Source organism: Mandrillus leucophaeus, unplaced genomic scaffold (assembly GCF_000951045.1).
Source record: "Mandrillus leucophaeus isolate KB7577 unplaced genomic scaffold, Mleu.le_1.0 Scaffold1337, whole genome shotgun sequence".
Lineage (NCBI taxonomy): Eukaryota > Metazoa > Chordata > Mammalia > Primates > Cercopithecidae > Mandrillus > Mandrillus leucophaeus.
In genome coordinates this window covers 671044-805743 of record NW_012101296.1, presented here as the reverse complement: position 1 = coordinate 805743, position 134700 = coordinate 671044, and the positions used below count along the sequence as shown (strand labels likewise).

The 134700-nt window shown below is 37.9% G+C and overlaps 1 protein-coding gene and 1 long non-coding RNA gene across 4 annotated transcripts; one reads left to right on the top strand and one right to left on the bottom strand.

Annotated features, from left to right (window-relative positions):
- The first annotated feature begins 31628 nt into the window (after window positions 1–31628).
- Window positions 31629–95738, top strand: LOC105534350. The gene is made up of 3 exons (XR_001005256.1): window positions 31629–31792; window positions 73651–73805; window positions 95573–95738. It is a non-coding gene; the product is annotated as an uncharacterized LOC105534350 (long non-coding RNA).
- Window positions 45439–113104, bottom strand: NFXL1 (nuclear transcription factor, X-box binding-like 1). 3 transcript variants are annotated; one of them, XM_011973060.1, is made up of 23 exons: window positions 113051–113104; window positions 112405–112641; window positions 109845–110015; window positions 104601–104710; window positions 102537–102667; window positions 98439–98617; window positions 98022–98183; window positions 97844–97944; window positions 97009–97123; window positions 95554–95678; window positions 93177–93299; window positions 89646–89736; window positions 84832–84952; window positions 84446–84605; window positions 83329–83420; window positions 77652–77673; window positions 77082–77222; window positions 73601–73767; window positions 61353–61422; window positions 53212–53316; window positions 50070–50156; window positions 49325–49378; window positions 45439–46536 (listed from the first exon to the last, which is right to left on the bottom strand). In XM_011973060.1, exons 2-23 carry the CDS (start codon window positions 112637–112639, stop codon window positions 46363–46365), a joined length of 2736 nt encoding a protein of 911 aa, XP_011828450.1. In that variant the 5' UTR covers window positions 112640–112641; window positions 113051–113104; the 3' UTR covers window positions 45439–46362. The 3 variants fall into 3 exon arrangements, with proteins under 3 accessions (XP_011828450.1, XP_011828448.1, XP_011828449.1); XM_011973058.1 differs by having other exon boundaries at window positions 112988–113081; XM_011973059.1 differs by lacking the exon at window positions 113051–113104 and adding an exon at window positions 112803–112987.
- Window positions 113105–134700: the final 21596 nt, after the last annotated feature.

Genomic DNA, 134700 nt, shown 5'->3' with positions numbered 1-134700 from the left:
TGATGAATATTGATGCAAAAATCCTCAACAAAATACTGGCAAGCCGAATCCAGCAGCACATCCAAAAGCTTATCCACCATGATCAAGTGGGCTTCATCCCTGGGATGCAAGGCTGGTTCAACATATGCAAATCAGTAAACATAATCCAGCATATAAACTGAACCAAAGAGAAAAACCACATGATTATCTCAATAGATGCAGAAAAGACCTTTGACAAAATTCAACAGCCCTTCATGCTAAAAACGCTCAATAAATTCGGTATTGATGGAACATATCTCAAAATAATAAGATCTATTTATGACAAACCCACAGCCAATATCATACTGAATGGGCAAAAACTGAAAGCATTCCCTTTGAAAACTGGCGCAAGCCAGGGATGCCCTCTCTCACCACTCCTATTCAACATAGTGTTGGAAGTTCTGGCTAGGGCAATCAGGCAAGAGAAAGAAATCAAGGGTATTCAGTTAGGAAAAGAAGAAGTAAAATTGTCCCTGTTTGCAGATGACATGATTGTCTATTTAGAAAACCCCATCATCTCAGCCCAAAATCTCCTTAAGCCGATAAGCAACATGGCACATGTATACATATGTAACAAACCTGCACGTTTTGCACATGTACCCTAGAACTTAAAGTATAATTAAAAAAATAAAAAACGAAATGAAAGAAAAATCAGAGTATAAATACGTCATTTCAGTTCAATGAGGAAAACAGAATGATTTGCTTGAGGTGTTATAAGTGGAAAAAGGAGGAACATTTACCCAGCTGGATAAGAAAAGAGGATCATGAAAAAAGGCTTAAAATAATAAAATCCATTTTCTAGGATCATAGACCAATAAATCTAGCATTTTACTTTTATAAGCAATCCACAATAACTTTTTAAATATGTTGTATCTGCTTGCCATTGTTAAATAAAAACACTGCAATTCTATTGGAGGTGATTCTAGTTTTCAGTTTTCTAAGTACTTATTAATTGTGAACTATTTCTATCAAAGAATCTACTCACAAAGTTTTTGTTCTTTGTTTTATTTTTGCCAAAACTGCACCATATAAACCCGACATGTGCTCTAAATACAATCTTGCTCTTTTCTGTATGGTGATCTTAAAAATACTCATCACAAGATAGGAAACACAGCTGCCATCATTTTAGGAAAGAAATAATCATGAGTAATGCTTTAACACACATTTCAAAGCATCAGGGGTTCTAAAAAGCTCAAGAGGGTTGTGACTTTTATTGTCCCTATATGTTCTAAGCATAATGCAATTTTCATTGTTAAAATGCTTACATTAAAATGACTCCCAATAATCCACAGATTACATAGTACTATATAAATCTATTTAAATTGCCACTAGAAAACCCTGTCACTACCAGAAATAATTCAAGTTAGGGTAACATTCAATAATGTTGGTGGTATCTGTTTGGGTGAGGGAAAAGGGACAAGATGGAGGAAGATGAACAAGATGGCACAGTCCCTGTTGCTTCCAGGTTCTTCATCACCAACTTGCCTGTGCCCAGGAAAGTGTGGATCAACTGAGCATGCGCCACATGACATCAATCTGAAGAAACCGAAACTTACCGGACCACACCTATGAAGATGCCCCTATCCCGCCCACTGCCCTCCCCTTTCCGGTGCCAATGCATAAAAGTTCGCCACCAGCAGGAGCTGGCGTGACTTCCCTGGCCCCATACTTGTGGACTGGAGAACCTTGCCCGAGAGTTGCTGCATATTTGCAATTAAAACCTGCCACTTTCTTACTTAATTTGGTCTCATGTTAAACTTATTTAACTCCCCTAAATTAATTAAAACAGTTGGTGCCGAAACCCGGGAGGAGACTCCCCACCTTGGGACCCCTCAGGGGGACCCTAGGAACCTCCTCCCTCACGAACCTGCTACTCCAGCTTCAGAAACCTTCCTGAGTACATCAAGCATTCCGGTTTCTTTTGTGCCACCGCTCTGAAGTCACCCTCTTCGGTGAGTGTTCCCCTTCCCTACCTATTCACCAGAAGTCCCCTCAGCCAGAAGTCGTGTGCACGCCCGAGGCCCCTTTTAGGCCACCAGGTGGCCATTTAGAGGACTCCAACCCGGAGATGTCCATCTTATAGTTCCTCTTTTCTCTGAGTGGCTCCAGGAGGCCCTGGTCTTTAACAGTGGCAAGGGACACTTTGTCGCTGTGCAAGGCTGGTTTCTGTTTTTCTGTTGGCTGGGAAATGGGAATCTCACAATAAAAAATCCCTAGGGACACTCCTCTGGGTTGTCTCCTCCAAAATTTAGAAACCTTACATTTGGCTCAGGATCTAAAACGAAAAAGACTAATCTTCCTTTCCACGGTGGCATGGCCACAATATAAATTAGACAACCAATCTCAATGGCCACCCAAAGGTAGGCTTGACTATAATATTCTACTAGACCTCTCTAATTTTTGTCAAAGACTAGGAAAGTGGTCAGAAATCATTTATGTCCAAGGCTTTTGGGACTTGTGCTCTTGCCCAGACCTGTGCACCCAATATTCAATGGCCCAGGTCTTATTAGCTAAAACCCAGCCCTTGGCCCCCACCTCAACAACAGAGGAGGACTGTGCCTCCATTTCAGATGGGGCCGAAGGCAGGGCACCTCCCCCCTGACCTTCCGGCTCCATTTCAGATGGGGCCGAAGGCGGGGCACCTCCCCCCTACCTTCCGCCTCCATTTCAGACAGGGCCGAAGGCGGAGCACCTCACCCCGACCTTCCGCCTCCATTTCAGATGGGGCCGAAGGTGGGGCACCTCCCTCCCAATCTTCCAACCGCCCTCCCTATGCCCCTCCCACCACCCCTCCCGCTCCTTCTTCAGCCACTCCTCCCACCTCTCCCATTGTGGCTCATACCCACTTGAAAACCACTATACCAAACCTTACTAATCAACCTTCCACTAATCAACCTAATCAACCTGACCTTACCCCTCCCAGTGGTTTGCTGGCCCCCCTCCGAGAGGTTGCCAGAGCCGAAGGGCTAGTTAGAGTCCATGTCCCTTTTTCCCTGGCAGATCTTTCCAAAATTGGAATGGCTCGGTGACTTTTCAGCTAACCCCACCCTATATTCCAAGGAGTTTCAATACCTATGTCAGGCATATGACCTTACCTAGCATGATTTACATGTCATTCTTACTTCCACTCTAAACTCAGGGGAAAGAGAGTGCATTCTTGCAGCCGCCAGGCAGCATGCAGACCAATTACACTTAACTGACCCTGCCATCCCGGTGGGTGAGCAAGCTGTCCCATCTGCAGACCCTGAGTGGGACTACCAACCCCAACAACCCGGGTGTCGCAGAAGAGACATTATGATACAGTTCCTCTTAGCCGGCATGCAGGCAGCCTCTAACAAAATAGTAAATTTTGATAAATTACAAGAAATTATTCAACATTCACATGAGAATCCTGCCTCCTTTTTAAAAGAGGCACTTGTCTAATTCACCCGACTGGATCCCACCTCTCCGGCAGGAGCTACTGTCCTTGCCGCTTATTTTATCTCCCAGTCAGCCCCTGACATCCAGAAAAAATTAATAAAGGTAGAGAATGGACCTCAAACCCCCATTCAGGACTTAGTCAAGTTGGCTCTCAAGGTTTTTAACTCTAGGGAAGAAGCAGCGGAAGCTCTTCAACAAACCAGAGTAAAACAGAAGGCCGCCCTCCAAGCACAAGCTTTAGTGGCTGCCCTCCAACCTGCGTTACCCACTTTGCCGGCAGGGAAAGCCAAAAATAAGTCTCCTAAGGGCTCCTGCTTTAAATGCGGAGACCCAGGACACTGGGCAAACCAGTGTCCCCAAATCAAAGTGGCCACTCCGCCCAACCAATGCTTCAAGTGTGGTGCAACTGGGCATTGGGCAAATAAGTGCCCAAATCCTCACCCGCCTACCACACCATGCCCAGCTTGCCAGCAGGAGGGACATTGGAAGTCTGATTGCCACACCAGCAGGGCAGGCATTGCGCCTCAACGTGGTGCCTCTCCTCAAGGGTCAGAAGGCTCCTTCCAGCTCCTACACGTGGACGACGACTGACGGTGCCAACACTCGGAGACCCTGGTCACCCTCACCGAGCCTAGGGTAACTCTACAGGTAGCGGGTAAGCCAATTTCTTTTCTCATCGATATGGGGGCTACCTATTCTGTTTTGCTAACCTATGGAGGTCCTAGTCAGCCATCCACTATCTCAGTAGTTGGGGTAGATGGTAAACCGTCTAACCCTCACCAGACCCCAATGTTAAATTGCTGCCTGGACTATGCATGCTTTGCTCACTCTTTCCTCATCATGCCCTCTTGTCCCACCCCCCTTTTGGGATGAGACATCTTAACCAAGCTCAAGGCATCTATTTCCCTTCCCTTTCATCCTCACCCTGGCTCTAACATCACCCTCATAGCGCCTTTGTGCCCTCATAACCAAGGTCCTAATCCTCCGCCCCCAACGTTTCCAGTGTTGGTCAACTCGCAGGTATGGGACACCTCTACCCCGGTAGTCGCCCAACACCATAAGCCAATTCTCATTCACTTAAAAGACCCTACCCACTTTCCGTCTCACCCCCAATTCTCGCTCTCTTTGTGCCACCGACTAGGAATTAAACCCATCATAGATCATCTACTCCAACAACAGATTTTAATTCCTACCCATTCTCCTTGTAACACCCCCATCCTCCCTGTCAAAAAACCCTCAGGGGCATACAGATTAGTTCAGGACTTACGTATCATTAATGAGGCAGTAATCCCAACACACCCGGTGGTCCCAAACCCATATACCCTTTTATCCCGTATACCTTCCAAAACCTCTCACTTCACAGTCCTTGATTTAAAAGATGCATTCTTTTCCATTCCCTTACACCCCAACCACTATTTTCTGTTTGTCTTTACTTGGGAAGACCCCGAAACTTATACGTCTACTCAGCTAACCTAGACAGTCCTCCCTCAGGGCTTCCGGGACAGTCCCCATTTTTTTGGACAGGCATTGGCCAAAGATCTGGCCCAGTGACCAATCAGTTCTAGCACAATTATCCAGTTTGTTAATGATTTACTCCTGTGTAGCCCTTCACATGATGTCTCCCTACAGGACACCACCTTCCTCCTTAATTATTTAGGAGGGCTAGGTTACAGGGTCACCAAACAAAAGGCCCAACTTTGTCTCCCTGCAGTTATATACTTAGGTATAGAACTTACTCTTGTGTCCAAGTCCCTTACTATAGACAGATTAAGTCTTATTCAGGACCTCACCCCCTCAACCAACGGAGAAGAAATCTTATCTTTTTTAGGACTGGTAGGATTCTTTCGACATTGGATCTCAAATTTTGGGGTCCTGGCCAAGCCCCTTTACCAGACTGCAAAGGAGTCCCCAACAGGACCCCTGTCCAATCCAAAACTAATCACTACTCATTTTATGTGCCTTAAGTCGTGTCTGCTGTCAGCCCCTACTCTCTCATTGCCTAATCCCCAATACCCGTTTTATCTCTTCACTGATGAATGCCAAAAAGTAGCCACAGGTCTCTTGGCCCAACCAATAGGAGCAACCTTAAAGCCAGTTGCTTATCTCTCCAAGCAACTGGACACCACAGTGCAAGGGTGGCAGCCCTGCCTATGAGCTCTAGCCGCGGCCGCAGAACTGACCAAAGAAGCCTTAAAACTTACCTTAGGAGGCCCCCTCACAGTCCATTCCACACATCGCCTCCAAGATCTAATTTCCCACAAGTGTATCAGTCATCTCACTCCTTCCCACATACAATTATTCCATGTCCTATTTTTAGAAAACCCTGACATTAAAATAACCGCCTGTTCCCCTCTTAACCTGGCCACTCTCCTGCCTACCCCAAATACCTCCCATGCCCCAGAACATTCCTGTTCTGAGGTCATTCAGTCAGCCCTCCCAACTCATCTCCACTCACAAGACCAACCCCTCCCAAATCCACAACTAACATTCTTTGTAGACAGAAGCTCCTTTACTGATCCCCAAGGAAACAAACACGCAGGATATGCGGTGGTTACTAACACCCAAGTAATAGAAGCCAAACCTCTACCATTAGGCACAACCTCACAAAAGGCAGAACTCACTGCCTTAACCAGGGCACTCCATCTATCTGAGAGAAAAACAGTTAATATATATACTGACTCTAAGTATGCATACATGATAGCACATACACATTCTATACTCTGGCAAGAGCGGGGATTCTTAACTGCCAAAGGAACTCCCATTATAAATGGCAGGCAAATCCAACTGTTACTACAAGCTCTAACCTCCCCTAAGGAGGTGGCTATCATTCATTGCAAAGGACATCAAAGGCCTATCAATCCAATTGCCCAAGTGAACCACTTTGCCGATGCCACAGCAAAATCGGTAGCACTCTCCACAAGTCCCCAATCTCTGTTTCTTAACCTCCCAATACTCCCCTTCCTATTCCTCAGAAGAAAGAAAAAAGTAGACTTTTACAAAACCCACAGGCAACCATAATGCCTGACCAATGGATCTTTATCCAAAACTGTGTCGTCCTCCCTGAAGCTCAAACGCAAAAAATCCTAAGAGACATCCACAACTCTCTGCATATTGGGCACCAGGCTCTATATAATTTTTTGTCTCCCATCATTGAGTGTCCATCCCTTCTCTCTCATCTAAAAAAAATCGGCCAACAGTGTCTGATCTGCCTAAAGGCAAACACTCAGGGGGCAATACGCAACATACACCCTAGTCATCAGCTTAGAGGGCATCAACCCAGAGAAGATTGGCAAATTGACTTCACCCATATGCCAAGACACAAAAGACTCCACTACCTACTCACCTTAGTAGATACCTTCTCAGGATGGATAGAGGCCTTCCCCACTACGGGGGAAAGTGCATCCATTGTGGCTACCATAATTATAGAAAAAATCATACCACGCTTTGGGCTTCCCCAATCAATCCAATCTGATAACGGGCCGGCCTTCATTTCCAGAGTAATCCAACTGGTGGCAGATTCACTCGGCATCACCTTGAAGCTACATATTCCATACCATCCCCAGTCGTCTGGAAAAGTTGAGCGGGCCAATGGACTCATCAAGCAACAATTAACCAAACTCTCCATAGAGACACATCAGTTGTGGGTAACCCTACTTCCCTTTGCCCTTACCAGACTACGGGTGGCACCTAGAAACCCTACAGGCCTTAGCCCATTTGAACTGGTTTACGGGAGCCCTCTTGCATTACAAGAACTCCCTACCTTTCCCACACCGCTGGCACCCTACTCACCCTATCTCTCTCTCCTAAGACAATTACTTAGAGAAGACGCTGAAAGGTCACTTGCCCCACCTACACAAGGAAATCCAGACACCCCCTCGGCCCTTTCTCCAGGTGACCAGGTTCTACTCAAGGATCTAGATGCAAAGGACCTTACTCCTAGGTGGAAAGGCCCATACACAGTAATTCTCACCACTTCTACAGCAGCCAAGCTTTTAGGTCACGGTTCCTGGGTCCATTTTACTCAGTTAAAGAGAGCCCAGCCCCTCAGTCCACCCAACTGTCGCCCACCCGTCTAAAAATCACCAGAATAGAAACAAGTTAGATGTGCTACACCCTCCTCAAATTTTCCCATTTCCTCGCTATTCTTCATCTTAATTTAACTGACTTTCCCCTCATAAACCCCATAGATACCCTCCTTCCTGATCCATCTCCCAACCAGTGGGTTTCCCGACTTTTTACTCTCATAGAAGACCTAGCTTGGCAGGGTGCCCTCTGTGATTTCAGCAATGTTGAACTTACTCTCTACACTTTTGCCACCATTATTACGGTTCACTCTAATTCCCCTAGTTACTCCTACTAATCCTAACTTTATATGGAGACTCTCTATGACTGAAACCTGGTCTACAGACAACCAGGTACACTCAGTCATGCAGGGCACTGCAGAATGTCCCCCCGAGGGCTGTCAATCTGCCCTCTCCCTAAACTTTTCCCTAAGTTCCATCACTGGAGGCCTCCCGGCCATATGTTTCTTATATGACCAAACAGAATATAATTGTAAAAACTACTGGCAAGAAACCAACCTAGGGTGTCCATACAATTACTGTAAAATACATCACGTAATTTTAGATAACTCCAGATCCCAATGCCATCATTTTTTTACTGAAGATGGTACAACAGGAAAATATAGTCTCAATATTAATGATCCCTGGGACTCTCAGTGAGCCCAGGGGGTAAAAGGTGGGCTATATGCATCATCTTTTTCCTCATATCTCACTGCAACCATCCAGGTGAAGAGAGTATACATTCAGCAAGTACAATTCCCTAAAGGTGTACAGGCCCTACAAAATTTAACCTCAGCCATAAAATCTCATGAACAAAAACTACAAAAGCAGTTAAGCCCCCCTAAAAATGAGGATCCATTCTCATGGTTAACACTTGTTCGCCAAGGACTTAACTTGACACAGCCAGACTCCCTTAGTGGCAGTCCCTCTACCTGTTGCTTTCAATATCACCACCAACTCTACCAGCTTCTCTCAAGCAACATCCTTGCCTCAAGTCCCATTATATCACAATCCACAAAGTCAAACCCTTCCTTTCTGCTACTATACTCCAACTCTTCATGGTGTAATCACACCCAAGCTCCCAACGGGACCCAGACGGCCCCCGTTGGCGGCTACTTCTGGTGTAACCAAACTTTATCTAAAATTCTTAACCACACCTCCAACACCCAATCCCTTTGCGTTCCGGTGTCTTTAGTACCTAGCTTAACCCTATATGACGAAGGAGAAATGTCCGAGTTAGCTTCCCAGCTTACCACTTCCAGTAATAAAATCCAAAAATGGGCCACTTTTCTTCCCTTAGTTATCGGGGTTTCCCTAGCATCATCCCTAGTAGCCTCAGGACTTGGAACAGGGGCCCTCACCCATTCGATTCAATCCACACAGACCCTCTCCACTCAGGTCCAGGCAGCCATAGAGGCTTCAGCTGAAAGCTTAGCCTCTTTACAACATCAGATCACCTCAGTGGCCCAGGTAGCAGCACAAAATAGACGGGCATTAGATCTTCTCACTGCTGAAAAAGGAGGAACATGCCTCTTCGTAGGAGAGGAGTGTTGCTACTACGTAAATGAATCAGGCCTAGTTGACACCAACGTCCAAACATTAAACAAAATCAAAAAGGAGCTTCAACAATTTAACCTCCCCTTAACCCCCAGACCACCGGTATGGCTGCTGCCTATAGTACAGCAAATGCTTCCATTCCTAACTCCCATACTAATCCTCTGCCTTGCCTTATGTTTTGCTCCCGGTCTTATAAAATTTCTCCAAGCCAGGGTCCAAGAAATCACCCGAGTCACCTTCAATCAAATGTTCCTACATCCCTACATCCAACTGCCAACCTCAGACCCTAATGACGTCCCTTAACAGCAGGAAACAGCCAGACAGACAACGATGTCCTAAATTCTTATAATCAATAAGAGGTGGGACTGTTTGGGTGAGGGTAAAGGGACAAGATGGAGGAAGGTGAACAAGATGGCGCAGTCCCTGTTGCTTCTGGGTTCTTCACCAACTTGCCTGCACCCGGGAAAGTGCGGGTCAACTGAGCACGCACCACGTGACATCAATCTGAAGAAACCAAAACTTACCCCACCAGGCCTATGAAGATGCCCCTATCCCGCCCACTGCCCTCCCCTTTCCAGTGCCAATGCATAAAAGTTCGCCGATGGCAGGAGCCGGCGTGACTTCCCTGGCCCCATACTTGTGGACCAGAGAACCTCACCTGAGAGTTGCTGCATATTTGCAATTAAAACCTGCCACTTTCTTACTTAATTTGGTCTCGTGTTAAACTTATTTAACTCCCCTAAATTAATTAAAACAGTATCTGGAGTCAAGATACAGCTTAGAATTTGTCTAAAAGTCTGATCTAAGGTTTCTGCACTGTTAATATTCTTGTCATAAAAGTGTGACTCACTGACTTGGACCACTGAGGCTTCTAAATATATGGAAATAAAATCTATATGTGAAAACAGAGTAGAATTAAGATGTTACCTAGATACAGTCTTCTGAGGTTACCACTGGAGAGGTGATGACCAAGATCAAATAAATTGAGTAACATATGGAAAATTGTATGGTGGAGAAAGAATCAGACTGCAATCAGGTATCCTAATGCTAGTTCTGACTTTGTCATCACCTGGGAAAATAGCACCACCTCTCTGGCCCTCAGCTTCATCATGGGTAAAGTAAGGCATTTGACTAGATGACCACTAATGTTGAATTCTATGAACTCTAAGATGCTCTAATGTTATCTTAGCATTTTTTAGCTATAAAAACTATAATCTAAAATTTCAGATGCTTCCTGAATGTCACTCAACTATTTTCTAAACCAGAAATGGGCTGTATTGTATCCAGAGCAAGGTAGTTGATGATCATGATGCCTAGTATCTCTAACTAGTCTAATGCATTGGGGAAACACCAGAGGTTCCTTGAATTGCTTCTTTAGGGAGGGATGAGTCCAAGTAATTGTTATTTCATTAAGTGTCATTTTACGAAACACACCTATGTATCCAAGTCTTTTATGAGCACTGGAAAATCGAACATTAATATTAATTGTTTCTCCTCCAGAGGCTCATAGTCACATGAGTCAGAAAAATAACTTCTCATTAGATAAAATTTTAAGTGCTATGATATGTTTTTAAATAGGGAGGGGGTATGAAGCTCAAAAGAGAGATCTTGATTCATTCATTCTACAAATAATTATCAATAACTCAATATATGCCAGGCACCATTCTAAGAAACAGTATGAACACAGCAGTGAAAAACAAAAGTAAAAAAAAAGATCCTGCCCGAGATAGGCAACAGAAAGATAAAGAATAAAATAAATATGTCCAGGCACGGCAGCTCATACCTGTAATACCAGCACTTTGGAAGGCCGAGGCAGGCAGATCACGAGGTCAGGAGTTCAAGACCAGCTTGGCCAACATGGTGAAACCTCGTCTCTACTAAACATACAAAAATTAGTCGGGCATGGTGGCGGGCGCCTGTAATCCCCGCTACTCAGGAGGCTGAGGCAGAGAATTGCTTGAATCCAGGAGGCGAAGGTTGCAGTGAGCCAAGATTGCACCATTGTACTGCAGCCTGGGTGACAGAGCAAGACTTCATCTCAAAAAAAATAAAAAATAAATATAAATATACACTATACTTTTATGTGGTGAGGAAGGCTATCAAGAAAGATGAAATAGAACAAGGGACTATAGACTGGTAGAGAATTATATTTAGATACAGTAGTCAGAGATGGCCTCTGCTTTACATGACATTTGGGCAGAGACATGGATAAAGTGAAGGAAGATTTAGGATATCCAAGGCAGAGAGAATACCTAGAGAAAAGACCCTGAGGCAGGAGCTGCTTTGATGGGTGTGCAAAGTGCCAGGGAAGGTTATGTCTTGAGATAAGGTGGGAAAGGTAGCCAGGGGCTAGATTATATAGGGTTTTGTTGGACATGGTAAGGAGGCAAGGTTTGCTTCTGAAGGATGCAAAGTAAGGGAAGAGTTTTGAGCAAAAGAATGATATGATCAAATTTTTATTTCTAAAAGACCATTCTAGATGTCATATGGAAAATGAAGAGGCAGAGAGTAACAGTTAAGCAGGGTGGAAATTAGGAGATAATTTCTATATTTATGATAATATGCACCAATATTTTCAGTTATAGCATTACAGTATGGGATATGTTATATGATAACTTGTTTCTATATTTATATTTATAATTATGTAAATCACATATATAGCATGTTATTACATAATCATATGCCATGTTGCTATATTCCAAAAATATTATATTAATATTATATGTATATGTTATAATGCATTTTATAATTATATAATAATGCTATATCTATTATATCTATTGTTGTTTACTTTTATATTCTTAGAAAAAGATGGTGATGGTTTGGAGTAGGAAAGTAGCTATAGAAGGAGAAATACTCATTTGAGGTAAATATTTTGAAGTTAGACTCAACAGGATTTGCCAATGGATTTTCTGTGGGATGGAAGAGCAAAAGAGGGCTCGTGGAGGAATTCTAAGTGTTAGCTTGAGCAACTATGTGAATAATGATGCCATTTCCTGGGGTGGAGAAGAATGTGAAGCATGTGTTGGTAGTGAGGCTAAGAATTGATTTTGGATGTATTAAATTTAAGATGAGTATTTGACTGTGTAGATGAAATGGTAAGTGAGCAATTGGATATACAGATCTAGATTTCAGAGAAGTCAAGGTAGGAAATACAAATTTAAGTGTGTTTGGCCACAGGATAGGATGAGCTGAACAGGGAAGAGAGTGAGAAAAAAAGAATTATGATGCCTGAGCTCTAGAGTTCTCCAACATTTGGAAATAAAGAGAAGGAGAAACCAGTAAAGGAGCTATCAGCAAAAGAAGAGGAAAGCTGGAGAGTGGCCCTATGGTAGCAGAGTGATCTACTGTGACAAGACCTGCTAGGAAGCACAAGTAATATGAGAATTGAGAACTGACCACTGGATTCAGCATGTTCTTCCTTCTTCCAAGAATGCTGTTTCAGGTGTCCACATAGATGGCAACCTCTCTTTCTTCAGGTCCTTACTCAAAATTACCTACTTGGTAATACTGGCAATGGCCAATCTATCAAAAAGCCAATCCGCTCTTCCAGTTACCTGTATCCCCTTTCCCTGCTGTATTCATTCTCCTTAGCTCTTTATCATTATGTAATAAATTAGGCGTTTTGCTTGTTTATCTTACTTATTATCTATTTCCCTCATTAGAATATAAAATCCATAAAGAAAAAAAAATAATCTTCAAAGTAGAAAAAAAAATTATCAAGACTATATATGTGGCTGGGCACAATGGCTCATACTTATAACACCAGCACTTTGGGAGGCTGAGGCAGTAGGATCGTTTGAACCCAGGAGTTGAAGACCAAACTGGACAATATAGTGAGACCTCATCACTACAAAAAGAAAAAAAATTAATGTTAGCCAAGCATGGTGGTGGTTGCCTGTAGTCCCAGCTACTTAGGAGGCTGAGGTGGGAAGACTGCTTGAACCTATGAGACTGAGGTTGCAGTGAGTCAAGATCGTACCACTGCACTGCAGCCTGGGAGAGAGAACGAGACTCTGTATCAAATAAATAAATAAATAAATAAATAAATAAATAAATAAATACTATATGTGCTACATTAGGAGAAAGGAAAGCACTAGTTTCAGAAACATTCAAGCTGAAATAGTACCACAACCTGCATCACAGACTATAGGAACCAACAAATACTCATAAGATTTTAGAGTTAGAAAGTACAAATTTATTCCTGCTTCTTTAAAAACACAGTCATAGCATAAGTCATACCAATTCAGTATATTTCTTGCTATATACGCAAATACTGCCCTTTTCTCATCAGTGACTGCTCTGTATCTAGAACAGCACCTGAACACAGTCAGGAGTGGGTGGATAAACACTTACTAAATAAATGAATGAATTAAATTTCCTAAATAAAAATTACTTTGTACATAATTATGCAAATAACTACTTCTTACAGAGTCTATTCCTAAATCATCCAAAAATCCTTCAAGTAGAAAATGTATTTGGCAAGAAGTAAAAACATAAATAATAACCACAATTGCATACTAATATGATGTGTGTACCTGTTGACTACCACACAACTCCTTACACCTTGGAATCAGATCAGACACTGCCACCCCTCATTGCCTGCTCCACATGGATTCTTTCATAGCACAACTTTTGCATAGCAACCGCCAAGAACACAGCTTTGTGGAGACAGGACAACATCAAAAGGAATATAGCACAATCTAATGTTGAAACTGTGAGCTACCTCAAGCTAGTACTTCATTCGATGACCAACAGATGTCAAGTATCACTGCATTTACCTCAAAAATTAAAAATATCCAGCAAAGTCCCTTGAGTCACTTTAGCAACCTGGAGTACAAGAGCACACAGTTTGGAAACCATAGTCCAAGTGCTTGCTTAATTATTTCTCCCAATGCCTAATTTAAAAACAAACAAAACAAAACAAAACCTATCCCTTGACCATTCCAAGGTTTTGCCAAACATATGCTGTCTTTAGCTCTGAAAGCAATAATATGCACTCAGAGAAATTGTCTACAAAGAGATTAACATCAGCTTGCTATTTCTTAAGGTACATCATCAGATAGAGATATGTTGATATTTTTATTTTAAACAAGATTTGTTTAAATTGCCATCAAAGATCAGGTAAACCTGAGGCAGCATTTAAACTGTCTCTGATAAGCAGAATGTTTTGAAATGTGAAGATTAATTCTATCTGCCTAATGTGACATTATATCATGGATTTTATTAAATACCAAAATTATTCTTACCAAAATTAAATACCAAAATGTTCTTAAATAAAATTATGTAGACTTAGTTAATACAAGATGGTTAGTCATTACAGTCTGTTAACTTTATTTAGATGCACAAACAATACTTGCTAGAGGTTATCCTAATTCATATGCTAATCTGGTGGATTTAGCTAAAATTCTATTTATTGTTTGAAGTTTATGATATTACCAAGCCAAAATGTCAAACTGTTCTCAAACCAAAATGTGAGTGTTCATTTTAATAGATGGGACTGTAAGCAAAATTATGGCAGAATTCAATGACCTCTTGTCTTATCACAAAATATTTGCTTACAATGTTAAAAAAAACAACTAAAAAGAAAAAATCATCCAAAATCAACACTATTTATTGGTTTGAGACAAATTTAGTACCTTAATTCTTCAGGTAGGAAGATGATAAACTGCAACTGTACTCTTCCATTTCAGAAAAGCAAGGACCAGCCTCAAGGATAATAAAGTCACTCCTACTGGGTTATCCTAAACTGGACACAGAAGCTCCCTCTAAACAATGTGGGGGCATTACACTGTCACATATTAATATACTCACGAATCTAAAGAAATGCAGATACTGAGACTCCACTTGCTGCTAGATACTCAACTTGGAACTTTGTCCTGCACAATCATTATGCCAAAATGTGATTGGTGTTCTTTTTTCAGTCTTAGAGATGGAGTTTTGCCAACCCATCTCCACTCTGTCTATAGAGCAAAAACAAGTCACTTGTTACCCCCTCATTTAAGATTAAAAATCGACAGTGCTAGATGCTTCCTACTCTGTTCTTAAAAAATTATGAAAGTGACCCTCACATGAATTAAAAGTAGATTTGTTGAGTAACAGATAAATAATATGGATAGTTCTCAAGCCAGGCATCTGTCAATTCTCTACAATAATAGCTCTCCCTCAACCAACAAGCAAAATGCCTCCAAAATCATCCATCAGTGAATTATTCCAAACCCAAATATCTTTTGTTGTGATGTTTGTTTTTAATATCCCAGGAGACATAAAGAACAAGCATCTGGTTTTCAGTAAGTCTTTTAATCCCATTTTCTGGCATGTAATTGAAGCATACAAAGTTCAAATAACTCATGCCATCTCTCAAAATGAAATTACTCAGTTCACACCCGAACACATGGTACTGCAAGCCAACCCTGCCCACATTTTCCATTTGAAAATTAACAAAATAACAGCACCATATAGTCCTCTCCCAAATTTCAGAATCACATATCCCAGAATGTAGATTCAATATGGAGACTAAATACCAGCAAAATATGTATCCTATCAAAGAGACTAGATAATAATAACCCAGTACCCAGGCACCATATCACATTAGCGTTTCTGTTTTGAGGATACATTGTTTAGCTGAAGTCTGAACTGTGAGAGAGGAGACTGGAATGTTTCAAAGGCAACTTGTACAATATTGTCTCAGCCACTGAAAATCTACGTGACCTTATAAAGTCATCTTCCATTCTTAACCGTATCTACATATCTGCAAATAAGGCATAAAAAGGTGTTTCTCCAACCACAAATATCCGAAAAGTAAAGTGAAATTAGTAAAGCAAAAGAAAAATGAAAAAAAAAATGTTTCTTTCAAGTTCAGAAAACTCAAGAGTCCTGATTTTTTTTTTTTTTTTAACACATAGTTCAGAGTTTGCTCAGTCTAGTTTCCCTGGAGGAAAGTTATTATCCTTATTTAAATAAGGAGATATCTTCAGAGGCAATAAGGGAATAGCTTAGCCTTCTAAGTAAATCCTGTTTTCTTCAGTGCACTGTAGAAGGGTCATATTTGTGTAATAGTTACAGACGATGATTTTGGGAAGAAACAGTAGGCTCCTCATTTTCCAGACAAGATAGATAAATAGGATCCTGTGTCCTTTTTGGAAATGACTTTGCCCTCAATCTCAAACTTGCCAATACTATTTTATGAAAGACACAAACTTTAAAGTAATAAAGTTTCCTTTTAAGGTAGATATCAGAACCCTTTTTGCATATATTGGAGAATCTTAAAGGTCAGTTTTTCAATCTATATTTTTTAAAACAATAGAGACTACAACGGGGAAAGAGGGTTGGGTTATCCATTTCTTGGGAAATTAAGTATTTGATATTTATTGATAAAAATGTTTTAAATTTCACATCTTGATTATCTGATACTATGTTTCTAAGAAAGCTATGGTAAAATCCAAAGGAGTCTAACATTTAGCATAAAGCCAAACCCACATTTCATTTAGCGCTAAGGAGGCTCCTGAATTTGTGCAAGTCTTAGAAACTTAATTGACTCACTGATCCTATAACAAGGGAAACGTTGTGACTTTTAAAACTTGAAACAGATTGTCAAAGTGAGTAGAGAAGTAAAATATGGACTTTCTACAGCTGAAAATAATCAGGGAAAGCATACAAGACAAAATGGATTTTATGCTCTACCACAATTCATTTCAGGCATTTCAATGCAAAGTAAAACATAAACAGACGTTGAAAACAATTAACCTACTGAACCTACCTGCTGAAAAGGAATCCTGCAGTGAAAAAATACAAGTAATGATGTCATGCATTAGATGAAGCAGCAATTTCTTTCTGAACACCTAAAGCAAAAGATGAATTCCAAGCTTAACATTCATTATATGTTTTTGCTATATTTCCACAAATATTCTAGTTGAAAAATGAGAAATTCTGTGTTGAGGTTTCCATTACAAAACACGTCTACATGACATGTTAAAATCCCACTAATTTGGTTTATTCCGCAAATGCTTATGTAACATCTATTCTGTGTTATAGGACTATAAAGATGAAGAAAACATAGTCCCTGTCCTCAGGGAGTTAACAGCTCACCTCCAAGAAGATATACAGCTTCACAGGTGACTTCAATACCCTGTGACTAGCGTAATGCAGACATGTAAAAAGTACAACAACAAATCAACCATAGGTGCAGAGTGAACTTTTGCACCGAAACAACAGTATTTCTTGAGCGTTCATTCCAATGAGCCTCAAAGCACATATCTGTTGGTTGAAGGAGGAGGGGGGCCAAAGAAAAGCAATATAATTGATACTCTGAGAAGGACAATTTTTCACTGATGGACTCTCTCGCATATTGCAGGACATTTGGCATCCCTGGCCACCACCTAATAAATGCCAGCCATAACACATACACACACAAATACACACATTGTGACCAACAAATAGCTCCTACTTTATTTCCAAACGTTCTTTAGAGTACCACCTTCACTAGTTGAGAAGCTTTTGGGCCATTCAGCAATCATCTATTGAGCCAATATGGTGTGGTCAGCTTGACTCTCTGGATACAAGACACAGCCCTCAGTAAGCAAACTGTTCCCCTTCCTATAGGCAATTAATAAACACTAGGTCTTTAAGTAAGCACTAAGGCTTATGTCTTTTTTCCACAGAGGTATGGTACATTAAAAAAAAATAACCATTATGTCTCTTAATTGTGTGTGACCATCACCCTACCTGGAACACAAAGAACACAGAATTTGAATGTCAACATCAATTGAATGTCAATCAAAAATAAGTGACAGAATGTATTAAGTCCTTTAAAACCTAACATATACTACTCTTGAACCAAGAGTCTTAAGACAGTATGGAGTGGTACTGGGGGGAAAAACACACATGGAGCGATTATTTCTTGGGCTGGCAGAGCATGAGGCTTTAAGCCTTGGTGGACCCATACCAAACATGGTCCTTGTAGGACTTTAGACTGTGGACAGTCTCTGCAGCCTATGCCGGTTCCCTCAAAAACAGACCCAATGTTTCAGCTGTGGCTGAGATAGGATCAAGTTTTTAGCTTCTGGAGGTGAACAGGACAAAAGGTGCTGCCTGGAAACTACAAAACAGCTGAGATCCTTTGGTTCTCAAGAAGTAGATGTGAGCTTCTAGTTTTGACTATTTGTGCCAGTCTTAATATAAGTATTAAACTGAAGAAAGGCTGCCCCAAATTCTATTCCTCCTTATGTTGTTTTAAGCTACATTCAGGGCCATGGAAAGAAACAGACAGGATTTAAGGGAGACCTCAATCCTTAAGATGCACAGAGTTTGTTCACAGGTTCTAGCCACCCTCCATCACATGATCCTAAGTTCACCCTGGATTTGTTAAACAAATAATCTCTGACCCAGTCTCTAGATTTCTTAGACCTAATTCATGGATTCAGCTGTAGATTTACCCTTCTATACGTGGTAGATTTCATTTGAAAACAAAAAAAATACAAGACTTTATCATCATGTATTCCTTCTTCTTGGGGTGAAGTAGGAACACAACTCAATAAAACTTTTGCAAATGCAAAGGCTGAAAAGGCAATTCAAAGGTCTGTGCATTAAACATCCTGTCTCTACAGAATGTTTATCTCAGGAGGTCAAAAAATATCTGAAATGGTTTGAAAAACATAGTTCAGTCTTATTTTCTGAAAAAGAGTTGACTAAACTACTAAATTAGAGGAAGAGATAGTTTTCCTTAAGAGAAAGTTTGAGTTTTGAGCAGATAGGCTGAGCAGATGAAAAGGAAAAAGTGAGACTCTGAAGGTCTGTGCGGATAGATACAAACGAGCAAAGAGTTGCGCCCAAATCTAATATGCTTAAATAGTTTATTGGAAAGAGAGAGATGCTTCTGAGAGCTACTAGACAATAAAGTATGGCTGGAACTCAAATAAATCAAACAGAGGAATAAAGACAAGATCTCAGAAAACAAATGAATTGACTGTCTCCAAAAGGTCAAGGATATGATAAATTACTAAAAGGTAGGTTTTTAAAAGCTGCAGATAGGCATTTGATTGTAAGAACAACTAAGGAACCATGCCTAAAAGATTGGACAACTGGCCAGGCACGGTGGCTCACACCTGTAATCCCAGCACTTTGGGAGGCCAAGAAGTGTGGATCATTTGAGCTCAGGAGTTCAAGACCAGCCTGGGCAACATGGCAAAAACCGATCTCTAACAAAAACGCAAAAATTAGCCAGGCATGGTGGTGCACTCCTGTGGTCCCAGCTACTTGGGAGGCTGAGGTGGGAGGATCACTGGAGCCCAGGAAGTCAAGGTTGCAGTGAGCTGTAATCACAGCACTCCACTGTGACAGAGCAAGACGCTGTCAAAAAAAAAAAAAAAAAAAAAAAAAAGACTGGACAACTATGCCAAGCAGGTATTGGAAATCTGGATGTATTGGACAGGGTAAGATCTGGAAAATCAACATCAAATTATCTGATAATTCTTAAGCGTCAAGTTTCAGCCTGACACAGTTATCATAGGTGAGTACATAAGTACTGTATGTGTAATATAATAGAAAATTTATGGAATTAGGAAAAAGAGAAGACATAGCAAAAATGAAAAATATTTAAAAGGGAGCTGGGCAACCCATAATAGATTGAGTCCAAGCCTAGGTTAGATGCGGATTTGAGAGGAGAACACCTTCTGGGTGAGAATTGGCCAACTCAGGAGGATAATGGTAGACAGGATTTACTTGAACATGAAAGCTTTCGGCAGACCCAGAATCTACTGATCTGATATTTCTCAATATGGGAGACTTCACAAAGGAAGTCTAGAAGAGCAAGTTGGAAAAAGATCATGGCCAGAAAGCAAAGAGAAACTAAAAGCAAACCCAGCAAAGAGTACTGAACCTACAGAAAATGTAGATGGGAAATGACTAAATTAAGAAGGAAGTTAAACCCTTGCAAACTCAACTGGGCCTTCCTAGAGGAAGAGGGGACAAACAGAGACAAAAATGGCCAGGGAAAGACAATCTCTCTACAATGAGTAATAATTTCCTATGTAAAAAAGCAGGAGACAGAAGCAGTGAGAGACATGAAGGGAATCAGTCTCCCAAAAACGGGAAAGGGAGAGGAGAAATGATCCCAATAGCCTTAACTGGATAAGGGTTTCACAAGATCCGGATTCAGAAACAAAGATCAGAGACATCCTGCATCTCATCTGTGTACCTTGATGCCCATAATTAAGCTTATTCTCTTCCATTAATTCCCACCAGCCTTCTACCTCCAAATTCTAGTCCCTCCTGGTACCTGCCTGCTTTCCTGCCCTTAGGATCTGTGAGACACCAAATAAGCCTAAGATAAAATCACCTTCTTTGGTTTAGCCAGTTCTAAGAGGTTTTCATAACTTATAATCATTAGAATGCTACCAAATACAGAATGCTTCCCAATACTTTTATAGACCATCCAGGGGGATCCTAATTGAAACTTCTCTTACAATCCTGAAGCCAAATAAACAGCACCATCTCCCAGGGTTTCGGGAATGTCCAGAGTATAAAAGTGCCTGACTCTGGAAAGTGTCACTTTCCTCCCCTCCCGACACATTTCTTCTTTCAAATGGAATCATCCATGGTTTCAACTATTGTTCATGCTGGTTTAAATACATAGCTGCAGTCAAAAGAAAGAGAGAGGAATTTCTAGGAGCAAGAAAAGAAGGGGAAACTGAAAGCCAGAACAGGAAGTGTAAAAGTTGGGGCTAAGACATTCTGGAAATTAGGGTTAGAGGGAAATAATTAGGGTGAGGGAGAGAAATTTTCTTGGGTGTCAAACTAGGAGCTTGGGTCTAGGGTTTGAATGCCAAGAAAGAGACCTGAGAAAAGGCCTAGGTTAGGAGCTGGAAATGAGAACCTTAAATAAATCCGGGACTTTCACAGTGCTACACTGTCAGTGAAAGGGAAGTTAGAAAGCTCCACTTAGCCCAAGGAAAGGACTAAAATAATGTATCCCCATAAAAGTGAAAACAATAAAAAGCTCTTATAAGAAATGAAAAATTCCAAGCCTGTCTCATGAGCAGACTTGGGTACAAATTTACAGTGTGCAGCAGGTGTAGAATTCCCAAGCTGTGAAATTAATATAAAAGTACATGTACCCTAGAACTTAAAGTATAATAATAATAATTAAAAAAAAAAAAAAGTAGATCTCAGACTGGTAATTCCACTAGGGTGCCTGTCAGAAGCAAACCAAAACCACTCTGCACTTCTGTAACTGCCCCTGCCCAAAAAATGAGCTCACAATAAAAAATGTAAAACACATGAGAAAGTGATCTGATAAACTGTGCTAAGAGGTAGAAATAAAATATGGACAAGTCAATAGTCCCTGTCCTTATGGAATACACAAACTATCAAGGGGAAAATAGAGTCAATTGTTACACAAATATTCATTTAATTACAATTGTGATTAATGCTATAGATTGAGTCATACTTTTTATGAATTAAAAAATGCTATAGATAGTACAGCATAAGTAATTTATGGCAATGTGAAAAATGAACTTATGGCCGGGCATGGTGGCTCATGCCTGTCATTCCAGTGCTTTGGGAGGACGAGGTGGGCAGATCATGAGGTTAGGACTTCAGGTCCAGCCTGGCCAATATGGTGAAATCCCATCTCTGCTAAAAATACAAAAATTAGCCAGATGTGGTGACGCCCACCTGTAGACCCAGCTGCTTGGGAGGCTGAGGCAGAAGAATCGCTTGAACCTGGGAGGCAGAGGTTGCAGCGAGCCAAGATCATGCCACTGCACTCCAGCCTGGGTGACATAGCGAGACCCCATCTCAAAAAAAAAATAATAAAATGAACTTACAAACTGACTTCAACCTTTTTATTAAAACATGTTCAATTTAACTACAACAGAGAGCAGTCTCATGTTGAAAATATTTCAATGATGAGGAATATTAATTAATGTTTACTATAAGTACTTATATATAAATTATTAGAATTATTATTTCAGTCATAATCAAATAATTTACCTTCCCCGCTTCTTTCCACTGATGGTTTTAAATATTTTAAATAATATGTTAATACATACTTATAATAAAAACTGTACTGAATGTTTAATATTTATGATCAGAGTTCAAGGTATTAAGAATTATGTAACATTTTCTAAAATTATAAGAAGTTGATAAAAAGAAAAGAAGGCTTTTGAGAGTATAGATCCCACGGTTCCATCCATCACATTTTAAAATTTTGTTTTGATATCTTTCCACAGTTGGTATTCCCAAGCAAGAAAATATTTTTTAAACGATTGTCTCATTTCTCCCCAGTGCTAAAGTTATCTGTACTTTGAGACAAAACCAAACATAGAAATGATAAATGTTTTAAACTATGTATATTATAGATGCACCTAATTTGCTTATGAAAAGACATACCTCCAGATCCAAATTAAAGCAGACTAAACTAATTTAAAAGAGTTCTATAAATGTTTAATACTTGCCTAGCTTTCATGTATCAACTTTTATCCTTTTCAAAGGAAACACAATTAAGAATTGTGGATGTGAATTAAAGGATTATAAATAATAACATTTTCAACTGAAGAAGTTAGGGGGAAAATATTTCATTTAAGATTAAGTTGTATATTAACAGTATACTAAATTGTTCACTACTTTCAAAAAGAAAAAATGTCCATGACTACAAATAGTTTGTCTTAGAGTAGATTTTAAAAAACCGCAAAAGTAAAATATGTTCTGAAATTATTAAACAAAATTTATTTGCTTTTTTCCTTTTTAAAAAATTTAAAACACACACGTTTACAGAAGAGTTGAAGGTTCAGTACAAAGAACTTTTCTTCTGACCCATTTGATACTCAGTTGCTAACCAGATGCCTCACTGCTCCAGAATATATTAATGGATATTTCCTACAAATAAGGACATTCTCCTACCTAAACACAACACAGCCATTAAAATGAAGAGATTACATTGATACATTGCAACCACCTAATTCTCAGACCCCATTGGTTTTTCCATTAGTCTCAATAATACCCTTTCTACCAAAAGGATCTAATTTAGAATCACAATTACATTTGGTTTTCATGTCTCTTTAGTCTTCTTCAGTCTTCCCTTATCTTTTATGACCTTCACACTTCTGTAAATTACAGGGCGGTTGTTTTGTAGAGTGTTCCTCAGTTGTGGTTTAGGATTAAATTCAGACATCTTTGGGAGAAATAACACAAAAATGGCGTTGCCTTGTTCTCATTGAATCCTATCAATTTGTCCTTATATTGATGACGGTCATATCTATCACATGATACTGTTGGGGTGGGTCAAGCCTCCCCATTGTAACATTATTTTGTGGAGAGGTACTTTGAAACCATGTTAATATCCCATCTCTTCAAACTTTCCATTTCCTTTTTTTTTTTTTTTTTTTTTTTTTTGAGACAGAGTCTCACTCTGTCGCCAGGCTGGAGTGCAGTGGTGCGTTATCGGCTCACTGCAACCTACACCTCCCAGGTTCAAGCGATTCTCCTGCCTCAGCCTCCCCAGTAGCTGGGACTACAGGTATGTGCCACCACACCCAGCTAATTTTTGCATTTTTAGTAGAGACGGGTTTCACCATATTGGCCAGGATGGTCTCAATCTCTTGACCTCGTGATCTGTCCGCCTCGGCCTCCCAAAGTGCTGGGATTATGGGCGTGAGCCACCATGCCTAGCCCCATTTCTTTTTTTATTTGCTTACATAAGAATGGACTCTTGTTTTCCTATTTCATTCAATGGTTTATAATTTGTTACTATCATAATTTACTTAGATCCTCAATTTGCCCTTCATTTGGTCAATGGGAGTTCATTAAAGCTGGCTGCTGTGTCCTTGTGACATGCCCCATCATTCTTTGAGCATTTCCTTGCTTTTTGGAACGAGATATTTTGGATTCATCTGGTACTAGCCTTGCATCACCCTTGGAATCAGCCATTTCTCCAAGGATCCTGGTTACTTTTTGTAGAAAATGACATTAAAAAACAAGATCTGAGGGCCCCTTGGTATGCATAGGATGTGCTAATTGTTCCTGGGGTGTTGCTGTTCCCAATTTCTCTCAGTAGAAAGAACTATATGGAAAAAATGTATTTATATTGTGTGTGCATTCACATATGTACACATACACATAGGCCTCTGTATTTATTTCTATATCTATCTTTACACATTGTAAACCAGACATTTATACCCATATCTCCAATTTCAGTCCCATATCACAGAGGTCCAGATCTACTATACCTTCTATACTTTTAACTCCTTTTCCAACAGGGAGAAAGCTGGCTTATTGTTAATACATTTAATTGCTTGATCAATCCCCCAGTCTGTAACTAATTTCCCATGTCCCAGCCCCAGCTGCCATGTGGGTGTCATGCTCACCCTGTCCCAGATGCCATGCTCATTCTGCCCTGGCCCTCCTATGCATGGACACCTTCCTCCTCCTACTCAGACCCCGACCCCCATCTTAGGTTGACCTCCACAGACACCATCCTTACCCTGCTTGGGCACCAACATACTCTGCTGGCCAGCTGTCCTTGTTGATGTGGCTGACATGCTGCTGTCCCTCCCCACACTTTAGAACCTACCTTACTCTGTCCACTGAACAAATTCAGGACTGAGTTGTTCACCAAGGAGCAAGGAATAGGAAAATCCAAAGTTTTGAAATCTCTGGAAAGCAATCAATGCTATTCTTTTTTTTTCCTTTTTACTCCTTTTTTCTCCTAAAGCATATATAAAAGAGGAATAACAATACAAGATCACTTTTAGGAGTGACTGACATGAAATGATTTGAGAATATTGTTAGTTAGGAATATATATTTCTTATTCAAAGAGCATTTTTGTTCCCCTTATTTATATTCAGTTAACAGAGGTAATGTTAAACAACAACAGAAAAAAAAATACATACACAGTGCTACCAGGAGACCAGTCAAACAGGTAAGCTGAGTTTGTCATAAAACAACTCAGACCACTGACCAAGGCACACACAGGTGAGATCTTGCAGGTCCTTTGTTGGGACCACTTCACGTTCTTACTAGGATGCCTTAGGAAAGGCCTTTCTTTCTTTCTTTCTTTGCTTTGTAGAGACAGAGTCTCAGTATGTTGCCCAGGCTGGTCTTAAACTCCTGGCCTCAAGCAATCCTCTTCCTTCAACCTCCCAAAGTGCTGGGATTACAGCCATAAGCCACCATGCCCCAGGTTCACCTTCTTTATTTTAATTTCAAACAGGATGGAAACTCAGTCCTATTGTTATGATTCTATTGTTATGCAGAAGAAGGCAGAATAAAAATCACCACAAGCCAGATTAGAGCTGTATATCCAAGTCTAGATTTTGAATTCTAAAAACCACAAAGGCCAAGGGGAATGAGAACGCTAAACTTTCAAGTTTGTCCTAACCTCTTTAGGGAATGAAACTGGACACGGCCAGACAGTCCTTCAGTCATTCTTGGCTTGAAAGATTCCTCCCCATTCTGCCTTGCTTACCCAACGTGGGCAGCTGGGTATGCCAGCTTTGAGGGGCCTCCCCAGGCCTATTTTTAATCTGGTGTTTTCTGCTTATAGACTTTGCACCAGGGCAGCCCCAGGTCCAGGGAGTCACTCCAGCTGGGAAATGTGAGCACACCACTGGCCTGTGGCAAATGAGGTATTTTAAACTGAGACTTGAGAAGCTCAGAATTGTCATCTGCTTCAGGCCTCAGGGTGTGAGACACAAAACAGCCAAGCAAGAGAGGCTGTGTGTGACTCTCCAGTTCCTTAGCAACCAATTGCTGTGCTTGTTGCTGGAGGAGGGCTCTGTAAGTGTCCTGTTCAGTGATGGAAAGCCAGCCTCAGAGTCTTTCCTGGCAATTATGTGACCCCCTCCCCATAGAAGTGAGGCCTGGGAGTCCCCCTTGCAGGCGAGGTATTCTGCTGGGCTCTCCCACACCACACCTATCTGCGGCTGATTAGCATCACCTGGGACTTGTTAGACACATGAATTCTTGGGTCTCAACCCAGACCCGTTAAATTAGAAACTGACAATGGGACCCAGCGATCTGTGTTGGATCAGACCCTCCAGGTAATTCTCATGCACACTAAAGTTCCAGAATCACTGGCCTAATCACACATTCGCCAACATTCATAGATGAAGATGTAAGAGTTACACTTGAATCCCAAGCCCACATTGCAGTAATTCTTTTAAATGAATAGACTTTTTAGAACATTTTTACACTTACCAGAAAAAAAAAAAAGTGAGCAGATAGTGAAGAGCACCAGTGACTTTTTCAAACAATTGCTTTTTTTTTTTTTCCAGATGGAGTCTCACTCTGTCACCCAGGCTGGAGTACAATGGCGCCATCTCGGCTCACTGCAACCTCTGCCTCCCGGGTTCAAATGATTCTCCTGACTCAGCCTCCCGACTAGCTTACTAGATTACAGGTGCCCGCCACCACGTCTGGTCAATTTTTGTATTTTAGTAGAGACAGGGATTCACCATGTTGTCCAGGCTGGTCTCAAACTCCTGACCTCAGGCAGTCTGCCAGCCTCATCCTCCCAAAGTGCTAGGATTACAGGCGTGAGCCGCTGAATCCAGCCAACCATTGCTTCTTTCTGCTGCACACTATACCCTAATAAGAAAACCTCCTACCTCTTTTCGTCCTTAAGGGCAGTAATAAGACACCAACTGAGTTTTTGCATCAAAGGTGGCAATTGGGTCAGAGAAAGAAATAGACTCCAGCGCTAAGGGAAGATAGCAGTAATGCACAAAAACCCTAGGAATGACTGCAAATGCATATTCCAGCACAAGCTGAGATGAAGCCAACTGTGATTGTCTAAGACTCTGCAGCCAGGGCAACAAACAGGCTTGGAAATGATGTGAATATTTGTGTATCAGTTATATAGTCATTTCCTCTTGCTGCTGTAACAAATTACCACACACTTAGTAGTTTAAAGGAACACGAATTTGTTATCTTACAGTTCTGGAGGTCAGAAGTCTGAAATCAGTTTCACTGGACTAAAGTCAAGGTGTTATCAAGGCTGCTTCCTTCTGAAGGCTCTGAAGGGAAAATCTGTGCCTTTTTCAGCTTATAGTGGCTGCCTCTATTCCCTGGCTTGAGGCCCCTTCCTGCATCTTCAAAGCACATTCCTCCCCCCATCTCTATATCCACCATCACTAATTGTCATATGTGATTCTGACCTTTCTGCCTCTCTAAGGGCATTGTGATCACATCAGGACCTCCCAGATAATTCAAGATAATCTCCCCATCTCAAAATCCTTAATGTAATTACATTTGCAAAGTCCCTTTTGACATATAAAATGATATTCACAGGTCTCAGGGATTAGTATGTGGGTTTATCTAGGGAATCATTATTCAGAACATCTCGCTCCATATAGCCCTGTACTCTCTAATACCATAGACACTAGCTACGTGTTGACATTGAGTACCTGCAATGCAGCTCATTTGAACTGAGGAATGCTGTAAGGGTAGTGAAATTTAAAGACTTGGTATGAAGAAAAAGGAAAGATTTTATTAATAATTTTTATGTTGATTACATATTAAAATTATAAAATCTTGGATCTATTGAGTTAAATAAGCTACCTTATTAAGATTAAATTCATCTGTTTCTTTTTGTTTTTTCAAGTGCAGCTACTAGAAAATTTTAAATTACATCTGTGGCTAACATTATATTTATATTGGAGCAGTCCTACGACAGACCATAAAGGAGGCAGGGTGACATTAACTTTCAGTTGTTTTATTTTTGCCTTACTTATAAGAGAGCCCAGACTTTGGAAACAACATTTCTTTTTTCTCTAGAGAGAGCTGCTAAATTCCTGCAATTAAGATTTCAAGTCAAGAGGGATATTTTATTAGGGATATGCACAATTAGGTAAGTGTAACAATAAAAAAAATACATTTATCCAGCAACACGCATTCTAATAAAGCATTTTCATTAATACATTCTTTCATTAAGTCCTCATTACAGCCTTGTAAGAGATGTATTATTCCAACTTTTTAGAGAAGAAAATGGAGCCTAAAGGAAATTAACTTGCAGGAGGAGCACCCAGTCAGTAAGTGATAAGCTAGAACTTGAGCCCACATCTATGTACTTCTGCACCCAAGGCTGCCTGGCTGATTTCCTGGCTTGGGTTTAATGGTTTAATCAGGCTCACTCTACTTCCTGAGTGGTTTTACTTTCAACCCTCCTAAATTTCAGTCTCAGGATTTTCCCTTTCTTCCTTAAAGTTCTGCTCCTTTGCTATTCTGAGCACATTTTTATTACAGTTTTCTAAAAAATTATTTCTTAACTTTGAATGCATATTCAAAGTTAAGGGTGTATTTCCTACATAGTTATTTAAAGAAGAAGATTTTCTCCTATATCACACTTCCTCAGCACCCAGAGGCACACCTGGTGCCTAGCTTGATGCTGGGCCATCTGGTGGAAGAGCCCTGATACCAATGACTGTCTCTCCTCGTTCTGTTCACCACCCAGAGCTGCATACATAGGTAAGATGTTCAGATCTGACCTCTAGCCAGAGTAGATACCCTCAGAGAAACCAGGGCTATAGTGGTTTAAATTGCCTCCCAGCTTTCCTCTGATTGGTCTTTTGGGGTTGAACAGGCAATTTTTCACTTTGGCAGAGGGTCACTGTAAGAAGAATTAGCAAATGCCCACTAAGAGGGAAGCGGACACTAAGATCATGTAGGATGCCCCTTACCCAGGCAGCACTCCTATGGCATAATCAGAAATATATATTTGCTTTTTTCCCCAGTTCCTGACACAGGACTCCTTTAAATCCCTTGGAATATCCTGAGTGATAGAAGTGATAAGAGCACCTTTTGTTCAAACGAGGCGATTCTTGGATTCTTGAAAACCCCTAGCTAGCTTCAGGATAGGGGCTGGTCTCCAGAAAGACCAAACTTTGATTAGAAGCTTAGAGCTTTCAGCCCTACTCCCCAACCTCCTAGGAGGAGAGAGGGCTAGACATTGAATTAATAACCACATACTCATGCCTGTGTGATGAACAAAATCTCCATAAAAACCCCTAAGTGTCAGGGCTTAGAATTTCTGAATTGGTGAACACATCTACATTCTGGGAGGTGGCGCACTCCAACTCCATGGAGACAGAAACTCGTGGACTCTCTGAGGGCATTGTGATCACATCAGGACCTCCCAGATAATCCAAGATAATCTTGCCATCTCAAAATCCTTAATTTAATTACATTTGCAAAGTCCCTTTTGACAATTTTGACACATAAAATAATATTCACAGGTCTCAGGGATTAGGACGCGGGTTTATTCTAGGAGGTCATTATTCGGACCATCTCACTCTCTCATACTGTAGACATTAGCTACATGTCGTTATTGAGCAGGTGCAATGTAGCTCATTTGAATGGAGAAATGCTGTAAGGGTAGTGAAATTTAAAGTCTTGTGAAAAAAAGGTAAAAGATTTCATTAATAATTTTTTATGTTGATTAAATATTAAAATTATAAAATCTTGGATCTATTGAGTTAAATAAGCTATCTTATTAAGTTTAAATTCATCTGTTTATTTTTGCTTTTTCAAGTGTAGCTACTAGACAATATTAAATTACATCTGTGGCTAACATTATATTTCTATTGGGGCAGGACACTTCTGGACCTTCTGGACCTTAGCCTAGGTACCTCTTTATCTGGCTGTTCATTCCTATCCTTTATCATAAACCAGTGAATGTGAGTTAAGTGTCATCCTAAGTTCTGTAAACCATTAGGGCAAATTATCAAACCTGAAGAGGGAGGGAGTTACGGGAACCCCGAATTCTTGGCCAGTCAGAAGTGCAGGTGGCCCAGAACTTGCAACTGTCATCTAAAGTGGGGGCAGTCTTGTGGGATCTGACACTAACTCCAGGTAGATGTGTCAGAATGGAGTTGAATTATTGGACACCCAGTTGGTGTCAGAGAGTTGCAGCAGTGGTTATTACAAAAGATACCATGCATCTGGTGTCAGGAAGGAAAAAACACACCAGCTTATCGGCTATCAGAAAGGAAAGAGAGAAAGAATAAAGTAAAATGGGGCAGTGTCCTGCTCATTTTCTGCTGCCACATAAAAATTATAGCCTTTAGATGGAAAAAGACACTGAAAGAGTAAATAGTCCAACTACCTCATTTTACACAAGTAAACCAGGGTCTAAAAGGTTAACTGACTTCTGTAAAATTTCAGCAACCTAGTATCAACTTCTTATTGAACTCCCCTTTCTGATGGTTCTTGACTTGGACAACACTGTTTTAAAGGATGACAGAGAAATAGTAAATAAAACAATGTAGCTTTGATTTCCAAACCACACTATAGAGGAGTAGCATCTTGCTCCCAGAATGAGGCTCTAAAATAGGCACATGAAGATGAAAATTATGTACTGTCAAACTAATCCCTGAAAAGCCTTAAGAGAGTGTCACATTGGAGACCAATGTAACTTCCATCAATAAATCCCACATGGTGTTTTGTTTTGTTTTGTTTTGTTTTCCAGAGCTGGAACAGGCCGGCTCATCAGTTGAGTACCAGATTAATTAATTGGCTTGAGGTTAGAGAATAAAATGGCACAATCTTTAAACCCAGGATCACACATGGAACTGCAAAAAAGGATACATGTAAAAGGCACCAGGTTCTGAAACTAATGGCAGATTCCTTTCTCTCATCTTTTGCTCTTACTCCAGGACACTGAGTAGAATGACTCATATTAATTAAATATTCATCTCTCCTCCCTGCACTCGTGGTTTAGGGTTTATTGCTTAGCTAGAAACTAAGCTTCACAAGTGCATGAATCCTTGTTTTGTTCATGGCTATCTCCTAAGTGCCTAATAATATACCCGTCACATAAATGTTTGTTGAATAAGGGAATGAATGTATTCTTTTTGTCCAGACTCTGTAGTTGAATTCTCATACATTAAAGCTATTGAGGTCTAGCTTATGGCTTTCACTTCTTGGGAAGTTGTGGTGCTATATATAGCCAGAAAAATTCAAACAGAACTATGCATAAAAGTATTTTTCACCATTCAGGAGGTTCTTGGAGTCCCAGATTAAGATTTCCTGGTACTGTCAATCTTAATCTATGACACTTCAGCAGAATGACACTTTTGTGGCTTCAGAGACACTGACACTTACTTTCATAGCTGCATAGGACTTTAAAACTTCCCACAAGTGCTACAAACAAAAGGTACTCTTCAAGTGCTGTCAACCTAAAGGTTAACGGCTTGAAGAGACCCTGGGCTAAGGAAGCACAAGCTGGAGACACCAAAATGATCTTCGCAACTCGCCTCTGTATTTTCTGCCCTGCTCCTAAGCCACCCTGTTGGCTGACTGGCCCTTCTCCACAGATGTCGTCTTGAGCCTCTTACAGAGTTTCAGCACTGATATTAAATGACAAGATGGATCACCTACAGGACCACCTTGGATCCCCAACCAGCCCGATCAAGCATTGACACTGCATTTGTCACCACCAGCTCTGATGGTTTGGACATGTAGAAATGTATTGCAGGAAAATATGCAAACAGCTGCTATAAGGTGAGCTGATCGAGACAACCGCCAGCAGGCAGAGGGGAAGGCATAATTAATGGGCACCCTTCAGCAGAGCTCAGAGCAGACCAAATGCTATTGCAGAAGGCTCAAGAATGAGGCGAACAGACTAGCCAGTGCTCCAGGATGTCTGTGGCTCTTTATGAGTGAAGAGAAAGGGTAGAGACTGAAGACAGAGCCGGGGACAGTGACAGGCTTGGGGAAGAACAGCTGATTCAGCAGTCCCAAGGTGAGTCATCCCATGCATTCCACACCCAGGTAGAAAGTGCTCATTAGCAGAACATAATCTCCCAACCTGCATGGTGATCGTCTGTTTGTGAGAATAATAACCATTACAGATTGTGCTTGCACTAAAGCAGATTTAGCAAAGCCTCAGGAACAGAATATACTTCATAGGGTAAGAAATCCAGCTTGGGAAAAAAACTGACCTATCTATGCATCTGTAATGGGTTGAATAGTGTCTCCAAAATATATGTCCACCGAGAACCTCAAAATGTGTCCTTCCTTTGGATATAGGGTCTTTGCAGTTGTAGTTAGTTAGGACAAGGTCATACTGGATTAGGGTGAAGCCTAAATCCAATATGACTGATGTTCTTATAATAAGAGAACACACAGAAACACATACCAGGAAGGCCATGGAAGAAAAATGTATAGTTTGTCAAATGAGGATGAGTTCAAGAAGGGGTCCTACATAGTGAAGTGGAGTATTAGTTTTTAAGCCTGATTAAACACTTGGTGGATCTTTCCCCCAAACATTGAACTTAGTATTATAGTGCTTTCATTCTTGTACAAAATGGTACAACATGTAGGAGTACACATGGAGGGAGAAGAGCCTTCTTCTGTTGTATCAGTTTCTGCTCTAAAGTCAGGAAAATCATCAGCCATAAAGCTCATAGGGAGGGAAAAGAACAATACATAAGCAAAATCATCAAGGCTGAAGGGGAGAACTCAGAGGATTATGTGACTAATACTCACTTGTCAGTGATTTGTACATGGGTCTGGCCATTTACTATTCAACAAATGCCTAAGCCGTGTAAGAGACCTCAAGAAAACAGAAGTGATTCTGCTATAGGAAACCACTTTTTAAAAGAAAAAGAAGCAAACAGAGGTGCTTTACAGGAAAACTTTTTCTTTTCTTTTCTTTTTTTTTTTTTTTTTCTTGAGATGGAGTCTCGCTCTATTACCCAGGCTGGAGTGCACTGGCACGATCTCAGCTCACTGCAGCCTCTGCCTCCCAGGTTTAAGCGATTCTCTTGCCTCAGCCTCCCAAGTAACTGGGACTACAGGCAGGTGCCACCACGCCCTGGTAATGTTTTTGTATTTTCAGTAGAGAAGGGGTTTTGCCATGTTGGCCAAGCTGGTCTCGAACTCCTGACCTCAGGTGATCCGTCTGGCTCAGCCCCCAATAATTCCAGTGAGCCACTGCGCCTTGGCCTAGGAAAACTTTTATCATCCTAAAATCTTCTTATATCATCACTCAAGCAAAAGAAAGCTCTAGAACTGCCTGAGAGAACATACTGCAATGAAGCAGATCATGTATCTGTGCTGCCCAATACAGTTGCCACCAGCTTTATAAAATAACTGAGCACTTAAGATGTGCCCAAGGAGACTGAAGAAATAAATTTTTAATTTGATTTAATGTTGATTCAATTTAAACAACCACAATTGGCTAAGAGACTCCAATGCATCACATGCCTCTAGAGTCACAGAAAACTGCCTGTGGAAAAAGTCTTGAGACATTTCTCACCAACTCTAGGATGAGACTGGTTCCTCAAGTAAAAACAGATTAGGAAGCAAATCACCAAAGCAATTATGAGCAAGAAAAAAAAAAAAAGCTAGAGGTATCCTACCTCCTGATTTCAAAATATATTACAAAGCTACACTAATCAAAACAGTATGGTACTCATATGAAAACAGCCATATGACCAAACAGAAGGGAGAGCCCAGAAATAAAACCATATATTCATGGTTGACAGGGTTGCCAAGAATATACAATGGAGGAAAGATATGTCTTCAACAAATGGTGCTGGGAAAACTGGCTATATATATGCAAAAGAATAACATTGGACCTTTATCTCATGCCATGCACAAAAATCAAGTTAAAATGGATTAAAGACTTAACCATAAGACTTGAAACCGTTAAATTTCTGAAAGAAAACGTAAGGGAAAATCTTGACATTGCCCTTGGCAATAATTTCTTGGATATGACACCAAAAGCATAGGCAAAAAAAGCAATAATAACCAAATAAGATTATGTTAAACTAAAAAGCTTCTGCATAGCAAACAATATAATCAACAAAATGAAAAGGCAACCTATAAAGTGGGAGAAAATATTTGTGAATCATATATCTGATAAAGGATTAATATCCAACATATATAAGGAACTCCTTCAATTCAGTAGCCAAAAAGCTAATAGCCTGATTTTAAAATGGGCAAAAGACCTAAATAGACATTTCTCCAAAGAAGACATACAAATGGCCAGTAAGTATATGAAAAGATGCTCAACATCACTAATCATCAGAGAACTACAAATCAAAACCACAAAGAGATTTCAGCCCTTTGCCACTGTTAAGATGTTAGGATGGCTATTATCAAAAAACAAAAGATAACAAGTGTTAGATGCCAAGAAAATGGATCGCTTGTATATGGTTCATAGGAATGTAAATTGGTGCAACCATTATGGGAAAGATTATGGAAGTTCCTCAAAAAAATTAAAAATAGAACTATCATATGATCCAGCATATGGTACAAGCATACAGTATAGAACTACCATATGATCCCATTTCTAGATATGTAACCAAAGAATTTAAAATTGGGATCTTGAAAAGACATCTGCATTCCCATGTGCATTGCAGCATTATTCACAATAGCAAAAAACATAGGAGCAGCCTAATGTCCACTGATAGATGAATGGATAAAGAAAAATGGGGTATATATAAACTGTATGTATATATACATACAGTAGCATATTACTCAGCCTTAACAAAGAAACAAATCCTACCATTTTTTACAACAGAGATGAACCTAGAGGACACTATGCTAAGTGAAATAAGCCAGACACAGAAGGACAAATACTACATGATCCCACTTAAATGAGGAATCTTAAAATAGTCAAACTCATAGAAGCAGAGAGTAGAATGGTGGTGTGGGAGGTATTGGACCAAGAGTATAAAGTTTCAGTAATGCAAGATGAATAAGTCCTAGAGATCTACTACACAGCATGGCTTCTGCAGTTAACAATACTATATTCTATACTTAAAAATTTGCTAGGCAGGTAGATCTTATGTGTCCTTATAACAAAATAATAATAACAATAATAAAGATGGCAGAAGGGAACTTTTGAAGATGATGGATAGGTTTGTGACATTAATTGTGGTGATGGTTTTATCGATGTATACTTATTTCTAAACTTATCACATTGTTTACATTAAATATATATGGATTTTTGCTCACCAATACTTCAATAAAGTAGTTTCTTTTTTAAAAAAGGTTAGGGAAACTTCATTGGAATATACCACTATTACATAAAGTACTTCTAGTACATATTCCATACTCTGCAGTGTCCCTACCAGTGGTCAGTAGTACCATCTCCATTTTCTGACCAAGGAAACTGAGGCCCAGCAAGAAGATTATTTGACTTGCCCAGAACCTTGCGGTTTTCAAGGGGCAGAGTCAGAGGTCTGACACCAAAGCTCCTACTCTTCCCACCAAGGCAGGCCATCTATAGCACCTTCCACTCTTAAGGGGTCTGCCATTTCCACTCTCTCTGAACAGACATAAAACAAACAAGTGTATTGTGTCTGTATGTGTCGTTATGTGAGTGTGTAGACTCTGAGGAACAGGTAAGTCTTGGAATCCCTTGAGTGTTTAGTGTGAACCTAGTATGTTTAACTAGCTAGTATCAGGTCAGTACCCTTTAGCCAGCCAGCCTTGTTTTCCATTTGGTCCAGCAAAATGGAATGCCAAGAATAGTGATGGGGCTAACAGGATGTATGAATGCATACTTGTTGAATAACTTATTAGGTAGAAGTAGCAGGTCAAATAAACCTTTCCCCCTCAGATACACTCAGCAACAATTCAGTGTTGTGGCTCTCCTGCTCCTTGGAGAGCTCTTATTACCCCCGGCAGTGGAGACACTCAGAAACCCTAAGACCACAAGTCTTTGTGTTGAAAGAGGCTAGAAGTGCGAAAAAGAGGAAAAATAAGCAAGGGAGTACCTCATTAACAGTATGGAGATTTGAAAGTACAGACTTTGGATAATGACTCTCTGGAGCTCCTGGGCCACTCAGCTTCTCCTCTAACTTCCTGTCTGCCCCCAACAGAGGGGGAGGTCAACTGAGGGGCTGGCTGGGCAATGGAGCTAGCAAATGCTGAAATCCACATGAAGCTATGGTGGAGAATGCCACCGTTCCAAAAGGAAACCACAGCTGGTTGTGGAATGCAAGATGCGGAAGGACTGATGCCTGCCTTCTATGCTGTTGCTATTGCGATTTCTGCAGCATTATGAGGAAGGTTTCTGAAGAAGTGAGTTTTGCATCTTTTAAGAAAGTGTTTCTATATCTGGATATGTACTTGATGAAGTTAATAGAGTAATTCTTGGTGTGTCTCTTTAACCCACAGGAAGGTTAACAGAGGCTTTCATCGTTGGTCCTGTAAGCCTACCCTGAAAGGAACTTTCTGGAAAGAGTCCCCTCTTCCTTAAAGGCCTTATAGAATCTTGAGGTTTTGAGGTTGATATGTTTCCACACCCAAATAACCCCAAAATAGTTCATCCTATTGAAATTCTTGGTGTCCTGGAAAGCATTCTATGGAAAACCTGCCTGGTCAGTCAAGCCCACACATGAGTCTATGCAGACATCTCCTCCAACCTGTCAAGCCCCAGGAACCTCCTCTAACGTCTCAAGCCCCAGGATCTAAGGACCGATTTTTAGCACAATCTCACACAACAAAACTATTGGGCACCTAATAATAGAAACAAGCGAATGAATGTTTTGACTGTGACAAAAAAAATGGTTTAGTAACTTTTTATAAACGCATTGTTTCTCTCATTGTCTCAGGGTACTGTCTCAGGGTTATGCCAAAATTAATTTTAAAACTATCTGCTTAAATGTGTCCTTGGACAATAATCATCAGTAAGTCCTAACTTCACCCCCTTTCTGGTAGCGGTCTGACGTTCCTTTGCAGAGTTTTGCTTCCATCGATAAGTTACTTTAAATAAAAACTTAAAAACTAGAAGCCACAATTCTGCGTCGTCGTCAGTCGTCGAAGTCTTGTACAGGAGTCAATCTTTGCAGCGCATGGTTCTCAGAAGTTTCCCGCGAGAGGAAAGCTCCACTTCATGAATTACTGGAACAGTTTCCCTGGGAGTGCCCAGCCCCGCGGCTTCCCTGCTGAGTTCATAGTCACAGCTCCCAGAGCTCGGCCCCAGGAACGGGAAGCCGTGCAAAAAGCGCTTACACCGCCTTCCACTGGCCCCGACCAGGTAGTACCAGGAGTGGGGTGCCCGCCACGGAAGCTGGGGAACTGGGTCCCAGTAAGATCCGACAAGACACCACCTCCCTTCCGCCCGCACAGCCTGCCCTCTCTGCCTGCAGCTATCGTCACTGGTCGGTCCCGGATTCGGAGCAGCTGGTACCTGCGGTAGCAAGCGGATTCCAGGGCCCTAATGACACCGAAGAAGAGGGGCAGCCGCAAATTAGACCCTCTTCCTGGGGACTCAGTCCAGTAGGGACTGTCCGTCGTGCTCTTCCCTTTCTTTCTCCTCCTGAACGAGAGCCAACGCTGCCCCTTCCCAGGACTGGATCGGAGCCAGCCAAATCCTACAGCGCAGAGCCTGCGCCCCCAGCGGCCAGCGCTCCTGTGCCTAGGCAGGTTCACGCCGGAGAAAGTTTGCACGCAGGGACCTACGAGTTCCCAGCACTCTGCAAGAGGGCCAGTTCTGGGATGCCAGCGCTTAGGAAGGTTGAGTGATCCCCAGGCACCAACTGGGGGCCGGGGAACCCAGCGCGAACCCGGGCTGTGGAGGGACCCAGACCCAGGCGCGCGCAGCTGGGGAAGGGGACTTACGTCTGGGGCAGGCAAGGCTGCTGCGCAGTCCTTCCAACCACAGGGCGCCCGCGACGCCGGTGCAGAGAGGAAGCTGTAGATCCCCGAGGGGCTGGCTCCGACAGCTCCATCTGCAGTCTCCAGTGCGGCCAGTGCGCAGCCAAGTCCACTAGACGCGTGGAGGGCGCCGTGCGAAGGAAGGACTCCGCAGGAAAGGTGGCATCGCCCCCGGCATTGGGACCGGGGTCTCTGGATCGAGCCTACTCGAACACTGAAGGAAACCCTGCCCATGACCCTGGGAGGGTCTCGGATGCCGGGCGACCCGGGTGGAGGTCGGGACGAGGGCCGTGCGCCTGGGAACTGGGTGCAGGACGCTGAACGCGGGACTGTCAGAGCGGGAGCTCACCTACGGCCGGGGAAGGAGGTGGCATCTGGCAGAGGAGAGGACGGGGGAGGGAGGGGCTGACCCTGAATTCACCGGGACTAAGAGGCCATAAGACCTGGCTGCGGTAGGACAGCGAATCATCGATCTTACCGGCTTTGAGGACCCGGCTCTGCGGTAGCGCTCTTCCGGAGCGAGGGAAGTAGACTGTTTCATGGAGAACAAGTCTCGCTTATTCGTCTGTCCAGTTTTATCTTGGTCGCTTTTCTCTCTTCTACGTGTCCCCCAGGGAGGCACTACGGATGCCTTTCTCCAAGCTCAAGAGAGACAAACTGAACTTTAAGGGCCAGGGGCCCCATATTTTGTCTGCTCTACAGATCCCACCCGCGGACCACACCCTCCCTTCACTCCCGTCTCTGGGTCCCACCCATAATAACCCGTAATGACAGATCTTCCGTGTCCCCACCTCTTTGCATTCAAAGAAGTTATTATTCAGGGGCATATGGAAAGCCAGTTTCTGCTGGTCTCCCCCAAAAACTTACACTAAACGAGGGCAGCAGAAAAGGACAGGACGATTAAGTTTAAGTTGTGTGAGAGTGGTTGGGAGCAAAAGAATTACTTTTCTCCAAATTTTCCATATCGCATCGAGAGCATTTTCTTTTAACCAGAGTGAAGCCAATCAAAATTAACTGCAGGCACTGGCAATTAAAGAACAAGTTTATCTCAAAAAAAAAAGTTTAACGTTTGGAGGGCATTATTTGCATCAGGCATATGAAAACTTGCCTTCTGTTAGGTATGCTGAAGAAACTGCTTTTGCCAGACTGCCTGAGTCTTTGCTGAGGCTGCAGGGACAAGGGAGAACCCTACCCTGACTGCTTCCAAAAACCTAGTTCCTGATTTCCTGCGGAGGGCACCTACAGGTTGAACCTAAAAGGCGAAAAAGTTCCTGCCTTTCTGTCATTCAAAAGCAGCTACCTTTTCTAAGACAGCGTCAAGGAGGGCACCGGAGGTACTCATCACAATAATTGCCTTGGACTTTACCAAGTCCAAGGCAATTGTCAAATGTGGCAAAGAAAGACACTTCACTGGGTTTTTCTTAGAAATGATTGTTCATCCAATTTCAATCAAGATCTCAATGGAAATTTTGAAAATTACTCATGAGGTTATTGAATAAATCCATCCCCATTATCTAAAGTCATGTAGAGACAACAAAATATGGGCCAAGCACTTGTTCTTGAAAATTATTGCTGGGAAATACACATTTGTAAAAGGGGGGAATCAGTATTTTGTTTCTGCAGTGAGATCAAATGTAGAAAATATTGCATATGTATAGTAAAATGACTGAAACACTGATTCCATGTTATTCTAACATCAGATTTGTAAACCAGTATCTGACAAATTTAACATAATTCACAATAATTCAGCTCATACTATGTGGCAGGTGTCATACTAAGCACTTTACATGTATTCTTTTAGTTCCACCAACTACTCTGAGGAAGAAGCTATTATTTTATTTTAGAGAAAAGAAAGCAGAATCAGGGAGTTGAAGTAACCAGCCTACACAAGCTAGAAAGTAGCTGAGGCAGTGACTTCTGGATTGTGTTCTTACTAAGATACTACCTCATCACATACAATCATCGCAGTGCCAGTCTGGGAATCAAGAACCTAAGAGATGTATCTGACAGATCCACCGTGAGCAAATCACGTAGTCTTTCTGGGTCACAGTTAACTCAACCTATAACGTGAGGGTTGGATTCAATTGCTACAGGTATTCTGAGGCCAAGTACAAGTTTCTATTTCATCTTCTTTCTCTTCCACTTTCTGCCCTCTGGTGGAGGTACTACAGGGACTATGAAATTAAAGTAGCTAACTCAGTGGATTTGAGATAGACAGGGTCCCTCAATCTCCCTCACTTTTTCACTTTTCCACTTTTAGTTCCTCTGAGAACTAAAGCTAATTGCATTAATGGTGTAAAATAAACATTTGTTAAACTTCCTTTTAGCAAGAAAATCCAACCAGTTCTAGTTACCAACAGCACCAGAATTAATATATGAGGTATTCTTTGCATGAAGGTAATGATATAATGAGGGTAAAGATGTTTTATATTCTTTGTAATAAACTTTTAAAATGTCAAGAATCATAAACTATTAGAAGTCTCAAAACATAGTCAAACTGATTAGAATATGCAGTGTGCTCACAGTAATCTTTAATGACCTATTTGAATTATTCTTTAAAAAAAACTAGCTACATTTGCATTTCAGCTTTAAGTGACAACCATCATCTAGTTTCTTAAAACAATTTTACAAAAAGAAACACTTCTAGCCTATTGAAACTTTTATTGTCTAGCACTTCAAGAATACATCCAACTAGTTAGATCATTTAAAAGAAAACACACACAAACCTTGAAGAGATTTATGGAAAAATTAAAGGTATTGAATATACCTCAGGAAACGGTGATTTTACAGAGCAAACTTCAGCACATACCACATTATAGATCAAATTAGTACTTAGTACTACAACTGAAGACAATTTAAGAACAAGAACGAGATCTTGGAGAAGCAAGCAGCATCCGAGGATAACAGCCAAGCAGTAGCTAAAACAGATATGCTACCCCATGGCTCATCTATTTAGCTATTCATTCAACTAATATTTATTTTGGGTTTGCTGGCTGCCAGATGAACAACCTAGACAGAGTTCCTACCCTCACCAAGACTTTTAGTCTTGTGGAATATATTAAACAAATACACAAACATGTAAACTATGAAAAAAAATACTTGCAAATAATGTCAGAATAGCTTTGGGGAGTTAGAATGTAATATTTTCAGCTGAGATATAAAGCTGCAAAGCCTGCAAAATAAAAAAATAAATAAAAACAGCAAGAAACAGGTAAACTGGAAATTTACCTGTTGCAGAGAGGGAAGAGTTTATTTAGTCGAAAGGGGGAATACAACATATCCATATGTACTATAATACACTCTAACCCACTGATATTTTCAGTATCTGATAAAAGCAATTTGTGTAAATGTTCTGTTTGCTGTACACAGTATTTCTGGGACATCAATCCCCTACTCTAATATACCATAGTAGTCTTGGGAAGGAGGTAATATCTGACCCCGTAAGAAATTTCAAAGGAATTTCATTTGTAGTCCTCTCACATACCTAGTGCTACAGAGGGGTCTCACACTGCAATTTCACTGCCTAAATATGCCCCTACCTTTGGTCAGCATCCCACCCAGTCCTCCCAGGGACAGAACACCCTCAATGACAGTAATCATATGCGAAAAAACTGAGATGCCTCACTTCACAACAGACTTTTTTTCTGATTTGTGAATCAATTTGAGATGTCTTAAACTTACGAGGTAAAGTCACATATCTATATTATTGCGGCTAAGCTGTTCTATGTGCCAAGCACTTCATAAAGTGACATATAATTTTCTGGGTTTTTCATTCTTGAAACAAATCTAGTTTCCTTTGTCATAAAATGAGAAGCGTAATAGGCTCACCTGATATGGCTGTTATGAGGATTACACATAGAAAGTGCTTTAAAATAGCTGTAGACACATAATAGGTAAAACTTACTGGGCACTTACTGTTATTTCTTATTCTCACCATTTTACAGAAGAAACTGAGGCTTACAAACTTAAATAGCTTCCCTAAGATCTCACAAGTAGAAAGTGGTAGAAGCAGAATTGGAGCCTAAAAAATTTTGGACCACAAACCAATCCTTACCTTCTGTACCAATTATTAAGAGAAGACCATGATGAAAATGTCCAAGGAGTTTACAGCTTAGAATACACTCTGAATTTTCATTCACCCAATAAATATTTACTGAGCACTGTGGTAGGTTAGTGTCCCCCAACTACTCCCTGCCAAAGTAATGTCCACCCAGAACCTCAGAATGTCACCTTCCTTCTGTGGAAATAAGGGCTTTGCAGATATAATTTGTTATATCTTGGTTTGGGACTTCTGGCCACCTCAACTGTGAGAGAATAAATTTCTGTTGTTTTAAGTCACTCATGTATAGTATTAGTTATAGCAGCCCTAGGAAACGAATACTAGCATCTACTATGTGGCCAGGCATGCTTCTCTACTCTGAGGTTATAGTAATAAATGAAACTGCACTCCTGCCCTCATGAAGTTTACATTCCAGGGAAGGAGGTAGATAATAAACAGACACTTAATATGAGGACAGGTACTAGTTAGTGCTATGAGGAAAAAGTATTGTGAATAGAGGATGACCAGATGAAAGTGACTGGGGGGGCTTTGGAAATATTAGGTGATATATTAAAAGAATACATATATGGGATACAGGGTGTTAACTCAAATGAATCTGGACTGTGGAGTTTCAAACTGCATATAATCCTTCATAGCACGACTTAAATTACTAATTGGAAACTTAGCAAGAACAGAAGCTTAGTAAGCAATAGACCTGAGCTTGTTCAATATGCCAAGATTCTAAAATATATAAAAGATGGCTTCGCAGGTGGATACCTGGTCTTGCTTGTCTATTTAAGTCGCTGGAGATCAGAGGGTCTCTCAGTTCCTCCCACCACTCCCAAATTCTCGCATCTCTTCTAGGAGGTAGTAGCTAGTACTTTGCTTCTTCCTCACCCTGGAATCTCCCCAGCCTGCCTCATAAGCCTTGGGTCTTAGAGTTCTCTAAACACTGCCACTCTTTAATAAAGACGGCAACTTCCACAGACCCAAGAAGAGACAGAGCTATCTCATGTCATCTCTAGCTCTACAGCTTAGATATCTGCTTCAGTTCCCAATATCCAAGGACAGGCAGACATTAACAGCTAGAGTCACCTGGGTCCTCAGAGGTTCTTTTTACAGCCTTCCCTTTACTGTCCTGTACCTGGTCCTATACCAAAATTTATATAGGTATATAGGACAAAAATTTTGTCCTATACCAAAAATTTTGGCTACTGCTGCACCTTTAGTGCTCTTGGTTTAACACCCAACTAATCCTTTGTTCTTCTGGAGATCAGCATACAGCATCTCCCATTGTTTTAATAATCTTGATTATAAAAGGATGGATGAGGTCCAAGCATCCTAAAAAGTCACCCTTGGCAGTGGGCTAGATCCCCCACATGGGTGGCCCTTCTTTCCCACGGCTCTCTTGGCCTGGCTTAATCTTCACCTGTTTGCTTATGTGGAAGAACCCGCAACACAGACCATATGCATAGTGAGGACAGAGTCTTTATTAAGTTCATCACTGTGCCAGGTATCTAGGCAAAGAAAAAAAAATATTTCTCAAAGAAAAATGGAACACTTCAAAATAAATCTCTTCAAATTTTGTCTTAAATAGTGTATCTATTTCCAAATAAAGTCTGTTTCTGGTATTACTCATGAGCATTTAAAATAACATGAAGAGCCAAAAAATTCTTATATGTCATCTCTCTCTAAACACTAGCACAGAGATTAATCTGTATTTAAAATGTTTAACCTTCATTGCCATTAAGTTCCAGCATCATAACCTCTTTATAGAAGGCAAATGTTTTCACTGCTTTGCCTCAGTAAAATTTCTTTGGCAATTTCAGTAGCAATTATACTTATTTGAGATTGTTTTCATTTAATTTAGATGTGAAATTGACTGAAAAACCAACACTGTTTGTCAATTCCTAAAGGTGTTTAAACTGAAAAACTAAGATTTCAACATACATATTCCACAAATTTCAAATAGGAAGCTAACACACTTTGTTAATGCCACAAGTAAGTAGGAAAACAAGACCATCACATTCACAATCTTAGGCCATTGTTAGTGGCTATTTGGTAAATTTTTCCATTCCTTCTCTAATTTGCTCAGACTGAAGCTAAAAGGATAATATGCATTACTTTATTTCCCTCAGAACAAATCAGTATAACTACTTAGATAAAACTTAACTTGTCCCTGTACCATTATAGTCTTCTCTCCATATTGTAGCCAGCGGTCCCTAAAAAAAAAAAAAAAAAAAAAAAAAAAAACAACAACAAAAAAGGCTCTTCCTTGTTTAACGCTTTCCAGTGCTGTCCACTGCAACTGAAATGCAACCTACATTTCTTACCCTGGTCTATCAAGCATGACATAAACTGGCCTAGACATATCCTCCTCTCAATTTAAATTTCATTAGGCTCCAGCCACACCAGCCCTTCTTTCTGCTCCTCAGGTGTGCCAAGCACTTCCCAAACTGGGGACTCTGTACTTAATGCTTTCTCTTGTATAGATTTTTCACAGATCTTCAAATGGAGGTCATTCAGGTCACGGCTCAAATGTCCCCATCTCAGAGGGATTTTACCATTCTAGGTTAGCCAGTGTCCTTGTACCCCCTACTTCCACCACATTCTATACTATTCCTCTTATTTTCTTGAATACCACTTACCACACATTAAATCATGTTCATTTTTTATGTCTATTACCTGCCTGTGCTTGTCTGTGCCTTAGCAACACAGGAGGAAAGACCACCATTATCTCCAAAACATAGAAAGTTCCTGACATATAGGAAACACATCTGTTGATTGAATAAGTGAAGGAATAGTTGTGTGACTTTGGGTAAATTAATTATGCTCTGAGCTAGCCAAAAAGATGAAAAAACAACAAACAACTTCATATACCATTCATTCAGTCTCCTTCTTCTGCTCTTAAATTCTTTTCCCCAAATTGGGAAAAAAAAAAAAAAATTAGCAAGTACAGAAGCCCTACAAACAACAGATATGAACTAGGTCTCATGTTCACTTAATAGGCCAAGATTCTGGCATAGATGGAAATGACTTTCCATGTAGACACCCAGTTGTTCCCTTAACACTCAACTTTTAGTGTATCTGATTTAGAGCTTCTGAAATGCCAGCCCTGTAATTCTACCACTGGGAAAGGTTAACAATTCTAAAATCAAAACACCCATGAAGAAAGGAATGACTGTCCTTTAATTCTGGACAGCAGCTAATACTTAGGGCCAGGTGTGGAGGCTTATGCCTGTAATCCCAGCACTTTGGGAGGATGAAGTGGGCAGATAACTTGAGGCTAGGAGTTCGAGACCAGCCTGGCCAACGTGGCAAAACCTCATCTCTACTAAAAATACAAAAAAAAAAAAATTAGCTCGGTTTGGTGGCACATGCCTATAATCCTCACTACTTGGGAGGCTGAGGCACAAGAATCACTTGAACCCAGAAGGTGGAGGTTGCAGTGAACTGAGATCATGCCACTGCACTCCAGCCTGTGCAACAGAGGAAAAAAAAAAAAAAAAAAAGAATATGACACTAAATTTTGAATTAGATCCAGCAAAATTTTAAAATCCTACTTCCTACTTCTGCTTAAAACACATTTCTACCACTTTTAGATACTTTTAGGTATACATCAATGAATGTCTTCCACATGAAGTATTAGAATTTTATACATTGACACTAATGCCTAACTTAAAATTATAGGCTCCTGAATATTTTAGCTAATAATAAATATTCTAGATTACAAATTTGGTATGAAAAATTTTAATGTAAACATTAATCATATAAATAGTAAAACTATTTGAAAGGAATTATAATTCAAACATTTGATTTACTGATATTTCTCCATTTGTTTTCATAATAACTGATTATTTTCAGCTGAAATCTATTTAAGATTGTGGCAAAGAGAAATGAGATTAAAGTACATAAAGCTCATAAGCCCTGTTGTCAGTACATATTCTTCATAAATACTAATTTTCCTTTTATTCTTATTTTTAAAAGACACATACAAGTTTTACGAAACATGCCAACTTCAGTGAAAAGCTTCTTACATAAAAAATAGCCACATGTGAGGAATCTAGCTTGGTATTTGTTGAAAATAACTATATACTCTGAAGAACAAGCCACATGACATTTATTGACAAAAATTCCTCACTAATAAACCAACATCTGAAATTTAATTATACACCTTCATGTCACAATTTAAGGGGCCTGTTAGAGAATCACTTTTTTAAAAAAGTACAAAGCTAACAGGATCAAGAAAAGTACTCTACAATAAGTAACCAAAACATTAAGAAATATTTCTCTTACTGCACATATGGCTCAGTTTCATCTGAACTATGTTTTAAAGTGTTGGTTTGAAATGTTAAATGAAAAAACTAAGTTAGTACAAGGAAGCCCAATGAAAAAAAACACATGTTACTCTGCCTCTAAGCCTTATGAAATATTTTACAATTTCAGTCATGCTTTCACTTTAAACAGTGTTATACTGCCCTTTCTAGTATACTAATTAAGATAAAGTTTAACATTCTGTCCTTCTAACAACAGCTGAAAGAGAATACAGAGATGAATGTAAATATATATCATGTTCTATAATATACATTTTCCAATATTTCAAATTTAACAACTTATCTAAATCCAATCTGAGTTATATTAAAAGACAGAAACTTTTTTTAATTGACATCATGGGTGATATACCATGCAAACACCACAACCACAGCTCCACACACTGAAAGGAGATAATATTTATGTTTTTGCCATAGTGATAGCTCCACTGCCACTTCATCTCTTTTCCTGTTCTTCTTCCGGCGACCCTTCAGTCTGTTTTCAAAAGCTTCTAGTTCAGCCTAAATAAAAATAGCATCATTTTAATTAAATTCAATGCATATGTTGATTTGAAACTTCCCATTCACATAAAAATCAATTTGGGTAATGTTTTAATAGTAATGATATATAGTCAATATGTTTATTTGATTGTTTTAAAACGCCACTCTCCACCACTGATTGTATTCAACAAATTCAGGGTTTAGGTAAGCAGAAAGGAGACTGGGAGATAACAGAAGAGAATATTTCAAACTGTAGGGCTGACTATGACACTAAATATTAAAATGTCTGATTAGGCCGGGCACAGTGGCTCATGCCTGTAATCCCAGCACTTTGCGAGGCCGAGGCGCGAGGGTCAGGAGATCGAGACCATCCTGGATAACAGTTTGAAACCCCGTCTCTACTAAAAACAAAAAAAAAATTAGCCGGGCATGGTGGCGGATGCCTGTAGTCCCAGCTACTTGCGAGGCTGAGGCAGGAGAATGGCATGAACCCGGGAGGCGGAGCTCGCAGTGAGCCAAGATCGCGCCACTGCACTCCAGCCTGGGCGACAGAGAGAGACTCCATCTCAAAAAAATAAAAATAAACAATAAAATAAAATGTCTTATTAAATCAGGGTGCTCTAAAATAGACACTGGTCTTATACATTGACACCATTATACTTCAATCCAATTATTATAGAACCGTCATTCTATAAAGCTTCTAGCAAGTGCTGTGATGCCTAGTGAGAATGAAGATACCTATAATTCTAGTTGTTTACAATGCATGCAATAAACATTAGTGGCTTTTAAGAACGAAATTCAAGTGAGTAAAGAGAAAAAAGCTGCCAAAACTCGATTCTTCTCTACCAAATACATTTTTTTAAAATAGTAAAAATTCTTCAAAGGAAAAAATTATTCACGCTTTAAAATCAAAATGAATATTTTAGACATAAACATTTTAAACTAGTACTAAAAGAAGGTAACTGAATTGCATTCAATATCAAATGTGGATTGTTATCTTACTGCTAAGTACTTATTAAACTTTTATACATAATAATGTAATATGCTATAGTGCATAATTAAGACAATAGTTAAAATATGTATGTATTTAATAATATCTACTTAAAACTTTGTAAATAGTTATTTAACAGGAGGAAATGTAAACTTTAGTTCACATATCCATTACTGTGGCCATAAACCACACTTGAAAAAATCTAATAATAAACTTAGTTTAATAAAAAGTGGCATTCTTCAATGAGCCAAAATGTCAGACTACTCCCAAGTGGTTAGTTTCAGATACACAGAAAAACGTCAAAACATCTTAAAAGCAGGCAAACTTGAGGATCACAGACACAATAAAATAACTGAGGGTTAAATGGTGACTCACAGTCACCAAGTATATATTATGTGCTGTATACAGTGATCCCTCAGTATCTGTAGGAAATTGGCTCTAGGATCCCCTTGGATATAAAAATCTGAGGATGATCAAGTCTCTATATAAATAGTGCAGGATTTGCAAATACCATACAAACATCTTCCTGTATACTTTAAATCACTCTAGATTTCCTATTACATTCCTATAACAATGTAAATGCTACATAAATAGGTGTTACACTGTATTTTAAAATGTGTATTATTTTTTATTGTTGTATTTTTTTTTACTTGTTTTGAAAAAAATTTCGATCTGTGGTTGGTTGAATTCACAGATGCAGAACATACATATACTAAGGACTGATTATATTCTGCTTAAAGAGTCAGTAAACAGAGAATGTATTTAAGATTTTCATCCATGACAATTTATAAAAAGATAGCAAAGGGAATAAGAAGAAAACATACTAAACTTCTCTTAATAACTTAATCTCCTAGGATTCCAGCCAACTTACGTTTTACTATATTAGCTCTGATAACTTATTTTGGGGATATGAGGCAAAGCAACTTTACAGAACCATAAAATCTCAAAGGTCATCTTGGCCAACCATTATTTACTACATGAATTGCTTCTAATGTTCCTAATCGTTCTAATTGTTCCTACAACTCATCAAAGTTTGAATTTCCTCATTGATGCAAATCATGCAAGTTTCAATCTCATCATTCATAAAGGCAGTAGTTTGGTATACAATATAATCTGATAAGTATAAAGCATTTCAAGATACAAACTGACAAATAATAATAAAAAGTTATACATCACTATTAGAAAGTCAAGCTACTCATTGAAGTATATGATCAATAAAGTAAATACTTAAACATGGAGTATCGGGAATGTACTTGTTATCTTGGTAACAACAAAAAACAGGTTATAATCCTGTATTTAAAGGTCTAATAGGGAAATATGGGAACGTATTATTAAAATAAATGTACTGATTAGTAAACTGCACTTATTTGTTACAGGTGGTCTGCAAGGCAGTAAAATAGAACTCAAATACTTTTAGATAAGTAAACTCAAGGTCTCCAGAAGATGCCTTACAATGGTGATGATTCGCTCACTCTCACTCTCCAGCCAAAGGAGGAATTAAAATTCTTCTGGCTCAAGTATGAATGATATTGGCAAGAAAGTAAATACAAAAAAAAAAAAAAAATTTCCAATACAAAAAAAAATTTCCAATACAAAAAAAAAAAAATTGGGGAATATATGAGATCTCATACCTTCTCAGAGTTTCAGTATACTTAAAGTGAACTTAGTAGATGGCTCATTTTTGTTTTACAAGAACTATGTTATTTTCAGTTCACAACAGAGACTAGCCCTTAGTTTGACCTTGGAACATATCCTGTGTTTGCACAAAATCTAGCAATGATGCTAAGAGACGTAAATCTGGGTATTTTGTTTGGTTACCTGTTGTCTTCGTTTTTCTTCTTCAAAAGCAGCCTTGGCTTCTGCTTCTTTTATCTGTTTATACACATTCAAAAGTCAATTTACAATTTAGTCATCACATTTTATATGGAATTTTAACATCTACCCATCCAGGTTCTATTAACCCATATCAACTTTTAGGAGCTTGAAATCATTTAAAGAAATGTAAATGCTATACTGAGACAAGGTTTTACCAAGGCACTATCTAATAAACTGAACGTGGTGATGGGTGGAGTGTTATACCTTATAAGAACATTTCAGCTTAACAAGTAATATCAATATTACAGAGTTAAAACATTGTAACAGTAAATTTTAAAATTGCCTTTTTTCCTCTTTGCTGTATTAAGAATCTAGAATTAATTATTAAATACTGTTGTTTCTCTAGAGTTAAATTTATCTCAAATGTGTTATCATGGAAGGGAATCCTTACTTTCAAACAAAATCAAGAGATCACTGATTGGGTCAATGGAGGGAAACAGTAACACTAGAGATAACCCAAGCAGCAAAGAATCTCAAAATCTTGTAGCGGGCATAGAAGACGAAAAGTCTTGATATACACTAGGCAATGAAAATCCCAATCTGCCATTCAAAATAGGCCTATAAAACTAGGCTTTTATTATAAAGGCAAAAAAATGAGATTTCAAGTTGTTTTTAATAAGCACACAAATACACAAAATAAGAAGGGAAAGGCCACTAGCCTTTAAAATGATATTTAACGAGACATTACCTCAGATGCTTTCCGCTTCATTTCCTTGCACATTGTGTCACATTCTATTGAAACCTGATTTTCACGTACTTTGTTGCACTGCAATTCCTACAAACAACCCAATTTTCAAATTTTAAATGATTTTCCCCTCAAAGAGTCCTGTCTGCCATAAAAAAGCAAAGTTTATCTAATAGCTTAAGGTTATAAGTATTATTTGATGTGACTTAATATTTAATGATGATATGGTTGCAAGCATTAAATATCTGGTTCAAATAGTGATTACTCTCTTATTTTCTCTTAACTTAAAAAAGATAATACCATAAAAATTTTTTAAATCCACTTAATAATTACTACATGCCACTATCAGACTTAGTTCCAATGTTGTTTTTCTTCTTTACTTTTCTTTATTGTTTGTTATTCTTATAAAATGTCCAGGGAATACAAGGTTCTACAAAAGTGCTGTCCAACAGAGCTTCCTAGTATGTGTGTGGGATGGAAATGTTGTAAATCTGCATTAGTCCACAGAGTAGCACTAGCCACATATGGCTACTGAGCACTTGAAATGTGGGTGGTGAAACTGAGGAACCAAATTTTTAATATTATTTTATGCTAATTCATTACAATTTGCATTTAAATATCCACATGTGACTAGTGGCTACCATCTCAGATACTGCAGCTCTAGAGAGTTTTCTAGGGAGCTACAAATTTTTCTCTTGACTGTTAAACTTTTTTTCTTTGAAGTATAGATGAAAATTATTCTAAAGCTTATGTTGACACCTCGCTACCTCCTTAATGAAAGAACACTGATCTACTGTTTTTGATGTGTTGACATCAAAACTATGACCAATTTCTGTACTATGACAGAATAAAACGATGACCTACTGAGTAGAAGAGTGGTCTTTATATTAGTCTTAGACTGCCTTTTGTAGTATGTTTCTCTATCTTTTATTCATTCATTTATTGCTGCCAATGTCACTTTTACTCTCAGTATATCTAATTTGTATCAGTTTCTCCTGTCTCACCAGAACCTCAGACTCTAGTTTTTCGTTCAAATCTACCACAGTTTAGACATGAGACTACCAAATCCTGAGTAAAGTGTGTTTAGTGAAAGCATTTTATAGCATGGAATTTTATTATTTGGATGGTTTTTTTTTTTTATTTTTTATTTCTTAGTTCTTCGTTTTCGGCTCAATTTAGAGATAAACATAGTCTTTTCCTCCAAAGACAGTCCAGACAGAATAAAATTAACACGAACAAACACTGGAGACAAAAATAAGTATCGTGTGTTTACAGACATTAAGTCCATCAGCCTAGAAGAGGATTTTATTTTTTCTCATTCAGAAGATACTTACAGAGTATCTTATATGCTAAACACTATGACAGGGAAATGGAACACAGTAAGAAATAAACAGTATAATAATCTGTTAAGTGCTAAATAAATAACAATAGTAATGGCAGCTACTATTTATTAAACATAGCATTGTTTTAAATGCTATGTAAGCACTACCTCTTTTATTCCTTTCAATAACTCTCTATAAACTCTACTTTACAGATGAGGAAACACGGTTACAGATACCTAGAATCACAAAGCTCTACATTATGAACCCAGTACAAAGAAAGTCAAGAGGAAGGAACAGCTAAGCCTTCCCAAGGGAACCTCGGGAAGGAAAACCTTCTCAAATAAGGAAGTGCTTGCAATAAGTATTAGCAGGATTCTAGTCAGCAGAGAGGTAAAGGAAAAAAGCATTGTATTTTACATAGAAAAAGAAATATATACATTGCCACAGCCTAAGCTAAGTGAGGGTACAATATATGTATTAGGGCACTTAAGTAACAGATTAACAGAGATGATTGCTAGATGATGAGACTGAACAAGCAGGCAAATGTCTTATCACAGCCTCCCTGGTATGCCAAGTCTGCATATACCCACACATTTCTTATACAATGCACTTTTTCCATAAGTGATGAAGAGCCATTGAAGAATTTAGAACAGGGAAGTGGCGTGATTAGAGACAAGGAAATGGGTCACGAAGTTGTGGCCAAAGCCCAGGAAAGAGTTGTTCCAAAGTACTAACGGGTGGGTGGCATACGGCACTTGGACAAGACATGAGATTTCACAGAAAACTTAAGAGACATCTCAGATTAAAAGTGGCTTGACCAAGTATTTATTTTCATATACAGGTGGTCAATTTAAATTTCTGAAACTTAAAGATTCCACTCCCTAAAAGGCCAAGTATATAAATTTAAATTCAGAAGTTCCCTATCCTAGGAAAACATATCAGAAACTATGAACAAAAATGAAAGGCAAAGGACCTATAAAAGATCCTCAATACATATCCATCACATGGATAAATAAAAGTGAATTTCAAGACATGAAAAAGACAAGCTTTAGGGAATGACAATACGAATAGGAAGGAAAAAAGGAGTTAACGACTACAACTGAGATAGGGTAAATCAGAGGTCAAAAAAGTTGGTTTCAAAGGAGTAAGCATTGCCAATAGGGAAGATTAAGGAAACAGAATTAAGAAAAAGACTATTAGGTCACTACATTTTCCTTCATAAGTTTTGTTGAGCAGTATATAGTTTGTTTCCATCAGGCTTTGTAATCATTAGTTTTTGCCCATTTACTCCTCTGTTACCATCATTTTATCTTAAAATTAGTTCTTTCCAAGTTTAAATGTTATTTTACTTTATAAGGCTATTCATATGAGGTCTTTTTAAGGCAGTATTTTCAAAGGACAATACTGATGGTAAAAAGCATTTCATAAATAATAGCAACAAAGTTAACCTTAAGCCATTTCTTAAGTGATGAAACATTCTATCCGTTACATTGTGTTACCTGTTCAAAGACGTCAAATCTAAAGCCCATTGATCAACAGAGGGCATTGAACTTGGTTCTAACATAAAAAATAATTTTCCTTTTACTATTAAATTGCAGAAAATTAAATCACCAAAGCTTATTTTTAAAATAAGTGTTTACAGAACAAGTAGGCTCATTTTAATAATAAAAAGATTCTATTAAGTAAAACCTTAAAATTAAAAGGCAAAAAAAAAAAAAAAAGCCAAACAACTACCAAAACATATAGACCAAAAAACAAAAACAAGAAAACCACACAAAAACAATTTATATAGAAAAGTATTTTCAATAACTTAAAATATTTACCTTTTTTATTCTTTTACAAGGACATCTAAGTTTTACCTTCTGGTTGCAATTAAAGGGACATTCACCGGGATGACACATCTCTTTGCATCTATGACCACAAGGAAGCTAAAATAAAACCAAAATAAAGCAATTACATACTTACATCTTGATCATACTCTACCTTCCCCTAAACCCCAACAGTTTTAAGAGAGTCCATCACACAAAGGGTTGATCAATCCTAGCTAATGGGCTAATTTGTAAACTATTTTTTCTTTTAGATTTAAATTATTTTAAATATTTAATTATATATATATATAATTTAATTAAATTTAATTAAATATTCTCCCCAGCTCCACTCCAACAGTATATCTTACAGCCACCCTTGTAGCTAGTTTTAGCCATGTAACTAAGTTCTGGTCAATGGAATGTAAGCAAGTACAGGTGATTCATGCTTCAAATCATTTCAAGAGTATACTTCATGTTCTTCTCTTCCCCATGTGCTGGAAATGATGAAAGCTGGAGCAATAATAGAAACCATGTGCCAAAGAGAGCAGAGTCGCCAGCTGACTTGGATTCATGGGTGAACACATGGAATACAATGACACACCTACCTTCCCTGTACTGCACTGTGGGAAAAAAACAAAAAAGAAAATGCCCTGTCCTTAAGCCATTGTATATTGTGTTATAACTGTTTAGCCTTTTATTCTACAACATTTACCCTTTCGACTACATAGTAAAGTATATCATTTAGGCAGCCAAAACAACTCAGTAATTGCCATGATGTCTATGCTCCATGTCTTTAATTATTTACTGTCTTCCTATCCTAGTCAAGTGTTAAGATGAATGTTAACGGTCTGTCTATTCAAATCTTATCCACACTTTAAGACATGACTTAAATCACCATAACGGCCTGATATAATCTGCCTATATATAAATAAATAATAGTAGTTAAGTAAGAAATCTGTTTCTAAATTGTTGTAACATTGCTTGTGGTGTCTTGAAATTTTGCAAAAAAACAATTTTTTTTAGGTACTTCATATATTTCTCTCTCTCCAACCAGAATGTATATAAAATACACTATTTGTTAGGGGTTAAATGTCAAAGTCAAACTATCAGGAACTGAGTCCCAGATTATCTGTTTACTAACTGCAGGATCTTAGGCAAGTCACCTGACTTCTCTGTGTTTCACATGTAAAATTTCACATGTAAATTCCACATGTAAAAGAGAATTAATACTTTATAAAGCTGTTGTGAGGATTAAAGGAGTTCAGTATATTTAGTTATTACAATAAAAGTTGTTATTATTATAAGTTCCTTGAGGGCAATGGTCTTAGACAGTCATCAACTTACGGTGGTGCAACTTAAAACCATTTTCCAGTTTTACAATAGGTTTAATCAGGACATAAGCCCACTGTAAACCAAGGAACATCTGCATTTGTTTGTGTCTCTCATGTCATATCCCTAACAAAGATACCTCCCAAATAGTAGAACCCTCAGTAAACATTTAAATTCTCTAATTACTGATCTCTATGATTCACCGGATTGATCTTTCAAACTACTGACTCCACTCACTTTAAGAAATTTAGAATCCTTTTCCATTGTCTTTAGTCTCTTTCTAATGTGCGACTAGGTTTTTTTGTTCTTTAATTTTTAGCTGAGGCATTCATACTAAAACTAAATTCAGATCACTCACACTGTGCACTTCCACTAATCCTACTATAGGGCAGAGAACGGCTATTAATAGAATAAGTCCAGGTATTTCTGAATGATTTCAGTTTTGTTTTTCCCTATATCTAATACTAGACACTGAATACTACTTAACAAGCTCAATATTTATTCATTTTCAAATACTTACCTCACAGAGGTTGTTTCAAGCCTTTGTATTGCTTAATTTCATTCTTACCTTCATTCCTGCCAGTGCCTCTAGCCAGACTTCATAAACATTTGGCATTAGCTTACCACTTATTCTTACTCTCAAAATACATCTCTATATCCTCTTTCCTTAATTAATCTCTAAGGTAATTACATTAGTTATCATCTCTTAAAAAGTAACCCTTCCACTTCAAATTTATTATATTTTTATTGATACATAATATTTGTACATATTTATAGGGCACATGTAATATTTTTTTATTACATACATAGAATGTGTAATTATCAAGTCAGGGTATTTAAGGGTATTTATCATCTTGAGTATTGATCACTTCTATGTTTTGGGAACATTTCAAGTCCTCTCTTCTAGCTATTTGGAAATATACCTTAATCAACATCACTTTATCCCCTTCCCCCGATCCTTCTCGGCCTCTGATATCTATCATTTAAATCAATGATTCTATAGGAGAAAGTGAAGAGGGAAGCTTATCAGATTCAATAAAGGAAGACCTTTTGAAAATATATAGGATCATGGCTATATTACAGTGTCATCTTTCACTGTAAACAGTATTCTGTTGTGCTGGGGGCTGATGAAAGGTTAAAAATCACTGGTCTTGATGTTATATCTTTCTGCCTCCTAAAAGACCTCATACTCATCTTCACAATTTCATTGACATCTTCAAAGTCTGTCTTTTCTCTGGCTAGGTCTTCTGCCTTCAATAAATGGTATCTTTTTTTCTCTAAATCCTTCATGTGACCCTGCCACATACTGGTAAAAGTTGTAGAAGACATACGTTGGGATGGCTGCCTGGTTCACCATAATTCCCCCAGTAGCCACAGCCATGGCTATGCTACCTATTCTAGTTCCCTGACTGTGGCTGCCTGTGCCAAAAGGAGCCCTTGGATCCATAGTGAGTCTATTAGGTTTTCTGTCTTGGGAATCTAAAAACTTAAAAGAGCGAGATGGTGGTTTAAGTAGTCATCTCACTGTAAAGCCCCCTTAGGCTGCAGAGATCCTGCCTTTCCCAAAGCTTGACTGTATAGCATTTCCTTCAGAATCTGTGAATTGCTCCCCAGTGTCTTCCAAATGCTTCCCACAATGTCTTCTCTCTCTTTTTTTTTCCATAAGTAAGCCAAAATTGATTCTGCAATTTGCAACTAGGAAAACTGAAACTCATCTAGGTGTACACTGTGCTGGTATCCAACATACGTCCCACAGGCAAAAGTAATACCTCTAATCCTGAAAACGTATTCAAACTCACTAGTAATCGGAGAATGCAAATTAAAACCACAATGAGATGCAAAAAGACTGGCAAAAATAAAAAATGCTGACCACACAAAATGTTGGTAGGGATGTGAAAGAGCAAGAACTTTCATCAATGGAAAGTTGAAAAACTTTCTGATACTTTTCAGTAACTGGAAAAGTTACTGATTATAAACTGATACAACCATTTTGGAAATCAATTTGATATTATTAAAGTCGAAATTAAACATTCCCTATGACCAAGCAATTACACTACTGCATGCCTACAGAAATCTGTGCACATATGTACCAGGTTGCAAAAGCAAGAATGTTCACAGCAGTATTTTTGATAACAACCCCAGTTGGAAATTATTCAAATGTCCACTCACAGTAAAACAAATAAATTATAGTGTACTCATACAATGGAATCAATGGACTACAGCTATATGCAATTAAAAATGACAAACATATATAAGCAAGTCACAAAAGTGCATACTTTTAAACTTTTAACATTGGCAAACAATATTGTCTGCAGATATACATACTGGTAGTAAAAACTGTAAATAAAAGTAAGGAAAGGATTACTATAAAAGGGTGGTTAGCCTATAGGATAGATGATGGGAACTATAGTCAGACAGGGACCTTGACAAATTTCTGGTATGTCAGCATTACTTGATTTTTTGACCTGGGTAGAGTTAACACGGTATTCACTTTTTAACTGTTAAACTATACATATTTATATTATATTATGTACTTTTAGGTATATATGTGATATTTCATTGCTTTAAAAAATTAAATCACGTGAACATTTTCCTGTTAGATGTGTAAGTAAGTATATGTCATCTCAAAACCCAGGTTATATTTCTGAAAAAACTGAAAAGCAGTTACAAAGAAAGCTGACTTGAATGCATAAGATAAAATGATGGTTATCCTTAATACAGATTTCACAGCAAAAAACAGAGGTCTTTCTAAAATATTCACTTAGAGATGAGATGTATTACCCTTCCCACTCAAAGTGGGACAGGGTTTTTCTACTCTACTCAGCTCTCAACATCATTCTGCTAGCACTTCAGTAAGTCATACCAAACGGTTTACCAACAAACAACACTGTCTGCATCAAAATGTTCCACTTTAATTCCAATAATAGGAAAAGCCCTCTTTCAAAAGAACTAAGAAACGCTTGTAGAACAATATTGTTTGTAGATAATCATAATCACCATAACTACCACATATATAGTGCTTACCATTAACTAAGTCCATTACATATTATTACCTCATATAATACTCAGCACTCTGAAGTGGATATTACTAGTGCCCCATTTTATATATGAACAAGTTCAGTTACAGAGAAGTTAAGTAATTTTCCCAACTAAAAAGTAGAAAAGCTTGCATGGGAATGAGAAAACCAAATTCATAAATAATTTTAAAAAGCAGAAATACCAGCCGGGCACAGTATCTCACACCTGTAATCCCAGCACTTTGGGAGGCCAACGTGGGCAAATCACGAGTTCAGGGGTTCAAGACCAGCCTAGCCAACATGGTGAAACCCTGTTTCTACTAAAAATACAAAAAATTAGCTGGGCGTAGTGGCGTGTGCCTGTAATATCAGCTACTAGGGCGGCTGAGGCAGAAGAATCGCTTGAACCTGTGAGGTTGAGGTTGTAGTGAGCCAGACTGCACCACTGTACTCCAACAGTGTGAGACTCCGTCTCAAAAAAAAAAAAAAAACAGTAGAAATACCACATGATCTCACTTATATGTGAAATATAAAAAAGCTGAACTCATAGAAGTGAAAGAACAGAATGGTAGTTGCCAGTGACTGAAGGACAGAAGGGGATTGGGAGAATTTTGGTCAAAGTATACAAAATTTCAGTTAGATATGAGGAATAAATGCAAAACATCTATTGTACAAAATAGTGACTATAGTTAATAACATATATTGTATTCTTAAAAGTTGCTAAGAGTAGATGTTAAGTGTTCTCACCATAAAAAAATGCATATATTAACTCAACTTAGCCATTCCACAATGTATACATATTTCAAAACATGTTGCCTATGGTAAATATATAAAATGTTATCAATTAAAAACTTTAAACATGTTTTAAAAAATAAAATAACTGAAGCCCCATACCACGTAAAATAAAATAAAACTTCCATTTTGTTCCTCTTTGTATCTCTTTTAAAAAAGAGCAGAAATGCCTATGTGGGGCACAGTTAAGAACGGGTATGTTCTTAACGGCATCCTTATGTTTTCACTTAGTTAAATTCAAACTTAATAATCCATAGAGTGTATATCAGAGACACAGTGGAGCTGGAAGGATAAGCTTGTGCCACTCCCACAATTTATTCTTTTATTCACATTCAATAAACATTTGCCAGCAGCTTAATGTGTACAACCTGTGTAACAGGCACTAGATACAAAGACAAATACAACATAGTCCCCCACCCATAAGAATCTACAGTATGGGAAAGAGACGAGAACATATATAAGAGTACATCAGAATTTACCAGAATCCCATACCTTAACTTTGAAGTACAAAGATTCAAAGTGATATACTTCTTGGCTGATTCTAATTATCACCTCATTCTGTAGCTCACTGGTTCTCAATGTGCGCTCTTGGACCAACAGTATCACTATTGTTTACTATTTAATAGAAATGCAAAATGTAGGCCCCACTCCAGGCCTACAAAATCAGAAACTCTAGACAGGGACCCAGCAATCTGTGTTTTTTGTTTGTTTGTTTTTTGCGACAGAGTTTTGCTCTTGTTGCCCAAGCTGGAGTGCAATGGCACCATCTTGGCTCACTGCAACTTCTGCCTCCCAGGTTCAAGCGATTCTCCTGCCTCAGCCTCCCGAGTAGCTGGAATTACAGGCACATGCCACCACACCAGGCTATTTTTTTTTCTTTTGTACTTTTTAGTAGAAACGGGGTTTCACCATGTTAGCCAGGTTGGTCTCGAACTCCTGACCTCAGGTCATCCACCCACCTCAGCCTCCCAAAGTGCTGGGATTACAGGCATGAGCCACCATGCCCGGCCCAGCAATCCGTGTTTTAACAAACCCTTAAAGTGATTCTAATGAATGTTAAAGCGTTAGAATTACTGTTATGGTGCCACCCACGTCAAGAGACCATAAATGAAAATGAGTTCTACTAGACACAGTGACATTCACCTGTCTACTCTTAGATTGTTCCAAACTATAACGGCCATTTGGATTGTTCCCAGGCTCCAGATACATTTTTCAAGAAAGCCCAGGGAGATCTAGTAATACCAGGGGTTCCAGAAGGACCTAGAATCCAAAATCATGAAAATGACCCATCTAGTCCCACCAAAAGTCATAGCATCACAACTTATTTATAGCTAAGGAAATTCTAAGTTACAAATTAGCAACACCTGAATTAAATTACTATATTTCTACCTAATAAACGATACCAAGTTACTAAGATTAAAAATAAAACATTCCCAACTACTTATTACCTGGAATCTGAATTGGGATGAAATAAAATTTATTTTAACAAGGCAAGTTCAGGATTTGAATAATTCAAAAAATTAAATTTGAAATATCCCATGTCCTAGTTTCACTTATAAAGACAGATTATCGAAATAACCATTTGTTACTTCAAATGGCCTCTCTTCTTATAATCTTACATAAATTTAAAAACTCAATTTCCAACATATTTTAAATCCATAAAAAGTGGTCCAAAGCCTTAGTTAAAGGAAAATACTAAAAAGGTATGTAATGTATTGATTCCTGTTTTATACTTAATCAGAGACTGATTATGATATTTAAGACTCAGTTGTCATTGGCCGGGTATGGTGGTTCACGCCTGTAATCCCAGCACTTAGGGAGGCCAAGGCAGGTGGATCACGAGGTCAGGAGATCGAGACCATCCTGGCTAACACAGTGAAACCCTGTCTCTATTAAAAATACAAAAAATTGGCCGAGCATGGTGGCGGGCGCCTGTCGTCCCAGCTACTTGGAGGCTGAGGCAGGAGAATGGCGTGAACCTGGGAGGCAGAGCGTGCAGTGAGCCAAGATCCCACCACTGCACTCCAGCCTGGGCGACAGAGAAGACTTCGTCTCAAAAAAAAAAAAAAAGAAAGAAAAAGAAAAGAAAAAAAAAAAGACTCAGTTGTCATCTATTTCCGACTCTAAATAAGGTGAGAAACACTTAGATAAGTGTATAAAGACAATTTAAAGGAAAAAGGTACTATATAGTACATCTGTAAGTCAAAAGGATTCCTTTTTAAATGTCTACCCAAATCAAGTAATTTTAACTGTCCCACTCCCAAATCCAAACGTGCATCTTCCCTTTCAGATTGGCCAAATGTAGATGGACTGCTTTGGTTTCTCAAATTATTACCAGGATAAATCACTAGCGAGTTTCTTTACCTTTTTACTTTGCACAATTTTTTTCTAACTACTTTTTGATAGTTTTAGTTTGAATAAAATGCTTACACAACCACCAGAATCTTTAAAAACACAACTTTATAGGTGAATGTTTTATATTAACATAGTAATGAACTTGAAAGAGTCAATGATCTGAATGGCACCAACACAAAAGGCCACAATGAAAATGCAGAGGTATCTTCTACGTCATCATCTTCAAAATGCTGTGGATATTAATATCTATCCCCGCACATTATCCCACCACAGATGTACACACATGCACATGCATACACACATGCACCCCTATTTTTAAAAATAAACTACTATGGATTTACTGTCTAACTGCTATGACCCACATCATTTCTGACATACTTTAAGTATGAATCACATTTTGAGGGATAAGCACTAGGTTAATACTTTATTATATAAAGTATGTAAGCTATCTTTAAAATTGCTTTCTTAAATCTTCAAAGGGTCATTTCAGGTCCTAATATCACCAAATTTATAAAATGAGATGCATCTACCCTATGTCTTACATTTTTATTTAAAAAGCTACAACAGAGAAGACCTGAAATAATTTGACCAAACAAGAAAAAAGAAAATCCAAGAGAAACAATGCCCAAGGAATACAATTTAAAAGGTTCTACTAAAGCTTACCTCTTTAGGGCACTGATTTTTGCAACAACTGAGGAGGTTCTTTTCATTTACATCAGCTGTGGTTATTTTTCTAAAAATAAGAAAGTTGACATTCAAACAAAAATCCATTTTATAGCATAATTTTTCTAAAAATAACTCATAATTTCAAACATATCCATAAAATTATCTTTTTTCCTCAAGAAATACTTTAATTCTCTATCTGTAACAATTATCTTCAAATTACTTAACTGTTCTGATAACTCAAATCATCCAGCCCTTTACTACTAACAAGTCAAATGCCAAAAGTGTAATTGCTGCAAGAAGTACAAAACACACACAAAATATCATCTGGGCCTGGCCTCTCTTTAATAGTTTCTGTAACTATCTTTCCCTATAGATTAAATTCATAATTACAATTGTTCTTAATGCCCCTACATAAAAAATTTTAAAACTAATTATTTAATATGTTCAAATTGAGGAATTTAGGTTATTTGATGAGAAATAAAATTAACTTATTTAAAAAGCTTGGGTAAGCTATTAATATTAGAAATTAATTCATTTTAGGCCAGGTACAGTGGCTCCAGCCTGTAATCCCAGCACTTTGGGAGACTAAGGCAGGCGGATCACTTGAGGCTGGGAGTTCGAGACCAGCCTGGTCAACATGGTGAAAGCTAAAAATACAAAAATTACAAAAATTAGCCACTAAAAATACAAAAATTAGCCAGGCATGATGGTGCATGCCTGTAATCCTGGCTACTCAGGAGGCTGAGGCATGAGAATCGCTTGAACCTGAGGCGGAGGTTGCAGTGAGTCAAGATCATGACACTGTACTCCAGTCTGGGTGACTGAGCGAGACTGTCTCAAAAAAAATAAAATAGTAATTCACTTCAGATCTGATCATTTTAGAACACTGCACTTTAAAATGCTTTTATATCTCAGTGAGTAATTCAGAAAAAAGTCAAAAACACCAAGGAATAAACCTACTTTCCAACAGACACTGCCTAAGTCAGTAACTAGTGACCATCTAAAACTCCCTATCATATGCATCTCACTTTTATCTCTCCCATACCTTTTTCCTCTTTTCCTTTATTCTGTATTTTCTTGCTTTTCCTATTCTTGCTTTCACCAGACATAACTGCCAAAATATACTATAAGTTCAGTCTCCTTAATGTTAATTAAAACTATTATCTAAATAGTCATACTAAATTAGCTATAAATATACTCTAAGATATTTCTTGGCAAAGTTTCACTTAATACCACAAAGTTTTTATGCTGGCTCTATTAAACACTATTGCATTTTTAAGATTCTTCCAAGTAGAATGTTCACCTCTGAACTTAAGAGTTAACATTATTTTATTCCTGTTACTCTATACTTAGGAATAAATTAAATTTTCAAAGTCTGTATTTTTTATATCCAAATTCTACAGAAGAAATTAACATTAAGCAGAAAAAGACTATAGCATAATAATATACACATATTGGTTTTCGTCCACGGTTCTTGGCTTATCACTCCCACAGCCCCTGTTATTTTCCCCCAAGGCATGCCATTAAAACTAAAAATATAGTCTTCCTCCGCCTTTCTGTCTTGACCAGGCCATAAAGAAATTCTCTGACCTACCTTGTCTGATTGTAGGTCATAAGACCCCATTTCAGAAGGGGTCCTGTCCCATACTCTGGAAGAAGAAATGCTTTACACACAGGCCAAAAAGAATTGAAACAGGCCTTGTTGAGTTTCCCCACTCGGTCTATAGTTATTAGATCAAACCCTCTGTCCAGTCACACTTCTACATGAGTGTCCATACTTCAATCATGCCTATCCAATGAATTCTCCATAAAGGCCCAAGAAGATAGGGTACAAAAAGCTTATGAATAGCTGAACACAGAAGTTCCTGGAGGGTGGTATGCGAATGGTGGGGAAGGGGTAGGAATGGAATTGCCATACCCCTTCTTTCATCCCTCACTCTATGTATCTCTTCATCTGTATACTTTGCAATATCCTTTATAATAAACCAGTAAACATAAATAAGTTTTTCTCTGAGATCTGTGAGGCACTCTAGCAAATTAAACCCAAAGAGGGGGTTGTGTGAACCTAAACTTGAAGCCAGTCAGTCAGAAATTCCAGAGGTCTGAACTTGAGACTAGTGTCTGAAGGGGAGGCAGTCTTGTGGGACTGAGCCCTCAACCTACAGGATCTGACACTTTCTCCAGGTAGTCTCAGAAATGAATTACAGGACACCCAGCTGGTGCCTGCTATAGAAGTGACTGTTTTCTTTTTGGTTGGAAGAAACTCCCACACATCTGGTCACAAAAGTCTTTTGTGTTGATTATTGTGGTTTAAGAGCGATTATTGTGGTTTAAGAGCAGAGGAAAAACAGTTTGTGTTTCTTTCCACACAGGACTAAAAGGAAAAGATGACTTAATTCACTGAATTGAAAGCAAATGAAATTATAAGAACTGAAGAGATAGAATTCTATATTAAAACTTATACTTTAATACGTATTTAAGAAAAAAAATCTGTAGTGCTGAGGTAATGGAAGCCACCTTAATCCAAATATATCCACATGTCCCCCTCAAAAAACATATAGCTCATTAATAACAAATAAAATCACTAAATCCCATGACTGCAGCACAACCAGAAGATTTCTACAAATTTCTTTTTTTTTTTTGAGACGGAGTCTGGCTCTGTCGCCCAGGCTGGAGCGCAGTGGCCGGATCTCAGCTCACTGCAAACTCTGCCTCCCAGGTTCATGCCATTCTCCTGCCTCAGCCTCCCAAGTAGCTGGGACTATAGGCGCCTGTCACCACACCTGACTAATTTTTGTATTTTTAGTAGAGATGATGGGGTTTCGCCATGTTGGCCAAGCTGGTCTTGAACTCCTGAACTCAAGTGATCCACCTGTCTCGGCCTCCCAAAGTGCTGGGATTACAGGCTTGAGCCACCGCGCCCGGCCGATTTCTACACATTTCTATAAACTTCAAATTACCTATAACTAGGGAAAAAAAAAAAAAACAACTTCTGATAGAGCTATTTCTCAAGCTCCCAATGCAAGTATTTTCATCGAGTTAGTGGAGTTCTAAAAAAAACTAAATGGAAAAGAGAAGAGGAGGCTGAGCTAAAATCGCAACAGAAAAACGTCCCCATAAGTATGAAAACCCTGAAAATATCCTAGGAGGTAGACCACAGCACTAACTAAAGGGAATGGATTTTAAAAAGCACACAAGGCTGGGTGCAGTGGCTCACGCCTCTAATCCCAGCACTTTGGGAGGCCGAGGCAGGTGAACTGCCTGAGCCCAGGAGTTCAAGACCAGCCTCGGCAACATGGCAAAACCCCATCTCTATAAAAAAAACACCAAAATTAGCCTGGTGTGATGGTGTGCACCTGTAGTCCTAGCTACTAGGAAAGCTTAAGTGGGAAGATCACCTGAGCCTGGGAGGTCAAGGCTACAGTGAGCCGTGAGTGTGCCACTGCATCCAGACTGGGAGACAGAAAGACACTTTGTCTCAAAAATTAAAATTAAAATTAAAATTAAATAAAATAAAGTAAGTACACAAGATTCAAGTAGCCAATCTTGGAAAGGCAACTCTGGGAAGAAGGTAAAAAGGGAAAGGCAGACTTTAGGCAGACTTCTTTAGACCCAGCAAAAGAAGAAGGGAAATTTAGGATTTTGCAAGACCAAAGAAAACAAAAGTAAAATAAGGACACATAACTCCTTTCCTCTTCTCAGCACCACCCTAAAACGCCAACCATTTAAAAAAAACTGTATTTTCCCACACTGAGATGAAAGTGGTCATCAACTAGAAATCTTATACTAACCTCTGTCCGAAAACATAAAGATATATAATTTACATCTATAAAAAACTACTATAGAAAATAAACAGAAAATGACATCCAAAGCCCTTTCACTGATGAAAATCCCCTCCTGTATCTCTCACCCCAAAAAAAAAAAAAAGAAGTACAAAGAAGAAGAAAACTGGAACATAATATTCCAAACTGAAGTAACTATATGAAACATCGCCTGTACAGAAGCGTTAACCTAGCAGACCTGACCGCTCTTTTGAAAGGCCTCCTTGTAAGACTAGCCCTTGGCTGGTGCTTGGGAATTTGGATTTCAGTAAGGTTCCCACCATTCCTAGAACTGATAAGAACAGCTGACTATGTCTAAACTGTTTGTATAAATCAATGGTTTATGTTGAACAGTTTCTTTCCCTCTGAGAGCCCTGAACTCTGGTATGTACCAGGTGAGGCTGCCTATGTAGCCTTCCCCCAATAAAAATTCTAGGTGCTCAGTCTCTAATGAACTTCTCTGGCTGGAAGCATTTTACAAGTGTTGTCACAACTCATTACTGGGGGAATTAAGTGCATCCTATGTGGCTCCAATGGGAGGAGACTCTGGACGCTTGTGATTGGTTTCCCCTACACTTCACCTCATGTGCCTTTTCCCTTTGCTGACTGTGCCTCCTACCCTTTTGCTGTAATAACTCATAGCTGTAGGTATAACTATATGCTGAGTTCTGTGAGTCCTAGCAAATTACCCAAAATAAGCAAGGTATAGGGCCCTTCAATACACTACCACCTTAAGTCAGAAAAGCAAAACCTAAGAACATAATGGAGAAGAAAAAGAAGAAATGAACAAAGGTTGACTGAATTTAGGGGAAAAAAAATAAGATAAAATTACATCAGAAGTAAAAACTAAATTACAAGGTGCTCATGGAATAACATATTTACAGAAGAACATACTTGAATCAAAAGTTAATAAGGGTCCCTGAAATGAGGCAGCAAAACAACCTAGATGATAAAAATGAGATTTAGAAAAAAGTGTCAAAGAAGTAATTGAGTGAAATTGGAGACAGAAAAAGAAAATCCAACATATACACAATTCGTATCACTAAAAAACAAAAACAAAATAAATGAAACAGATCTGGTATTTAAAACTATAATCCAGGAAAATAAAAATACTGAACTTATATGTTGAAAGGGCTAATCAGGTACCTGGAAAAATTTATCAAAAATTATTAACCCTGAGTCATACCTTAATAAAAACATTAGATTTTAAAGACGGAGGAGGAGGAGGAGGGAAGTGAAGGAGAAAGAAATAACTTTAGGGGTCCCAGGCAAAAAAGATCAATTAACTCATAAGGAAAAGAGAGATTGGCATCAAATTTCTCAAAAGTAAAATATAAACAAAAGCAACATAGAGCAACATTTCCAAGAAATTCTAGGAAAGAAAGCACCAATAAAAGACTTTTTATACAGTTGTAAATGCTACAGCAAAACATTCTTGAAACATGCACGGGAATGTTTAAGAATTAAGCATTCAGGGAATACTATACTCACAAGCTCTCTTGGGGAAACTACTAGAGGATGCACTTCATTCATCCAAGAGAATACTGGGAAATTTCAGCAAAAAGACTGATGGTTGAAATTTAAAATTGAAAATCTAAGAAAAAAAGGGCTGGGCACAGTGGCTCACACCTGTAATCCCACCACTTTGGGAGGCCGAGGCAGGTGGATCATGAGGTCAGGAGATCGAGACCATCCTGGCTAACACGATGAAACCCTGTCTCTATTAAAAATACAAAAAAATTAGCCGGCGTGGTAGCGGGAGCCTGTAGTCCCAGCTACTTGGGAGGCTGAGGCAGGAGAATGGCGTGAACCCGGGAGGTGGAGCTTGCAGTGAGTCGAGATCGTGCCACTGCACTCCAGTCTGGGCGATAGAGCGAAACTCCATCTCAAAAAAAAAAAAAAAAAAGAAGAAGAAAAAAAGGTCAGAATGAGGGTAGAAAAATATATATATGTTGTATGTTCTGAAAAAGAATAAAGCAAGCAACTAAACAATGAGAAGAGAAGGAGAGAAAAAAAGGCAAATAAAATAACTCACTGATTGTCATACAGTCTTAAACGAGAACCATGTGATAAAATTAAAAGCTCCAAACCAGTTAGTAAAAGATGAAAGAAACAAGGGTCTAAAGACATTAAAAAGGTACAAATAAAAAGTAATCAACCACTAAACGAAAACAAACCTTAACAGGAGAAACTTTTAAGAGCAAAGAAAACATATCACATAAAGAAAAAGTGACATAACATAATACAAACAGTAATCATAAAGTAATAATTCAGAGCTAAACCAAAGATATTAGTGATATTAAAAATTCTTAAAGGACTTACTTAACTTGCCTATTAAAATGAAAAAGGGGATGCATAAGAACTCAAACAAAGGTATTAAATGTGACAAAGGATACCTTTCAATGCTAAGAGCCAAAATTATTAAAAATGCTGTACAACATGTAACAGCTTAATCATCTTTATAAGCAAAAATCTACAGCAGATGCAAAGACACACAGAAACACACTAATAGGCTAGGCATGATGGCTCACGCCTGTAATCTCAACATTTTAGGAAGCTGAGGCAGGAAGGTCTCTTGAGCCCAGGTGTTTTGAGACCAGCCTGGGAAACATAGTGAGACCACATCTCTACAAAAAATTTCTTAAAAATTATCCAGGCATGGTGGTATGTGGCTGTAGCCCCAGCTACTTGGGAGGCTGAGGCGGGAGGATCACTTGAGCCCAGGAGTTCAAGGCTGCAGTGAGCCATGACCACACCACTGCACTTCAGCTTGGCCAATAATAGAGTGAGACTGTCTCAAAACACAAAAACAAAACAAAAAGAAACACACTAACAATATGGAATTTTAACACAGCATTTTCAATATAAGACAAAGCTACTGTATTAAAACATGATCCACACACACAACCCAAATCTTATATTCTGATTTTTAAGATATTACATCTTCTCAAGCACATGGAACATTCACAAAAATTGATCACCTTATTTTACAAAGGAAGCACTGTTAAGTTCCATAAATTAGAAAAAAATTACAAACACATGCTCTGATCACAACACAATAAAACTAGATCTTATATTTTTAAAATCTTGAGTTTAGGAGGAAATACAATGTAAAGATACAGAAAGTCTCAAATATAAAGAAAGCAGTACACATATGAATATATGGAATATACCTAAAGCAGTAAATAATCCATAAGCGTTAAGCACATCTATGATAAAAATGAAATCATAAAAATAAATGAATTAAATTCTCAATTCTTCTTAAAGAAATTTAGAAATTTCTTTTTAAAGGAAATAATAAAATAAGAGCAGAAAAAAATGTGGTAAACCATAAAAGAACAGTCAATCCAGTTAATCAAAATTCTAGGTTTTTTAAAATAAAAAAATTTACTACCTGACACTCAAGAAAAAGGGAGAAAGCAAAAATATTCAAAATAAGAATGAAAAGGGGAAATCGTAAAACAACAACGAAATTTTCATCACGATAAGCAACTACTTTACAAACTTTTATACAAATAAATTTGAAAAATCTAGATGAAATAGATAATTTATAAGCAAAATGATAGTTTCCCAAAAATGACCCCATAAGAGAGAGAAATTTTCATTAGAAAAAACAGAGAAAGTTATCAGAAACAACACATACATACCAGGCCCAGATGGTTTCATAGAGGAATTCCATAAAACCCTCAATGACCAGTTAATCCCAATAATACTACATAAAATATTCTAAAGCAAAGAAAACCAAGGAAATAGCCAAGTTTATTTTGTAAAACAAATGTAATGTTGATACCCAAATCTGACAAAGACAATACAAAATTTGAAAATTACAGACTAATACAATTAATGAACATTTTTTAAATCCTAAATATTAGCTAATCAAAATCAACAGATCCAAAGATTAAAATGTTATGATTATCTCCACAGATGCTAAAATATCATTTGGCAAATTCAGCATCCAATCCTGATTTAAATATACACACACACTTAAGAAAACAGAAATTGTTGGATACTCTTTAACATGGTGACAAAGCCAACATCTTACATAATGTAGAAATACAGGAAGTAATTCCTCTAAAGAAAAACAAGGCAGGGCCGATACTATTTAACACTGGACTGGAGATGTTAACCAATGATACGAGATGAGACAAATCAATTATGAGGCAAAAGTACTGTAAAGAAAGACCAAAACCCCAAGGAAAAAAAATATGCGAAGGACGTCAACAGCCAATTCACTAAAATAAATATAAAAATGGTCCTTATCAAAACAGAGAACTTAGAAGCAATGATAACAAGGAGCAAAAAGCACATCAAGTGGTTTTTAAATATCACTGTCCATTAACAAGGCCCTTAGCGAAATATCTGAGTCCTGGGCTAGGATACGTAAAGTACAAAATGAGCCTGGGACATTTTCATTTTCATTAGCCAGAAAAAAAAAGAAAATACTAAAACAAAGATGAAACACATCAAAGGGACAAGAGAACCAGTTTAAAGACCCTCTCATGGGCCTTTCACATTCAATAAATTAAACATCAAAATGATGGTGAAGGACCAAATAAAGAATCCACTGGTTCATGCTAGTATTAACATACGAGGTGGGGCTAGCTCTTACAGTAAAATGTCAATTAATAAATTTAGCAGATGGAGTTGGAAAATTCTCACTTGGCAACTTCTTATTTGTTTTATAAAATACACTTAGTTATTTCCTTGGGTTTCTATGCTCTAGAATACTTAATATAGTATCATTGGGATTAAATGGTCAAGGGTTTCATTAATGAAGCATCTGGGCACACATGCACATGTGTGTTGTTCTTGAGAGCTTTTTCTATTTTCTCAAATGTTATCGTAGTAACAACTGATTTACAACAGAATCATCAATGGATGCTAAAATTCATGGGTGAAAGTTTGATGAGGAACAAGCTATATAAAAAAACAGAATGCAGGTGTGAGACTGCTCAAGTTCATCATTACCGTCCATTAATAATGCAAAATTGCCCTCTAAATTCCCCCTACAAAATTTCTAAGACTAAAAATTATAATACTTTATTTTTGAGATTTCAACAAAATAACTTTAATATAAGAAAAGAATAAAATTTGTCTTCTATAATTTAACAAAGCATGAGTCTAGAGTTTAGGGAACAAAAATATTAGCTAATATGAACAGGAATTTTTCAAAATGTAATTATGCTAAAAAAATATGAAATAAAGTAATATTCCCAAATGAAACTTGAGTAAAATATATTTACAAAAAGCTCACTTTACAGACTGGAGTGAAACAGCCAGGAGAGTTAAGTGGTAAATTATATCATTATTAAATAAAGGGGAAAGTTTTTTCTTCCATCTAAATAATCCATAAGCAAAAACTGGCATTTTTTTAAATAAAGAAAACATACTGGTTTGGTCATATCCTAGTGTGATAGGTGCTATAACAGCAACGCTTGTAATAAACAAAGGCCTACCTTTTAAATCCATAAACTAAAAATTATGCCTAAGTAGGCTGGGCGTGGTGGCTCATGCCTGTAATCCCAGCACTTTGGGAGGCCAAGGTGGGTGGATCATGAGGTCAGGAGTTCGAGACCAGCCTGACCAACATGGTGAAACCCCATCTCTACTGAAAATACAAAAACTAGAAGGGTGTGGTGGCATGCGCCTGTAATCCCATTTACTCAGGAGGCCAAGGCAGGAGAATTGCTTGAACCCGGGAGGCAGAGATTGCAGTAAGCCAAGATCGTGCCACTGCACTCCAGCCTGGCGACAGAGCAAGACTCCATCTCAAAAAAAAAAAAAAAAAAAAATGCCTAACTACTGGCATAACTCAGAGATATTGCAGGTTCAGTTCCAGACCACCTTAATATAGCGAATATTACACTAAAGCAAGTCACACACATTTTTTGGCTTCCCAGTGCATATAAAAGTTATGTTTACACAATACTGCAGTCTACTAAGTATGCAATAGCATTACATAATAAAAAACAATGTATATACCTTAATTTAAAAATACTTTGTTACTAAAACCTACTAACACTCATGTGAGCCTTCAGTCAGTCTTAATGTTTTTGCAGGTGGAGCATCTTGCCTAGATGTTTATGGCTGCTGACTGATCAGGGTGGTAGCTGAAGACTGAGGTGGCTGTGGCAATTTAAAAAAATAAGACAATAGAGTTTGCTGCATCAATCAACTCTTCCTTTCAGGAAGATTTCTCTGTAGCATGTGATGCTGTGTTTCACAGCATTTTATCCACAGTAGAACTTCTTTCAAAATTCCTATCAAACCTGCTGCTGCTTTATCAACTAAGTTTGGGTAATATTCTAAATCCTAATCCGTTGTTGTCATTTCAGCAATGTTCACAGCATCTTCACCAGAAGTAGATTCCACTTTCTTTGTTCATCCATTAGAAGCAACTTCTCATCTGTTTAAGTTTTATCATGAGACTGCAACAATTCAGTCCCATCTATGGGCTCCACTTTTAATTATAGTCCTCTAGCTATTTCCACCACATCTGCAGTTACTTTCTGCACTGAAGTCTTGACCAAAGTCATCTATTAGGGCTGGAATCAACTTCTTCCAAACTCCTGTTCCTGTTGACATGAGTGTTCTTAATGACATCTAGAATGGTGACTCCTTTCCAGAATGTTTTCAATTTACCCAGATCCATCAGAGAAATCACTACCTATATCTGGCATGTATTTCTCAAAAAATTAGACCTGAAAGTTGAAATTACTCCTTGAACCATGGACTGCAGAATGAAAGTTGTGTTAGCAGGCACGAACACAACATTCATCTCCTTGCATATCTCCGTTATAGCTCTTGGGTAACCAGGTATATTGTCAATGAGCAGTAATATTTTTAAAGGACTCTTTCTGATCAGTAGGTCTCAACAGTGGGCTTAAAATATTCAATAAACCATGCTGTAAAGAGATATACTGTCATCCAGAATTTGTTGTTCCATTTATAGAGCACAGACTAGATGTAGCATAATTTTCAGAATGGTAAATGAGTACTGGCTTCAATTTAAAGTCACTAGCTGCATTAGGGCCCTAACAAGAGAGTTGGCCTGTCCTTTGACACTTTAAAGCCAGGCACTGACTTCTCTCTAACTATGAAAGTCCTAGATAGCATTTTCTTTCAATAGAAGGCTGTTTTGTCTACATTGGAAATCTGTTATTTAGTGTAGCCACCTTCATCAATGATCTTATCTAAACTTTCTTGGATAACTTGCTGCAGCTTCTGCATCGGCACTTGCTGCTTCACCTTGAACTTTCATGTTATGGAGATGGCTTCTTCCTTAAACCTTATAAACCAACCTATGCTGCCTTCAAATTTTTCTTCTGCAGCTTCCTCATCTCTTTCTGTCTTCACAGAATTGAAGAGAGTTAGGAACATCTCTAAATGTTGTGGCTGCTTTGATCTTCTATTCAAACCACTAAAACTTTCTCCATATCAGCAATAAGGCTGCTTTGCTTTCTTATCATTCTGTGTTCACTGGAATGAACTTTAATTTCCTTTAAGAATTTTTCCTTTGCATTCACAACATGGCTAACTGTTTGGTGCAAGAGACCTAACTTTTAGCCTATCTCAGCTTTTGACGTGTCTCTCTAAGCTTAATCATTTCTATCTTTTGATTTAAAGTCAGACATGTGACTTTTCCCTTCACTTGAACAGTTAGAAGCCATTGTAGAGTTATTAATTGGCCTAATTTCAATACTGTTGTTTCTCAGAATAAGGAGGCGCAAGGAGAGGGAGAGAGATAGGGGAACTGCTAGTGATGCAGTTCAATCAGACACAACATTTATCAATAATTCACCGTCTCACAGAAGTGCAGTTCATGGCACCCCAAAACAATTACAATGGAAACATCAAAGATCACTGATCACAGATTATCATAACAGATATGAAATGAAAAAGCTTGAATATTGTGAGAATTATCAAAATGTGACAGAGACACAAAGTGAGCATATGCTGTTGAAAAAATGGCATCAATAGACTTGCTCAATGTAGGCTGACAAAAATCTCTAATTTGTAAAAAACTCAGTATCTGCCAAGTACCATAAAGTGAAGTCCAATAAAACAAGGTGTGCCTGTATGTACAAGTCAAATTTTGATTGAACAAAATTCTAATTTGACATAGTCAAACTATCAGGTATAGGAGTATTTCTTTAATGTTTTTAAAAGCAGTGAAACCATTTTTTTCATAACAAAATCTTATACAGAATCCCAAAATGGAAAAAAAGCACAATTTCCCTGTTTGAATTCAGGATGAAGTATCCAGAAAGTGTAGTATTCTACATGTCTTCCTTCCAGGTCTCTATTAGAAAATCTAGGCATCTAGAGTTTAAGCAAAGTACACTATAAAGGGTTCTTAATTATAAAAAGATACCAATTCAACTAACTGTAATAAAATAAGACTTTTTTCTTCAGTCTACTTACCTACATTCCACATATAGGCTTGTGATCTTACAGTGACATTTTATTCTAAGCATCTGAACACAAGGTGGACATTCTCCAGGGTGACATGGCAAAATACACGGGTGAAGACAACCTAGTGGCCGTGACTTGGAGCACCCTTCCTCACAATGAAGGCATTCTGGTCCCGCCTGAAAAATAGCATGGAAATAAATCACCTAAGTACAAGGTAAGCCTAACATTTCTATATGTTAGAGTTATAAAATTTATATATACCATTAAAATAAAGTACTTCTGCAGCTCTTAGAAACACAGTTAATCAAATGGTACATGCTCTCATTTATCTTAAAAATATTAAAACTAAAGAATAGCAAGATTGTCAATATGACTATTATCCATATAGATTCTTTTTGCCTATGAGACTCATTAAGTCAAATTGCCTCATTTTTAAATGAACCTTAAAATGAACTTGACTATATAAAGTATCCCACTAAAAATGTAAATTGCTTCCTAAAGAATAGTCAAAGACAGAAAAAAAAATACACAGGAAATGTTCATTGATTTCTATGCAATAATCAACACTGACCTAAAGAAATCAATACACTGTTAACACATAAATAAAAATTCCAAAGCACTAAACAGTCTGGAGGTAATTATCTCACCTTGCCAAAGAGAAACACATATAGAGTGAAAAAATAATGACCAGTAGTTTATATTTTAATGCACATCAAGGAATTAAAGTTAAATTACATTTTACAAATAAATGTACCTCAATGTAACTTAACAAGGCACATTTTTTCTAGTGATTTAATAATGTTAAATCCCTTTTCTCTAGTGATTTAATAATGTTAACTAGTATTACAATCTACTAAAGAAGGTTAAAAATACTTGTTTCAGGATATTGTTTGTTTTCTCACATCACACTTGAGGTAAAATAAGAGAGCTATAGACGTGGATATTAAATCTTAAAGGTCAAACATTTTTATTATCATTCCAAAGAGAAGCCATGATTACAACAATTATTATGATAAAATTCTAAGCTATTTTTTGACATATAGGATTAAAAAGAAATAGTGTTTCAAATTATAAAAATATTATTTTATAATTTTATAAAATAATTTTATTTTTAAAAAGTATATTCATTTATTCCACAAATACTCAACACTTATGTGCTGGGAATTGTTCCTGGCACTGGGAAGACATGAGATAGGCTCCTGGAACCTACATTTACATGGGGAGGTAAAGAACATAAATATAATGTCTTATAACTACTCTGAAGAAAGATAAAGCAGGATAAGAAAGAGTGATGGCAGCAACAAGAAGGAAACCTGACTGATAAAGATCACGTGTGAATAGAAATTGAGTTAAATGAGGGAGAGAGCCACCAGAAAGGAGAGTTCCAGAGGTAAGGAACAAATACAAAGGCTCTAAGAAAAAACAAATGTGGAATGTTCAAGTAACAGGATGAACAGAGGTAGAAGTGAGTAAGCAAGAGAGTGATGAGTAGTCAGATGAAAGTTGGGAAAGATCATTACTGAGCCTTTATAGGCCATTGAAAAGGATTTAAATTTTGGCCAGAGAGTGACTGAAAACTACCAAAGGATATGGAGCAGGAAGATGATACTCGATTTACATTTTTCAAAAGATTATCTGGCTGATGCAATAAAACAAAGTGAGAGTAGAAAAGCTGGTTAGGAAATTACTGCAGAAACCTAAGTCAAAGGTGATGGTGGCTTAGATGAGGATGGTAGAGGTACAGGTTATGATAAACTGTCAGATTCAGGATCTATTTTGATGATAAACCTAACAGGATTATCTGTGGGAAAAGGACAACAAAGACAAGAAAGAAATCAAGCATGATTCCTATGTCTTTGATCTGCACAACTGGGTAAAAATGGTAACATGACTTTCTGAGATGGGAAAGACTGAGCAAGTATTAGGCAGTGAGTAACAAAATATGCAAAGAGAACCAAAGTTAACATAAAGAGTTTATTTCATTTGCTCTTCCTATGTGGTACACCTACAAAAATCTTCTATTTAAATAACATGAATAGAAGAGCATTATTGGGCTGGGAGTTAAAAGATCAGGCATAGTACTTTCTGATTTGCTACTCTCCTGTTGCAGAATCATGGACAAGTCACAGAGCTTCAGTTTCTCTATTTGCAAAACAAAAAGTATACTTAGAATATGAGCTCCTTCCAGCTATGGGGGAAACAAACAAACAAACAAACAAAAATCACAGAATCTACACTAGCTAAGCTATTTTCCTGGATCACTTCCAATATCAAGTTCTATCTTCTAGGAAAGACTATCTTAGTTAAGAAATACAGCAAGTCAATCTGTCAAATATCATATGCAGTTCTCATTTAAAAAGAAAAACAGAAGCTTTAACCCAGGAAGCAATTTGGGGATTATCCACAATAAATCTCTTAATAGTCACATCAGCTTTGAAAATAAGCTTTTTCTGAATCACTTCATATTCTGGAAATCTGGAAGAGGGAAGCCATAGAGCAGCTACACCGTAACTAGTTAAAATGATTCTGTATCATTATTTGTTAGTTTGATTTTATAATTCTAGTATCCTTTTGTTTTATCATGAGTACATTTTTGAGGGTCAAGTCATGGATCGATGAAGAAATTATAAGCAATACATTTACACATATGCTTGCACATGAAAAAGAAGAATACCTATGTTGTCATGTATTATAAATTGAAGACAAAAAAAAACCTAACAATGCAACTAAAATTTTCAATAACACAAGTCATATTAATAATTTAAATAGTTGTAAATTCAATGTTAATAATAAAGTGACACTTAAATTTTCTGGCCTATTTCTCATTTAGACACAAGTATTACAACTCCCTATAGAATGGAAGTCTAGAAAAAAATTATTTTACAACTAAAGTTTAACACTAGCTACATTTGTTTTTCCTTGTAAGATGACAGTTTTTAGAGATCTTTGAATAGCTGAGTTCTCAAACACTTGTAAAATGCTTTTAGTTAATTATACACATAGAAACAGTGCTCATCTGTGATGCCATTTATTTTACTTTCAACAAAAGATTGGGAATTTATTTAAATTTATTAAAATTATGAACAACATCCATCCTGTGTGTCAGGTTTGAAAACTAACTTGGAGTAAATGCTCTAAACTCAGATATGAACAGAAAGAAATGGAGGTGATACTCTTACCTACTATCTAAGAAGATACATAATCTATGTATTTTTATCATAAAACCATATCCTATGTATTAACACAGGTACAGTATGTAAAGGATTCCACATTAAAAGGCACATTATTATGAACTGGAATAAACATACAGAACTATAAACACCAAGCTGTTTAAGGCAGCTGTTTTAGGAAAGGCAAGGAAGGAGAAGGGATGAGGGCAAAAAAAGAGGAAGGAAGCTAAAGCAAAACAGAAAAATATTTATGGTATAACTGCTGCAAAAACGTTTCAAGAATACTACGGGCAGATATACATTCAATCTAAGAACATTACCTTGTTTTTTCCAGTGCAGCCATCAATTGTGGTTACTTTGTGGCATTCTTTCATACATGTGTGATTCTGACAATCTAAGATTCTTCCACAAACTCTTTTACAAGAGTAGGGTCCTACAGCATGGCATGGTAGTGGACTCACCTTAAAAAATAAAGGAAATCAGCACAGCACACATTACACAAATGTTTCTGGACATATTACATATTTCTAAAATTACTCTGCTATCATTTGAGAACAAGTTTCAGAAAGGTATAATAAGTTTGCACAGATAATAATATTGATTATCAAAATCAAAGTAACCTATCAAAATATTCCAAAGTAATGAATGCCAAGATGCAAAACATCCTCCTCCTAAAAGGAAAATTCAATACGATTTGGTAGTGAATGCATATCCACAGGCTAATTCTCAAATAAAGGCACTACATATTTTTTAAATTAGTAAACTCTTATACTCTTTATAACAGTAAAAAACAATACTTTGACTTTATTATTTCTAACAACTCTAGTAAAGCTATACTATGTAATAGTATAGATTATAAGCTTTACTTTAAAATTGTGCCTATAACTCACCTCATGTTTCCCAAGACATTCCCTACAAGGAAAAAATAAAATAAAATGAAAACATTACAAATTATTCAAAAACAATATCTAAAGATGCTAACTCTACTAGCAGTAAAAAAATAAACAAAAATGGAATAAGCAATTATAGCAAAGTTACAGGACACAAAGTTAATATGCAAAGGTCAATTGATTTCCTATATAGTAGCAATGAGCAATTAGAATTTGAAGTTAAAAACATAACACTACATTAGCACAACAAATGAAATACTTGGGTATGAATTTAACAAAATATATACAAGACCTCTATGGGAAAACTACAACATACTGATGAAAGAAATCAAAGATTTAAATAAATGAAGAGATATTCCATGTTCACAGTTACAAAGACTCAAAATTATTAAGATGTAGTTTATTTCCAATTTGATCCAGATTCAATATGATTCCAATCAAAATACCAGCAAGTTATTTTGTATGTATCAACAAACTGATTCTAATGTCTATATGGAAAGATAACAGACCCAGAACAGCCAACACAATACTGAAGAAAGAAAAGTTGAAAGATTACAGATAGATAGGAAGAACAAGTTCTGGTGTTTTACAGTTATCCCACAGTGCTATAAAACTATTGTTATCTATTGTTAACTATAGTATCTATTGTTAACTATAGGTAACAATAGTTACCTATAACAATGGATATCTATATAGATATCTATAACTATAGTTACAGATAACTATAGTTAACAATAATATATATTTTCAAATAGCTAGAAAAGAGGATACTGAATGTTCCCAAAACAAAGAACAATATCCATTGTCTGAGATAATGGATATGCTAATTGCCCTGATCTGATCACTATATATCACACTATATATCACTATATCACACTGTATGTACTGAAACAGCATTACATTTCCTATAAATATGTATAATTATTATGTATCAATTGAAAATAAAAGTTAAAATCCAAAACACTGATAATACCATATGTTGGTGAGAATATAGAGCAACAATTCTCACTCATTGTTGTGAGATTGCAAAATGATTCAGACGCTTTAGTAAACAGTTTGACAGCTTCTTACAAAGCTACACAAAGTCTTACCATATGATCCAGCAATTATACTCCTAAGAATTTACCCAAATGAGCTGAAAACTTATGTCTACACAAAAATCTGCACATAAATGTTTATAGCAGCTTAATTCTTAATTGCCAAAATTGGAAGCAACTAAAATGTTCTTCTATGGTAAATGGATAAACGAACTATGGTACCTTTATGCAATGGATTATTATTCAATGATAAAAATAAATGAGCTATCAATCCATGAGAAGACACAGAGGAACCATAAAACCACACTGCTAAGTGAAGAAGCCAGTCTGAAAATGCTGCACACTGTAAAATTCCAACCATATGACATGCTGGAAAAGGGAAAACTATAGAGACAATAAAAAGATATGGGTGGTTGCTAGGAGTTTGAGATGAGGAAGGGAAAAGAAGGTTGAACAGGTACAGCACAGGGCATTTTTAGGGCAATGAAACTATTGTGTATGAAACTAATAGTAAATATATGACACCATGCATTTGTTAAAACCCACAGAACCATACAACACAGAAAGTAAATCCTAATGTAATCTATGGACTTTAGCTAATAATAACGTACCAATATTGGTTCCTCAACAGTAAAAATTGTATCACTAATGAAAGTTGGTAATAGAGAAAACTGTGTGGTATGGGGGCCCACATAGGAACTCTGTACTTTCTGTGCAATTTTCTCTGTAAATGTGAACACTTTCTTAAAAAATAAAGTCTATTTAAGAAAACAAACACATCATTTCCCTTTCCAGGGAATGGTTTAAAAATGGTCTAATGAAATGTGAAAAGAGTTCTCCTGTGGAGCTTCGGAGAAGTTTCCTTACCCTTAAAAAAAAAAAAAGAAAGAAAGAGGTGTTGATGATGACACACAGAAGGCATACACATTTCCATTTCTCCCTTTGGAAACTTTCATGTCTGGGTTGAGAAGTTAACAAAAAAGCAAACAGCCTGAGGTCAAAGATGACACACCAAGGATAACAAAATGGAAAGACAATCTGAGCTTTTGATGAGGTGTAATTGAATGAGCCAAATTTACCAACAATAGAGCTGCTCTACTTCCAATCTAATTATGTTGAGGGATAAATGTTACTGCTCTTTTTAGTTAGGTTTTCATTTAGATTTTGTCCTTTCTACTGTACAAATCCTGTTATTCCTTTTATTGACTTTCTTAAACAAAATGTTCTTTTCAGGCTATATAAGTGGAATTGTTTTCTTAATTTCATTTTCAGATTGTTTGTCTCCAGTGTACAGAAATTCCACTGGCTTTGTATAGTGATGTTTTCTACAACAGTAATGAACTCATTAAGAAACTCATATAGTATTTTTGAGGACTCCTTAAGACTTTTCACATACAAGATCATGTCATCTGAAAATGCAAATTGTTCTTCTTTATTCCAAGTAAAAAGACATTTTTAATTTCTTTCTCTAGCCTAATTGCTCTGGCTAAAAATTCTAGTACAATGTTGAAAGAAGTGGCAGGAGCAGGCATCCTAGTCTTGTTCCTGTTATTAGGCAGAAAACTTTCAATCTTTCACCACGACGTATTACGTGAACTGTGTGGGTTTCTCACAGATGCCCTTTATCAGGTTGAGGAAATTATCTTTTTCTTCCACGTTTTTTGAGTGTTTTTATCAAGAAAGTTTGTCAGATTCTGTCAAATGCTGTGCTACATCTATCAATTGCCCTTTACTCTGCTGATAAGAATTACACCAATTGGATGAGCAGTGGCTTGCTTATGCCTATAATCCTAGCACTCTGGAAGGCCATGGCAGGAGGACTGCTGGAGGCCAGGAGTTTGAGACCAGCCTGGGCAACACAGTGAAACCTTATCTCTACAAAAATTTTAAAAACCAGCCGGATGTGGTGGCTCATGCTTTGGGAGGCCAAGATGGGTGGATCATCAGGTCAGGAGTTCGAGACCAGCCTGACCAACATGGTGAAACTCCATCCATACTAAAAAATACAAAAATTAGCCATCGTGGTGGCACACACCTGTAATCTCCACTACTCAGGAGGCTGAGGCAGGAGAATTGCTTGAACCTGGGAGGTAGAGCTTGCAGTGAGCCAAGATTGCACCACTGCACTCCAGCCTGGGCAACAAAGCGAGACTCTGTCTCTAAATAAATAAATAAAATAAAATTTAAAATAAATAAGTAAATAAATAAAACATTAGCTAGATATGGTGGCGCATGCTTGTAGCCCCAATTACTCAGTAGGCTAATGTAGGAGAATCCCTTGTGCCCAGGAGTTTGAAGCTACAGTAAGTCAGGACTGTACTACTGCACTCCAGCCTGGGCGAGAGTGAGACCTAAGAATTATACTGATTGATTTTCTTATGTTGAATCAACCTTATATTTCTGGGATAATTCCATTTGGTCATGGTATATAATCTTTATACATGGTACTGGATTCAGTTTGCTAGTATTTTGTGGAGAATTTTTGCATCTATATTCTTATGTGATATTGGTCTGCAGCTTTTTTTGTAATGTCTTCCTCTGGTTTTAGTATTAGGGAAATACCAGCCTTGTTAAATTAAGTTGGGAAGTGACCCTCCTTAAGTGAAAGGATTGGTGTTAATTCTTCTTTATACTTTTGGTATAATTCACGAGTGAAGCCATCTGGTCCTGGTTTTTCTTGGTAAATTTTTTATTACTAATTCAATCTCTTCAGAATTTCTGTTTCTTCTTGAGTCAGTTTCAGTAGTTTGCTGCTAAGAATTTCTCCATGCTATTAGTAACCAATAGAGAGTTGTAGTGGCTATACTAACATCAGACAAAATTTACAAATTGTTGCTACACACAAAGGACATTTTATAATGGTAAGGACCTCTGAAAACTCTCTCCTTACTGACATTACTATACCTATCTTGAACCTCATTTATTTTACAAACAAACGGAGAAGGTATATGACTTATTCACAGAAGAAGTTAGTGGGAAGCACAACCCTAAACTCAAGAGCCATTACTCTAAGAGACAATCTGTTTTAATACACACACACACATACACACACACACACACACACACACACATCTTCCAGCAACATATTCCAGTCAAGTAAGAAAGAAAAGACCATTGTAAATCTAATTTCATTTTTTAAACCTCTAGTAAACATGACTTAGTAATTCCAGGCAGTTTTTCTACTGTCAAATAATATTTTATCCAAACTGAGATTTCAAGCAAATTAACCGAATTAAATAAGATAGACATATATGTTAAATAATCTTAATATAAAACAGACTAAGGGCCAGGCACGGTAGCTCACACCTGTTATCCTAGCAATCTGGGCGGATCACTTGAGGCCAGGAGTTTGAGACCAGCCTGGGCAACATGGAGAAATCCCAGCTTTACTAAAACTACAAAAATTAGCTGGGCACGGTGTGCACACCTGTAGTCCCAGCTACTCGGGAGGCTGAGGCAGGAGAATCGCTTGAACCTGGAAGAAGGTTGCAGTGAGCCAAGATTGAACCACTGCACTCTAGCCTGGGTGACAGAGACTCCGTCTCAAAAAAAAAAAAAAAAAAAAAACCAGACTAAGGAACTCAATGCTAACTAGGTACTATGTATATGACAACATTTTTGTGTCTATGAATTATAATATCAATGTCTCTTCTGTTTCTCTCAAGGAAAAATTTTAGGCCGCTAATAATTCTAACTTAGTAAGAGATATTAGCAACAACTTGGTTCCTCATGATTATAACTTAAGTCTTCAGTAAAAGAGTAGCCTCAAATAACTGAATACCTACATGAAAAACCTCTCTGCTAACTACACAGCCCTCCTCCATTAAATCTACAGACTAAAATTACCCTATTTGTGCATATATCTCCTAATAACACTTTGCCTCCCAACTTGACTGTGTGATCAATATACAAAAATATACATGCTATTTCAACTGGGAGGAATGTTGTGCAAATGAAAGCTTTTACAATTAAACAAAAACAACCCTCTCTTTAAAAGACCAATACACAAGAAATACCAATGTTTAATTTGGCACCTCAGTTGTAAACAACAGCCCCTTTTCTAATTTTATGTTGCTTCTCAGCATTCTGCGCTTCTTTTTTCCCTATACTCCATAACCTCTGCTGGAAGTATAAAAAATTCCAGGATTCCCTATTACTGTAGGTTCAGCTCTTTATAGCTCAGTCCTAGTCATTCACTGGCCCATACAGGAAACTACTTCCTCTCATTTCCAAGGCTTCCTTTAAATATTCCCCAAGTTTGCCTTATGTAAAACCTGGCTTTCTTCTGTCTTCAGGGAGCTTCCACTCTAGTATGGGAATCATCAGCAAAACTAACAAATGATGTTCCTTGGATTGGTTCTTGTAACTGCATGCACAAGTTGCTATGGAAAGCTAAGAAGGACTTCAAACTCCAACTGGGGGTAAAGACTCAAAAAAAGATATCTATAGGAGGTTTATAAGCAAGTACGACAAACATGTTTGAAAAGAATGAAGCTTAAGACAGACAGACTAGTTTATAGGTTAGGCCTGAAATAATAATGAACTGAACTAAGAAAAAAGGGAGATTGACTTCAGATACCCTTTAAGCTATGTCAAAAAAAAAATTTTTTTTTTCTTTTAATTGAAATTCTAATACTTACATAGGAATAGGAACTTGACATGGAGGACACGGTAATGCAGTCTGAATAAATGCTGGCTCAGAAGGCTGTTCCCAAGGGCCTGTAGGCTGGTGCTACAAATAAAATACATAAGAATTTTAAGTCAGAGGGATTAAATCATATGGCCATTTTAAGAATCTAAGAAAATAGTTCCATGTATCCTCTGCTCAAGCAGGTTGAAATTCTTTCAAATAATCAATAAATTGTGCTTACTGAAATATTCCATTTTATCTGTATTAAATTGTTCCCCTCCACATACATTTGATATTAATAACTGAGACAGAATCCAGTTTATAAATGGTAGAAAAAAGGCAGTGTAGCCTCCTTTACTTCCAATAAGGAAATGAGAAAAACATCTACCAATTGAATATAACCTCCATTATTTTACTCACTGTTATTCCTCAGCACCTAAAAAAATGCTTGATACTTAGTTAGGGCTCAATATTCATGAGGATGAGCTGGGCATGGTGCCTCACGCCTGTAATTCCAGCACTTTGGGAGGCCGAGGCGGGCAGATCACTTGAGGTCAGGAGATCGAGACCAGCCTGATCAAAAAGGTGAAACCCCATCTCTACTAAAAATACAAAAATTAGCTGGGCATGGTAGCAGGCACCTATAATCTCAGCTACTCAGAGGCTGAGGCATGAGAATCACTGAACCCGGGAGGTGGAGGCTGCAGTGACTGAGATCACACCACTGCACTCCAGCCTGGGCAACAGAGTGAGACTCTGTCTCAAAAAATAAATAAATAAATATTAAATAAAATATTAAAAAGTGGACAAATCTTTAAAATAAGGTTATAGGAGACATCTATAACCCTAAACCACAATATATGAAGGAGGACTGCCAAATTCATCTATATCATGATCATAATGTAACTATCACACTGTATTTGCAAACACTGTTTATTGGTCTCACTCCTTTTCTACACTGTGAGTTGCTTAAAACAAAAAAATCAAGTCTTGATTACCTTGTACCCTGCTCCAAGCACAGTGCTTCCCAATAAGCGCTTAATCATTGCTTGTTGAAAAACTAAGTAAAAGCAAGAAAGTACAACCCACAGCAATGCACTATTTCTTTAATAGCATTATTCCCTTACCCTGCCAGTCTGCTTTATTAATGCTTGATCATGACACGGAGCAGGACACAAATGACCACATTTCTCCAAAACTTTTTGGCAAGGTTGATGACATGGTGGACAAGAGCCAAAGTGACAGCGATGTTTTTCTTGACTTGTATGATGACAAGTTGGTGGTCGACTAAATCATAAAGTACAATTTTCAAAAATTACTTTTAATCATTGAATAATTACATCTAAAGGACAATTATCTATTTATATATCTTCTGATTCCATATAGAATGAGTATACTGTGAATATTAATATTTTAAAGCACTAAAGCAAAATTAAATTAAAATATTAAAAGCCAATATGAATTTAAATTTGTACAACATCAGATAGAAGCTTGTACAAAGCTTCAAACTCACCTGCATTGCTCCCTGCACTTGGGTGGTCTTGTGGTACGTTCTCGGCCACAGGGCACTGTCACCTTTGTATTGCCACAATTACACTTCACATCTACGGTTTCTGGGCAGGGATAGCAACTGCCTGAAAAAAAAATACTGACAATTAAAAAGTTTCCTTAACTACCCAAATGCCTATCAATGGTAAAATACATAAATTTAGTATATTCACACAATGGGATACTCTACAACCAGAATGAAGAAACAACAACAACATGAATGAATCTTACCATAAAACATTGATTCAGACACAGAGAGTACATAGTGCATGATTCCATTTATATAAAGTAAACAAGAAAAACTAATCCATACTGTTCAAAATCAGAGTAATGGTTATGAAGGATCCAAGTAGGGTGTTGAAAATTCTGGTAATGTTCTGTTTAATTATGTAAGTTTTGGTTACCTGGCTATGTTCAGTTCGTAAAAATTCAACAAGCTGTATACTTTTGACTTGTAACATTTTTCTCTTCTTTTTTTGTAACAGGGTCTCACCCTGTTGCTCAAGCTGAGTGCTGTCGCATGATCATGGCTCACTGCAGCCTCAACTTTCTGGGCTCAAGCAATTCTCCCACCTCAGCCTCCCAAGTAGTAGGGACTACAGACACACACCACCATGCCCAGTTAATTTCTGATTATTTATAGAGATGGGAGGGTCTCACTATGTTGCCCAGGCTGGTCTTGAACTCCTGGACTCAAGCAATCTTCCCACCTCAGCTTCCCAAATGGTGGGATTACAGGTGTGAGCCACTGCACCCAGCCCCTGATTTATAACACTTTTCTCTCTGTACCCACCGGTATCTCAATAAAGTTTTAGACATTTCTCTAAAATTTGCTAAAACTTCTGTTCTACATAACAAATTTAACATATTATTCATTCAAAATTAAAACAAGTAAAAATGGATTTAAGTCTTTGGAAAATTTAACATTAACAATAATATCGTTGGCCTATTTTCATACATCTATCCAAGTACACAATTTTTAGACGAATTCCCAGTAACTTCTCTCTCATGATCTGATATTGGTTAGTAGCAAGTACAGTCCATTTTCCATTAACTGTACTTTGTGAAAGACTAAGTACTAAGGCACCATTTTAGGCTATAATCCCAAATATATCTCTTCTAAACATAAAAAAAAAAAATGTTATTTTGGTTTCAGCTTTTTACGCTCTTTTATTATGGGTTGGCAGAAATATAAAAAAACAAAATCAAAGAAATCTTTAAAGCAGGTTATAAAGTTCTCTCCAAGAGATTCTGTTATCATCTTAAGAGCTTTCTTCCACTCTAGTTTTCTCCGTAAGGAACTCTATCAGAAATGAAATAATGAAGGAAGAAGAGTTTTCAACAAAGAAATGAATATCTTAAAGAGACTGTTGCTTAGGTGTCAGGACCAAGCAAAACACGGACCGGGAGTTAATCTGATAAAAAAAAGATTAAAGATGGACAATATCCTGGCTTAAGTGCCTCTAGAAGTTCAAAATGGTTCCCTAAAACAAATACAAATTAAGAATTATAATTCAAATAATGAACATAGAAAAAGAGAAAATTAGAGGTAAAACATCGTAGGGTCAAACATAACATTTATTATACAAAACACCCAATGTGTTTTACACATATATTCTTGATGTTAATGCAAGTCAATTATCCTAACCCACATAATCAAGTTTTATTTTTATTTTACCCAAAGAATGACTACAAGTTGTATTTTTAAAGTTGATAGTAATATTTAAGTCAGCTCTCATTCAGCATATTATATCAGTTTCTATATTAACAATGACAATTTTTCGTTCATCTTCAGCAGAGGAACTTATCAAACATAACCTTTTTGCTATTCTAAACAACAGTATCACGTTTTTTAAAATTAAATTTTGAGAATAAGGGATAATTTCTCTAAACAGTCTCCCTACTGACCAACAGAATTCGTTATAGATACCTATAAAGCATAACATATTTTAATTAAAATAGCTTCCATGATAATACTTTCAAAATGAAAAAGTAGTACACTTACACTGTCCAATACCAGTTAACAGCCAAAATAGGTATCATTCGGGTAGTTCTAAAACTATAAACACAGATGATCCAGAACTTAAAAAAAAAAATTATAAATCGGTCGGGGGCTGCGGCTCATGCCTGTAATCCCAGCACGTTGGGAGGCTGAGGCAGACAGATTACGAGATCAGGAGATCGAAACATCCTAGCCAACATGGTGAAATCCCGGCTCTACTAAAAATACAAAAATTAGCTGGACGTGGTGGCGTATGCCTGTGATCCCAGCTGCTCGGGAGGCTGAGGCAGGAGAATCACTTGAACGGGCGAGTCAGAGGTTGCAGTGAGGGGAATCACACCACTGCACTCCAGCCTGGTGACAGAGAGAGACTCCGTCCCAAAAAAAAAAAAAAAAAATGAAAACTATAAATCAAATTTTCATATACCCGCAACACAAGCATACAGTTAGTACATTCCCCCTATAAATTACTGTATAATTCTGCTTACGAAGGATTCTAGAATGACGGAAAAATAGTATGATACTATGATTCCACATTCTTTTAAAACTGTAGATGAAACAAATGTTGAGAGTTGCACAACAGCATCTTCCATATACTTTCCATCAGGGAAAATTTTGTTGTGACTAATAAGCTTTTTTAAGGGTTAATAAAAATCTAAAAAAACAACAACAATGACCAAAAAAACACCACTCTACCAAAAAATATCAAAACTTGAATCTGATCAAACCTCTAGATCCAACTAACAGGTTACAGAAAATACAGAAGACAGAGGAACATGTTAAATAATACCACAGAGATGCAATCTGCAAAACCCAGGCTCTGAGAAACTAAATAAAGCAACCTAGTTTCTTCAACAAATAAGTCACAAGGGAAAAAAGGAGATAGAGGATGGAAATTATAAATTAAAAGACTTTTGAAACAAAACCAATTACAATGTCAATTTTATTAGGTTTTAGAGTCCATAAACTGACGTAAAAAATGAAGTTACTTATGAGACAACAAGAAGTTTGAACACCAGATATTTGCTGATATGAAGAAATATGTTAACTATGTTTAGGTTAAGAATCCATCTTTTAGAGATTAATACTGAAATATTTGTGGGCTTTGCTTCACAAAAATATGAGAGAAGGAAATGCTTCCAACACTTCTCCAGTAAGTATGATATTTATATTTGCTCTAAACTTTGCAGATACTCTTTATCAGGTTAAGGATATGTCTATTTCCAATTAAATTTTTATCTTATATAAATGTTGGATTTATCAACCATTTTTAGATGTTTATCAAGATGATCTCATTCCTCCTTTGATCTTGCAATGTGGTAAATAACAAAATAGTAGATTTACTACTGTTAAACCAGTTACATTACAGAGATGTAGTTTGCAAAAATCTGCAAAAACTCAATGGGTCAGTGATGTAATGATTATAAAAGAAAATAAAATCTTTCTAGTGTTGGTGAGAACATACCTGAAAAACTGTTTCTAAACTTCACTGACAAATCAAAGAACACCTACAGAAAATGTCTACAGGGTAATAGAATCTGACACTTTTCCTAATGGGGAAGGAATGTAATATAATGGAAATATCATAAACACTGGGTTCACATCCTGACTCTGTGACTAGTTCTATTCACCTTGGGCCAACAGTCTCCTGGCCTGTTCCACATATAAAATAACAATAGTTCCATATATGATGCAGGATTTCTGAAAGGATTGGGAGATCAACCAAGAAACAGTTTAGTAGTTTGTTCTAGGTATTAAACTACTAACTGGCAGAGTCTAGGCTTAAATCCAGGATTTTTTACTCTAAGTTCATGACCTTTCTAATACTCTATACCATATCTCAGTAGATTCCATTTCATATCAACATAATCCAAATGAGTGAAGTTAACTCAGTTTTCAATGTCTAGTAATAACTTAGAACGTAATTCTCAAAGTATACTCCAGGAACCCTAGCGGTTCTTTAGACCCTTTCAGGAGGTCTGCAAGGTCTTACATGCATAGAGTTTTCCAGAAGCTAGTGACAAGTGATATCCACAGCAGATTGAATGTAGAAAGAATATATGTGAATCCAGCTATTTTCTGTTAAGCTAGACATTAAAGACATTTGTAGGAATGTAAAATTTTCTACTTTTTTCAGATAATAGTTATTTTTCATAAAAGTACATTACTTGTATTAAGATATAATGGGATTAATATTGCTATTTTTTAAAAAAATAAATATTATTACATTTTATTTTAATTTCAAATACAATAAATGTCAATGAATAAAACTCACATTTGTAACAAAAGGCCTTTGGGGACCAAAGAGTGTAAAGGGGTCATGAGATCAAAATGTTTAAAAATCACCAGCTTAGGACATATCTAATCCTTCACTAGATTTAACTCCAAATAAGTACATAAAATTCAGAATAAATAAGGTGTTCAAAACGCTAAGAATACCTTCATTGATTAAAAAATTGTGTGGGGAAAGTTAGGAAGTAGGAAAACAACATAGTGTTATAGAAAGGACAATACTTTTATATACAGAAATCCTGGGTTCAAATGTACTAGACATTTCCCTGAGTAAGTCACTGAACCCTCTTAAGTTTCAACCTCTTTGCCTATAAAATAGGGACACTGGCAAACTGTCTTACCTTATTCTCAAGGTTAAGAGAGTCAAGTGAGATACACGATGACTATAAAACACTATCTCAATACATTATATTGAATATTGATAATAAAAAAAAAAACCACTACATCAATACAAACATAAAATCATAGCTATTGTTAAAGTTTACCTCTGTGACAGACAGATGGACACTTATGATTTCTACATCCTAAAGTCCGTCCACAGTTTTGATCACAAGGTGGACAGTTTCCAGGGCAACACTGAAGAGAAAGCAACATATAAAGAACAGGTAATTCAAAAACCCATTAATAATAGGCATGTCATTACTAGTTACAGAACTTATAGAAAGAAAAGATATACTTTTCACTAAAAGAAGTGTTCAAGAATATCAACATTCTTCTGGTAAGTAAACATACTTCACTAAGAACTTATGATGACCTAATTTAACAAATCAAGCTAAATTTTCTTGACCTTCAGTTAATCATTCTATGATTCAAAACATTTCCATCAGATAATTTCATTCCTTTATCTATGCAGAGACTAACAATATTAACCAAAGGAATGTCAATATAGGAAAACAATTAGTCTGGCTTTTTAAAAAATTTAATTAAAATCAAGTCAATGTACAGATTCATTTGGCAGTTATTTATTTTCTTTTTCTTTTTTCTTGAGACAGGGTCTGGCTCTGTTGCCCAGGTTAGAGTGTAATGGCACAGTCCTGACTGACTGCAACCTCCACCTCCCAGGCTCAAGCCATCCTCACACCTCAGCCTCCTGAGTACCTAGTTCCACATGCTCTCCCCAACACACCCGGGTAGTTTTTGTATTTTTGGTAGAGAAGGAGTTTTGCCATGTTGCCCAGGCTGCTCTCAAACTCCTGAGCTCAAGTGACCTGCCCGTCTTGGCCTCCCAAAGTACTGGGATTATAGGCATAAGCCACTGTTCCTGGCTTCGTTTGACAGTTATTTTCAAACCATAGAATAAGAGACTAAAGAAGAGAAGCAGAGATAGGCTACTTGCATCCAGCTTTCTTTGTCACTTCCCTGGTTTCACAGACACTTCTGTGTGTGAGAAATATAGCTAGCTATGACCTGTCCTAATTTTTCAATCATGGACACTAGTCAACCACTTCAAGTCTATATTGTCATCTTAACTCTTTCCTTAACTTCTTACTTACCTAACTTTGGAAAGGAAATATAGAATACAATTGTCTTAAAGAAACTTAGGGTTGTATAGTTGCAGTATATAAAAATAGCTAAAAACAAAATATACATTATTAAAAAGCAATTAAGTCAATATAGTTTATTTTCAAAAATTAGCCAGGCATGGTGGTACATGCCTGTAGTCCCAGCTACTCAGGGAGGCTGAGGCAGGAGAATTGCTTGAACATGGGAGGTGGAGGTTGCAGTGAGCCAAGATCACACCACTGCACTCCAGCCTGGACGACAGAGCAAGACTCCGTCTCAAAAAAAAAAAAAAGCAATACAGTGTATTCAATTAGACAAATGTTTATTGAGTAATACTATGTGCCTATCCTATCACTTTGCCGGTGGGGGAAAAGGTTATGTGGTCCATGACTTGAATAAGCCAATAGACACCTCTGTTTCAAGTTACGATGGAGTAACAACTACCAGATTTACACTCCTGTCTCAAACAACCAGCAAACCAGATAAAAGATATGAAGCTACAGTTTTCAGACATTAGATAATGAGGCAGCACAGATGGCAGTCCCTAACAGAAGGGAAACAAAGTAGGTAAGGCCTGCAGTGCCATCAGCTTACACATGAAGACTTCTGGCTATAGCACAAGGAAGAAGATCATAAGCAGAATCTGGCTGTCTTACAAAGTTGAGTAGACAACATTCGTAAATCAGAGAGGCCAGTGTGGCTACAATTTGTGGAGAGAAGGCAGTAGCACAGAAAAAGCTCTGAAGAACTCCAGAAAGAACTCCTTGGGTCTTTGGCTGAGTACTGGTCTGTATTGTGTGAGAGGAAACAACCCAAAAGCTGAACCACTGGAAAGAGAAGGCAGAATAATTTCAAGAGATCACACAAGGCTGGGAAAAACTCTGTGTTCCTTACAGCCAGAGTGGAAGGATCTTCTAATACCTGGGCATCAAGTAGAGTACTTAGAATACTTATTGCCTCAGTAATGGGGCCAAATTAGCCCTAAACAAAAGAGTGTTCTGGTCACACTTAAAAATATCAAGCCTCTGAAACAACAAAGAATTTTTGAGTAACTTAACTTTGTCCCAGAATAAGGCTTAAAAATATTTAAAGAAATACAAATAAACAAACAAAAAGAACCAGCACCCAAAATGTAAAGTTCATGTCTAGAAACAATCAAAAATCATCTAGCAGACAAAGAAGCAGGAAAATACAATCCCAAAAAAGCAGAAAAATCAATAAACAGAAACAGACTCAGAAATGAAAGATGACAGAATTAGTACACAAGGATATTAAAGCAGACGTTACAAATATAACCTATCTAACATTCAAGTAGATAGAGGAAGCATGAACATGCTAAGGAGAAACACGGAAGATATAAAAAAGACCCAAATCCAACTTCTAGAGATGAAAATACACTTCTCAGATGAAAAACACAGGATGGGATAAAAAGCAGATTAGACAATGCAGAAGAAAATTAGCGATGTTGAAGACAAAACTATATAAACTAAAACAGAAACAGACTGAAAAATAAACATTTTTTTTATTTTTGTGAACTTAGAAATTCAAGCAGCATATAATATACATGTCCTCAAAGTCTCAGAAGGTGATGGGTACAGGAAAACAGAAAAAAAAAAAAAATCTGAAGAAATAAAGACCAAAAATTTCACAAATATAATAAAAACTATAAATCTACAGATCTAAGCAGCTCAATGAAAACTAAGTTAAGAAACATAAAGAACACTACACCAAGGAACACCAGAAACTGCTGAAAACGTGATAAAGAGAAAGATCTTAATAACCAGCCAGAAAAAAAGAGAAACAATCAGTACCGAGGAACAAATATAACAATCACAGCATACTACTTATTGGAAAAAATGCAAGCTAAAAGATAGTAGAGCAATACCTTCAAAGTATGGGGGTTAAAAACTGCCAAACTAGAGCTCTAAAGTAAAAATATTTTTCACAAAGACTAAAGAAAGTTATATTCAGACATACAAAGTTGAAAGAATTCATGGCCAGCACTATTAGAAATGTTAAAGGAAATCCTTCAGAATAGAAAAAAAATGAAATGTGATGGAAATGTGAATCTGTACAAAAAGATGAAAAGCACCAAAAGTATGATGATAAATATCAAAAATTACTTTTTCTTATTTTTTCAAGCTCTTTAAAAGATAACTGATTATTTAAAGCAAAAGTAAAGACAATGTATTTGGGGTTTATAAAATACACAAATATAAAATATACGAAAATCATACATTTCAGTGATCAGAAACAGTCAGTGATCAGAAATATCAAGCTGAGAGGACAACGCACAGGACAAGAAACTTCTCATTTGAAAAAAACTGGTACAATTCCCACTAGTACAAAAATTATCTAGATTAAGGTTAATCTAGAATATTTATTAATATATTAAAACAAAGCATATGCCTGAACATTTGAGAAAGAGTTCAAGACAGCACTTATTGCGGGTCCAAAATGGAGAAATTCAATACAGTCTTTAAATCAGAGGTTTCCAAGGTTAATACACAAACCTTTCTTCTACATTGATGCTTCTGACAGTCACGCATCTTAACACACTTAGTTTCACACAGATAAGGTTTATGACAAGGCATTCGTTTCGTATGCTTTCCACAGCGACAATGCTTTTCCACTTCCTGGAAGAATAAAATAAATGCTATTAAAATTATTTTTGTTAATATTTTCTCCTCACATTGCACCTTTTACAATTATTAAAACATAAAGAACAAAAATTTTAACACTAAATTTGTATAACAAACTGTACCAAAAACCAATTTGAATTTCCTAAAACATTTACTTATATCTTACTTTGCTCTAAAAAGGACTTCATATAAATTTGTTATTAAATTTAGAAAACTAATATTAAATAGTAAAAAAAAAAAAAAAAAAAACCACTTCCATTTCATTACAACCATAACATCGGCAACTCTTGTCTCAGTAAAGCCAAAACAACTAAATTACCTAGTAAGCTAACTTGTGGACTTGGTACTCTGGTCAAAACCAAAATGACATATACAACTTTAAAGTCTCAAGTCTAGACCTCTACTGAAGTCTTGAACACTCGAAGTCATCCATGAGGGCTGGGATCAACTTCTTATGAACTCCAGTTAATGTTGATATTTTGACCTACTCTTGTTATAATGAATATTCTGAATGGCATCTAAAATGAGGAATCCTTTCCAGAAGGTTTTCAATTTACATCGCCAAGATTCATCAGAGGAATCACTATCTATGGCAGCTATAGCCTTAGGAAATGTATTTCTTAAAAAATAGAACTTGAAAGTCAAAATTATTCCTTGATCCATGGGCTGCAGAATGGATATTGTGTTAGCAGACATGGCATAAAAGCATTCATCTCTTTATACACCGCAATCGGAGCTCGTGGGTGACCAGGTGCATTGTCAATGAGCAGTAATATTTTGAAAAGAAAATTTCCTGATCAGTGAGTCTCAAGAGTGGGCTTATAACCATGCCATAAAGCTGTGCTGTCAATAGATGTGCTGTCATTTAGGCTTTGTTGTTCCATTTACAGAGCATAAGCAGACTAGGTTCAGCAAAATTTATAAGACCCCTACAATTTTTGAAATAGTAAATGAGCATTGGCTTCAATTATGAGCTACACTAATGAGCTACATTATCAATTAATGAGCAATTAAGGAGCTACATTAGCCCTTAAGAAGAAAGTCAGCCTATTCTTTGATGCTTTGAAGCTTTAACTGTGAAAGTCCTATATGGTATCTTCTTCCAGTAGAAGGCTATTTCATCTCACTTGAAAATCTTTTCTTTAATGTAGCCACCTTCATCAATTACCTTAGCTAGATCATCTGGATAACCTGACAGCTTCTACATCAACACTTGCTGCTTCACCTTGCACCTTTATATTATGAACAGGGCTTCTTTCCTTAAACCTCATGAACCAACCTCTGCTAGTTTCAAACTTTTCTTGTGCACCTTCCTCACCTCTCTCAGCCTTCACAGAATTGAAGTTAGGGCCTTGCTTTGGAGTAGGCTTTGGCTTAAGGTAATATTATAGTTCCTTTGATCTTCTTTGTAGACCTCTAAATCTTCCTCCTTATCATCAATAAGGCTGTTTCACTTTCTTATCATTCCTGTATTCACTGCAGTAGCAATTTCAATTTCCTTCAAGAACTTTTCCTTTGCATTCACAACATGGCTAATTGATGCAAGAGACCTTTCAGCCTATTTCAGCTTTCAACTTGCCTCCCTCACTAGCTTAACCATCTCTAGCTTTTGATTTAAATGAGAAATGTGCGACTCTTCCTTTCACTTGAACATTTACAAAAGCCACTGTAGGGTTATTAATTGGCCTAATTTCAATATTGTTGTCTCTCAGGGAATAGGAAGGCCCAAGGAGAGGGAAAGAGAATGGGGAACGACTGGTCAGTAGAGCAGTCAGAACACACACACAACATGTAACCATTAAATTCACTGTCTAATATGGGCATGGTTTGCAGCACCCCCAATCAATCACAATACTAACATCAAAGATCACTGACCACAGGCTATCATATCAGATATAATGATAATGAAAAAGTCTGAAATAGTGCAAGAATTACCAAATATGACACAGAGATATGAGCACATACTGTTGGAAAAATGGAGCTGAAAGATTTGTTTTACAAAGGCTTACCATAAATCTTCAATTTATTAAAAACACAGTATTGGCAAGGCACAATAAAGTGAAATGCAATAAAACATGGTATGTCTGTACTCTCCCGCTTCTTACCCTAATATTAGGTCACTAAATTCATATAGATCATGACACAGATGTATATGAAAATAAGTAATAGAAAACAACCACAGGACAATCTCATTTGATATATTATGATAGGTAGTTCGTAAAAGTAATTATTACACAAGATGACTAACCTGTCTACATGTTTCACAGGGACCTCGGTGACAACGCTGTGAACATCTATGAATTCCACATTCAAGTACTTTGTCACAACTGTCTCCACAAGTTGGTACATCTTCTGTACAAGGCAAAGAAAATCCTAAAAACAGACAAAAAGTCAATGTTAATAATAAGATACATTATTATTAAACATCAACAAGATGCTATGTTCTTCAGGCTCCCTAAGGAATGCTGGCACTTTCAGACTATAAATTTTTGTATCCACATAATCATTGGGAAAAATTAACTTTAATGAAAATAATCCCTAATATTTGTTAAGCTTATGGTTTTTAAAAAGAAATTTGACACGTTACCATCCTCAAGAAACACATTTTTAAGGGCTATCTCCTTCAGAAATAGTTATCTAAAGAAATGAGTCAAGACTACATAAATCATTCATGAATTTTCCTAATTTAAAAATTTGTTTTAAAAAATTTGCTCTGAACTACCCCACAAAGACAAAAAGAAAGATGTAGACTTTAAAACACTATAAAACTCAGGACAGGCGCAGTGGCTCACACTTATAATCCTAGCACTTTGGGAGGCCGAGACAGGAGGATTACTTGAGGCCAGGAGTTCGCGGCCAACCTGGGTAACATAGGAAGAGCCTATCTCTACAAAAATTTTTTAAAATGAGCCAGCCATGGTGGCAGGTGCCTGTATTCCCAGCTACTGAGAAGGCTGAGGCAGGAGGATCACTTGAGCCCAGGAGTCTGAGACTGCAGTGAGCTAGAATCACACCACTGCACTCCAGCCTGGGCAACAGAATGAAACCACCTCTCTTAAAAAACTGCAACAAGTACAAAATTATAAAACTCACCTTTAACATAAACATATTGTGACAAGTATTAGAAGCAGTCTTATACATATGATGCTGTTATTTGTGGGGAGTCAAAGAAGCTGACTCAAAGTGCTATCCTACTATGCCTTTACCTGAAAGCAGCCTAAAATAAACTCACCTATAACCTATTACATAATAATGACAATAGCACAGCCTCTGCTATTATCAAACCCCACCAGAGTGGTACATTTGTTATAAATGATGTACTTACATTGACACATCATAATCACCCAAAGCTCATAGTTTATATAAGGGTTCACTCATGGTGTTGTATATTTTATAGGTTTGGACAAATGTATAACAACATATATTCACCATTACAGTATCACACGGAGGAGTTTCCCTACCCTGAAAATCTTCTATGTCTCTCCTATTCATCTCTCTCTCTCCCCCCAACCCCTGGAAGCCATTGATCACCACAGTTTGGACCTTTCCAGAATGTCATAGTTGGAGGCTTAAATTTTGTAGCTTTTTCAGACTGGCTTCTTTCATTTAGTAATATGCACTTAAGTTTCCTGGAGCACGTCTTTTGAATGTCTTTTCATGGCTTGATAGCTCATTTCCTATATATAAAAAAAATAAGTCTTACTTGATTTCTGACATGGACAGAACCTTTTCCCAGATCGAGGACATTCTCCACAAGCACCAACATGGCAAACTTGCTCACATGTGTGATTACCACATGGCAGTGTTTTTCCACATACCTAAAATAAAATGCAATAAACACTAATGATTTAAAAGTTAACAAAAAGGACTTCATACAAGACACAATCTATTTTTCAATCACAAATAAACAACTGCTTATGTCCCTCATATTATTTTACTTTATATTTTATACAGGTGTCATACATATGTGTATATATAGGTAAATATATACATAGGTATATATAGGTACATATACATATATATAGGTACATATATACATACGTTTACACACACATATATTTCCTATGCACCAAAAAGTATATTTTAAAAATGCAATACAGAAAAAAACTACATGCAGCTTCATATGGCCTTTCACGAACAAGGAGTTCTAAGTGGCACTAAAACCATGCCAATTCTAGGACAAGCAACCTATAAAACCAATCTTACTTCCTCAATTTGATTAATTCAAGAAGCAGAGAGGGGTGCTGGTTGAAGAGAGGGGAAAGAGAAGAACGGGACAAGAGCTAGCGAGAAAGAGTACAAATGTACTGAATCCAAAATTCAATAAATACCTATTACTTTGAAAAAAATTTTTCCTCTAATAATTAAAAATGATATTAAATTTAAGAGTAGTTTCTTAAAACATGATATAATTCACCTGAGTTGCTATTCTTCCTTGCCTTTTATCCAACTAAACCTGATTAGCCTTGCTGCTTTCTAGGTTGTCTATGCTTTGTGTATTCTTTAATACCCACCCCTCGAAATGCATATAAACTTACTTGATCACAGTGCCATAGTGGACTTGCACAACTTCTTTCAGCTACTTTTTTGCCACAGACACACTTTTGTCTACTAACTCTTGGACAAGGTTGACAGCTTCCTAAAACCACAACGATAAATTAGCACAGAAATTGACTTTTGCTAAGTCAGAAAAATCTAATGGGTATGGCCTTTTACCTGCATGACAAGGATTTTCACACTTATGTTGCCCACAAAGCAACTTCCGTCCACATGGCAGCTGACAAGACCATTCCTTGGCACTGCACCTACGAGGGATAGGTTTTGCTTTCTTACAGTAACAAGTAGTTGTGACCATCTTTGGACAAGGAGGACAGGGACCTAGAATTCAGTAAAAGCAAAAAAAAAAAAAAAAAAAAAAAAACTAAAGTCAGAAACTAAAACTTTCCATTTCCACACCTATCAATAATTTCTAGAACTTTCTTTACTGATACTTGACAAAAGGCAATAACTTTCAATATTTTCTCATGGCAAACTTCAATTGTGAATTCAACTTTTACAATTTTTTTTTTTTTTGCCTCAACATAAGAAGAAATAATCACCCACAAACAATTAAAAATGCAATATATAACTCACCTGGATGACAGAGGAGTAAACATTTATGGCCACAAGAAGGTTTAAATTCACGCTCACATACTTGGCCGCATGAATGAGGCACAAGCCACGGATCTAAAGGTGGATCTTCCACTTTTCCACAATAGCAATAGTACCTACTAGGTGTTTCAGATCGTTTGTACTCAAACCTACATTTTGGACTACAAAGAAGAATAAATTATTAAAGCTAACTTCGCCTTTAAAAGCAACATGAGAGACAGAAATATAAACGAACTTAGTAACAGAGTATATTCTGTTAAACTAGTTTTATGTTAAGAAACTCTGCTCCATCTTTGTGTTAGTAAAAAAAACAAGATCTTATTAAAATCTATTTCAACCATATAGAACAGCACTGCACAATATAATGTGCTGAGATGATGAAACAGTTTTATACTGGGATCGTCCAATACAGTAGCAATTAGCCACATACTGTGAGCACTTGAAACGTGGCTAGTGCTTACAACTGAGGAAGGAATCAAATTTCTTATTTTATAATTTCTGAATATTGAAATAGCTACATGTGGCCAGTTACCATGAATTAAACAGCACATATCCAGAATACAGCTACAAAAAGAAAGTAACATTAGTTTTCTACTAACTACCTGAACTTTATTCTTTTTTTTTTTTTTTTTATACTTTAAGTTCTAGGGTACATGTGCATAACGTGCAGGTTTGTTACATATGTATACTTGTGCCATGTTGGTGTGCTGTACCCATCAACTCGTCAGCACCCATCAACTCGTCATTTACATCAGGTATAACTCCCAATGCAATCCCTCCCCACTCCCCCCTCCCCATGATAGGCCCCGGTGTATGATGTTTCCCTTCCCGAGTCCAGGTGATCTCATTGAACTTTATTCTTGAGAAATTCACTCTGCTTTTCATAAAGCTCAACTTTTTAAGTTTTGTTTTGTGGATTACAAATAAACAAAATATATTAGCAACAGCAAACAGAAGAGAGAAGTCAGGTTATAGACAGGCAATACCACAAGAAACATGACTACAATTTAGAATTAAGGGGAAATAAACTTGAAAATAAAGAATTTCATAATTCACAACATCTAGCACAAAAAAATATAATTCTTTTTCTTTTTTCTTTTTTGAGACAGAGTCTCACTCTGTCACCCAGGCTGGAGTATAGTGGCGCAATCTCATCTCACTGCAACCTCTGCCTCCTAGGTACAAAAAATTCTTGTGCCTCAGTGTCCTAAGTAGCTGGGACTACAGGTGTGCGCCACTACGCCCAGCTAATTTTTTGTATTTTTAGTAGATTCGGGGTTTTTGCCATATTGGCCAGGAGTTGAAACTCCTGACCTCAAGTGATTCACCAGCCTTGGCCTCCCAAAGTGCTGGGATTACAGGCATGAGCCACTGTGCCCAGCCCAAAAAAAGATATAATTTGAATGTGCCTAAGTCAAAGAAAAGTTCAAGTACCATGAAAGGCTTTAAACTTCCATCATTAAAATAAATAAATTTTGGTAGTAGAAGTATTAACCTTCAGCTCTATCAGAAATGTACTTGTAGATCATCATAGATGACTTCATTCTCAAAAGACGCTTTAACCTTATCTCCCAGACAAATGAGTATAGTTAGTACATTACATGGGAACAAGTTTCATATTAACATTTAAATTTCTTTTGTATCATATACAAAATATTTTCATTGTCATAAGAATATGTTCGGTTTCCAAATAAATGCCACATAAATATTCAAAATAACCAAAAGATATTTGTTCTTGTAATAAAAAATCAAAAACAAAATACTAAGTTCATCTGTCTCTGGAATAAATAACTGGCACTTTATTGGAAGAGTTCAATTTTTTTTTATTAAAAGTATTTACTATTCCTTTAAGCTAGTGTGGAGGGGGATATGTATTTTTAATAAGCGTGGGTATGGATGACTAACAGGCAACTCAACATACCTTAACACTGCCCATCAGCACTGAAACTGAACTGGCCCAGTGAGGGTAATATATGCAAATGTATGAGTTTTATTTTAAAATGGGATAACAACAATGAAATGTAATTATGCTAGATCTTATTCATTAAAAAGTAGTATCTTAGTAGAAACCTGTAGTTTAAATTTTTTACTTCCATAAAATAACTTAAAATTATTAACATTTTACCAAGTTCTAGCTCCATCTTGATGAGGATTAAACAAAATGGGTTCTTAACCAGAACGGTCATTTATTTTCTTAAAAAAATATGAAATATGGAACACAAAGTATATAGCACAGCTGATTAAACTGTTGTTCCTTTTAAATTAGAAGTAACAGTACATTTTTTTTTAATTGATCCTTTCTTTCTCTATGGCAAAATGACTACTTAAAACAGAAGTGAGGGTAAAAAAATATATACGTAAGGTTTAAATCTCTAAACTAACAAGCTGGAACACCTGGCTTAATTCCGTACCTATTAAACACTAAAAGTCCTCCACCACAAGTAAATAATATGCAGGAGCAAAACAAATATACTTTGAAATGTTTGAAACAGTTTTCAAAAAGTGTGCATTCAATGAAAAGAAAAATAACATTTCTAAAAGCAAGGTCAAAAAACATAACTCAGATGAAAGAATAGCAAAAGCACTGAATTTAAAAGTAAGAAATCCTAGGTTTCAAATTTTGGCTCCACTACTTAAGAGTGAGGAGCGTGAAATCATCTCCCTTCAATTAACTTCAATATCCCCATTGGTAACAGGAAAATAAAATCTCTCACAGATTGCTGAGAATTATTTTTACATACTCTTCTAAAAGTCACCAGCATGTCTAAATGTTTTTTAAAAACTACACCACTGGCCAGATGCGGTGACTCACGCCTGTAATTTCAACACTTTGAGGGGCCAAGGTGTGTAGATCACATGAGGCCAGAAGTTCAAGACCAGCCTGGCCAACACGGTGAAACCCCATCTCTACTAAAAATACAAAACTTAGCCGGACATGGTGGCGGGCACCTGTAATCCCACCTACTCTGGAGGCTGAGACAGGAGAATCGCTTGAACCGTACAGGCAGTGGCTGCAGTGAGCCGAGATCACACCACTATACTCCAGCCTGGGCAACACAGCAAAACTGTCTCAAAAAAATAAAAATTTAAATTTAAAAAAAAAAAAAACTCAAAATTTTAAACATAAAATTAGTTACTAAAGTTACAAAACGTGACCATACAGAGCCCCTGAAGCTTATGCTTCATTACTTTGACAGTCAATCTACCTCTCTGGACAGCCAACATGAATAAGTTTCTTGTTGTCTTTACTTAGCAGAGATATAAAATTTGACTCTCCAACTCTTTCTGGAAATATAACAAAAGTTCTCAAGACCAAATAATCATCAATAATAAGCAAAACTAATAAATGTAAAAAAATAATGATATTGTATATTATACACCTGCAGTTTTGAGATTTGGGAGGATAAAACTGGGAATCTTATAATCAAAATACATTAAATGATAGTCTTGTACAAGGTAATAATAATGCATTCTCATAGAATTCTGGACAAGAAGATCACAATTATGAATGATTCTCGGTCCTACAGAAAACTGAAAGTCCTTTCAAAGGATAATTAAGGAACTGTTTTGCAGAGGAAAAATTAAGTCTGGATGATTTATTAGTTATATAAATTCAAATTGAAAAAAACCAGCCTTTATCAAGGTTCCATATATTTAAACACCAAATGACTAATTAAAGGCCCAACATAGATATTGAAACCACCAATAAAGCAACGTAGAATCTACAATTTTCATTTATTCTACAAATTTAATAATCCAACTAGGCCAGGCGCAGTGGCATGCCAGCCTAGTTGGCACTTTGGGATTTTTTGGGATGGGTCACCTGAGGTCAGGAGTTCAAGACCACCCTGGCCGACATGGTAAAACCCTGTCTCTACTAAAAATACAAAAAATTAGCCAGGCGTAGTGATGGGTGCCTATAATCCCAGCTACTCAGGAGGCTGAGACAGGAGAATCTCTTGAACCCAGGAGGTGGAGGTTGCAGTGAGCCAAGATCACCATTGCACTCCAGCCTGTGTGACAAGAGTAAAACTCCATCTGAAAATAATTATAATAATCCAACTAACTAGAAAAATTTACCAAGGCCAGGGATAATCTCTCTTTCCAAAATCATCATCAGTCACAGAAGATACAAGAAACTCGCTGTCTTTAGCCCACTTCTGGATACAGGGCATGTGAAATATACAGAAACATCCCGAACAGCTCCAAACCTAAGACAAAGGTATCAGAAGTTAATATATGTTAATTTTTCTTTGTTAATTGTAAAATAATTTAAAATGAGTATCACACTAAACTACTTTCAAGAGCTACCTAAGGATTAAAGAAAAAAGGTCTTTCCTTCCAGTATAACAGAACTGTTTCATGGGAAATGCATTTAAAGTAGAATATGTTAAAGAAAATTATTATTAATCACACAGATTCATTCAGCTAGAAATAATTACTGCTAACATTCTGGACAGTCTCCAAATTTATATATATTTTTTTCATACTTTTAAAAAATAAGGTCATACTATAATAACTGAAATGTAATTTTATAGTCTTTCTTATAAGCATATTTATAGCTATACATTACATCATGTAGACGTAGGTACTTAAATTTCTTGTTGTTGGATGGTTATTTCCAAGTATAAATAATACTACGAAAGAATCCTTAAACATAAATATGCACATATATATCTACATAGCCCTTTTGTTACATAAAACCTGTTAGTCTAACACCTAACTAATGCTAAATGTTAAAAATTAGGTAATCAAAAACTAAGAATATACATAATTTAAAAGCTTAAGAATAATACTAAATTCATTTTTAAAACCTGCCAAATACTTTGATAAAACTGATAAAAATCAGTTCCCCTTTCCTTATAACATTTTACAACTGTTCGAGAAAATCAGATATGTAGCATATTGCATGAGCTAACAACAGCATTAAACAGCCAACTTCTTAGTTTGGGTTATCCTCAAAGCAGTATCTGAGATAAGAACTTGGATGCAGGAGTAAGGGGACTAGACGGGAAAAAGAAATGCCAATGAATGGCATATTGTTGAGCTGATTACCACTAAGGGCCACAGAAGCTCAATCCTACAGGGGACCATCTGCAGAACCATGTAAAACATGCCTTGGACTGCCCAGCCCCAACTGCTAATGATAAGGAGGTTGGGGCATTCACCTACAAAGTCCCTGTGGTGCAATGTTGCTGCAAGGGGCTTTAACTCTCCAGTGCTTCTGCACTATAGCCATGTACTAGCTAAGTCAATTTCCAAGAAGAAAATTCAGAGGTGGAAAAAATGCACACACACAGCAAGTGTTTAAAGTGGGTTTGTATCTGCATGCAGAAATTATGCATTCCCTGTAGCTGAAATCAGAGTAAACCAACTAGATGTGACTCTAGGCACAAAAGGAATCTATATCTGATATACTCTTCTATCCAACCAGAGCATGTTAAATTTCTGATTCACTCTACATGACCAAACTATTTCATCTGACTTGATTTGCTTTCTCTAGGCAATGCTGCTATAATAGTAGTGAATTAATCTAAGGTCTAAATGTTGAGTCTTTCATATTCAGTAATCACTTCTTAATTGCTTCATTAATGCCCTTTTAAATTTACATATAGATATTTTTATCACTAGGCCATAGCTCCTCCAAGGACATGAGTTTTGTCCAAATCTCTCTCCCCACTGACCCTCTCCCCACTGACCCTCACCACTTCCCAAAATGCCTTTAACACAGGATACGCTAACTAATTAAGCCATAAGTGTTACTGCCAAGTTCTACTTTCTTGAAGATAGGGACCGTATCTTTTTCCAAACCCAATAAAAGTAGTAAAATATAGTACATTTTAACATTTCACTTTTGTGGGAATCTATAAAGTACAGATGCTAAAAATGTTCTATCAAATCAACACTTGCATTAAAACTGAAGACAACTAAGTTATTTCAATAGTGCTAAGAATACTGGATACTCATTTAGTGGTAATTTTTTAAAAATTATATATTTTAAAATGAAGATCAATTCATATACAAAATTTTCAACTGAAGTATTTTTAAACAAAAGTAAATAAAAGAATAAATCATTAAATATTATAAGTGCAAACTAAGATATTTTGGGGAGATACATTAATATAAATAAGGAGAAAAACTTACTGCTTGGTTTCTCTTCACCGAAGCAATACAAATTAAGCATGTCATAGCCCCTGCTTGAAAAGCTTCATTTACATATTGTTTTGTTCGCTCTAATTCACGTGTATCTCCATCTGGAAATTTAAAGATTGAAAATCTCACCCTAAACAACATCTGAAAATAACACAAACTCACTAATAGCACCACATTACGTAAGAACTGTCTAGCACTATCAATTGCTCAAAATATAGCTGTAAAACAAGAAGTTTTTTTAAAAAAGTAACCAATGAGCTGTCAAGAGGTAACAAAGTCTGTGTATTAAATCTTGTATACATGGTTCAAAATCAGCACCTCAGCTCTCTCTCTCAGTTATACTTACTTTTTTGGCTGTTAAAATTCTCAACAAATTTGGTGGAGGCAGAGCCATAAGCAAGAGCTGGAAGATGTAAAGTCTTAAGGAAAAGCAAAGTGTGAAAGAAAGCCTAAACTAATTAGTAGAGTCATTTAGCATAAATATAAGCACAGATGTGAGTGAGTGGGGGTGTGTGTGTGTGTGTGTGTGTGTGAATTTAGTAGGTGTATTCTTAATAAAAACTTGTTGATGAAAAGACCCTGAGGTTTTTACAGTACGATAACCACATCTCATGAAATATGTTCACTATTTCTGCTTAAGAAGGCAGAATAAGCTTTTTAGAAAAAACAGTACCAGACGTTATTTTCTTTGAGTAATTACTGAGTGCTTATTTGCTAGACACTGTACTATTAGTACTTCAATAGGATTAAATGAGCTATTATCTTCATTTTACAAATGAGAAAACTGAGGCACAAAAGAATTAACTTCAGTTTGCCTACAAAGTGAACCCTCTTAACCTCTACGCTACACTGCAGTGAGCAGTTACTGCAGAAAGATCCAACAAATAACAAGTAACAGCAAAATGAAAAATAGAACAAGTCACCTAAAGCACAAATGACAATAAAAGGGCAATAATCTGAGTCACTTTAGTATGAGAAAAATAAGCCTGCATGGCTTTAGAACAATAAAGATATGTTCAATAGAGGTTGACTGAGTCTTCAAAAAAAAGTAGATTAAAACATAAACTAACATAAGTACAGAACTTATCATGGTAATAACGTGGTTCAAGCCAAAATTTAAGTTGCCAAAAAGAAAAATGACATAAATAGGACATGTGGCTAATTCTTTACTTTCTAAAATCATCTGAGCAAACACAGCACTTACAAAAGCTTGGCCTACCATAAAATAAATGTGATTTAGGACATTAAACAAAATAAACACAAACATACTCTCAAAAGTATAAATTATTATAAAATTATTAAAGACAATTGCTTTATTTTAAACAAACATTGTAGTATTTTAAAAAATCCTTAAGAGCAGAATAATAATATGGGGTGTCTATTTTGCTTTTCAACTAAGCTGGCATTAACAGATACAAAACATTTTAAATTTCATCTAATTTAACAGCTAACTCAAAAAACAGTATTTAAGAAGAAGACAGAACAGACTTTTACAAAATAAAAACTAACCTTATATTTTAAAAATTTATGTAAGATTTCTTTGAAACATTTAAAGTTTGGCTGCATCAATAAAATGTACTGCCCAGCACTTCACAGTGGATAGCATGGCATTTGAAGTCATGCATTTTAAAAAGATCACTCTGGCAACTAAAGAAAAATGAGTATGTGGAGGCCAAGACTGAAAGCAGGAAGTACCCGTTAAGAGGTAGTTACAGCAGATAAAGCAAAAAATGAGCTTGAGCAAGTTACCTAATGTGTCTCAGTTTTCTCATCTGTAAAATTAGTAACAGTTATCTACCTCACAATTATTATATGGATTTAATCCACATTAAGCAGCTGTAAAGGCTTAAACTAGGCAGTAACAGTACACAGGCAGAGTAAGGGTAGATTTAAGAAATTTAGGAAGTAAAACTTAGGAGGACTTGGTGACAATGAGATTGTATCAGTTTTAAAAGCTGATGTTCATGTCAAGATTCAGAACGCAGAGTGCTGTGTCTGCTGAGCTGTCTGACATGGGCAGAGGGAGAATTGCAGTAAACAACATGCATATGCCATCTCTGCTCCCAGATGTCTGGATTGGGAGGGTGACTGAGAAAACTGTAGTGCTATTAAGATAAAGAACACAAAAGAATAAAAAAGTTCTCTTTCAACAGCAGTTTGATGTGTCCATGCATCAGCAAGATAGAGATACTCATCAGGAAGTTGGCCATGCAAGTCCGAAATTTGAGAGAAGAATCACAAAAATGCAAAGGCTGTGCTCAAATAAAAATGAACTCCTTTGGTAAAGTCCTGGTCTTCAATTCAATAATGTTAAGGTGGGAACCATCCCATTACTCTGGCATGTATGTTCTTAAATCAAGTGATCAGATTTTCTTACATTGGTAGAGGCAAAGGAATGGGAATCAAATACTAATGGATTTTATACAAAACACAGCATAAAAAATTACCATAACACTGTAAGACTAAAAGCAGATTAAAAATTAATAAAACTTACAAATGACAAATGTTTTCTACATGCTAGACTGAAAGACATTATTGCATTTCCTGTTGTAAAATAAAATCTGACTCTATCTAGAACGGTTCAAGCAAAGTCCTCTCAAAGCAGAAAACTTCTTATTTTCTATAAAGTCCTTTAGAAACAAGAAACCCTCTAACCTTAGAATTACTTTTTATCAATTCTTACCTTGCCAAACTAGACTTCTCAGTCTAACTTCCTAATCTTAATTCCTTAGCAGTTATGGTAAATTCCTTAGAAACCTACTCGATGATGTGCAACTATCTTCATGATCCTATCAGTATACTCAGGCAACTACCTAATCACCAAGGTTATGGGTTGGGAAGGAAAGGGTGAAATACATAAATCCTTCTGTCTGAAGACTTGAATAACTCTCAGCCAGGCACAGTGGCTCACGCCTGCCACTTTGGGAAGCTGAGGTGGGAGAATTTCCTGTAGCCAGGAATTCAAGACCAGTCCTGGCAACACAGGAAAACCCTGTCTCTACAAAAAAATTCTAAAAAAATTAGCCAGGCATGGTGGTGTGCGCTTGCAGTACCAGCTACTTGGGAGGCTAAAGCAGGAGGGTCACTTGAGCTCGGTAGTTCAAGATTGTAGGGAGCTATGATCACACCACTGCACTCCAGCCTGGGCAATAGAAGAAGACTGTCTCCAAAAAAAAAAAAAAAGACTAACTCTCATGCTCTTTATTTGCCTTTATGCTAACTCATGCTCAAACTCTGTTATGCTTCTGATTCTGTTGTACCAACAGTCCTGAATCCTGGCATCACTGGCCTTATACTTCTCATGAAAGCACAATATAATAACTAAGGAACACATTAGTATAGAGTAGAAGAGAGCTTAGGATGTGGGGCCTTATGATCAAGGGAAGACATGACTGAAAAAAGAAACAAATTTTTTAAAAGAAAGCAGCAGCTATGATAGAAAATCTCTAATAATCAAGCCACAAAATACATTAAACATTCCAGCAAACAGATACACAGCACAGACTACACAACAGGCACTACCATAAGCACTACGGTACTTACACATAGTGATTCATTTCATCCTAACAACTCTAAGGTACTTAGTGTCACTATACCCATTTTACAAAAGAAGAAACCGAGCCCCTAAGATGCTAAGCAATATGTCAAACATCCTACAGCCAAGTAGCAAAGCCAAGAATCAAACCATGGCAATCTGGCTCAAATGTCAATGTTCTTAACTGCTGTACAACGCTGCTTTTCCCCCATAAACAGGTACAAAAGTAACTATCTAAGCTCCTCAGAATTTTCCTGCTTTTACAGAGAAGATGCAATCATCCCAGTAATGGCTCTAAAGCTAAGTAAACTAGGTTTAAACCCAGCTCTCCCAATTACTAATTGTGTAACTCTAGGAAAGTCACCTCTTCTCTGTAGAATTGTTTCCCAAAATATTTCTAAGGTTTTTCCTGGTTTTAACAGTATACTAAAGTAAGAAAAAGAACCAAACAAGGGTATGAATATATATTACTAATAAAAGGTAAATAAACAATATGACATTTCTATAAATATATTAATAAATGTTGACATTACATCCAAAATACTACTTCTTTTTTTTTTTTAATTGAGACAGTCTTGCTCTGTCTCCCAGGCTGGAGTGCAGTGGCACGATCTTGGCTCACTGCAACCTTCACCTCCCAGGTTCAAGCAATTCTCCTGCCTCAGCCTCCTGAGTAGCTGGGATTACAGGTGTGCACCACCACGCCCAGCTAATTTTTTTGTATTTGTAGTAGAGACGGGGTTTCACCATGTTGGCCAGGCTGGTCTCAAACTCCTGACCTCGAGTGATCCCCCCGCCTTGGCTTCCCAAAGTGCTGGGGTTATAGGCATGAGCCACTGTGCCGGCCTACATGCAAGAATATTTCCAATAATAATTTTAAAGTATAAAAGGCAGAAAGTTTGACAATATTTACATTTAAAATAATCTATTTTTACACTTAATACTAAAGTGGTACACAGCAACATCACTTTGGCCCGTTCTCACATAAACATATGTGGCTTTAAGAGCAACCAGATATAAACCACAGATAACACGAATGTACATGTCAAACCTGAGGGAATTTAGGTTTTTCTTTTTTTTAAGGTATGGCTAGGTGCAGCACATGCCTGTAGTCTCAGCTACTCAGGAAGCTGAGGCAGGAGGATCACTTGAGCCCAGGAGATCGAGGCTGCAGTGAACTATGATTGTACCACTGCAGTCCAGCCTGGGCAACAGGATAAGACCCCAGCTCTAAAAATAAATACATCAGATGTTGTAAATAAGATATAAAATAAGGAAATAAAGAATTAAAAAGACTTCAAAACACATTTAACATGATGAAAAAAATGAATAGATTGAGGGGGTACACAAAGTCCTCTAGTTAAATTAAATCATCAAAACCAGAAAAAAACTTGCCCCAGTTTGTTGCTCCAGAGCTTTAGCAGCCCCATCCAAGCTTTCTACTGAAATGCCAATTAAATACATACAAAGGCCTCCCAAGGCTATAAAAGAGCCACTGCCATTCTATTTGCTTTATACAAAAATTAGTATTACACAATATATAACTCAAATACCAAAGTGTACAAAAATTCAACTCTAGAACATACAGTGCTCGTCTTAAGACATAACATCTATTCCATGTAGAACAAAGGCATTAACCAAAAAAATGTCAGGAATACAGTTTCATTGACGTCAAAGGTCAAAATTTAGATGATCAGTACCTGTCTGAGTAGTGTATGTTATAAACGTATTTGCAACTATTTTTCCTTGTTTTCCTTCAAAATCTTCATCTCCTTCTTCAGATGAAGAGCTAAAGTGTTCTTCAACAAGTTTTCTGGCTGCAGCTTGGTTAGCTTTCTTGATTTCTTCAAATTTTTTCTGAGATGTTAGCTCTGTTTAAAAGAAAAAAGTTTCATTTCTGCAAAACAATCTCTCAAAAAGAAAAGCATAATGTGCTATCATTTTACAACATGCATTTCAAAGTCACCTTTGGAGCATTCTATCTTCCTGTAATCCATGAGAAAAGTATTTTGAAATTCCTTGACACACAAATAAAGAGGATACCACAACAAAAACTTTCACTTTTGTAAATATCCTGCTAAAATGCAGCAAATTTTTATGAAAACGGTGATTAACAAATCAAGAAAAACATATGAAAATACAATAGAATTATCAAAATACTGGTGATCAACTTCAAAATAAGGACTAACAAAAATTAAGATGTTTTAAAGTACATTGTGCACAATAATTTTTAAGAAGTGAGGAAACATGTCCACAGTGAGCACATAAAGAATCAGGGAAGGTAGGTACTTCAAACTACCACCTTCTGAACAACAGGTAGGATAGGACAGGACAGTCCAGTCCAGTGCAGCCCAGTCCCACGAAAGAGTTTGTATCAGCAGTACTCACTATACACCTACTATATTTATAATCGGCTTCTTAGGTCAAGAACTTTTTGCCTTTAGTATTGACTTTTTGTGATCACAAAAAAAATAAACATTTTACGTTAATCCACACAAAATACTAACATGGAAAACATGTTTCTTCCAACTTCATTCCAAAAAGAATGTTAATTTTGGATTTGTTCTTCCACTATTTAGCACTATCTGTACTTCTCATTTTGTTACTTGATTAATCATGCAAAACAAAATCAGATTACTTCACTGCACATACTCCCAAAGAAGCTTCAAACTTCTTGAGAGCAAGGACCACGGGGATTTTCTTCAAGCACTAAGTGTTAATAAGCTCTTATGGACAGCAAACACAGTTTAAGAAGGGAGCCATACACCTGCAGAATTGATCTGAGTTCATGAATTCCCATCTTGAGAGGATTTTAAATTTACTGATTGACTATTTTAAAATTCACATTGTACTTGAAACTGATGAGCCACTACCAAGAGAAGCTCTCTTATCTTAGGTGGTATATTCATACTTGATTATGTTCCCTCATGAAACATTTTCCTTTTCTTATTGTAGCCAGTTTGGTTAGGGGTTATTAACAAAACAAACTGAGTATTTCAAGTAAACCAGGACCAAAATGTATATGATGCTTCCCTAGCAATCTTTGAGTACTGGGAAAAAAGAACTGGCTATGAGATATATAACTCGAAACTTGTCATAAAAGAGATGATAAATGTCATTAATCTATGGGAAATTAGCACTTAAAAGACATAAGAAAAAAGGCTGAATTGGACAGAGATAATGAGAACATTCATAACCTGATAAATGTATTCATCTAACATCATCTCAAGGTAAAGACAAGTTGACAGCGCAACCTTCTCACGTATTATTTCTTACAGCCAAATCTCAACTATCCAGGTAGAGAATGCTTGTTTTCATTCTACCCACAAGATCTAAGAAAGTTTACCAAACCTGTTCACACGTCTCCATATTGCATACCTTATCATTACCACCATTAACTGCATGCTAAGACAATACCACCTACGTTTAAAATTAGCCTAGGAGAAAAATCACTGATACTCAATTCTGCTACCCACCCAAAAATATGTATCCTGAAATGCATTCCAAACACAAAAATAAAATGATTTCAGGGATTATTCCCTCGGCCCCATGCACAACCGTAAGTGCTCCCTGGCTCCACGAAAACATGGTCTCGGATGAAAGGTATTGCTATATCGGAGGCAACACCAGATATATCTACAGAAGGACATGGAATTTGTAAATAGGAATTACAGTCAAGGAAGGTATCAAAAGCTCAAGTGCTTACAAGGAATAGAAAAGTCAAGAAACAAAGGCAAAGGTAAAGATGACAAATGACACCTGGCTCCAGAAATGAGAGAGAATGTGAGATGGAGTGCCCAAGTCCAATCTAAATGGGATTTCTGTGACTCAGCTGAGCTGACTGTTGCCATGCACAAAGATACTAAAGCCACAAGGTTGTTAACCAGATTTTTAAAAACGACAAACAAACGCTGACAACCAATCCACATATAAAACTGTGTTAACCAAACAACACTATAGACCAAATCAGAACACCGGGCCACACTTTACAACTTATGGTCTGGAGATTCAAGCAGGCAAGAGTGGAGGGAAGGAACAAAGGTAATACCACCTAAAATTAAGATGAAAGAGGTGCGATGGAAATCTACCTAGAGTGCCGAAAAGAGCTGCCACCTGAAAGGCTGGAGAAGTGGGCCGGATAACAAACTCCCGAAGGAGGGGAAAAGCAGTGAAAGAGAGAAGGCGAGGGCGGAGGCGGTCCTGACTAGCAACTGCCTTAGGAGGCATCCAGGTGAGCCCGCGGGCGGGAGCCATTCTCACCGCTGGCTGCGGGAGTCTGCAGGGCTTGGGATCCCGCTGGGCTGTGCCTGCTCCCTGCAGCCGCCGAGGTCGCGACTCCTCCGGGACTGGCGCCAAAAGGAACGGCGCCCACCGACCCCTTCTCTCGCCCTCCTCCGGCGCCGCGGAGATGGATTCCATTTCCTGAGGGGGCGGCAGTGGCCCGTCCCCGGGCTCGGCCTCGGCCACCGGCCACCTGGCGCCCGGAAGCTTCCATCCCTGCAGAGGAGAAAAAAAAAAAGAGTGGAAGGAGGTGAGCGCAGCGAGGACCGAGGCGAAGGAGGAGAGAGTCGGTGCGGAAACCCCGTATGAGGGACCGAGTGAGGAAGGTTCCTGCAGGACCGGCACCGAGTTTCAGGAGGTCGCGGCCCTGCCTTTACCGGAGGGCGAGTCCCCGCCAAGCCCGGGCTTTGGAGATGGACCAAAGAGGCGAGGGAGGACTAGGCAGAGAAATAAACCGCGGAGCAAGGAGCACACAGTGCCCAAGACGGAAAGCCGGAGGAGAAGTGGAAAGCGCCTACTCAGCCTCTGGGGGAGTGTAGTAGGGGAAGAGTCACAGACTGACCCTGCGGCTCCTGCCGGGAACCAACCGCAGCGGTAGACCCCACTGAAAGCTACGTCTCCTTACCGACGGCGCTCGCCCCAACAGACTACAACTCCCAGAAGCCCTCGCCCGCGGTCCGGCGACTGCGTGGCAGCACGGGCCGCTTCCTTATCCGGAAAAGTGCGGGGGTTGGGCGTGAGGGGAACCCCAAGCGCCTGCGCTGGCCTCTGAAAACTACAACTCCCGGCGTGCTCTGGGGCTAGGGAGGGGTCGAAGGTCATAGGGGCGGACGATGGTGGAGGTGGGCGGGTCCGGAGGGTCTAGTGACTCCCCAATTTGCTTCTGCTTCTGCAGGACTGCCCTAAACCCAGCTGGGTATGAGGATTTCATGGCTCTGTCCCAATTGGCTCTCTGTCATATTTTATTATCCTTGCCTTTGGGCTTGCGGATGGCAGGAGGTGTCAATATAAAATAATCAAAAGCGCAAAGTTTGAGGATAGCCCACCTTAGAAACACCGACTCCTAGGAAAGCAGTCAGCCTTCCGAGGTAGAGATTTAAGATTTCGTTTATGTAGGCAGAAACGGAGACGTTTTTAGGAGGATTACAACATTTTCTCATACAAGGTTAGCGAATAGTTACAACAATTTGCTTATAGACAGTATTTCTTTTGGGAAGGGTACGTTTAACGTTTTTCATAAAGGATTTTCTTCCATCTGATCTAAGCAAACCAGGGCAACAAAGCAGAACTTAATCTATAAGGATCATTAAGAAGGCAGGAAGTTTTTGTCCTTAACTCGTTTAATTCTCTCTACCCATTGCATAGAACAAGAAAAATAAGAAAGCAAGTTAATCTGTAATCTGAGAAACAGAAGTTGTAACCATGTGTGACTCTGATGACAGTCACATCTCTCTCCAGGCTTAGTGAGTTTTAGGTTCCAACAGCCTTTAAATTGTATTTATTTTCATAGGGAAGTCTCATTAACAGGAAAGGCACTTACATTGAAAACGCTTTGAGGTTGGCCACTGTGAAGGAGGGAAATTTGGGGGAGAGTTGCAGGAAAGTGGCTTGAGTAGTAAAAGTACCATTCTAAAATGCTAGAGCAATGTAGAAAATAAATCTAAAACCTGTTATTGTCATAGTCCTTTGTAGTGTGCAATGAGGCTTCCCTGGAACATGATAATTTTTACCTTCACAGCATCTCCCTAAAATAGATTTTGTTAAGGAAAATAGTTGAGGGCCAGGACCTAAATCTTATGATTTTGCTGAGTTTTCCTGTAAGATACATATGCATATATACAGTCGGGTAGATTGCAAAAATTCATTCTGGGGTCTATCTGGGACTGAGAAACATGTTGATGGCTCTGTGGGATTATACAGTCCTTAAACAGTCCTTCAACTTAGTTAATTCTTCTATTTTTATCATAAATTTCTATTATAATAGATAGAATTTGTTAGATGTCAGGCACTGTTTAAAGTGTTTTACGTTATGTATTAACTAATTTCGTACTCACAGTAACCCTATTTATTATCCCCATTTTACAACTGAGAACACTGAGGCACAGAGAGATTAAGCAATTTGCCCTTGATCATACAGCTAGGAAATAGTGAAGCCAAGATTCTATCCTAAGTAGTCTAATATTAGAAACCATGCTTTTAATGTCTTAAACATAGACATTGCAAAATTGCCTGTACATTAACCAAACTCAAAAATGAAGTCCCATGGCCAGACATGGTGTCTCACGCCTGTAATCCTAGCCCTTTGGGAGGCTGAGGCAGGTGGATCACCTTAGGTCAGGGGTTTGAGGCCAGCCTGGCCAACATGGCGAAACCCTGTCTCTATTAAAAATACAAAAATTAGCCGGGCATGGTGGTGGGTGCCTATAATCACAGCTACTAGGGAGGCTGAGGCAGGAAAATCGTTTGAACCCAGGGGGTGGAGGTTGCAATGAGCCAAGATCGTGCCATTTCACTCCAGCCTAGGTGAAAGAGCAAAACTCCATCTCAAAAAAATGAAAAGAAAAAAAGAAATAACATATCTGAGAATGATATAACTTCATTGGTTAGAAACTAAGAGGTGCACAGCAGCTCTCTTAATGCTGCACTTGTATAAGAACTGTAAGTTTAAAGCTGCAACCAGCTTTCAAAGTTTGAAAACCCTGAAGAGAGATTTTTCTTCAGTGGGGTTTTCACATACAGGAAAGGAGCTGTTAAACTCTGAGAGAGAATATAGTAATTATCACTAGGTAATGTCCAAGAAGTATTCAGTGGCTACTAAAAAGAGAGATCCTTCTTAGAGTTATGTTATATGCCAGAGAGCTGGACTAGCATTATATCTAAATCTCCATGTCAAACTTTCTTGAGAAATTGTTTCTGTTCCCGTGAACACTTAATAGCTAATAACAGTGACTGACAGTCCTTGAGTGCTTTCTACATGCCAGCATTCTTCTAGGTCCTTTTTTCTTTCACTCATCTAATTTTCACAACAACCATGAAGTAGGTATTGTTATGGTCAAAACAATTTTTCTATTATACTTTAAGTTCTAGGGTACATGTGCACAACGTGCAAGTTTGTTACATAGGTATACATGTGCCGTGTTGGTTGGCTGCACCCATCAACTCGTCATTTACATTAGGTATTTCTCCTAACGCTATCCCTCCACCAGCCCCCAACCCTGCAACAGGTCGTGGTGTGTGATGTTCCCCTCCCTGTGTCCATGTGTTCTCATTGTTCAACTCCCACTTATGACTGAGAGCATGTGGTGTTTGGTCTTCTGTCCTTGTGATATTTTGCTGAGAATGATGGTTTCCAGCTTCATCTATGTCCCTGCAAAGGACATGAACTCATCCTTTTCTATGGCTGCATAGTGTTCCATGGTGTATATGTGGCGCATTTTCTTTATCCAATCTATTATTGATGAACATTTGGGTTGGTTCTAGGTCTTTGCTATTGTGAATAGGGCCTCAGTAAACATGCCTGTGCATGTGTCTTTATAGTAGCATGATTTCTAATCCTTTGGGTATATGCCCAGTAATGGGATTGCTGAGTCAAATGGTATTTCTAATTCTAGATCCTTGAGGAATCGCCACACTGTCTTCCACAATGGATGAAATAATTTACACTCCCACCAACAGTGTGAAGGCATTCCTATTTCTCCACATCCTCTCCAGCATCTGTTGTTCCTGACTTTTTAATGATTGCCATTCTAACTGGTGTGAGATGGTATCTCATTGTGGTTTTGATTTGCATTTCTCTGATGACCAGTGATGATGAGCATTTTTTCATGTGTCTGTTGGCTGCATAATTGTCTTCTTTTGAGAAGTGTCTATCCATATATTTTGCCACATCCTTTTTGATGGGGTTGTTTTTTTCTTGTAAATTTGTTTAAGTTCTTTGTAGATTCCGGATATTAGCCCTTTGTCAGATGGATAGATTGCAAAAATTTTCTCCCATTCTGTAGGTTGCCTGTTCACTCTGATGATAGTTTCTTTTGCTGTGCAGAAACTCTTTAGTTTAATTAGATGCCATTTGTTTAGTTTGGCCTTTATTGCCATTGCTTTTGGTGTTTTAGACATGAAGCCTTTGCCCGTGCCTATGTCCTGAATTGCATCATCTAGGTATTCTTCTAGGGTTTTTATGGTTTTAGGTCTTGCATTTAAGTCTTTAATCCATCTTGAGTTAATCTTTGTGTAAGGTGTAAGGAAGGGATCCAGTTTCAGTTTTCTGCATATGGCTAGCCATTTTTCCCAACACCATTTATTAAATAGGGATTCCTTTCCCCATTGCTTGTTTTTGTCAGGTTTGTCAAAGGTCAGATGGTTGTAGATGTGTGATGTTATTTCTGAGGACTCTGTTCTGTTCCATTGGTCTATATATCTGTTTTGGTACTAGTACCATGCTGTTTTGGTTACTATAGCCTTCTAGTATAATTTGAAGTCAGGTAGTGTGATGCCTCTAGCTTTGTTCTTTTTGCTTAAAATTATCTTGGCTATATGGTCTCTTTTTTGGTTCCATGTTAAATTTAAAATAGTTTTTTCTAATTCTGTGAAGGAAGTCAATGGTAGCTTGATAGGGATGGCATTGAATCTATAAATTACTTTGGGCAGTATGGCCATTTTCACAATATTGATTCTTCCTATCCATGAGCATGGAATGTTTTTCCATTTGTTTGTGTCTTTTCTTATTTCCTTGAGCAGTGGTTTGTAGTTCTCCTTGAAGAGGTCCTTCACATCCCTTGTAAGTTGTATTCCTAGGTATTTTATTCTCTTTGTAGTAAATGTGAATGGGAGTTCACTCATGATTTGGCTCTCTGTCTATTCTTGGTGTATAGGAATGCTTGTGATTTTTGCACATTGATTTTGTATGCTGAAGTTGCTTATCAGCTTAAGGAAATTTTGGGCTGAGACAATGGGGTTTTCTAAATATATAATCGTGCCATCTGCAAACATAGACAATTTGACTTCCTCTTTTCCTAATTGAATACCCACCTTTTATTTCTTTCTCTTGCCTGATTGCCCTGGCCAGAACTGCCAATACTTTGTTGAATAGGAGTGGTTAGAGAGGGCATCCTTGTCTTGTGCCAGTTTTCGAAGGGAATGCTTCCAGTTTTTGCCCATTCAGTATGATGTTGGCTGTGGGTTTGTCATAAATAACTCTTATTATTTTGATATGTGTTCCATTAATAACTAGTTTATTGAAAGTTTTTAGAATGAAAGACTGTTGAATTTTGTTGAAGGCCTTTTCTGCATCTATGGAGTTAATTAGTCTTGTGGTTGTTGTCGTTGGTTCTGTTTATGTGATGAATTATGTTTATTGATTTTTCATATGTTGAACAAGTCTTGCATCCCGGGGATGAGGCCGACTTGATCGTGGTGGATAAGCTTTTTGATGTGCTGCTGGATTCAGTTTGCCAATATTTTATAGAGGATTTTCACATGGATGTTCATCAGGAATATTGTCATAAAATTATCTTTTTTTGTGGTGTCTCTGCCAGGCTTTGGTATCGGATGATGTTGGCTTCATAAAATGAGTTAGGGAGGATTCCTTCTTTTTCTTTTGATTGGAATAGTTTCAGAAGGAATGGTACCAACTCCTCCTTGTACCTCTAGTAGAATTCGGCTGTGAATCCGTCTGGTCCTGGACATTTTTTGGTTGGTAAGCTATTAATTATTGCCCCAATTTCAGAGCCTGCTATTGATCTATTCAGGGATTCAACTTCTTCCTGGTTTAGTCTTGGGAGGGTGTATTTGTCCAGGAATTTATCCATTTCTTCTAGGTTTTCTAGTTTATTTGTGTAGAGGTGTTTATAGTATTCTCTGATGGTAGTTTGTATTTCTGTGGGGTCGGTGGTGATATCCCCTTTATCATTTTTTTATTGCATCTATTTGATTCTTCTCTTTTTCTTCTTTATTAATCTTGCTAGCAGTCTATTTTGTTGATCTTTTCATAAAACCAGCTCCTGCATTCATTGATTTTTTTGAAGGTTTTTTTGTGTCTCTATCTCCTTCAGTTCTGCTCTGATCTTAGTTATTTCTTGTCTTCTGCTAGCTTATGTGTTTGCTCTTGCTTCTCTAGTTCTTTTCCTTGTGATGTTAGGGTGTCGATTTTAGATCTTTCCTTCTTTCTCTTGTGGGCATTTAGTGCTATAAATTTCCCTCTACACACTGCTTTAAATGTATCCCAGAGATTCTGGTATGTTGTGTCTTTGTTCTCACTGGTTTCAAAGAACATCTTTATTTCTGTCTTCATTTCATTATATACCCAGTAGTCATAGCTTGTAGGGTTTCTGCCAAGAGATCCACTGTTTAGTCTAATGCGCTTCCCTTTGTAGGTAATCTGACCTTTCTTTCTGGCTGCCCTTAACATTTTTTCCTTCATTTCAACCTTGGTGCATCTGACAATTATGTGTCTTGGGATTGCTCTTCTTGAGGAGTATCTTTGTGGTGTTCTCTGTATTTCCTGAATTTGAATGTTGGCCTGCCTCGCTAGGTTGGGGAAGTTCTCCTGGATAATATACTGAAGAGTGTTTTCTAACTTCTTTCCATTTTCCCCATCACTTTCAGGCATACCAATTAAATGTAGATTAGGTCTTTTCACATAGTCCCATATTTCTGGGAGGCTTTGTTCATTTCTTTTCACTCTTTTTTCTCTAATCTTGTCTTCTCACTTTATTTCATTAATTTTATCTTCAATCACTGATATCCTTTCGACTGCTTGATCAAATTGACTATTGAAGCTTGTGTATGTTTTACACAGTTCTCATGCTGTGGTTTTCAACTCCATCAGGTCATTTAAGCTCTTCTCTACACTGGTTATTCTAGTTAGCCATTCCTCTAACCTTTTTTCAAAGTTTTTAGCTTTCCTGCAATGGGTTAGAACATGCTCCTTTAGCTCGGAGAAGTTTGTTATTACTGATCTTCTGAAGCCTACTTCTGTCAACTTGTCAAACTCATTCTCCATCCAGTTTTGTTTCCTTGCTGGCGAGGAGTTGTGTTCCTTTGGAGGAGAAGAGGCATTCTGGTTTTTGGAATTCTCAGCCTTTCTGCTCTGGTTTCTCCCCATCTTTCTGGTTTAATCCACCTTTGGTCTTTGATGTTGGTGACCTATGGATAGGGTGTTGGTGTGGATGTCCTTTTTGTTGATGTTGATGATATTCCTTTCTGTTTGTTAGTTTTCCTTCTAACAGACAGACCCCTCAGCCGCAGGACTATTGGATTTTGCTGGAGGTCCACCCCAGACGCTGTTTGCCTGGATATCATCAGCGGAGGCTGCAGAACAGCAAATATTACTCCCTGGTCCTTCCTCTGGAAGCTTCATCCCAGAGGGGCACCTGCCTGAATGAGGTGTCTGTTGGCCCCTACTGGGAGGTATCTCCCAATCAGGCTACATGGGATCCGGGACCCATTTTAGGAGGCAGTCTATTCATTATCAGATCTCGAATGCCATGCTGGGAGAACCACTGCTCTCTTCAGAGCTGTCAGGCAGGCACATTTAAGTCTGCAGAAGCTGTCTGCTGCCTTTTGTTCAGCTATGCCCTGCCCCAGAGGTGGAATCTAGAGAGGCAGTAGGCCTTGCTGAGCTGTGGTGGGCTCCACCCAGTTCAAGCTTCCCTGCCACTTTGTTTACACTGTGAGCATAGAACCACCTACTCAAGCCCCAGTGATGACAGACGCCCCTTCCCTTCCAAGCTCCAGCATCCCAGGTTGATCTCAGAGTGCTGCACTAGTAGCAAGCGAGGTTCCATGGGCATGGGACCCATTGAGCCAGGCACAGGAGGGAATCTCCTGGTCTGCCAGTTGTGAAGACTGTGGGAAAAACACAATATTTTGGCAGCAGTGTCCCGTTCCTCCAGGTACAGTCACAGCTTCTCTTGGCTAGGAAAGGGAAATCCCCCGACCCCTTGCACTTCCTGGGTGAGGTGGTGCCCTGCCCTGCTTTGGCTGCACGCACTATCCAACGAGTCCCAACGAGATGAACCAGGTACCTCAGTTGGAAATGCAGAAATCACCTGTCTTCTGTGTCGATCTTGCTGGGAGCTATAGACTGGAGTTGTTCCTATTTGGCCATCTTGGAAGCAACTCCCCCATCAAAACAATTTCTTATTCAACATAGTAGCAGAGCCAGGATTGCAAATGGGTAGTGTGACTCCTGGCCTATACTCTTAACCACCATGCAAATGATAACTGTGTAAATGCATTTAATGTTTACCTAGAAATTCCATTTATTTTTAAAGTACCTAAACAGGGAGAGGGCTCATATAATCAGGATTTTTCCCCTGCCCTATTATACAATGAAAGTGATGATCACAATAATCACTTAGGAATCAGAAATAATCTTATGTGCTCACTGAGTGAGAAAACAAACACTTGTTGTATTATCATTGTAAATTTTTGCAGTGGAGAGCTAGTATATATCATAAAGTGGAAGCATATGTAAGTTGAGAACACATTTCAAAAATTACCATTGCTTCTACAAGAAAAGCTACAAAACATTGCTGAAAGACATCGTAGACAACATAAACAAATGGAAACACATTCCATGCTCATAGATTGGAATAATCAATATTGTGAAAAGAACCATACTGCCTAAAGCAATCTACAGATTCAGTTCATCAAACTACCAACATCATTTTTCACAGAAGTAGAATAAACAATCATAAAATTCATGTGGAACCAAAAAGAGCCTGAACAGCCAAAGCAATCCTAAGCAAAAGAACAAATCTGGAGACATCCTGTCACTGGTCTTCAAAGTATGCTACAAGGCTATGGATACCAAAACAACATGTTACTGGGGGAAAAAAAGTAGATGCATAGATCAATGAAACAGAATACAGAATTCAGAAATAAAGCCAAATACATACAGCCAACTTATCTACAACAAAGCATACAAAAACATAAATTGGGGAATGGACACCCTATTTAATAAATGATCTTGAGAAACTGGAAAGCCACATGTAGAAGAATGAAACTGGATCCCCATTTCTCACCTTATCCAAAAATCAACTTGAGATGGACCAAGGACTAAAATATAAGACCTGAAACTAAAAATTCTAGAAGACAACATTGGAAAAACTCTTCCAGACATTGGCCTAGGCAAATAATTCATGACTAAGAGCCCAAAAGCAAATGCAACAAAAATGAAAATAAGTAAATGGAACCTAATTTAAAAATTTCTGCACAGCAAAAGAAATAATCAGCAAAGTATACTGACAACTTCACAGAAGGGGAGAAAATATTTGCAAGATGCATCCAACAAAAGACTAGTTTCCAGAATCTACAAGGAACTCAAACAGATCAGCAAGAAAAAGAAAACAAATAATCCCATTAAAAAGTGGGCAAAGACCAGGACTGGTGACTCACATCTGTAATCGCAGCACTTTGGGAGGCCAAAGTGGGTGAATTGCTTGAGCTCAGGAGTTCGAGACCAGCCTGGACAACATAGTGAGACCCCCATCTCCACTAAAAATACAAAAATTAGGCAGGCATGGTGGTGCACACCTGTAGTCTCAACTACAACTGAGAGACTGAGGCTTAAGCATCACTTGAAACCTGGAGGCAGAGGTTGCAGTGAGCTGAGATTGCGCCACTGCACTGCAGCCTCAGCAACAAAGCAAGACTCCCTCCGAGAAAAAAAAAAAAAAAAAGTGGGCAAAATGGGCAAAGGATATGAATAGACATTTCTCAAAAGATGATCTACAATGGGCAAGAAACATGAAAAAAATGCTCAACATCACTCATCATGGAAAAGCAAATTAAAACCACAATGAGATATCACCTTACTCCTGCAAGAATGGCCATTATTAAAACATCAAAAAGAAAATAGATGTTTACACGGATGTGGGGAAAGGGAATGCTTACACACTGCTGGTGGGAATTTAAATTAGTACAACCTTTGTGGGAAACAGTAGGGAGATTCCTTAAAGAGCTAAAAATAGATCTACCATTTGATCCAGCAATCCCACTACTAGATATCTACCCAAAGGAAAAGAAGTCATCATATGAAAAAGACACTCGTGCATGTATGTTTACAGCAGCACAATATACAATTGCAAAGATGTGGAACCAACGTAACTGCCCATCAACTAACGAGTGGACAAAGAAAATGTGGTTTATATACACCATGGAATACTACTCAGCCATTAAAGCAATGAAATAATACCTTTTGCAGAAACTTGGATGGAGATAGAAGCCATTATTCTAAGTAACTCAGGATCGGAAAACCAAAAACCGTATGTTCACACTTATAAGTGGAAGCTAAGTTAGTTACGAGTAGGCAAAAACATACAGAGTGATACAATGGACTTGAGAGAATCAGATGGGGGAGGATAGGGGCTGAGGATAAAAAAAAAAAAACTATACATTAGATAACAGTGTACACTACTCTGGCCATGAGTGGGCTAAAGTCTCAGAATTCACCACTATATAATTCATCCATGTAACAAAAAACCACTTGTACCCCAAAAGCTTTGGAAATAAAAAAATTTTTAATACCATTGCTGTTATTTTTACTTTGAAATTTCAGATAGCATTTGAGAGAAACAGGTTTTTGTGTTTATTAAAACGGACATTAGGTTAAATATTGAGAACTACAATTGTACGTTTATATTTAATTTAATTTTTTAAAAAAGTATCCACAAGAATAGCTAAAACAAAAAGCCTGACAATACCAACTGTTTGCAAGAATGTAGAGAAACTAGAACTCCCGTACTTTCTGGTAGGAATGGAAATTGGTTCAAACACTCAAAAAAAGTTTAGCAGCATCTACTAAAGATAAACATGGCCCACTACTAAAGCACTATGACCAAGCAATTCTACTTCTTTTTATGCACACACATGAAATGAGTGCATAGCTTCGCAGAAACTCATGTTTATAGCAGGTATATTCAAGATAGCCAAAACCCAGGAACATCTGTAATGTCATCAACAGGAGAATAGAAAAGTAAATTGAGATATATTAATAAAATATTACGCAAAAAGATGCGGGTTCCACAGGGCCAACTGGAGGAGTTAAGTATGCTTGGATTTGGGTATACATGGGCATCCTGGAACCATTCCCCATACCAAGGGACGACTATCATTGTATTTATTTGTTCATTACTGACATGTTGTCTTGATATGGATTGTTTTTGCCAGAGTATTCATATGCAACTTCTCAAATACACTTATACTTGATAAGTACATCTATACTTAGGTAAACATTGTGCCAGTTACCAATGTATTGCCTCTCTGCTCCAATTCATATTTACATATACACTCTGTGACAATTGACAGACTCCTTTAAGCATCTCCACAGAGCAAATGTTCTGTTTTTGCAGTAGAGGGCGCCGAAGAGGCACCGTGAGCAGGACCGTGGTCTCCCAGTGTTTCTGGCTGCTGCACGGAGTATCTGTGATCTTGCAGCCTCGGTCTGGACTGGCGATAACATTCCTGAGGAGCTTTTGCACGAGGAAACGGACACCAAAGGCCTGTGGCTCACCCCAGGTGCCCTAAACCACCACTTACTTTGCTACTGACGTTTCCTCCCGCAGGTCCCAGCACCTGCCTCCATTCCCACCCATTGCAGATTCAGGCACACCTCACCTGTATCCCAACCCCTAATCTCTCTATGCAAGCGCACCCTGATCATTGATTATTGTGTTCTACATGCATTCTAGAGAGTTACTTCCTACTTGCCCAGGACTGCAGACCAGCTCTGACTAGAACAGACCAGCAAGCTTCTTTGCTCTCCAGTGTGCTGAACTACACCTTCTCTAATAAGATCTGAACTCTTATTGTCCTTCCTTGTGTACCTGCCCCCCTGCCCCAGGTCTAGAATACCACAGTTTTCCTTGTAGTTGTTCTTTTATCGAAGTTTAATAAATCTTTGTATTAAATTTAACCCAATGTGTGCTTTTAATTGTTATTTGGACCCTGACTGACACAGGCACTGTATACATTTTATATCAATTTTACTTGAAATACTAATAAGACCCAACCAAACTTCAGGAATGAAAAGAAAAAGGAAAAAGAAAAAATATCGTGAAGTGCAAATTTACCAGGCAAAATAAGAAAGCTGTTCTGCCATGGGTAGGGCAGAGGAGAATTAGAAAAATTAAATTATCACATTGACTTTCCTAGCCAGCCCTAACTTTAGGGGTCTGAATCCTTTTTTACACTACTTAGTAGTATTCAAATTTAATGATTAAAAAAGTATTGTATAATATGAATTTCATTAAAATAAAGTAATTTGAACAAAATGGGACTATCATTTTACTTTTCTAGAATAACGTTTATAACAGAGAGAAAATAAACTAAGTACTCATTCATATTTAATATACATTTTTTCAAATACTCAGCTAAATAATTTGTCAATCAGTAAGTAATGGAGTCTAACAGATACTCAGTATTGTCAGGCACTGGACAGACATACTCAGAGATGGGAAGGGTTCACTGTATGTAAAGTACAAGCGTAAGGATAAAGAGGTCATGAAGTTGCTGAGAACTGAGAAAATGATTAAGGGAAAGGTGAGATTTGAATGGAAGGAGGCATTCTGAGTGGTAGGGATGTCATGAGTCAAGGTTTAGATATGAAAATAAGCATAGCCTGTGCTTGGGATCGGAACAGATAAAATTCTGTTGAATACACAGCCAAGGTGATAAAAAGGGTTAGCAAAGACCTTTAAAACAGAAGTAGAAAAGTTTGGTCTCAATGTTGACAATAGGTAACCACTATGAGGTTTAAGAGAAGGGAGGTAACATCGTAAAAGCAATATTTTTCAGGAAAACTAATATAGAGATAGGATGCTTTGAGATGGGGAGGGCCTTGTAGTAGAATGGCCAACTAGAATTAAAATTGTAAGTAGGTCTGACCCCTGGTTTAAAAACTTAGATGTGCAAATAATAATCACATTTCAGTAATTCTAATCTTTCAATCAACTTAATTTGAGCTCTTGAGTTTTATCTTTCCAGGATTGGTTGGAAAATTTACCTGTTTATTAATCACATGAGGAAACATTTATTGATCCCCTATTATATCCCAGGCACTTTCCAGGCACTGGAAATGAGCAATACATAAAATAAAGGATCTGCACTCATGGAACATTCATTTTAGTAGAGAAGACAGATAAAAAAAAATATATAATGTCAAATTATGATCTGTGCAGGCGGATAAGGGGAAGACGGTTTGAATTTAAATCAGGTAGTTCCAGAAACCACTGTAATAGGGTAAAATTTGAACAGAGACCCGAATAAAGGGACAGCATAAGCCACTGGACACTGGGGGAAGAATTTCCCCAGAGGAGGAAATGGAAACTCTAAGAACGAAGAAAAAGTAATATATTTGGTGTATTTCAGGAACAGCAGGCAGGCTCATCTGACTAAAACAGAATGAACAGGCAGAAGAGTTGTAGGCAATTAAATTGCAGAGGTAATCAAAAGTCATTTAATAGGCAGGACTATGGTGGGAATTTTTTATTTAATTTTAAGCAAGTTGAGGCAAGGGAGTTACATGATCTAATAATGTTTTTAAATGATCACAGTGGTTACTACAGGGAAATGGACCATTGCTGGAAGGGAAGCAAGAGTGAGATTAAAGAGACCTGTTAAGAGGCTACTGTATTTGTTTAGGTGAAAGGTGGTGGTTTGGACTAGGAGTAGAAAAGGTGAGTTATGGTCAGATTCAGGTTATATTTTGAAGATTGAGTTGACAACATTTACTGACAGGTTAGATATTTATTAGGTATGAGACTAAGAGGCAAAGAAAAGATGACCCAAAGTTTTTCACCTGAAGGAGTGGTAGGTGCCATTTACTAAGATAGAGAATATTAGGGAAGGAATGGATTGGAGGACAATATCATGAGTTCTGTTTAGGGTACATCAAGTTCTCACCAAAGGATATATCAAGTATGTAGTTGAATATGCAAGTCTGGAGTTCAGAGGAGAGAGTGGAGATACAAATTTGGCAGTCTTCAACACGTAGACATTATAAAGTGTCATAAGATATATGAGCTCACTTAGGGAGTGAATATGATGACTACACAATACTTTGATATTTAAAGACCTGACGATTAGGAGAAAGCAAGGGAGATGGACGTTCAGGCAGAGAACTGACCAAAAGCCAAGTGAAGAAAGTGTTTCAAGAAAGAGGGAGTGATCATTTCTGTCAAGTGTTACCAAGTGGTCTAGTAAGTCTTGGACTGAGAACTGACCATTAGATTTAGCCATATAGGGGTCATTGGTGACCTTGATGAGAGGTTTCAGTAGAGTGGTAGTAGCAAGTCTTAATTCTATCAGATTCGAGAAAGAACAATAAGAAAAAAATTCTACAAGAACAAATGCTATGAAAGAGTTTTACGAGAAAGGAGAACAAAAAAACGGTGTTAACAGGAAACACAAATGGGGTCAAGTATCAGGTATTAATATTTGAGGCATTGTACACTATTTGGACTATTCCACAGAGAAGGAAAAAATGATAACACATGGGAGGTGGAGTGGAAGAGAGTAGAAAAGAAGATCTAGGAACTTTTGCACCAGTGAAAGTTGTAAACTTTCTATAGGAACTTGTAGTATTTGTCCATCTTGATATACTTATCTCAGACATTCTTCAGCCTGGCCCCCATCCTGGATACTGTAGTGGAAAGTCACTAAGATTTAATGTGATCTCCACTGCACTGGAGAATGCTTCTAGTTATTGTCATCAGAGTGCAGAGCCCACATGTCCATTTGGTATGGTTCCTTCAGGTGCAGTGGCTCTTTGTTCAGGGCTGTGTTTTGAGCATGAGACTCTTTTGGAAATTCAGGTCTGGGGTCCATATTTCTCTTAGCCTTTTATGTTTCTGGACTAGAGTCCCATGTCCCCTCCCCATGACTATTTATTCACATATGGCAAATATCAGCCTTTTAGTTATTCTCTAAACCTTCTGATAAAATATATTCAGAGTTCATGAAGCAGAAGTGCATACAACTATCTACGTTCAGATGCCCGGTGATTTTCTACAAATGCAAGAAAATATTTCTTAAAAGTTCTTTCTAATGAAACCAAACCTCTTTGGCATATTTTTGCTATTCCTTACTGGCTACAAAACTCCTTATGTAGGTCTCAATTGCATTTGATTTCTTAGAGCCAACCATTTTTAAAGTATAATTTGAATTATTCTACCCTAAGTGTACTCCAGTGGAATTTATTCACACTGAATTTATCCAATGGAGTTTATCCATACTAAGTAAAGCCCATCCACTGGTATTTGTCCTCTTTAGGCATTGTGAAATTACATGTGAATGGAACAATGGAAATACTGGTAATGTAGATCAATTAATTATCAGGGTTTTTTTTTTTTTCAAAGTGAGGAGCTGGAAGTGATTTATTAAATTTTAAAATGAGGGGGGGAAATTATATTCCTATCCTAGAGACCCCCTGATAACACTGGGCAAATGTTCATCCCTTGAGTGCAACTGGGTGGCTCATCTATCGTTCTTCCTGTGGAGAGTAAGCAATGATACCACTGGGGGAGATCATGGAACACCATGGATTTTTGTGCCACCAAAGTACCTGCACTCCTTGGCATCATGAATCTTTGTGACAAATCCAGGAAACAGGCTCCCTGCTCTCTGAAGAAATAACTTAAGTAGCTCTTTGGACCAAGTCCAAGGCTGACTGAAGCTCAGCCCAGATAAAACAAAAATGAACCTGAGTGGAAAGAGGAGAAGTTGGAATCTTTGTGAGAAACCCAGGAAACAGGTCCCCTGCTCTCTGAAGAAATAACCCAAGTAACTCATTGAACCAAGTCCAAGACTGGCTAAAGCTCAGCCCAGATAAAACAAAAATGAACCTAATTGGAAAGAGGAGAAATTGGCAATCTGACAAGAAATCCAATATCAACTCTTTTAAGAACCAACGTTGTCAGGCTCATGAGTAATTTTGTGGTAAATTGCTATTTTCAGAATCCCAAAGGGATACATTGATGAAAAATGCATTCTTTCATCTCTAACCAGTCAGGAAATCAAGAGCCAGACATGAAATGTAATTCTATAAAGCATTGTCCCAAATTTACTCAACATGCACTCTGGCCAGCTTAAAGTAGAAACATATGGATAACAGGCATGTTATCGCCAAGTAGAACCCCATAAAGCATTCAACTTGGTCTGTGTAGAAAGCAATCAAGCCCAATGTGATAGTGAAGTAAGCACTGAACCCAGGGTCAAAAGTCCAGGCTTTGTCACTGAACTAGCTGTGTGAATTTATACTAAACTCTTCTCCTCTTTCTATTTTATTTGAAATAGTTCAAATATACCAAAAGTTATAGAGAGTAATATACAGACACCTGTAGATAGCTTTATCAAATCTTAACATTTGGATCCATTTGTTTCACATTGTTTTAAAAGATATGAAACAGCACAGACAGCTGAAGTGCTAGGTATTTCTCACCCTCCCTCCCATCTCTTTGTCCTTCACCCCCACAGAAGTAAGCACTGCTCTGATTTCTGGCCTCTGCCATTCTCCTGGCTGACATTAAACTTCTACATCATATGTACAGATCCATAAACACGATTTAATGCTGTGTTATTTTTTTGTAAATTTTGTATAGGTGATATTGTGTGTACATATAAAAGTCAGCACTGACCAGGTGCGGTGGCTCATGCCTGTAATCCCAGCACTTTGGAAGGTCGAGGCTGGCAGATCGCTTGAGCTCAGGAGTTAAGACCAGTCTGGGCAACATGGTGAAACCCCAACTCTACAAAAATTCAAAAATTAGCCGGGCGTGGTGGCGGGTGCCTGTAGTCCCAGCTACTTGGGAGGCTGAGGCAGGAGAATTGCTTGAACCCAGGAGGCAGAGATTGCAGTGAGCTGAGATCATGCGACTGCACTCCAGCCTGGGTGACAGAGCAAGACTCCATCTCAAAAAAAAAAAAAACAAAAAAAAAAAACTCAGCACAACTGAAAGTGTCGAGAGCAGAGAAGAGACATTGATGTCTAGGTTCCAATAGCAGCAGTGCCACTTTATTTCTGTAGCTCTCATGCAAATTACTTAACTTGCTTGTGCCTGTGTTTCCTTACCTGTTAAACAAGTAACATAATGGAATCTATGTTATAAGTTGTTTTGAGGATCAAATGCATTAACATCTCTATAAGGCATTTGAGACAGTCTCTGGTACAAACCAAGCACTACCTGAGTATTATCTGTTACTATTCAAATGTTGTATAGTATTCCATTCTATAAACACATTCCAACTTATTTATCTAGTCTCCTTTTGATAGATAGGTTTTGTCCAATTTTTACTGTTATATATGCTCTTGAGAACATGTCTCCTTGTGCATATCTGGCAGATTTTTCTCTAGTGACTATACATAAGAATGAAATTACTGGGTTTGGGTTATTCCCAACTTTGACTCTACAAGATATTAACATATTACTCTGAAAAGTATGGTAAAAATTCCCACTCTTGGCTGGGTGTGGTGGCTCATGCCTGTAATCCCAACACTTTGGGAGGCCAAGACGGGCAGATTGTTTGAGCTGAGGAGTTCAAGATCAGCCTGGGCAACATGGTGAAACCCCCTCTCTACTAAAAATACAAAAATTAGCCAGGCACGGTGGCCTGCACCTGTAATCCCAGCTACTCTGGTGGCTGAGAAAGGAGAATCACTTGAACCTGGGAAGTTGAGGCTGCAGTGAGCCGAGATCACACCTCTGCACTCCAACCTGGATGACAAAGTGATGTTGTGGTCTTTCTGCTTCTTAGCTCAGGTATATCCAAGTTCTTGTCTCATGACCAGGAAGAATTTGGCACATGGACACTGGAGAGTGAGTGGAGTAGAATTTATTAAGCAAAAGGAAAGCTCTCAGTGAAGAGGGGATGTGGGGTTTTGGGGGTGGTTCCCCTATCCAAAGGTGGGAAGGCCCCCAGCATGGCTGAGCTTGGGGCCTTTTACTGGCTCAGAATAGGGAGTGCATGCTGATTGGTTTGTGAGTATGCAAAAAAGATTAAAGGGAAGACACCACTCAAAGGTGGGCACAATAGTATAGAAAACCAATAGAAAAGGGTAGGTATATGCAAAGTAGGTGAAGGGTGGGGATCAATCAGAGGAAAGCATGCCAAACGGAAAGACAAGTTCTCAATCCGGTCTGAGGATTCAACTTGCTGCTTGGCTTTCAGGCTTTAAACTGTCTTCAGCTTGGAGGTAGTGTTTCACTGGGGACCTGCTCCTATCTGCCTAGGCATGTGGCTGCCTCCTGCTGCCCTCAGTGAGACTCTGTTTAAAAAAAAAAAAAAAACAACTTCCCACTCTCACTCAGTTTCTAATACTCGACATTCTCAACAATCTTGCTGTTGCCTGGTCATCATTTTTGTATTTGTAAAATGGGGAGGGGTGGACTAGATGATCTCTGAGGCCTTTCTACATTCTCCATTCCCTTTCCTTGAATTCTCCACTTTCTTTCTTCTTCACCTAAACTAGTTCAGGGAATATCAAACTATTTCTTTTGAGTCTACACACTTGTTGATTCATATTTTATATTCTGAACTGTCTATAAACCTGGGCATCCAATAACACAGTTTCAGTTAACACAGGAAGAACATTACCTAAATTTACAGTGTCCTAAGTAGGCTTATTTCCAATACTGTTAAATCAGTAGTTTTAAGACTTTTTAAAGCAATGGACTTTTAAAAAATAAAAATGTAAACTTAATTTTAATATAAATGCCATTCGCTCTATTTTGTCCCCTTTTGTTTATCTATAGTACATGTCTTAAACATCAGTAAGCTTTTTGTGATGTAATTATTATTATTCCCTTGGTGAACTTCCTGAAATTAAGAAATATTCAAATGCTTCAATGTGTCTTATTACTTTACCCATTAAATTTAAATTTTAAATTTTATTTGATCATGTTTTCAGTTCAAACTAGTACATATTTTGCTATACTAAAATATTCTGGAAATACTTGTGTCAGAGAAATATTACTCTTTATTGCCAAAGGGCACTGAGTATACCGTTTGTAGTCTCTAAACAGCATCGGGCTTTCAAGGTTATAATTGTAGACCTCCATTGCCACCTAATGGTAGGAAGCTTAATCACATCATATTTTAAGTTGGAAACGGTTTTTTTAAAAAAATGTATACCAAATGTTAAAGCAGTCTCTTCCTATGAGAACTCTATATTATAAGAGAGTTGGCAGAAAAACAGGGTAAACACTCACCAGACACACTGACAAGACTAGGGATTGAATTTCTATTCCCTCACTGATCTACCATCTCTGAGTCCCAGCTCCTCTCAGATACAACTATTAGGGATCTTCAGATTTTATCCTACCCACCTCCCCCTCCTCACTCCTGCCCTTATGCCAGAACTGTTCTAGTCCTCATATGTTAAGATGCTAGTTCTGGACTACCAATTGGAGTCTAGAATCAACTTGGAATATGACTGGTGTCTGGGTTGCTAAAAGGTGAGTTCCTGCTTTGGCATCCACGGTATCCAAGTCAACACTCTTATCATGAATTTCCCTAAAGCTACATGTTTCCTCTCTAAAACAAAACAAAACAAAACAAAACAAAACTCCCTGATGAAGCTGGAATCCAATTATGAACCTCTGCATTGCACCCCAGGTGTCTGTAAACTAAAGCCCACAGTGCAGGTTAAGCACATCAGATTCCTCTCTACATGGAGGAGTCATGAAAAAAAGAATAGTTGACTAAATTCTCCTTACCCCAAGACATTGAGCCAAGAATCAGCCACCTGTACAATGTAAGCATCAGCAAGACTATGGAACTTGGGTCAGGGGTCACCAAATCAGAATCCTTGGCTGTATCTCTAGCCCAGATGAGAGTCAAAGTATTCACCCTAGTCCTGGACGCTGTAATTAGGGATGCTTCTTCTTGGGAGCCAGCTCTGAGCCAGGTATGTAACTCTTATTCTCCCGATATTACCATATCTGCCTGATATGAGTAGCCAGCAAGCTTCTTTATACTGTCTTAGAGGTTTTTATAACAGGCAAGACATGGCACAAAGAAAAAGAACAAAATGCAGATGCAGGAGAAGTAATAACAAGAACAAGAAGAAAAAGAGAGGAAAAGGAGAACTTGTGTCAGGCAGAAATACATTATGGTATTATATACAACGCACCCACTCCAGTGGGGTCGTGGGGGTGGTTCCCCTACCCAAAGGCAGGAAAAAGTCCCTCAGCATGGCTGAGTTTGGGGCCTTTTATGGGCTCAGAATAGGGAGTGCATGCTGATTGGTTTGTGAGTACACAAAAAAGATTAAAGTGAAGACACCACTCAAAGGTGGGCACAACAGTGTAGAAAACCAATAGAAAAGGTAGGTATATGTAAAGTAAGCGAAGGGTGGGAACGTGAACCTGGAAGGCCGAGCTTGCAGTGGAGAAATACTTGCCAACTGATATTGAAGGAACAGCCAAGATGAATGGAAACACAGGACTTCAAAGACATAATGTATAGTTCAGTGGATATTCTACTGGTATAACAGAATAAAATATTCCATCTGGTGGGGCCGTTCCAAGATGGCTGAATAGGAACAGCTCCAGTCTATAGCTCCCAGCCAGAGCAATGCAGAAGAGGAGTGATTTCTGCATTTCCAACTTAGGTATCGGGTTCATCTCACTGGGGTGTGTCGGACAGTGGGTGCAGCCCACCGAGTGAGAGCCAAAGCAGGGTGAGGCATTGCCTCACCCAGGAAGCGAAAGGAGTCAGGGAATTCCCTTTTCTAACCAAGGGAAACCGTGACACACGGCACATGGAAAATTGGGTCACTCCCACCCAAATACTACGCTTTTCAAAGGGTATTAGCAAATGGCACACCAAGAGATTATATCCCGCGCCTGGCTCAGAGGGTCCCACGCCCACGAAGCCTCACTCATTGCTAGCACAGCAGTCTGAGATCAAACTGCAAGGCAGCTGCAAGGCTGGGGGAGGGGTGCCCGCCATTGCTGAGGCTTGAGTAAGTAAACAAAGCGGCCTGGAAGCTCAACTGAGTGGAGCCCACCACAGCTCAGAGAGGCCTGCCTGCCTCTGTAGCCTCCACTTCTGGGGGCAGGGCATAGCCAAACAAAAGGCAGCAGAAACCTCTGCAGATTTAAATGTCTTTGTCTGACAACTCTGAAGAGAGTAGTGGTTCTCCCAGCATGGAGTTTGAGATCTGAGAATGGACAGACTGCCTCCTCAAGTGGGTCCCTGACCCCCGAGTAGCCTAACCAGGAGGCACCCCCCCAGTAGGGGCAGACTGACACCTCACACGGCCGGGTACCCCTCTGAGACGAAGCTTCCAGAGAAGTGATCAGGCAGCAACATTTGCTGTTCAGGAATATTCGCTGTTCTGCAGCCTCCCCTGCTGATACCCAGGCAAACAGGGTCTGGAGTGAACCTCCAGCAAACTCCAACAGACCTGCAGCTGAGGGTCCTGATTGTTAGAAGGAAAACTAACAAACAGAAAGGACATCCACCCCAAAACCCCATCTGTACCATCATCAAAGACCAAAGGTAGATAAAACCACAAAGATGGGGAAAAAACAGAGCAGAGAAGCTGAAAATTCTAAAAACCAGAGCGCCTCTCCCCCTCCAAAGGAACGCAGCTCCTCGTCAGCAATGGAACAAAGCTGGATGGAGAATGACTTTGACTAGTTGAGAGAAGAAGGCTTCAGATGATCAAACTTCTCTGAGCTAAAGGAGGAATTTCAAACCCATCGCAAAGTGCTAAAAACCTTGAAAAAAGATTAGATGAATGGCTAACTAGAATAACCAGTGTAGAGAAGTCCTTAAATGACCTGATGGAGCTGAAAACCATGACACAAGAACTACGTGACGAATGCACAAGCTTCATAACAAATTCGATCAACTGGAAGAAAGGGTATCAGTGATTGAAGAACACTTGAATGAAATGAAGCGAGAAGACAAGATTAGAGAAAAAAGAGTAAAAAGAAACAAACAAAGCCTTCAAGAAATATGGGACTATGTGAAAAGACCAAATCTACATCTGATTGGTGTACCTGAAAGTGACGGGGAGAATGGAACCAAGTTGGAAATTACTCTGCAGGATATTATCCAGGAGAACTTCCCCAACCTAGCAAGGCAGGCCAACATTCAAATTCAGGAAACACAGAGAACGCCACAAAGAAACTGCTCGAGAAGAGCAACTCCAAGACACATAATTGTCAGATTCACCAAAGTTGAAATGAAGGAAAAATGTTAAGGACAGCCAGAGAGAAAGATCGGGTTACCCACAAAGGGAAGCCCATCAGACTAACAGTGGAT

What these genes read in the sequence shown, in the direction of transcription:
- NFXL1 (XM_011973060.1), bottom strand. Translation starts at nt 112,639, where the DNA reads ATGGAAGCTTCCGGGCGCCAGGTGGCCGGTGGCCGAGGCCGAGCCCGG. An exon ending in GCTGCACTGGAAAAAACAAG is followed by an intron (nt 73,768 to 77,081) that starts GTAATGTTCTTA and finishes GCTATTTTTCAG; the next exon opens with GCGGGACCAGAATGCCTTCA. An exon ending in AAGAAAAACGAAGACAACAG is followed by an intron (nt 46,537 to 49,324) that starts GTAACCAAACAA and finishes ATTTTTATTTAG; the next exon opens with GCTGAACTAGAAGCTTTTGA.